Source organism: Cupressus sempervirens, chromosome 5, assembly GCF_028749045.1.
Source record: "Cupressus sempervirens isolate cs-2001-9-10 chromosome 5, ASM2874904v1, whole genome shotgun sequence".
NCBI classification, from domain to species: Eukaryota; Viridiplantae; Streptophyta; class Pinopsida; order Cupressales; family Cupressaceae; genus Cupressus; species Cupressus sempervirens.
The window spans coordinates 187,954,659-188,098,837 of NC_143122.1; positions in this window are offsets into that span (position 1 = coordinate 187,954,659).

Sequence of the window (144,179 nt, forward strand, 5' to 3'; positions counted from 1 at the left end):
TCAGCAGCATGCAAATCTTGTGCACGCTCCAGCACAGGATCTACAGCCTATTGCACCACCTTGGCCTTTCGCTTGTTGGGGCCTTGATCTAGTTGGAACTATCACACCCCTCTCATCTGATGGACATAAATGGATAATAACAGCTATAGACTATTTCACTAAATGGGTGGAAGTAGTCCCCCTAGTCTCAGCTACAAGAGTTCAGGTCTCCAAGTTCATCTTGTACCACATTGTTTGCCGCTTCGGCATCCCATCCACCATCTTCACCGACCATGGAGGTAACTTTTAAAATCTCAACATGGAAGAATTATGCACTTCCCTTCGCATCCATCACCGCTTTTCTAGCCCATATTTCCCACAAGGTAACGGCCAGGCCGAGGCAACTAACAAAACCCTTCTCAAAATTCTAAAGAAAGTTGTCAATGATTTCGGCCGTGATTGGCACCTACAAATAAATCCAGCCCTATGGGCCTATCGAACTTCCTTTCGTACATCCACAGGCACAACTCCATACTCCCTAGTCTATGGTGCCGAAGCAGTACTACCTATAGAGGTTGAACTTCCCTCCTTGCGCATATCTTTGCAAGGGCAAATATCAGATGAAGAATATAGAGTAGGTCGACTCACCCAGCTAGATCTCTTAGACGAGAAGCGACAACAAGCCTATGATCATCTCACAGTCTATCAAACTCGTCTCAAAAGGAATTTCAACAAGAAGGTGCTTCCACGATACTTTCAGCCAGGTGACATGGTCCTCAAAGAGAACATGAAAGTCCAAGTAGATCAAGAAAAGAAAGGCAAGTTTGAACCTACATGGCTTGGTCCTTATGTTGTCACTGCTTCCTTTGGCTCCGGAGCTTATCAGCTATCTACACCAGAAGGAGAACTCTTGAATGATCCCACTAACATCATTCATCTCAAGAAGTTCTATGCTTGAAGATCCTTGGTATACCCAGCTTTTGAAAAATACAAAAGAAAAAAATAGTAAAGAGAAATAAGCATCCAATGGTGAAAACTTGGCAATTCAAGCACCTTGGATAGGTAACTTGGTGAAAACCTGGTAATTCAGGCACCCTGTGTACTAAAGACTAATCCATTATCTATCACTATCCTATCCCTCATCCATTTACCCACCATCCCATAAGACACACTTGCTTGTTCCCTTGGTTTTCCAACCAAATATCCAAAATCTGATGAAGCTTGTAAATACCTCCTGTACAGCTTGTAAATCTTGTACCAAAGCTTGTATTATACCTTGTAAATCTTGTACCATACCTTGTCTATCCGAATCTTGTCCAAGGTTTGTACCATATTCCAGCCTATAAATAATCTTGTATCCTAGCTTGTATACTATCACGTGCACACACAAAACCCCATTTTCACTTAATCTTTTCGCAAACCATCTACCTATCCACCTATCACCTATTATAGACATCCCATCCTTCACAAACATTTCCATCTCAAAAAAATCAAAACATGAACAAACTTGTACATTTGTAACATATCTTGGTCCATTAGCTTGTACATCCTCTTTAGCTTAGTACCATTGTATCTATCCAGCGTTCGGGTCAGTTCATCCTTGATCAGCATCTTGCACCCATCGCACATCTTGGTTAGCTATTCCAATGCATCCTTTAGCTAGATTTCCTGTCACCAAAGTGTTATCTTTCTTAGTCCAGCTTGCCAGACACATCACTCATCCAAATCCACCAGCTTAGGTGCTCTCTGATAGGTCCTTGTAGGATATAGCTTTCCTCATGTCTGATCTTGGTCTGTTAGTACCTCGTCCTACCCATCTCGTTGGCAAACGGTTCTCTTTTGGATTTTCACTTTCTTTTGATTTGGACTCTTCCTTTTTGGGTCTTGAAATATCTTTTCCAAGCAATCTCCTTGTTCCCTCCTCAAGGTTGCCACGATCTTCCATATCATGGTATGCTGTGAATGGGGCAATTAGAGCGTAAGGTCTTGATCAGGTCTTTCATTTTTTTTTCTTTTCTGCTTGTGGGTTCTCCAGTGTCGTTTCCACGCTGCTTCCTCTAGGATTCATGTGTGATGCTGGGGAAATCCTTGCATGTTTGTTTTGAGTTAGTTTTTTAGTCCTTTGGACAGTTGGTGAAAAGGCCTTGATGTTCTTGGTAACCTTGGCAATTAACCAATAGTCCTATAGCAAATCTAGTGCTCAACTACATGGTGGTACTTCTCTTTGAAGTATCCCCCTGCTCAAAAAGCTTCAATGGTTTTCCTTCATCTCCATTATCCCCCATCCATATCTAGCATCCGTCTCTCCTACCCCAACTGATGCATCAGTATCTCTTTGAATAACTCATCACTCTTAGCTTTAGGGATCCACAATCCTAGTCTTAGGGATCCACCAATCCAAATCAACCCACCAAGCCTCATCTTTTGAGATGCACAATCCTAGTCCTAGGGATCTCTGAAACCCATCTTCCGCCAATCTAACTCTTTGAAATCCTGTTGCATCAGCTTTATAATCCCCTCATCCATCTCCCTATCTTGGATTCCTTTTTATAGCGCTCCGCTCCTTCATCCTCTGCAATCCCTGAGGTCTTAAGCTTGCTTCCTCTTGTGCATTTGATTCTCCTTTATCATTCTCCCATAGTGAGAGTTTGAGCTAATTTAGCCCCTTCTCTTTTCCCATCTGAGTCTTCTTGCTCATCTCAGATTCTTGTGCTTTTCAAGAAGTCATCCAGCCTCGCTTTCTCTCCCCGCCGCCTTCTTGAGGGGGCATCTTGCAGTCCATTCTCTCCTCTTCTGCTCTAGCCTTGGGCATCTTATTTTCTTATCTTTGATGCCATGCCACTTGCGGCATGACATCAAAGAGGGGCAAAATGTAGACACCTAAAAATCCTTTAGAAAATAATATTTTTATTTTCTGAAAAAAAAAAATTCTAATGACATCATCATTTATTAATTAATTATTTAATTAATTAATTAATTTTTATGCCATTAAATCCCTTTATCTTAATTAAAAATATTTAATTAAGGAATCCCTCCCAAAAATGTTTAAATCTTATTTAAACATTATTTCCTTATTTATTAATTATTTAATTAATAAATTGACCAAAAAACCCAAAATAAATAAAAAATTTATTTTTTGCCCAAAAATTAGCCAATTTCCTTAAGACCACTAACCTCTTCCAAAATCTTCTAATCCTTCTTTAATTTTAATTAAAGGCTAATCCCATGATTTCCTACCCCTAATCCCAACTCAAAATATTTAATTAAGATTAAATATTAATCCTCATGTTTATTAAAAAAGTTTTAATAAATATCTCCTCAACCCAAACCCTTGAAATAAATAAAACTTTATTTATTTCTTAAAAATCTAATTTATCCTCATCCTAAGAAGTTCTAGACTCTTCTAGAAAGTCTTCATCCTCATCCTAGGAAATTCTAGACTATTCTAGAATGTCTTTATCCTCATCCAAAGTCTAGACTCTTCTAGAAGATGTCTTTAAACCTAATCCTAATCCCCTCCTAACCTTGTCACATTCCATAAACATGGGTTAAGACTTACTAACCCAAGCCAAAGTTAACAAATATCTCCTCCTTCACCCACCCTCATTAAATGCCATCCACTTGCCTATCCCTAAGCTAATCCTAAACCATCCTAATCCATCCTCTAATCATTTGCACAAGCCTAAACAAGCTTAAAACCTTCCTAATCAAGTTCAAGTCGAAATTTCTCTCATCACCCTCAAAATATCTCAACCATAAAACTTTATGAAGTCCACTAGGTCATAAATGACTCTTACAAGCCCTTTTATTGCTCTTACAAGTCATCATGAGGGTCTTTATGAAGATTTTATCCCTTGAGCCTCCTTTGTTGACTCATCCTTCCCCTTTCCTCCATCCTCTCACCATGTGACATGTGTCACTCCTTGATTGGCTATAAGGAAGCACAATCCATGTGCTCTCCTCTCATGCAATCTGAGCCCTCCATAAGCTTTTTCCCATCCTTGCATCTTAGCCCTCAAACCCTCAAGCCTCTTGCCTATAAATTGGATCCTTCCCCTTTGCAAAATAACACAATCTATGAAGTAAAGTTATAATGCTATTTTGAGAGCCAAATCCATACTAAAGCCATCTATCCACTCACACCCAAATTCCAACTCCATTTGAAGCCCTTTTTGAAGCATAAGTTTGAGCATACATCCTATCTATTTAGACAAAGCCACTCAACAAGAGAGCTTCTCATTGAGAGAGTCCATTAATGGCTCATATTCTCAATTGAGAGTTCATCTTAGTCTATCTTGAAGTTTATGAATTTTGTTTAGTTTGTAGAAGCTTTATTTAAATTTGGTTTCTATTAGCATACTAACATTTCTCATATACAATAATAACCCATTGTATTGACAATTTTCTAGTTATGGTCTCCAAAAGTGGACCTATCCAAAAATATAATTTGGAAATTGTCTTGAGTCAGTCTTATGTAATAAAGTGTAATGAAATGATATAGTATGAGGTTGGTTAGCTTCAAGGGTTAGGGCTTTGTGTCTAGAATCTTCTCAGGTGGTTAAAAAATCCTATATAAGGAAGGCCCATAGGTTGTCTATGGTAGTTCTATGTAATATACATAGCTCTATTTTGTAGACTATTGTAAGGAAGGCACCCATATGGCTTTTCATATTATAATTTTCTAATTCCATATTTGCAGCAATAATAGGAAGCCCATCTTATTTTTCTTAATTTATGTTGTTCCTTTTTTCTCTTAATTGTTTTTCAAGTAAGGCGAGTGCCCTATATCAACTGGTATTAGAATGGGTATTTCTAAGGGTATAAATAGATCAGCAATTTGGACGGTATTTGTAACAAGACCATTATTGGGATAGATCACCGATTGTAAGGAAATTTTCCCTAGGAATTTAGAGGATGTTTTGGCTTCTTACTTAACATAATTTTAAGGGCATCCATCTTCTATAGCTCTTTTGATCTTGATGATGGATCATAGAGTTTGATTCAAAGTGTTGATGCAAAAATATGACACACAATCTAATCTAGAATATGCATCTCTCTACTATGATTGATTGTGGGAATATGTTCTTGTTGACCTTTTAAAAGATGAGAATACCTAGGAGTTAGCTAGAAACCATAATGGGTATTCTAAGAAATTTTTGAAAATAGGACCAACCAACAAGACTTTATGATGTCTTCTCCACTTTGAACTTTGCAAAATTTAGGTGGGTTACCTAGGAGTTCATCTTTATCTCTTCAAATTTCAAAATCTTAACATGAATTCCCATATAGTAGATCATTTGGCCTTAATTCTTGTAATTCTAGGATTGTAAGAGAGATGATAAATTACTAATGTATCAAACCCTAAAACTCCATGAATCAAGTATTGGTTCACTTTTCAAATCTTCAACAATATAACTTAAAAGATTAATTTATAAAAGGTTTATATCATATATATATTCCAAACTAGATCAAATTTAATGGATTACCAGTGCCTTATCTATTGGGCTATTATCTCATAAGAATTTGACATTTACTTATCATATCTATCTTAACACTTTTTCGTAATAATATTAATATTTAGTTCTAGATCTCATTCTTATCAAAACATTCGTTGCAAACCGAGAAATTATTCCAAGTTACATTAAAAATCTACAGAACCCATTTAGATTATAAGCAAAATATAAACTAAAATATAGTTAAAAGTGAACTACAACTAAGACTTAGTAAAAATTGTTATTATGTCTCAGAGAATTAAATGATAGCGAAAGAAGACACAAGCTCTAAAATATATAGCCAATGTTTTGCATCCTTATATTACTTTGTTTGAAAAATATACAATTCAATGCCAACTCCTATCAGATAAAACTCAATTAGACCAGCAACTATTATCTTTTTTCATTCTATCTTTTGGGAAAAAAACATATACAGTATATGGATTGACCAAAAATTAGCAAGACTCTATTCAACAAAAAAAAATCTTGGAACCCTCACTCCACATTTTGGAAATCTTGTTATATAAAAATGATTGTAACAAGCTTCAAAAGGGAGGACACGTGTTCAAAAAATAGATGAAATGATACTTTTCCATATAAGACAAAACAATTACATAAGAGAATGTTTGGAGATAGCCAAAATTGAATAGTTGTCATTCTGGATGTTCATGATCATCTTCATTGTTTGTAGCATGAGACTACCCATAGCAAGTGAACCATAAAGATAAGGTATCACATTAATATAGTTGTCCATCTTGTATTTTTTTATTTCAACTCCTTCTAGCTTGATCCATCACTATCTCTAGATGGTATTGCTTAATGTCTACTACAACCTCCCAAATGGTGATGTCAAATTCCTCATTTGGCCAGGTGGATTCCTAAACAACATTTAACTCATTAAAATATTTATTCCATTTGGCATCTCTTATATCTTTTACCCATACAACTATTTTGTTAATATCTACCTCAAGCTTATACATAACATCAATAACATAAAAAACTATAGTACTATTTGTTTCCTAGTTGTAATAGGAAAAAAATCTCTCATGCTTAAAGATGTTATCAATTGAATCAAACCATTCTTATCATTCCCTCAATTTATTAACCTCATCAACAATATTTTGTGGCTAGGTATTCCATTTGCAATGGTCTTCATCATGTTATTTATTAACTCTATTTTCCCAGAAAAGAATCCATTTAACTCTTTAACTCTATTAACCATCTTTCTTGTGGGGATGATAATCTACTTGGATAACTCCTTCTGTGCCAAAATTGGGACAAACCTATCAAAAAATGGAATGTATGGGCCCCACTTGGAAAATAATTGAGAAAGTAGAGACAATGCTTCTGAAGATTGATACCATGCTCCTTGTAAAGCAATGAAGCTACTATAAAGATTTTTTGAAGCCCACTTTAGGAAACTTATCCTATGTGACATCATGATCTGCATTGTCCTTATTTTTATTTCTTTATTTGCTTCCAACTCTTCCATCTCCATTTTTTGATCTATATATTTATTTGACATATCAATATCTATCTGGGTCTCATCATCTTTCATCTCACTGACTGGACATACTACATCCTTCAAGGGATTAGACTCTTCTCTACTTTCTTCCATGTCTTTAACCTACTCTTTCAATGCTGCAACCTCCTTCTCTAGCCCCTAAATTTTGGCCTCTATATCTTTGATTTTTTTCTAATATACATACACTTTCTCAAGTTATTCTTCATAAAGATTCCTCAAATTAATGTAGTCCATCAATGCTTGAGCTAGACGTGTTTCAATCTAGTAGATTTTTGCCTCATTCATGAATATAAAGTGCTTCATGGCACTTGAGATCTCTCCCCATCTAGTACTATCTAGTGTCCATACTATGGAACTTTCTTGTGCTATATTTCTGCATCCATCAGCTCAAGATTATTTGTCTCAGGTGTCATGCTCCATACAATGAGAGTGTTTAAGTCTATGTTGAAACTAGATACTCTTTGGAAGCCTTCAATAATCAATGCTTTAGAGGATATGACCTTGTCTTTCCTTCTGATCTGATGAAGCACAAAGCCTCTCTCCAAATCCCAACCATGTACTAAAAGCATGCCACTATTTTGTGCAAGATCTCTAGCTTTAGTAGGGGTCATTAGGTCACTCTCAGGTCATGAGACAATAGCTTCTCAATAAGCTTTTTTTTCTTTTCCAACAATTCCACTATCTTGAAAGTAAGGGTCAACTTTTTGTACTTGACTTTATATAGGAATCTCTTGAACTCTGTATATTTGATCAAATTATCACCTTCAATGATTTTTTTGGCATGGATGATTGTGTCATCTAGCCTAGCAGCTATGAACTGTAAGTTAATCAAATAATTCTCTATTTCTTCCACTCCATTTTATAGATAGTTTTGCCTCATATTAGCAAAATATAGGCTTTTTCCTAGTATTAACTATATTTTTATTTTTTTTACCTTTTTAGTCTCTTCTTGTGTCACCTCTAAGACAACATCAAGCTCTGGTGAATCAAGATTCACTCTCCCCTCTTCACCTTCAAGTTCTTGGGTCTTTTGTAACATAAAATGAGCATAATCCTCAAGAATGTTGTAGAGCTTATTAGGTTATGACACTTCTAGATAGAAACCCTTGAAATTTGGGTTTGTTCTCTTTAGTTCATTTTGCACCCTTAGTATAGCTTCATATTTCCTCCGTCTTTCACCAACCTCTCCCTTAACTACAATATTTTTTATTAAATCCTCACAGATTCTATAAGGAGTAGTAGATAGGTTATAGTGTCTTAAGTATTCATGGATTTCATCAAGGGATTATTGTCCAATTGAAATGTCCCCTATCTTAAAGCAGCTACATAGAAAGATTCCCTTTGAATATTGGGGCCTAAATACTGTCTATCCATCAAAATTAATTGTCATATAAAATCAATTATATCCAAGCTTGGAGGAATGAATTTTTTTAATACATGGGGAGGATGAGGACATCATTAGCTATGGTTAAGTTTCTCATTGTCAAGTAGAAGGGTTGGCCTCATTAGTCTTTTCAAAATCTTAGGGGACCTAATGAAGCTATGGTTCAATATTCTCATGATTACAACACAAAAATTATTAAAGAAAGATATAGAATCAGAGTAATGGTAATGTCTATTCCATATTTGTGTCCATGATTGCACTGGCAAAGATCCAACCTCATTTGATGTTTAATCAATAAAATATGGACTAAGGTATCCAACATTACAGTACAGTATCAGATGAATCAACAATGAATAATGATGGAATCTAAAATTCCTGAGCTCTCCTTTCTGAGCTGCCTCAATTTTTTCTCCATCTTTTAATAATATAGCTCACATAATCATAATCCACGTTATGAAAATCATCTTATACATCTGGGGTCATGATGCATATTGATTCAAATACTACTTCAAAGCCATCACTTCCCAATGTTTTATGTGTACCATAGATTATTTTCTAGAAGTAATTCTTAAATTTTCTCATAGGGAGAATCTTGTCCACCTTCTTTGGAATATCTCCCTTTTCTTAAAATTGTAGGGCATATCATGAATCATCACTTTTCTAGTGTAGAAGCTCTTTCTATTCTCAAAATTCCTCTAGAAAACTTCCATGTTAATGGGCACACTCATTTGACCCTCAAGCCCAAAAGAATCGATGAATGTAGAACTATCGAGTGTGTATATAATACTTTTATCATGCCTCTAAAAATACTTGGTTGTAGGATTATACAAAATTATTACAGCTTTCACCAAATTCACATCCACATATACCTCTAGAAATATGATTTTTTCAAGATCCCTCCTCCTTGGGTTTGAAACGATCACCTTTTCAAATTAGTTGTAGTAGAAAAACATAAAAAAATCATACTCATTAGTGTCAAGGAAAATTGAATCACTAAAGAATGCATATGGATCTCTAAAGTCATGGTTATTTTCTAAAATAGCATTAGATGCCCCTAGGAACAACTTTATCCATTATTTAGTGTACTTATTTGGTTTTTTCGATCTAGTCTTTTAGGTGATTGAAGTTGAAGTTTCCAAAACCTTAGTCTAGTATTTTTAGACTAGACCTCTTCTACCTCCATGTCATCTATTTTCTCTACTTAACTCTATAATTATATCTTTAGGACACTTGGAAAATTTTAAATATCTCCATATTTTAGGAGCTCAATAAATATTTTCTCAACAATAGATAGTTTATTTACCTCTCAAAGAGTGCTTTTATATGCATACATGCTTCATCAACCATTTTCACTTTATTAACTATCAACATGAATGATGCTTTCAAATATGCAAATCAAATATCACTTCTCATATGTTGACTTAATGTCCAGCTATTGGAAATAATTGATTAGTTGTGTATTATCTTTGATGTTACACAAAATGTCATATTATTGTTAGTCAGTGTATGTTGAGCTTACTCGAGCATTAAAGATAGTTTCCTATGTTTGTTGAGCATTCCAAAGCTTACCTAGTTTAGAAGACATTGTCTACCAAGTTCACTTAGGAAACAAAGGAAAATTTTCAAAAATTGAGTGTTAACTGAGCTCACTTGGTTAATGAAGGAAATGTTCAATGGAACCAGTGTTAACCAAGCTCACTTGGTTACCAAAGGAACTGTGTCAATATGTAGTGTTAATTAAGTTCACTTGGTTAAAACAAGAAATTTGTTGTTGTGTTAGTATCTACTGAGCAGGGTTAGGTAACAAAGGATATTCCTATTTTGGCATATTGAGTTCAATTGAATTGTTTGTTCATTTATGAATTTGCCTTAGGGTAGAATTCACCTAAGACCAAGGAGCTCAAACACAAGCACAATAGTAGACCAAAGAGAGAGTATGATTAGAATGACAATATATTCATTAAATATGCAATATCAAATTACACTAGGAGTGCCTATATATAAAGGCCTCTATAGAGCTTCTAGAATGCACAAAATTTAGTAACATGATAAGTCATACAACTAGGCACATGCCCACTAGATATGGGTTATCCTCGATTAAGCACAAAAGTAAGAGTGATGATGAAAGGATAAGCCTACAATGGTGTAGCATGCAAATTTATGTTGTAGAAAACATGTGTTAAAAAGGGATTGTGAATAACTATGTTTTCTACATGAAAACTCAGTGAATGATGCAAACTCTAGTGTTGTAGAACCCATGTGCTAAATTAGAGTTGCATACTTCTATGTTATCAACATGAAAACTCATGAGAGTACACAAACTCCTAAGTGTCTCACCTAAATAAATAATAAAATAATGCATTAACCTAAGTAAACTTAAGTAAGTGTAAATAATAAATATGTATTTACACCAAAACCCCCCTTAAGTGCAACTTAAGGGAATGCCCTTAAGCTTATGAAAGCTAGGATGAAATGCATGATGGGTCCTGGGCACTAGGCCATGTTAGGTATCCATGTACATAATGAAAATGTAATCTCTCATAAAGTGGAGAAAGAGGAAAAATCTCATGGGAAAAAACCTCCCCCAAAAAGACAGATAAATAGGGATGCATGGATGGATGGAGTAATCAAGACCCCCCCATTATGACATACGTCCAATATATACATAAGATAAAAATGGGAAGAGGAAGAGAGATAGGATAGGATCCCCCCCCCCCAAAGAAGAATGCTTGCCAATGACTACTCTAATGAAGAAGTTGATCCAAGACTACATAATGGTGTTCCTCCCCTTAGGAAGCAACATTGCCATGGGTACAAATGAGATGCTTCTGATGTGTGTAGAAAGAATCCCATAGGTAAGTGATGTCTCTAAAACCTACTCAACTAGCTAAAGAACCTATCTCAAAGAATTTTCTATCTCCTCAGCTGATGAAGAACCCCTCTACAACTATTGATCATAAGTATCCAATATCACTTCAACCTATAATGATCGATCATGTAGAGAATGAACAAGAGGGTCGGATGGAGCCCTTGTGAGAATTGAAGAAGGTGTTGCTACATCAAAAAGAAGAGGCAAATCATCAATACTATCCCCTAAATCTATCACTAAAGATGGACCTAGAAGACTAGATGTACCTTGTTGTGCTAGACCTATCACTATGGCAAAATATGCATGTGGATTAGACTGATGTATTGACCTCTCGCTGCAACTACCGATAGAACCCCACATGTTTGAATCTGTTGAAGCACTATCACTAGTGTCACTATCAATTTCCACATAATATGATGTGTGGAAAGGATTAGAGGACAAGTTGGGCAAAATTTCCTCAAAGTGTACATCCTTCTCCACAAAAATCTGATGTGTCTTTGGATCCAATAGTCTATATGCCTTCACACCATCTTCATAACCAATGAAAGTACAAGGTTGAGGTGACTATTTCGTGCATCTGCTAGAACATGTGTTTGTGCATGCACGATAATCAAAAATTCTAGTGTGTGTCAAAATAGTTTTTCTACTACACCATGCCTCAAAAGGAGTCTTGCCATCTAAGGCTAGATGAGGAGACTTCTTAAGAAAATGAGTGGCACTACTAATTGCTTCAACTTCTAGTGATGGATCTAGAGACTTGACCTATATCATGCAACTTGCCATAGACTTAAGAGTTTAGATCCTTAATGCTACAAAATCTAACTTATGTGGACTGAATGTTGATGGATTCTAAAGATCAATTCCCTCAAGTTTGCAAAAGTCTTTAAGTCTTCTGTTTACATGCATGCTTCCATTATAGATTCTTAGAACTTTGATGGCTTTCCTTGATTTTTGTTCAACATGAGTTTTGAAGACTAGAAACTTGTACATTACTTCATTTTTATGACGAAGAAAGTTGACCCAAGTGTATCTTGAAAACTCATCAATGAAAATAAGTATATAGTGACCCTGGATAACTGATGTCACTACAAAAGGACCTACTAATACCATGCGAACCATCTGTAGAATAATTGGTGCTCTTGATGACTTCCCTTTTTGTAACTTCCCTTTTGGATGCATATCCTCTAAATTTGTTGAACATTCATCATGGGAAAATTTGATTTTGGGTAGACCTTTGACCATTTTATATGTGCAAAGTTGCTAAACATAGCAAAAGGCAAGATGACCATACTACTCGTGCCATAATTGCATTTGAGAATTGGATTGAGATAACAAGGTCTATAAAGGAGACTTGGGCACAAAATTGGAGAAAGAGTACAACATCTTGCCATGATTCACTTTCCCCACTACAACCAATGAGTCATCTTTTAGACTATATACCTCTACTAAGTCAGGAAGGAACTCAATTTTATGTATATCTCTAAGGTGAGTGATTTGGTAGATTGATAGGAGATCTGAACTTAGGTTTGGAACATACAAAACATCTTGAAACTCTCCATTTTCCATTTCCACATTTCCTTTCCCTTCAACTTCCATTTTGGTATAATCTCCAACAAAGATGTGCGATACCTTTGACTACTTCATTGATGAAAACTCCTCCTTTGAAGAACCCATATGATAAGAGGCACTTGAGTTAAGTATCCATTCCTTTGAATAATTTGAATTTCCCATGAGTGTTTTCCCTTTTCCCTTTGAATCTGAAGAAGATCCTTTCTCCTTATAAGTATTAGGCAATGGAACATTATGTTTCTTCATGATGTTGGTCAACTCATCAATATTCTTATGATAAAACTCATGTTCTTCATGACCCATTTTCTTGCAAAAGGCACACATTTTCTTCTCCTTATTGTTGTCCCCCTTCTTGTTGGAATTTGAGGAAGACTTCCCTTGTTGATTGGATTGTGGTGTTGTCTTTTCTACATCCTCTAATTTGGTCTTCCTCCACTTCTTATTATTACCCTTTTCTTTATTTGAAGATTGTCCAATTGAATTTTGAGAACCCTCATTATTAGCCACCAATATTTTAGACTTAGGTGATTTGAGAATCCCCATTGATTTCAACTTCTTTTCTGCTATATCCAAGAAATCATAATAATCATCAAAAGAGACTTTCTTATAGGCAAACCCTAATGTGTTCTTTAAGGTGTTATAAGAAGAAACAAATGTGGAATACTCCGATGGTAGTTTTTTATGTATGAGATAGATCAATCTATCATCTTTGATAGGACTCCCACAATCAATAAGATTTTTCCTTAATTCATTCACTTTGATGATGAAATCCTGTATAGAATCAATGACTTAGGATCTAAGGAGACAAGCTCATCTTCAATTTTGAAAACATCCTCTTCAAACACTTTACCATAATAGGTTTTCGAGGGTATCCCAAGCTTCCTTGGATGTAGAAGACTTCTTAATTTGATACATGATCTTGTCATCAATCCTGAAACATATATCACCCAGGGCTTTCCTATCCATTTCCACCCAAGCTGAAATATCACTTGTTGATACATTATCACTTGTTGTTTTAGGAAGGGTACCATCTACATATTGAGAAACTTCATTGTGCATTAAATGATACGAAATTTGATGGACCATGTGGCATAATTATGTGGAGTTAATTTTGGAAACTTAAAATTTCTCATAATGTAGAAAATGAAAGAAAATTGCAGAAGGAGAAAGAACACAACACCAAAAACACCCCCCCTTTTCACTAAATCAAGAAACCCCCCAAAAGAGATGCTTTTGGCAGATTATAAGTAGTGTGATTACAATGGCCACTTGCCAATTTTGGCCTTCATGGACTTCTAATTTTGCTTGTTACAACCTCTTGATAGATTATAGATCTCGATCTTTACAATGTACAAAATTTTTGAAGTAGTACAAATCAAAGAAAGGACCTATTTCTGAAAGTGACAATTTTGTCTACACAACCCTAAAATCTAATTGTGGATCTAGAAAGTAGACAAAAAATAATGCACTTTAAAAAAAAATAGAACCTATTTTCGAGTCTAGATGTGCCTGTATGGAAATTTCTAACAAATTCATGCACCAAAACCAAAAAAAAAAGCAGCACCACTAAAATTTTTAGGAAATTCTATCTAATTTCAAAAAAAATTGCACTTGATTTGGAGTCTTGATGACTAAGATATGGCCTCCCAAAGTTGGACTGCAAAATCAAAAATCAATCTAGAGAAGCGTTGGATCAGCAGAAGACAAGGTTAAATTTGATGGTCATATGGCCATCATAGCATTTCTAATTTTCCCTATATTGATGGTCAGACAGTCATCAAATTTAGGCTCAAGAATTAGATGACATCAGCAAAAACTTAGCCAGTGATGACATTAGCAGCGTATGTAGTAGTACGAAACCATATGGAATGTACAAAAAATCCACGTGTCCTCCTTAGTTAGCGTACAATTTTCTAATAGGTTGTTGAGTTAGATCTGTCTATGTGGATGACACATCAAACCTATGCTAATTTGGAAGTCTATTACATGGTGGGTTTCTAAGTCGCCACATCTCGCACTGGCAATAGTGGATAGAATATTCAACTGATGTGCCAAGTATACAGTCTATAGTGTTGGCGGTGTATTTTATGGGAGCCAAAAACCTCACTGTGATGTTTGATAGGTACCACCAAAGAATAAAGTGGGAGCTATAGTGAGTAATAGTAGGCATCAAATTTTATTTTGCAGTTGCCAAATTTTTTGTTGCGGGGTTCAAAATTTATCACAGATGGTGTTGGAGCCTTTCAAAAGTGTGGCTAAAGCTATTCATAGTCATCACTTGGGGCTGGTACACAGGCCAAAAACCTCACAACAACTGGAAAATATTATAAAATGGCATTGGATTCTTTAACAAAAATCCCACATGTATCGTGGGTAAACACCAAAAGGTGTTTAAAAGAAAAGGCTTGCAGGTTATAAGAAAAAGAACCTGTCGGTGATGTGTGATGCCAGAGATGGCTCAGTAGGTTGCACTTGCCAGTATTTTTTGAGAGTTGCTAGAAATTGTTGAGCTATAAATATGGAATATTTTCCTATAATAGAGGAATATACTTGCACCAAAGAATATTTTCCTACATAGGGTTGGGATTTGATAGCCCAGTACCTGCCAAAAAAAATTTGTGCTACTTGCTTGAAGGTCAATTTTTTTTTTGAAAAAATACATTAGAAAATGCTAAGAAATAAATTACAGCCCCCAAAAATTAATCAAATAGATCTACAAATGACAATACCCAAATTGAAAATTGGGACCTCTAGGTACCAATTTGCAAAAAAATAATTCCTTGCAATTGGCTTTCGCCTAGGATAGTCAATTTTATAGTCGATCTTCACCAAATCAGCATTCTAAACATAATGGCAAGGTTAGATCTAACTCTAGACACTCCTAATTTCTATAGTACTCCAGATTCAAGCTAAGGTACTAAAGCAACAATGGTCTTGAATGGCTATGTGAAGATAAAATCTCCCAGTTCTGATACCATGTAAAAAATTTCCTTAGGGAAGAATTCACCCAAGACCAAGAAACTCAAACACAAGCACAATAGTAGACCAAATAAAGAGTATGATCAGAATGACGATATATTCATTCAATATGCCATATCAAAGTACACTAGGAGTGCCTATATATAAAGGCCTTTGGAGAGCTTCTATAATGCATAGAAGTCAGCAACATGATAAGACATACAAGCAGGTATATGTCCATCAGATATGGGTTATCCTCCATTAATCATAGAAGTATGTGTGATGATAAGATGATAAGCCTACAATGGTGTAGCACACAAATTTATGTTGTAGATAACATGTGCTAAAAAGGGAGTGTGAATAACTATATTGTTTACATGATAACTCAGTGAATGATGTAAACTGTAGTGTTGTAGACACCATGTGCTGAATTAGAGTTACATACTTTTGTGTTGTCAACATGACAACTCATGAGAGTACACAAACTCCTAAGTGTCTCACCTAAATAAATAATAAAATAATGCATTAACCTAACTAAACTTAAGTGTAAATAGTAAATACATATTTACACCAATAGTTGGTTCTAGCCAACTGAGAAGATGTATATTAATTATTCTAAGTTGTATTCAAGCCAACTTGACAATGTTTGAGGTATAAATATAAGGTTAAGTTGAGAACTAAATGTGTGCAATTTGTTGGTCTGATTTTCCACTTTCCCAAGATTTTGAAAATTATAAGTGAAAATCATGAAATAATTGTAGTTACCTTGCAAAAGGGTTTTTTAATTTTGTCAATCCTTATAAAACCCTAGGTCTATATTTTATCTTTGTGATCAATAGAAACCCCTTATCTCAAAATTTATTTTAAAAAATCAAAAAGAGGATATGAAAAATTTCTTGATATATCTCGTTCCCTTATGTTTTACAACAATCTCTCATATTATTATTTCATGGCTTTCTCTATGATTAAGTCATCATGTTGTGAGGTCATCATTTTCCACAACATCACACATTCTTTCACTCTAACCATTCCTAAGGTAGTGAGGGAGTGAAATGGCTTGTGTGAGATCATGTGTGGCTTGACAGTAGTCAGTGAGAACTTTTTTTTTTAGATTACAAATGGGAAAAAAGAGTATAGGGCACAAGGTCACAAGTCTTCCTAATTTTAGTTAATTCAAAATGGAGACAATGAAAAACAAGGGAAATTAGTCAATATTAAGGTAAATCACATGTTCATAGGTGAAATCAAGCTCAAATCTTCTAAGGTTGCAAAGTGAAGGCAAGACATGTATCCAAATATGCCTAGATGGTAGAACAAAATCATGGACACTTGGATTAACCTATGACATATGATAAAGAAATATGACATAAGCACATGATCACATGATTAAGTGTGCAGAATATTTTTCAAGTCATGAGGTCACAAAGAATATATGGTAGTTAAGAAAGTGTTTATCACTGGTTTGAAAAGGTTTAAACACATTTATCTTTTTAAGTTGTGATGAAGAAATCAAGATGATTACACAATCAAACTTTATACCTTTGCACCATCACTAGAGTTAGCATTTAACTCATGAGGAAGGTGGCAAAGTAGTGAATGTAGTACATCACATTGTCACAACTTCTAACCCCAATTAGCAAGTTGAGATTGTGAATAGGAGAAAAAAAGATCAAATGGTTAAGAGCATCATGTTGACATATGAGTTAAATTTTTTATTAGTGACACATACTTATTCAGATTGTATATAGCTACCGACATCATTTTACAGTTCTCAATGTTTGTCATGTAATTTAGTTGTTCACCAAGTTCTACAATTTCTACTGAGTCCTTTGGACACATTCCATTGGTTACCAAGCATATTTAGTTAATGTGAAGACTGGCAATGTAAACCTTGCATTTTAGTTGATACCAAGTTTATCACTAGTTACTAAGTAGTGCAGTGTTCACCAAGTTCACAACGCATGTGATGAGAGTCTAGTATTAATGAAGCTTTCTAGTGCTAACCAAGAGACTCAATTTATACTAAGCTTAATGTGAGAATGTTTACTGAGTCATACAATGTAAATCAAGAGACTTAATTTATATGATGAGTTTCACAATATCTACCAAGTCACTAGTGTAGATCGAGTTTAAGACTACTTAGAAGTGATTGGTATGGCCCAAGCTTCTACATCTACTGAATGCATGATAATGTCAAGTATTGACAATGGATGTTGAGTATCAGAACCTTAGCAAGTTAGTCTTCAAAATTTGAATGTCTTTATGTGGGCCAACTTTGTAACATTTTTGGTAACTTGTATGATGGCTGACTTTGTAATTTGTATAATTGGATTGATATATATGTAATACATTTTTTCATTTCCAAGAATGTATTGTGTGTAAAAATTTGAAGATGTGAATGCAAATTACATCAAACAAAAGTAGGAGTGAATTATAAAGGCCATAATAGCATAAGGAGCAGCAAAGACATATCTATCAAAGAAAGGTGATTAGTACACAAAGGAATCTCATTTAGAAAACTAAGTTTTAGATCAAAGATCTATTATTGCTTTATCCTAACAAGTGGATCAGTCAAAATCCTTTCACAAGGTAGACCTAATAGTATTTTTTAAATCTCTTTATCAAGTGCATACTTAATTATATGTTTGTAAATCCTTTCACAAGGTGAACCTAGCAGTTCTTATTGCTCCTAACTAGGTAGATCATTAGATGTGATCAATGTAAGCTTTAATAGGCTAACTTTGTATTGCAATACTAAAGTTGTGGGTATCATCCACACTCCACTTTAACTTTCTATTTGGATGGTTTCTGGGTCACCAAAACTTTGTGTATTAGTCTTATGAATGCTTTCAATTTCTTATGCATGCAATTAGATCAAAATTTATATGATGGATTAAATGCTAATTGAATGGTTTAAATTATTGAAGTTTTAGAAGTTACTGATTCACCCCTCCCCTCTTAGTAACTTAGCTTAGTCTTAAATATTTCCAACAAATTGGTATCAGAGTTTTTTTTTCTCAAGGAGAAAGAATAATAGCTTGACAAAAGATCAAGGCCATGGAGATATTCATACTTGAAAAACCCATTGACAATGAAAAGTTGGATTTAGAAATGACCATTTCCCAACTCAAGAAAGCAAAGGACCAACTCTCTCAATCCTTGAAAAGAAGAAAAGAACTTGCAATTCAAATGAATGATCAACTCTAGATTGAAGAAATAATTGAAGACCTTCATTCAATAAATTTAGATGAAGCCAATAAAGCAATCAAAGAACTCCTACACAAGAATGGTTCCTTGCAAGAAGAAGTAAGAAATCTAAGAAGAGGACAAACAATTTAGTCAGTAAGGTTATGTGAAGTCTTGGAGCAAAGAAACAAGATAAAAGAAGAGATAGATGGAAGGAACAATGAAATCTAGAACCAATCCCTTCAGTAAGAAGACATTACTGATTAGCTCTCCAATGCAAATGGAGAAATCACGAGCCTAAGATTTGAAAATCAAAGAATGAGGAATTATCAAAATTTTGAAATGAAAATCAATGAAAGAATGAGAAATGATCTAAAATCTAAAAGATTGAGGAATGATCTAAACTCTGAGAAGCAAATCAATGAAAGAGTAATGAAATCTCAAGAAGACATGAATCAATTGAATGAGCAAAACTTCTATAGGTAAAAAAGAAAAGTAGGAATTGGATTACAGAAGGAGAATCATCCAAGAAAGAAGATCAAAAGAACCAAACACCTACTTGCAATCACTGTGGTAAGATAGGTCATACATCAAACAAGTGTTGGAATAATGGAAAAGAAAAATTTAATAGAAAATGCTATAATTGCAATCAGTATGGTCATAAAGCTAATGAATGTAAAGAGAAACCAAAATTTGAAGGAAAATGTCACAAATGCAATTAACATGGACACAATTCATCAAAATGAAAAACCAAGGTATTGAATCCAACAGAGGAAATTGTGAAAGCAATATTTGGATGGGATTACAACACTTGGTTTAGATGCCATTACTATGGAGAATTTGGACACATTGGTATGAATTGTGTTAAACATCATATGAGGAAAAGAGATTCTACCAAAAGATGTTTCATTTGTGCAAAATTTGGTCATCTTGCCAAGAACTACATGAATACTGGTAGAATTGAAGATGAAAACAAGGCAAAAGCTGATAACATCCTGAAGTAGATGAGACAAAAGTGGGTTCCTAAGTCTACCGATGATACAAATCCAAGCAATGATGATCAATTCACTCAAGAAATGGGTGACTCTACCATTTTTAATTAAGTTTTTAAGGGAGAATAGGAACTAAGCTATCAAAGAAGACATCCAAAATAGTTCCAAATTGAAAGATCATAAAGATCCAAATCTATATTCAGGATACAAAGGGATCATTAAGTGAGATTGGTATCAGTTATTACTGAGTTACCTTTTCTACCATTTGAGGTCAGGTCATAGACTCTACTAAGCAAGGTCAGGAGTAATAAAGATACTTATGGTTACCAAGTCATGAAAACTTTGCAAAGTGTTCAATGTCGAGTAGTGGATGATAGTCTGCCAACATGTCTACTTTTGTACCAAGAATCAATGGTAAAATTTCAACAAAAGGCATGGAATCAAAATCATTTCTTACCATGAAATTTTGAGTGCTATTATGAATAGTGATTTTTAGTGCAATCAAAGCAATTTGGGTGAATTTCCAATGAAATTTTTTTCGAATTCTCTCAAACCCTACCAAATGAAAATGGCATCCAGCAGTAGTAAGGTTAAGTGAGGATCTAACATGTCAATTCATGGAGTTGAGTGGAAGGTGCCAAATTTCAAGCTCACTCATGCAGTTGCTAAAATCCTAGATCCAAGTGGTGCGCAATCCCAAATTCCTGCCAAGGTACTTCCTATCAATGATATTCCCACTCATTTCAAATGCATTATACAAGAAATTGGTACACTAAAAATGTATGATGCCCTAGGTAAGTTATGTATGAATGGAGTCTTAAAACCCAAGAATCAAAATCTAGAAACCAAAGGATTGACACACATCCCTCACATGTCTTGATAATTTCAAATCAAATGGATTAGGTTTATTCTCAACCAAGTGCATAATGGGAAGCTATGGCTAGAACAACCAATTTTGATAACTAAGAAGATGATTCATTGAATCACTAGCCTCCCTATGCTAGGCAAAGCCAAAATGACAAAAGCCCTAGGTTAGGTAGAATTGGAAATGAAAACCCTAGCTGAATGTGATGGTAGAGGAATGAAAATTAGCAATGTCACTGATGCAAAATTGAAGTTTGGTATTCATGTCATTGCATACAAGATATATAGTTCAAGCTGATTGAATAGTATATCATATGAAGCCATGGAGTTAGCTTACAAGGTGGTTAAGAATAATTTGTCATACAACCTAGCCGAGCTATTGTTGAGACAGTTCAAAAAGAACATGGAAAGCATAAGAATATCAAAGAACAACCCATGTAAGTTTTGTTCCTTGTTGACTTGTCTATTCTTTTATGTTTAGAAATTCTTTCCCTCTAAAGGTGCTATAGTATGGACAAAAGATGTGCATGTGCTCTATCAAGTCAATGAGTATATTTTCGAGATGGGTGAGAACTACATCAATATCATGGACAACTACTTCGAGTATTTAAGGAGAAAATGAACAAAAAGTTTAGAATTCCCAAGAATCTAGTTGAACACTACAAAGATGATATATGTTTCGTAGTGGATAGTGATGAGGTGTATATTTAGGTAGTTAAGCCTAGAATTGTGTGGGTAAAACCTCTTGGTTATGAGGTCAACATTGATGAAGCAAAGGGTATTGTTGAAGGTCTTATTAATGAACCAAATTATCCTAAGGTTGCATACTTTGGAACATATGATGAAGTAAAGGCTAGGATTGAACTTGAAAAAAAGATCCCTCAAGCGATCAACAAAGGGAAAAGAAGGATTGCAAAAATGAAATCAAGTTCACCCCTTTTGTTAATTGAGGGAAAATGTGAGGATGACCAAGGTGAAGAAGCAGAGGATGAGGAAGAGTCTGAGGAAGAAGAACCTTTAAAGAAGAAAGGCAAGGTGATCATCATGAAGCTAGCAAAACCATCCACTAAAGTATTCACTCAAGAGGTCAACAAAGAAAGTTGAAAAAGAAGGAGGAGACATCATATTTAGAAAACCTCCACCCACCTTCCAAGATAGATTAAATCAATTGGAAGAAGAAGCGGGCATAATAAATTTTAAATCATTAAAATATGATATTAAGATAGTAGAGGAGTAGAAGTAGATTGAAGACTTGGCGTTAAATAAAATGGGTAAGTGGAAATACTCACCATATCAGCTCGCTTCTCAAGTTCCTAGTGAGTTATTAGAAAAGATAAAGCCAAGATGGGATTTTGTTATGCAAATTACCAAGGATATATATGTTCAAACCTTGAGGTAGTTATTACTGAGCATATCAGATGTTGAGGTGAAAGTGTCATTGAATAAAAATTGACTCTAAAGTTTAACACTTGTCTAGTTTTGATTAAGGACATTGAGCATGTTGTGAAGAATGCAACAAACACTTGGAGGAATATATATTTTTTACATAAACCAAGTTATTTTCTAGTCAATGTCAAAGATGATGATGATGATGAAGATAAGAAGAAAGATGAAGAAGAAAATGTTGAAGAAGTAACTCACTTTGACAATGAAGAAGATCAAGAGGACCAAGGACAAGAGGTTGTTGAGGAGGAAAACCAAGATGATGAGGAGACTGACCTAGTCAAGATAGCTATAGCAGTCATTGCCTCACTTCCTCACTCTCTAAGAAAGCCACTATCAACATCAAGTGTGGAGATAGCATCAAAAAATTTGATTGTGACCACTAGTGAAATCTCAAATGTCCAATCACTCTTTGTTCCCACTTGGCTCAGCACATCACTAATAGAAGCGACTTCCACTTCATCCACAGAGTTGTAGTTTCTTCCTTCATCTACCAAGTTGAGTACTTCAGTTTTGACTTCTCCAATTTTGACTTCTTCAATTTTGAACTATCAATTTTGGGTACCTTAGATATTTTTGTAAGTATTCCTTTAGTTAGTATAGTATCATTTTTTACTGCAAGCCCAAGTATCTCTACTAATCATTCTTTTCCAAATACAAGAGCAATAAGTGTAAGGATAGTTGAGCCCAAGGTTCAATTGAGCACAAAATTTTTGAGAAAAGGAAAGAAAATAGAGGAAGACATTGATTTAGATGAGGAAATAGTAATCCCCAATTAGGATATTTACAAGCTTACTATAGACAAAATACAGACATTTGGTGAACTCCTCCAAAAGAAGGCTAAATAGAAAAGGCTGGGAGAGGAGACAGATAAAGAGTATGAGATAATTTAAGATGCTGAAAACATTTTGTAGAAGCTATAGGAATTGAGATTGATTCTTCTCAACCTATTTTGTACCAACTAGCAGAAGCAGTCCAAAAATTCAATGAAGACACTGATGGACAAGATAAGCTAGTTGAGCAGGCTAAAAATAAGTTTGGCAATAAAGTGTAAGAGTACATTACTCAACAGATTGTCATTCATCACGTAGCAATCTCTACAATTTTGGTAAATTTAGAAACATCATGTTCAAATGCGTCATCACTTTTTGGGAAGCTATGTGATGTTTCTAGTTTTACAAAGGAAATAAAGGACAAATTATCCAAAATAGATGAAGATCTAAAGGCTAGTGCTTAGCAGCTACAACTTGACCCCAATTCAAGCTCTACACACTTCAACAAAATAAGTTTCTTCTCAAAAATGAAAGCAAAATTGCTAAGGGAAGAAGCAAGGATCAGATCCACATTGATTGACATAAAAAACATGATGCTTCCCAATATGAATGCACTACAAAAACATATTGCATATTCAAAAACTCTAATTCATGACAATAACTTCTCTTTTGCAGACAATATGATAGAATTTTTATTAGAAGTACAAATTGCACTTCATACAGGTAAGGTCCTATAGGAAAATTGGGATAAAACTTTGGCAATCATTCTTAAGGTACATTCTAAATTTTTGTCTCATTTTGATGTTTCTATGTAAATAAAATAGAATAAATCTTTGGCATTAATGTCAAAAAGGGGGAGAAAAGATATATTGGAAAAATCCATATGTTATGTGGGAGTGAGACACATTAAGAGACACAAAGTGTGAGGAGAATTATGCTATGGGGGAGAACTTGCAATAAGTAAGAAATAAATAGAAAGACATGTTGTATATAACAAGAAGATGTATAGTATATTGTAAATACCTTACAAAATCAATTTTGAAAAATCCCAAAACTAGTATACTCAATCGAGGTAGTATCACATGGTGATGGATATAAGGTATTCAGTTTTGGCTGATAAGTGTTTTTGTCACTAATGCCCAATGGGGAGATTGTTGACATATTAGTCAAGTTTGTTATTAGTGACACACACTTATTCAGATTGTATATAGCTACCGAGCTCATTGTATAGTTCTTAGTGTTTTCCATGTAATTTAGTTGTTCATCGAGTTCTACATTTGCTACGAAGTCCTTTGGACACATCCCAGTGGTTACCAAGCAGTGCAATGTTCATTGAGTTCATAATGCATGTGATGATAGTCCAGTGTTAACTAAGCTTCCTACTGTTAACCAAGAGACTTAGTTTATATCGAGCTCGAGGTGAGAATGTTTACTAAGTCATACAATCTAAATCAAGAGACTCAATTTTTATGGCAAGTTTCACAATATCTACCGGTCACCAATGTAGAATGATTTTAGGACTACTTAGAAGTGATCAGTATGGACCAAGCTTCTGCATCTACTAAATGCATGATGATGCCAAGTATCATAACCTCACCAAGTCAGTCTTCAAAACTCAAATGTCTTTATGTGGACTGAATTTGTAACATTTGTGGTAACTTGTATCATGACTGACTTTGTAATTTGTATAATTGGATTGATATATATATAATACATTCTTTCATATCCAAGTATGTATTGTGTGTAAAAATATGAAGATGTAAATGTGAATTATAGTAGAGAAAAGTAGGAGTGAATTGTAAAGGCCATAATAGCATAAGGAGCAGCAAAGACATATCTATCATAGAAAGGTGATCAATACACAAAGGAATCTCATTTAGCAAACTAAGTTGTAGATAAAAGATCAACTACTACTTCACCCTAACAGGTGGATCAATCAAAATCCTTTCACAAGGTAGACCTAATTTTTAGTTACAATTGATTAAATATGTGTTGTCTTTGATGTTGTACAAATATCATATTAGTTGATAGATAGTGCTTACTGAACTCACTTGGTTAGTGAAGATAGTTTTCCTTGTCTACTAAGCATTCACAAGTTTACTTTCAACACATGACAATGTCTATCAAGCTCACTCAAGCATCAAAGGAATTTAGGTAGAAAAGAGTGTTAACCAAGCTCACTCAGTTAATGAAGGGAAAGTTGGACAAAATTAGTATTCACCAAGTTCACTTGATTGCCAAAGCATTTTTGCAAGTTCATAGTGCTAACCAAGCTTCTATTTGTTAACATAGGAGATTATTTCAAACTTAGCTTCTACTAAGTAGGGTCAGCTTACAAAGGATTTTTTTATTTTGACATATTCACCAATCCATTACCTAAAGATACATTCTTGTATCTAAGAGGTAAGCTAGGGGTAATTCCCCTATCTCAAGCTCACTAAATAAAGTTTAGTGATGCATCAACAAGAACCAAGCTAAAGATCAATCAGTTGATGCAGCATAATCAAGAGAATATTGTATATGAATCAGTACTCAAGGTACAATAATACAAATTTGGCATGTGTTGTCAAAGAGGGAGAAGTTTACTGTCATATCTTTATCTTTCTAAAATTTTGTAGAGGGAGAAGTTTACATATCATATCTTTATCTTTAAAGAACCAAGCTAAAGGAAGGTATGCAAAGGGAGAATACAACATAAAGAAAAAGTTCTTGTGTAAAATCAAAGAGGGAGAAACTTTCTATCAAAGGGAGTCTTATTTTCAAATTTTCATTACGCTATGACATGTTGTGTTGCCATCAATGCCAAAGAGGGAGATTTTTGGATAGAGTTGATTAATTATGTGTTGTCTTTGATGTTACACAATTGTCATATCAATTGATAGATGGTGCTTACTAAGATCACTTGATTAGTGAAGATAGTTTTCCTTATCTACCAAGTGTTCACAAGTATACTCTGAACAGATGATAGTGTCTACTGAGCTCACTTAGGCGTCGAAGGAATTTAGGCAAGAAAGAGTGTTAACCGAGCTCACTCAGTTAACAAAGGGAAAGCTGGATAGAGTTAGTATTCACCTAGTTCACTCAGTTGCCAAAGGATTTTTGCAGGTTCACAATGTTAACTGAGCTTCTATTGGTTAACACATGAAATCATTTCAAAGTTAGTTTCTACCAAGCAAGGTCGACTTATGAAGGATATTTTAATTTTGGCAAACGAAGCTCAATTACTTTATGTATTGATTCTAGCTGAATATGATGATGAATATTAGTTATTGTAATTTGAATTTGGGCCGACTTGACAATCTAGAAGGTATAAATAAAAGGTCAAGTTGAGATTTCTAGTGTGTGCAAGTGTATTGATTGAATTGAAAAGAAAAGAGAGGAAGAAAACTTGGAGGATAGGTAGGTATCCTTGTGGAGAAGAAAAGTAATATTCGATCAAGAAGGATCAAGTTTAAGTAGAAAAGAGATCTAGATTCAGTGGTTCAGTTGCATCACAATCAGGTCATTTCATTGTTACCCTCTAACCATTGTAGCAATGATCTAAAATCTCTTAACAAAGTTGGTTTAATAGCCAGTTGTAAATCCTCTAACAAGGTGGAAATTCCATTGAATTGTTTTAAGACCTCCTTCAAGGCCACTCCTAGTAGGGTGATTAAATCCCCAAATAGGGTCACACCTAACAAGTGTATTTTGTAACCTTTAACAGGGTTGTCTCCTAACACGGCTCACTTTAGAAGAGTGAAAAATTATAACTAGTTACATTGGTGGTTTTTCCCAAATTGGGTTTCCATGATAAATCTTGGTGTCTCATGTGTTTTCTCTTATGCTTGCAAGTTAATTAATATTAATGTTTTAAGATATGCTAAAAGTAATTCACACTTTACATTTATCGAGTGATAGCATTTTCTGTGTGTTTATCGAGTAATAGTAGTAATCAATTTTCTCAATCTAAAGTTTATTGTTGACATCTAAGGGATATAGGATTTATTTTAGTGGTAACTAATTCACCCCCCTCTCAGTTACTCCTATATTTAGAACACTAATAGTCTTTTGTAAGTCTCTTTAATGAGTGCATACTTAATTGTATGTTTGTAAATCCTTTCACAAGGTAGACCTAGTAGTCCTTATTGCTCCTAACAAGGCAAATCATCAAAAGTGATCAATATAAACTTTAATAGGCTCACTTTATACTATAGTATTAAATTTTTGGGCATCATCCCTGCCCTAGTTATATTTTCTATTTGAAAGGTTTCGGGGTCACCAAAACTTTGTGTCTCAATGTTATGAATGCTTTTAGATTCTTATGCATGCAATTAGATCACAATTTATATGATAGATTAAATGCTAATTGAATGGTTAAAATTGTTGAAGTTTTAGAAGTTATTGATTCACCCCTTCCCTCTCAATAACTTAGCTTAGTCTTAAATATTTCCAATAGATCGGGCACTATATGTTTTCAAGGATTATTGTAGTAGATAAAATTTAAGTCATGATGTTATGATAAAAAATAATGGCTAGATAAAAAAATGAGCATGACATTACATGGTTAATATAGGTATCTTATTAAACCATTATAAGGTTCTAAAGTGTTAAGAGATAAGGCCCTAGTCTCATGATTGTGGGTAAAAGTCCTAAGGCATAAACAACTTTTTCAATGGCAAAGTCTGAGCTAGACAAGGATATGTTGAGGTAGATGTATGAAAATTTGAAAAGGTGTAGATTTGGCCAGTCCACTAAGAAATTAATAGGTTTTCAAGTGTGCCACTCTTAAATTCCAATTGAAGCCATACCCTCATTACATAAAACTGATAAAGTCTAAAGAGTAGGAGAATTTTCATTATCGGTCTCTTAAGTTGTCTATTTTTAGAGCAATTTTCAAATGCAAAGTGATATCTAAGTTTTTTTTTCAACATTTTAGCTTACATAATTAACCAAATTTCTTGTAGAAATGGCTTAGAGGGAGGGAGAACTAAATGCACAAGTAGTAATTAAGCAACCAGATGCACCACCAAAGGTTCCAAGAACTTTTGTAGAAGAGTGGATTCACATTTTTCTTGGTTCAACTAATGTGCATAAAGCGGATGATTTGATATTCAAAGACCCATATGCATTGTGTAGAGATGCAAAAGTCCCTAAAAGAAATGGGTATGCGTTATTTTGGTTCTTTTATAGGAACATAGCATCATAGGTTCTGGTTCGTAATCCATGGGTAAGAAACTTAGGCAAATTAATTATACCTAAAGTTTTTGTAGATGTCAACCTGGTAAAAGCCCTAATTAAATGTTATAATCCTATCAACAAAAAATTTCATAAGAGGGATAGAAGTTTTTTCTTATCCCTAGACAAGGAGACATTTATAGAAGTTTTTGACTTAGGAGGACCTATGTCAATGCCCATAAAGGTGGAGAAATCAACTAGGAATTTCAAGTGTCACCATAACTTCTACATGGGCTAGAATATAGCCAGACATATTCCATCTACAAAGAAGATGTTAGAGTAAATTATTATTATTTACCCTTTTACTTAAGTTTACATAGTTAAATGCATTTATTTATTAGTTGTAGTCTACCTGAGTTGTTGACAACATGGGAGTTTGTTCCTATCTAGTCATACTTATCTTCTCACCTTGATCAAGGATAATCCATTTTTTTTAGACATATGCTTAGTTGTCAACCTTATCTCCAAGCACTTTCTAGCTTGTTCTACAAGCTTCCTAGAGGCCTTTATAAATAGGCTCTCCCTTTTCATTTTTGTACAAAAATTTCATTTTCTCATTGTTGTAATGTAATTTTTCTTTGTTTCTTCAAGCTCTTGTTCCTTCCTTCTTTAGTTTCTCTTCAGTAGGTTATTTGCATGCAAGTCATCTTCGTGCACTATGAAGTTGACTTTCATCAACTTTTGCATGGTATCAAAGCCTCCTTGCTGCTTCCTAGTTTGAAAGATTTTTAAGGTCATGATTCAGAGACACAAACCCTAGTTTGTCTGTGATTTTTTTCTTTAATTGGGAGGAAGAGAATTTTTCAGAGCACTTTGGGCCTAAATAGACACTATTATTGAGTTCAGAAGGCCCGTTATAGTTAGGATCCATATAAAATTTGTCCATCTTGGTCGATAAAGTTGCTCCAAGAGGTAAGAAAATTTAACCCTTGGGAGGTCATACAAATGCATTTATTGCTTCACAAATAAAAAGGGCAACAACACCACTAGCACCATGACACTACCATCACACCACTCTAGCACCACCACTGCTAGTCACACCATTGTGGAGCCCCCATAGAGCCACCAGACCTTGGTTGTCACTCCATGGCACTCACTGTGCCACTAGCCCACCACCCACTATCACGACACCACTGACAGTCTCCACCCAACCACAACCTCTGCCAATGGTGCTATTACCAAACTCTACTCCTATGTGATGTCATAATCTAGTAGGATTTTTTCATCTCTCTACCTACATATGTTAACTTTCCACCTGCATACGTCAGCATTCTAAACTATGACATCACTTTTTGGAAGTCTTACATCATCAACCTAGGCCCCCTTGTTGACATCAATTTCTGACATGATGACATCATTTTCCATATGTTAACATCAGCATTTTGGTGACCAATTTTTTTTCAATGACATCTAGTTGACAGTTGTACGGCTGTCAAATTTTTGGCCATATTTGTAATTTTCTAGTGAGCTTGTCTTTTGGAGTAGCAGTTAGTCTTTTGGCCATAACTTGAGTATGCAAAGGTATTTTTATGATCCAAAAAAAGCACTAGAAAGCCTGTTTAGAGAGAAAGACAATGATGCTAGTTTCATTTCATTCTAAGTTTTTTCGAGCTCCTATTTTTGGCATTGAAGTAGAGGCTTCTATTTCCTCTTTCTCTACATCTGAAATCTAGGTTCTTTTCTCAATTTGTGTTATTTCTATAGTTTTTTTCTTTGGTATTTGAGGGATATCTTTATTAGTTGTGGGGAAAGCATTTTCTTTTTTGTAAAGACCCTTCTACTTTTGTCTTCTTCTCTCAATGTTGGATCCTTTTGTGACTCGGCTCATGTTACACAACTATCACACCAGGAAAGCACAAATGACTAGGCTTCTCATGTCAGGAGGCATATGGTCATGTCTAGACATGAACCAACCTACTCTACAGTGCCCTTTTGAAATTCTTCAGCATAGGAACAAAATGGATGAATCCATGGGATTGATTGCACTAAACATTTCAGATAGTCTACTTTTTCAGTTAGATGGTTTGACCACTCCACGGGCTAAAATTCTAGACTTTGTTTGGCATAGTGAATGTGTTCTGGGCACTTCATCTTCATGCAAAGTTGACCTCTTTGACACTAGAAATATTTCCCACTATTGAATACTTCTTGATAAAGTTCAAATCTCTGCATACAATTTTACAGGGATGTGGGAAAACCAAAATAGATGATGAGTGTATCTTTTTGATGCTCTCAAAGTTGCAAGGATAGTATCAGATCTTCTCTTCCACTTTCTACTCCACTATGGATGCCTTTGATTATAGACACAAAATGCCTTCATTTGAGACATTTTGTGATTAGTTGGCATGGGTGCAAAGATCTAATAGGTAGATGCCTCTGGCTCTTCTAGCCTGATGCAGACGCATCTCATTACTAAATCATTTCAAAGGTCCAAGATTCTCCATATATTTTAAATGGTCATTTTTAATAATTTAGGATTATGTCTTAGTGGATAGAATTAGGTGTTTTATTAAACAAATGTTATAGTTTTTAGTCGGATATGTTAGAGAGTTAGAGGAAAGGGTTAATGATGTTAGTGTCAGTTTTAGAAAGGATAAAATTAGTAATAGAAATGCCATGTGGTCAATAATTAAAAGAATCTCATTAGAAAGTTGGTGGCAATTTTAAGAGTGTTCATAATGACGAAAAAATGGCTATGGAATAAAAGAAACTATTTCATATTCCTTCTATTTGGAGGAAAGTCAGTTTTCTTTAAAAAGCCAATCCTATTCTTAGCAGTTACAAGAATATCCATTATTGCTGCATGGTATTGATGGTAAAGCATCTTTCAGATTCCTATTCTTAGTAGTTACAAGAATATCCATGATTGTTGCATGGTATTGATGGTAAAGAATATTTCAGATTCCTATTCTTACCAGTTATGAGAATATCCATGATTGCTGCATGGTATTGATGGTAAAGCATCTTTCAGATTCCTATTCTTAGCAGTTACAAGAATATCCTTGATTGTTGCATGGTATTGATGGTAAAGAATCTTTCAGATTCTTATTCTTAGCAGTTACAAGAATATCCATGATTGCTGCATGGTATTGATGGTAAAGCATCTTTCAGATTCCTATTCTTAGATGGAAAAGAAAACATTTTTATTACTACTGGACAGCAAGGCCAGTTAGACTTTGGTTATTAAAAAAAAAAGCCAATCTTTTATGTAAAAAAGGATTCAAACTTGGGGAGGAATGGGAATTTTTATGTCTCCTTTGGTCTCTTATGTTTTTTTCAAGATTATGGTTCTACTGTTATGCTTCATATATTTTTCATAACAATCAGTTTAGGGAATAACAATTGCAGAAAAATGTATTTTGATGTGGGGTCAATATCTTGGGTTTGAACTGTTGGATTTCTCTCAAATTTTTATAGGTTGTTTGAAACCTAGTTATGCCAAATATCAATGGTTGGACTGAGTAAATCTTTTCTGGTTCAAAAGTTATTCATGTCTGAGTGCGGGTCTATCCGAAGGCAGCAAGAAGATATTTTGGGGGATTTTATTTTCAAAGTTTTGTTTATTGAATCTGATTTTAGTGTGTGATCATGAAGGTTGTAGATGCCCCTTGAAGCAACTCAGTTGAGTGATTGATTCCTCCTGAGTTTTCCAAGATGTGGCTCTGCATCATAGCCAAGCATTAGTTGCTCAATCTTCTAAAGGAAAATCAAAGAAGAAAGCCAAATTGAAGAAAGATACACCAAAAACTAATCATACACCTCCAACTAACCCTCCAAAGGGTAAAGATTCTTCAAAGTCTATTGAGTCTACCTCCAAGACCAAGAAGAAATCAAGTGAGACCTGTAGTTTTTGTGGCAAGGATGGACATCTCGTTTCTAGGTATTGGAAGCATTTGAAATCTTTAGAGGAATCCATGAAGGAGCATCATATTTCCACTCCTAAGTCATCATCCCCCCTGTATGGAAAGGTCATGCTCTTCATACATGAGCTACAACTTCAAGGCCTACCTAGATTCTTGATTCTTGCACCTCTCAACATATGAAAAATAGTCCATAGTTGCACATTTCTCTTGTTTCTTTTGCTATCTCATAGATTTCTATTGGGATCTCATCACAACTTTTAGTTATGGGTTCTGGTTCTGTTGCACTAGCTAGGGGCTCTCTTCAAGGTGTTCTTTGTGTCCATAACATTTTGATGAACCTATTGTCCATCTATCAAATTTGCCACTCTAGCTCTAATTTAACAGTCAAATTCTCACCACATGATCAAGTTATCTAGGACTTACATGATTCTAAGATGATTGTGGCTACTAGGAGTGTTGACTTTGCATCTTGCCTTTAAAAATTTGATAGATTTGAGTCTTTTGATGACATAGGTTCATATCTTGTTGTACATGCATATTCAGTAAGTAGACTTTGGCATGAGCATTTTGGCCATGTCAATTATAGATATCTTCAGCAGATGAGCACACAAGCACTTGTTCTTGGGTTTATCCATATTTCCTACACATATGGTGTTTGTTAGGGTTGTGCACTCAATAAGAAACATAGGGATTCTTTTCGACATGGATGAGCCATTCATGCTTTGGTACCTTTGGAGTTTATTCATAGTGACCTCATGTCATTTCCTACTCCTTTTTTGGGTGCCATATATGTGCTTACATTCATTGATAACTTCTCTAGATGAACATGAGTGTACTTTTTGAAGTACAAGTCTAATGTCTTTGATTCATTTTGAGTCTTTAAGACATTTGTGGAGAAGTAGTCTAGTCTTTCTATTTGGCAAATATGCATGGATAATGGGGGGAGTACATGAACCAACCTTTCAAGGATTTTTTCTTTGAACATGGTCTTCAGCATCATTTTCAATGCTCTACACCCCTTGGTAGAATGGTGTGGCCAAGAGAAAGAACAAAACACTTTGGGAGATGGCTAATTGTATGATTTAGTCCAAGTCCATGGATTCATGTTTTTGGGTAGAGGAAGTCAACTATGCCAATTATATTTAGAATTGGATGCCTCACAAAGCAGTTCAACATATGACTCCTAAGGAGGTTTGGTCTCATGTCAAAGCTGATATATCATCATTCCATGTTTTTGGGAGTGCAGCATGGGCATTTGTACTTGATACTTAGAGGAAAGCAATGGAACAAAAGAGCCAACCACTCATTTTTGTTGGCTACTAAAAGGATGTTAAGGCTTATAGGTTTTTTGATCCAAATTCCAGAGAGGTCCTATTTCAATGGTATATCTAGTTTGATGACAGCCCTCCTATAGTTTATACGTTTCCTCTAGTGCCTACTTCACTTCCCACTACTCCCTCCTCTCTTCTAGTTTGTTTCATGAATGATGAGGATGATGATCTTCATGATTGCCATTTACCTCTACCACAATATCCTCACCAGATGCCTAAATGGGCTTGAGCTATAGTTGAGGTTATAGGATCTCTAGCTGGTGACCCTTCCACTTCCTGTCACACCCCTTCTCATACTACGGGTTGTAGTCTTCTCAGTCATGCTATTTGTGATGATCCTTAGAAATTTATAGAAGTTACAGGACATTCTAAGTGGGACAATGCAATGGAGGAGGAATATTCTTCTTTGATGAAGAATCATACTTGGGATCTTTGTACTCTTCCTAAGGGAAGAAAGCTAGTGCAATGCAAATGGATCTATTGTAATAAGTATGTTGTTCATGGTTCGATTGATAATCTCAAGGCTTGTCTTGTTCCGAAGGGTTTTTTGCAAGTTGAGGGTGTTGACTACACTAAGACATTTTCCCCTATTGCCAAGATGAATTCTATCTACCTTGTCTTATCCCTCACAACTTCACATGGATGGCCTATTTTTCAAATGGATTTGAAGAGTACCTTCCTACACAATGATATCACTAAGGAGATTTACATGGAGCAGCCTCTAGGATTTGTGTAGGATTCCTCCTTTGTTTGTAGACTTTGACACTCATTGTATGGTCTCAAATAGGACCCTTAGACTTGGTATGAGAAGATGGACTCTTTTCTACTTTCTATACGCTTCAACCACTGCCATTCCCATCCTAGAGTGTACACTTAGCATCTTGGATATGTGATCTTGATTCTTGTCCTATATGTTGATGATCTTATTCTCACAAGTAGCTAATCCTCTATGCTTCAGGAAGTTAAGTGTGCATTGATGGACCAATTTGAGATGATTGATCTTGGTTTGCTACACTATTTTCTTGGTTTCTAGATTATTCAGTCCTCTACTAGGATTTTTGTTTATTAGATGAAGTATGCTCTTGACATGCTTTGACACTTTGACATTCTTGATTGCAAGCCTACTTTGACACCTTTTTAGTCAAGTTTCACCTTGTCTACCTCATTCTCTTCACCTTTTGTGGATGCTACTTTGTATTAGCAGTTGGTTGGTAGCTTGTTGTACCTGACACACACTCATCCTAATCTCTCCTTTGAAGTTGGCCTTGTCTCTCAATTTTCTCAAGACCCTCATAAGAGTCATAGGCAAGCTACCAAGTGCATTTTGAGATACATTTAGGGCACACTCATGCATGGAATTCATTACACAATAGGGACTCCTCATATTGTTGGCTACACTGACTCAGATTGGGCCAATGATGTTGATGATTAGAAGTCTACTTCTGGCTTTGTGTTTTTTCTTGTCTCTAGTCCTATCACATTGTCATGCAAGAAGTAGCATGCTCGTCCACTTTCATCTACAAAGGCTATGTACTGGGTTGTAGTATTTGCTAGTTAGGAGGCTTTATGGCTTCAACAGTTCATGACTAAGTTTTGTTTTCCTCTAGATTGTTCCACTATTTTGTGGTGTGATAATTAGAGTGCCATTCAAATTTCTTGCAACTCGATGGAGCATTAGTACACCAAGTACATTGAGCTACATATGCACTTCATCTGTCAGTTGATTTAGGATGTTGTTATCACATTAGAGTACATTCCTATGAACGCACAAGTTGCTGACATCTTCACTAAACCTTTTGCATCACCATGCTATCTTCAGTTATGGTTTATGCTTTGTGTTATAGAATTTGTCCTTGGGGGGTCTTGTTGAGGCCTTCCTTCCTTCATGTTTTTTCAGCATGTTTTTACTTACCTCTTTTTGGGAAAGGGTTTTTCTTGTGAGGTTTTCTCTCTTTCCCCATTTTTAGAGGTTGCATTTCTTTGCCTTTGTACATGGGTACCTAACATGGCCTAGTTGTCGGGGCCCATTTTGCATTTCATCTTAGCTTTTGTAAGCTTAATAGATTCTCCCAAGTTTCACTTAAGGGGTGGTGTTAGAGTAAATAATTATTATTTACCCTTTTACTTAATTTTACTTAGTTAAATGTATTTGTTCATTATTTGTAGTCTAGGAGTTGTTAACAACACGGGAGTGTTTTCCTATCTAGTCATACTTATCTTCTCATCTTGATCAAGGATAATCCACCTTTTGTGGATATATGCTTAGTTGTTAACCTTATCTCCTAGCACTTTCTAGATTTTTCTACAAGCTTCCCAGAGGCCTTTATAAATAGGCTCTCACTTTGCATTTTTGTACAAAAATTTCATTTTCTCATTTTTGCTTTATAGTTTCTCTTTGTTTCTTCAACCTCTTGTTCCATCTTTCTTCAGTTGCTCTTTAGTAGGTTATTTGCATGCAAGTGATATTGGCACACTATGTAATTGGCTTTCATCAACTTCTACAAAAGAATATAGGAAACATTCAAAAGAAGAAGGATCTTGACAAACATATACCTTTGGAATTCTTCCAAAGGTATTTTCAGAACATTGTGTTTGGAATTAATAAAGTTCTAGGCTCAGATGGAACTATGAAGACTCTAATGGGCATGTGAAGTGAGTGATGATTGACCAATCATTTCCTGACCACCCATTATGTCCTATTCATTTGTGCAGTTCACACTTCTAGTGCATGACTAGTGGTTTATAATGGAGCGAGGATGGAGTCATGCAACCTATGGTTTTTCTTAGAGACTAAGCTCACAACCTTAGCCTATGGAACCTGAAACACCTAAATAAACAAGAAGAATAACTCTTATCTGGCTTGGCTTTAAAAAGCCTAGATATATGCCTAAATAAGGCCACAAGTGATGTGTTATGATGGTTACATGGGTTTCCTAACATTTAAAATGTACCTTATGTATGTAATTCCTAGAACCATTGTTGGGACCACACTAGGTAGGGGCATTAAAAGAACAAAGTAGCGTCATCAGTGTAAATGGTATTGATCTTGGACCCCTCAAATTTTATGGGATCTTGGACTTTTTATTCTTACTCTTGCACCTTTTATTCATCACCTATGTAGGAGAAGACTAGGCATAGGGTATAATTCTATTGATAGTGTGTGTCTACATGCACCTATAGCCCTAGGGCTCTAGGGAACTACACTCTAGAGGATAGGGCCCCTACACCAATGGGTCACCCCCTAGAAAAACATTGATGCATTGGTAGATCAACAGCCTAGTAGAACCCCATGTAATGGTTGGGCCCCTACTATTATAAGGAAATGTTATGTATAGAATTTGTCTTAAGCCCCCCAACTATCTGGTTGGGGCATGTGTTAGTAGGTAGGACCCCTGCATTCCAAGTTTAGATGCACTAGAACTTATGCAAAACCCAAATCATAATATAGGTCATGATTTTATAGATTATATCATTGAGAATCTCATAAGGAGATCACCACTGCTCATCAAGGAGACTTGATGAATTTCAAATACTACCATTATTCTCTACTCATGCACCTAATCCTATTCAAGAATTTTGACATATTTGATCAGAGATTCTTTGATTCTACTCAAGAATGGGGCGAGAGATTGTCAGTACAAAGGTGGACAAGGGTATGGCAAATGTTTTACCCTTATTCTAATATAATTTATTTTCATAATGATTTTGTTTATCCAGTCTTAAAAATGATAGTGATGATAATTGAAAGAATCCCTAGGATTGTAAGAAAGGTTATTAAACCTAAAATGTGCTTTGATGATGACAAAAAATTAACTCATGATTGGGTTAGTGTCTTTTTATTTGAAGAATATAATATTATTAGGTATTTTGGATGCCCTTAGCCACCCCATATACTTATATATGTACCTAAAAGATTAGGTTTTGTGAAGGTATTCTAGAAACTGGTTTCTTTAAAGAGAGAGTTCTTAGGCAAAGATGTTAAGAAAGGAACCTTCCATTGTTTATTTACTAAAGTGAGAGATTTGAAATGGGCAAGAATTCCATTGAGGGAAAAAAAGAATTTTTGAGAAAATATAAATTACCAACTAGGTTAGCTAGGACTTCTGATCCTTTCAATATAGTTAGACATGCCCTAAGGAAAATTAGAGGATATACCCTACCACCTACAAAACATATGTGGGAAGAGGATGTCATTGCTGACAAGCTAAATGAAGATGTGTGTAGGGAAATAATGGTTAAATGTAGGGATATTGTTAGTTTTGAGTATGAGATGAAAGAGGAAGACAAAAATTTCAAGGATTTTTATCCTGATGAGGATCACTAGTCAAAATTGGAAAAGTGTGTAATAATTAATGAATAAATTAGTAACCCAAGTTCCAAAGGCAATCAGGAAAGGGATTGACTTGGAGTACTTAGATGATGAGATTTTTGTTGAAATTTATGATGATGAGGACCAAGTTGAAGAAGAAGAGGTTGAAGAAGATGTTCCTAAAAGTTCTAAGTGGGTAGAATAGAGACATAAAAAGAAAAAGATGGTTGAATTTCCTAAGAAAACCCAACAAAAGAACCTTCAAATATTTTCAAGAGGAAGTAAGTACTTTGATGACATAAGGAGGAGATATTTAATATCTCAAGCTTTTGAAGTTGAGGAAAGAGGAAAGAAGTTGCAACTGGAAGCTAAAATGATATATGACTAAATTATAGAGCCTCATGAATTTATGAAAGATGATAATTTTATAAAAATAGATGAGTTCAAGAGTTTTCTATTTAAAGTAAAGAAAAATGAACTTTCCCTATAAATGAAGCCAAGGGATTCTGAAGAGGTGGTTGTTGAATTAGTCAAAGAGCTACAAGAATATGACCCTACTAGTGAGAGCCTCACTATTGAGGAGGCAAGGGAGATGGTAATGAGAAGAGATATGATTTTTTTTCTAGGATGGGATCTTAGTTCATCCTATTTATTAGATCAAATGAGAAAACAAGAAAAAACAATCTCATTTGAAGATGAGAATAAATATTGAGAACTGAGAGGGTCAGGCTATAATATAGATGCTCAAACAATGGTAATTTGGAGTATAGCTCTTAAGCATGATAATCCTACCTTGATAGAAATCAAAGAATCCCCCAAGGGAAATGTTATTTTTTGGCATTTTGAATCTACCTCCCGTGATCAAACTTTTGGGTTACACACTTCAATTAGATTGATGAGCTAAAATAAGATGGATACCCTCCAAGATCAATTAGAATAGACATATGAGAGATGTTTGAGACAAAGAGGATTCATGGAGAGGGAATGAAGAAAACATATGTTCTAGAACAGAAGACCATCAAACCTGAAATGGAGATAGTTGATTTGTAGGAAAGTGTCAAAAACACTATAGAAGTCCATGAAAAGGATGTGAAAACAGAAGTGTGACACATGAAATAGGGGAAAAATCAGGCCATGCTATGGAAATTGATGAAGAAAAATTAGAACCTAGCAAGGGTGTAGAGATTAGAGCTATGAAGAATTTATTGATTTATAAGATCAATGCATTGAAGGAAGTTTCCCAAAATGTGCACGGTAGCTACCTTGCATTGGAAGGGGTAGAATACAAATGTGGAGAGGCACTTGCTCTATTATCCTTGCCATTTGGCACTTTGGGGCCTTATAGTAATTTTTTGGATAAATTAATTACTATACTTCCATAAACATAGGACCTACCAAAGACAACCATTTTGAGTACCAAAAAAGAAATTCATAAGGTAAGAGACTTAAATGGTTTCTTTGGTGGTAAGATGTAGCTAGTTCAAAACAAGAATAAAACAACTATTGCAAGAACACCCAATTTTATACCTAAAATTCTAGATAGTGAAAGCAAGATAAAGGACTAGGTAGAGTGGTCATCATCTTTTGAAAATATTCTTGATCATCCCTTGCTTTTGTCTTTTTGTAATAATGAACAAGTCATACTACTATCTATGATATGATTGATATACTTTTTAAAATAGAGGTAGAGATATCCAAGGTTACTACTAAGGCTAGAGCCATTACTGATGCTAAATGGACTAAGTGCTTAGAAGATTTATAAATGATAAAAAATGTCACCTGGCCTGATATTGAATTAGATATAATCATGTGGGAGTTAATTGCAAACATCAAGGCTCTACCTTCCTAGGAGGATGATTACATAGAACTAAGTTTGAGTGTACTATGAGAAGATTGAAGAAGATGAAAAAAGAAAAAATAGTTAAGGCAAAGATTTTGGCCATAAATGAAATCTACTTTGCACCCACTTTCCTGTCTATTCAAAAAAAAAAATGCTAATGTAACCTTTTGAAGGATTTTTTTCCTTTAGTTTTGACCAAATAGTTTTTGACACCTACACTCCCATCTGAAGCTTGTTGCAATCCTCTATATAAGGATTCCTAGGATGTGGAGTGGTGGTCTAACATTTGAAGAAATTCTCATGTTAAATGTTCCCTTTTTGCAGCTCATCCAATTTTTGTAGCTATATGAATATAATTATTTTTTGTATAGTTTAATATATATACAGTGAACACCAAATATCAATGGTTAAGTTATGAGTTGTTCATGAATCTCTATTAGTATTGTAAGCATTTTCAAAGGGAATCAATACAAGAAGAAAAATCCCTATATATCTGCATCTTTGAGTTTTTTTGGACCCTTTCTTAAATATCTATAATCTTGAGACTGAAATGAACAAGTTTCATCCAGTTTAATGTAATTCATATAAAGTATATATATTTTACATTCAAAGAATTAAGTAATTAATTTTTTTAAGTGATAAGGTTTAGGGTTTATAAGAAAGATATTATAAGAATGAAACTTAGAGCTCACTATTGATAGATTTAGTTACAAGTTGACTAAATAGGTCTGAACTGCTAATTTTGACTATATAACACAATGGATAAGACATTGGTCATTAAATCTTCCGTTGCAAATTGATGATTCATATGGTTGCTAAATGCACAAATTACAAAAAATAAATTTAACATTATATGTAATGAAGAACTAAATATTGTTGGTCATTACTTATTTACAATATCTTCTCAATTATAGTTATCTACTATGATAGGGAAGTTCTATGTAAATCATAAACGAACATTGACCACATTCTGCTATATGGGAGAAGAATATCATAGTAGTCATATCAATCCCTAAGGTTTTCCTACCTTGGCCTGATAGATCCTAAATTGAAGTGAGTCATAATGATTTTGTTGAAGTTGTTCTAGAGCTAGGATAAACCCAACTGATTATAGGTTTTAGCTATTCCTTAGGCTTGGTCAATGTCTTATGCACCCTAGTATTAGGCTCTGTCATGTCCCCTTTCCAAATAATTAAAAAATAATAATCTTTGCTAAGGCAAGCAGGCCCAAGAAAGTGAAGTTTCGAAAAAAGGGGGTTAATCTTTGGAAACCGTTGGACTAATAAATGAAAATTATTATTAAAATATGTTTCATTAACCTCTGTTGGACGTGAGTTATGATTATACCCTCTTTTAAGGGGTTTGGAGGCATTTTGGGCTGATTCCAGAACTTGATTTTTGCTCATTTTTGTTATTCTTCAGAGGCTGCCAAACCTGTGGAGAAGGAGACCCAAGAACGAGAGTTTGCAGGTTTCCAGGGAGACCCAAGAATGGGAGTTTACAGGTTTCTGGGGAGACCCAAGAATGGAAGTTTTCAGGTTTCTAGGAAGGTTAAGGACAGGAGTTTGAATCCTTTCCATGTGCATGCTCATACAAAGTTTGCCTTTGTGCTAAAAAGTTCAGATTTGTGGGTTTTCGGGTGTGTTTTTTTTATGAGTTTGGTGTTTTCAGTTGATTATTTCATATCAGTTTGGGTTGCTGCTGTAGTTCAGACTTTAAGGTGTTAAAATAGAGCTAAATATATGTATTGGGATGTGATTAAACTTTTGAGATAGATTATTAGTGTTTTGTGGTGTTTTCGGGCATTTTTGTGTTAATTTCAGGAGCCTGATGAGCATAGTTTTTGTCCTACATTTGAGAACTGTTTTGTAAAGGATATTCGGATATGGAAATGTCATTTTTTAGGCTGTTATGCTGCTGAAATTTCTATAAAAATTTCCATTTTCAGATTTATTAATAATTTGTGAAGTTGTGAAGCTTTTGGCACTATTTTCAGCATACCCGATTTGGGGTTTCTTGAGAAATTTGGTGGATCTTTGTGATATTAGTTGTTTGATTTTAAAGATCTAATTAGAAGTTGAAAATATCATGTAAAACCAGAAAAGGGAAATCTCAGTGGTATCAGAGCCATGATCTTGCCAACCTGAGGGTTTGTAGAAGTTGCATGTCAGTTTTGACAACTACCCAGATCTTGCATTTCAGTTTTTAGAACTACCCAAATCTTGCATGTCATAATTTATGGTTGCATGTTGCTTCTAATCAGCTACATGTCAAAATTTATGGTTGCATGCTACTTCTAATCATTTTCATGTTAGTTCTTGGTGAATTTGGTGGTTGTAGAAGTTTGCATGTCAGTTTTGATAACTACCCAGATCCTGCATTTTTGACAACTACCCAGATCTTGCATGTCATAATTGATGATTGCATGTTGCTTCTAATCAGCTGCATGAAAAAATTTATGGTTGCATGCTACTTCTAATCATTTGCATGTTAGTTCTTGGTGAATTTGGTGGTTGCATGTTGCTTCTAATCAGTTGCATGTCAAAATCTATGGTTGCATGCTACTTCTAATCATTTGCATGTTAGTTCTTGGTGTTTGAAGAAGTTATATCCTATTGGGGTTACACTCTACTTTATCCAGAATGGACAGGTATAGTACAGAGTCTCAGAGGACACGATCTTGGACAATTGATATCCAGAGTCAAAACAGTAGAAAGGATGGTTATTTAGACATTCGTGATAAACTTATGAAAATAAGCCATGACATGTCTGAACAGTTGATTGAGCACCACTGTATAATGAATGACATGTTGTCTGACCCAGCTAAGGTGGATAAGTTGACTGGATTTCTATTTGGCAAATTTTCTCACAGGGTAGATGACACAATTACCAAGAACTTGCATGAAGAGTTTGAGAAACTAGCTGATAGCCAGGTAGAGGTCTCAGATTCTACTCTACCACAGGAGGTGGTGGGAAAGGATATTACACAGATTGATAGTAATGGTCAACTTGATACTCAAATTGAGATAATTGTTTATAGCTCATCAAAGGGTGATGCCACAGGTATTCAGGATGGTATAGTTACAACCGGCAGTGACTACAGTGTAGTGGGTTCAGATGATGATTATGAGGATGTTGTTGTGCAAGATGGTGAGATACCTGGTAGAGATGAGCAGACATTGAGAATTCATGATTTTGCTGAGAAAGAGTACCAGGCACAGTTAGATGCTTCACCAAATGAGGTTGAGGTTGGTAGTACTTCACATGATTTGTCCAGCCAGCTGAAGGTGAACAAAGATAGTATTGTGACTTCATTATCTCATCATGATAGGTATGTGGAGTTAGTTGGTATTGGTCATATTACTCAAGTGAGGAGTTTGCTTGAGTTACCAGTTGATTCTAGTTTACGGATATGGACTCGAGATTGTTATATTGGCATTTGGGATTCAGTTGAATGGAGATCTTTAACACTTTTTGGTAGCAGTGTTTGTTTGGGTGCTATTATGGATTTGATTAGCAGATTACATGGTGTTGTCTTTTCTTGTGCCAGTATCTTGTCTGATGTTGGTATTAGTTTTTATACACCGATGTTGGGCTTTGTTCATATATCCAATCGACCATATTTGCTGGAATGTGTTGATGATCTTTCATATTTGGCAGTATGTACAGATGAGTCCCAGGATCATATTGGCATTGATGACATCTAGGAGGATGTAGTGGGCAGTTTTGAAAACTTAGTTTCCTTGGGTGCAGAGGATTTGGACAGCAGTGCTAATGTTTTTGATACTCCGTATGTTGATATGAGCTTTAGATTTGATTCACAAGATATGGATTGTAATACTCTAGAGACTAGTGACTTTGATTATACTCCTTTAGACAGTGCAACAGAGGAGGTTTGTAGGAGATAGTCAAGGCAGTGCCATCATGTGTCTAATCAGTTGAGAATTAGTGACCGAGACATTGCTATCACTTGCCAACATTTTGATGCTACTCATCAGTTGTTAGCAGTTTATGGATGGGGTTCTCCTACTAGTGATGAGCAGGAAGGAAGTTATCTTTCCTTGACAGAGATCCGCTCTTTATGGGAGGCTATTTGGATTTTGAGACAGAATTATATGCAGTTGGTAGCCGAAAGAGATTACCTTATGGAGTGGGGTAGTATAGCATATGATGCATTGTTGGCCAAGCAAGATGAGGTGAGTGAGCTTACTGAGCAGCTTGAGGTGACTTTTGATATTCTTGAGAGTACACAGTTGGCTTTCAAGGAGTCACAGTTTCATTTGGCTAAGGTGACCATGGAGTTAGAGTGACTACAATCTTTACCTAATTCGATACAGTCACAAGCTATGGTGTTTGGTGATTCAAGGATGTCCATGGCTGAGGTTGTCAGAGACAGTGGAGATGGGGATGCATCCATCCTTGATACTAACATTGGCATATCAGGTTCATTCCCACTAGAGTCAGGTTTAGTTGAGTTGGGTGTTGTAGCAGATTGTTGTATGCCTAACAGGGTGGTGGCCTCTAGTACTGAAGGCACAGAAACTAGAGATGTATCAAAGATCATGTGTGATGTTGGTGAGTTGGCAGTTGGCATGGTTCCTACTAGTAATGCTACTCCCTTGGTGATATCTTTAGAGGTAGTAGATAGTTCCAACATGGTTAATGATCAATTGCAATTATTTTCATCTGGATTACAGTCTGAGCCACTGACTGAGATTGGCGCATTCTATCGGCATTACACTATGAGGTACACTCATCAATTTACCTTTGATGACCATGTTCATGAGATGATGATACAAAGATGTACTTTGGTTCCTAGTGCTTGTCATCAGTTATGGGATAGTTTGACACCTCAGGATGAGGGTTGTGATGGGCATGACATGGCGATAGGTTCTATAGTTGACAGCTTGATAATACATGACTTAGAGCAGGAGTTTCAGAGTGATGCTTCAGTGGGTGTTGTTATTGATTCTACTCCTTTGGCTATGACATCTCCTGACTTAGCTGGTGATCAGTCACAATGGGTTGTATCACTTGTTCATGGTGATTTGTTGACTAAGGTTGGCTTTTTTTATCAACATTATATTGCAAGGTATGTACATCAGTTAGCATTTGATCCTTGTGTTGAGGAGTTGATGGGAGGAAAATTTGGTTTGGGTTCCAATTCTTGCTATTTATCTTGTGATGGCTTTTCACCATCAGGGGTGCATGCTAGTTATGGTTATGAGATAGTGGTCGGTGATCTACAGAGTTGTGTTCACTACAGGCATTGTATAGTGTGTGGATTCTCCATACTTGGTACAGTTTCATTCGGGAGCATTCACCATTGTTGCAAAGTTGGATTGTACATTTCATATAGGCCAGTGGAATGCATTGATGGTATTTACTCTGTTGGTAGTCCACTTTACTTGGGTTTTGATGTTCTAAGAGTTTGTGTCTCATGGGTTTCTGATTGTAGAAGTTGTGATTTTGGAGTTTGGTGGAGCTATAATTGTCTGTTTGATTATAGATTCCTCTTGCTCATATTGCAGAGGATATTGCAGGAGCCTGTGTTAATTGGTAGTAGTATAGTTCATGACTACATTTGGGATCCAGGTGGATTGATTGGTTTATTGTTCAGCCATTGCTTGAGGACAAGCAATGTTTGGGAGGGGAGGACTTGTCATGTCCCCTTTTCAAATAATTAAAAAATAATAATCTTTGCTAAGGCAGGCAGGCCCAAGAAAGTGAAGTTTCGAAAAAAGGGGGTTAATCTTTGGAAACTGTTGGACTAATAAAAGAAAATTATTATTAAAATATGTTTCATTAACCTCTCTTGGACGTGAGTTATGGTTATGCCCTCTTTTAAGGGGTTTGGAGGCATTTTGGGCTGATTTCAGAACTTGATTTTTGCTCATTTTTGTTATTCTTCAGAGGCTGCCAAACCTGTGGAGAAGGAGACCCAAGAATGGGAGTTTGCAGGTTTCCAGGGAGACCCAAGAACGAGAGTTTACAAGTTTCCAGGGAGACCCAAGAATGGGAGTTTTTAGGTTTTCAGGAAGGCTAAGGATGGGAGTTTGAAGCCTTTCCATGTGCATGCTCATACAGAGTTTGCCTTTGTGCTAAACAGTGCAAATTTGTGGGTTTTTGGGTGTGTTTTTTGTATGAGTTTGGTGTTTTCAGTTGAGTATTTCATATCAGTTTTGGTTGCTGCTGTATTTTAGACTTTAAGGTGTTAAAATAGAGTTGAATATATGTATTGGGATGTGATTAAACTTCTGAGATAGATTATTAGTGTTTTGTGGTGTTTTCGGGCATTTTTGTGTTAATTTTAGGAGCCTGATGAGCATAGTTTTTGTCCTACATTTGAGAACTGTTGTGTAAAGGCTATTTGGATCTGGAAATTTCATTTTGTAGGCTGTTATGCTGCTTAAATTTCTGTAAAAATTTCCATTTTCAGATTTATTAATAATTTGTGAAGTTGTGAAGCTTTTGGCACTATTTTCAGCACACCCGATTTGGGGTTTCTTGAGAAATTTGGTGGATCTTTGTGATATTAGTTGTTTGATCTTAAAGATCTGATTAGAGGTTGGAAATATCATGCAAAACCAGAAAAGGGATATTTCAGGCTCAAAGCAACCTCATATGTTCCTTACCAGTAAGAACTCTAACAAAATGGTGACTCTGTTAGGGAGTTGAGTGAAAAATATTGTCACATCAACTTGTACCTTGTGCATAGAGTAGTGATTCTATTGCCCAATGTGTAATCTTAAAAACTAATTTGTTGACCTATTCTATTAGTTCTCTTTTCAAGGTTTTTCTCCTATTATCTAGTAAATTTTTAAAAATATTTCCCTTAAAGGGGTGGCAACTCAAGTCTAAGGTTTGTAGCTAGTGCTATAAATATATCAAGTAATCCTAATCAATTATAGATAAGAATAAAAACACAAGTGCCTTCAAAAAGGAACACCTAGAAATATTGCTATACACAAAGTTACCTCCTGGGGGTAGAAAGAATCAAAATAAGGAAAGAGTGGACCCTAATCCTACTTGGATCCCTATGGGTAGTGTGTCAACCCATTCTCAATATTACCCTATGGCTAAGAAAGAGTCACCTTCCAAAATTTATGAATATGAGCATACTATGCTTCTAGGAGAAACATTCACCACTCCTTTTAGAGAGGATAGGGTATTTCATGATAAAAATATATCTCCTGTAGGGGATATCCCTTATAGACCAAATTTGGTGAATGAAATAAACCACAGTTGGGTTTTTCGAGAAAATATGGATACCAAATTTAGTCCTAGACAAGGACCATATGTGGTTAATCTGATAGATCTAGATAACCCAATAGGTTTTGAGGCCACTACTATAGACTCTGAAGATTTATTCCTAGAACTGGTTCATCTTAGGTGAAGGGTTATAGAAGAGGAGGCCAAACATATTCATTTGAAAAAAGAGAAAGAATAAATTACCCTAAATGCCCTAATTGAAAGAAATAACTTGCTTAGGAGAATGGATTCCTTACAAGAACAATACAAAAGGCTACAAGAGAAATCCTCGAAGCTACACCTAGACATTTTTGAAGATGTTGAAGTTCTAAGGTCCAAGGTCCAAGAGAAGGAATTCCTTCTTAAACAGAAAGAAGGGCTTATTGGTGTTTGAAAATGTTACTCATTTCCAATTACCCCGATGAGAACAAAACATATCTAGGGGCAGCTAACTCCCATTATAAACACATCCATTCAGACACCAGGCCAACTATAAGGCTATACTCCTTTTGCACTTTAGGCTCTACAAAACCTAGGCGGGTGAACCTATAGATTCCTTATATGGTACCAATTGTCAAAGCATACACTAAATCTAATGAAGCAGATAAAACCCTTATTTATCCTAATAACTCATGAGATAACATAAATCTATGATAGCTAGATGCAAATCTATGAACCTCATAAGCTGAGTGAGGGCATTCTATGATAACTCTTCAACATGAAAGGGGAAAAGCATTTTATTTTTTGATGTTGATTTCCACAACCCTCAGATATGCAGCAGTGAGAAAGTAATGACCCTGTAGCTGATCAGTGCCTAGTCCATTGGGAAAATTCATGGATCACAAACATACATATGAATATCTGAGACATGTGTGTATCTTCAGATATAGATCTATCTATTTAACTTGTAAATAGACATCTATGTTTAGTTTAAAATCTCGTTCTTACATGATATCCTCCTCAACAAATCTGCAACCCTGTTGATTTCTATGAAGCATTTACACAATTCTGTGAATTACCAGCAACAATGAAACAACATACAGTCTTAGGGGACTACAACTACAACCTAAACTCTTTGTTCAGAGATCGTAAAATATTGAAATTCAATGAGAATGGAGACAAGATTCAATTGAAACTTAATTATCTGTTGCTCTTTGCATTATTTCCTTGAAAATATACAATCATATGCATGAAATGAAAGACATGAAACAACCTAATAGGTCTGAACTATCTGTAATTATCTTCCTACTATTGTTCACATGAGAGAAATTGCTAAAGAAATATGTGGTATCACAGTATGGGAACATATCAAAACTGGACCCAAAATTTGGTATCTCAGTAGTGACTGGTTTTTCTCCAAAAACTGGAACCCTTACAAAGTATCAGAGAAAGAAAGATATAAACAAGAAAGAAATCTCGGATCTATTCTGAAAATGACAAGTGTCCACTTGAAAATCAATCTTCTGGCAACTGAAAAACTTCTTTCTTCCATCTCCATTCTGAAATGATCTTGTTTCATCATTATCTGCAATTGATTTGCACAATATCTCTATTGAAATGATGAAACATTGCTGAGTCACCACAATATCTGATTCACCCATTGAAATGTTTGGCAAAATTGGGTTAAATTGAGTGAATGTGAGAAACGTGAACTCCAACTGCATTCTTACCAAGTTTTACTGATCCCCTAACTGGATTTTTCAACTTTTTACCCATTCCATTGAGGAAGCCCCAAAATTCACATTTCTGGCTATAGCTCGAACAAAGAAGCACCTGTGCAAAAACTGACTTTAAAAATGGAAAATGTGGATTCTCACAATTCCAATGGTATATGACATTGCCTATCTGGCCTCTTGGAAACCTCCTGAAAGTCTATTTGAAAAATAGTCCTCTACTATGGCATTCCGACTTGCAACTTTCTTGAATTTAAAATTTTAAAAATTAAAACCTTCTAAAGTTTTAACTTTGGATTTAAGCCTTTTTAAATTTAAAAATTTCGTGACCCTATTTGATTTGGAAAGAAACTAACAAGCATTAAAAATTATTATTTTTTATTACTTTCAATTCTTTTCACTGCATTTTGAATCCGTGGTCAACTCTATGTTTGACCACTGCCACATGGTGCTCCATGATTGGACACCTAATCTACATCATTCACCACGTGTTGTCTCCTCGCTACTTCACCATGCTTAACCGGTGAGCAACTTTGGTTAACGAGATAACAAGAGCTGTTGGATGTGCCACGTGGCATGATCTCGTTCTACGATCTGAAATCGCCACACCACCTCCTGTTTACTGCCACTTGACACAATCTAATTCGTTGTTGCTCCTACATGCAGGACCCACAAGCTCATCCACCCCTCACTAGATTTCAAGGTTTTCCTGGCGGGTCGCTATGTCGCCATCGGAAAACTTTGCCATTTTACGATGGCGACTTAGCAACCCATTGAATTTTCTACTCTTTTCGGCGCATCACCTTGCTAACGTCATCCTCAATCTGCATGCTTTTTGGATCATCCTTCCTCCAACTAGCCGGTCGACCACAAGCCCAACACAAAGCGTTGCCTTTATCTTTAATAAAGACCATTCTTCAATTCATTTTACAATATGTGTTGCATAGTATTTAAAGACTATAGACTTCAAACTTGAGCTGCATGTAGGATTAAAAGTTTGATTGGAGGCATCTTTGACTTGCATTCTTGCTCACAAGCTTCCAACTCAATAGCATGGTCTTCATTCTTTATGAATTTAACCAATGGGAGATTCGGCTTGATTGCAGAACCTACAACAATCTGTTACAAGAATGTGCGAAACTGAAATCGGTGGTAAATGCCAAACTCCTTCATGCCCATATTATTGGATCAGGAAACAAAACGGATATTCATATAGGAAAATGGTTTGATCAACATGTACAGAAAATGCGAGAATATAATGTTTGCACGTCAAGTGTTCGACCAAATGCCTAAAAAAGATCTTGTTTCCTGGACTTCCATGATTCCAGGGTATGGTCAGAATGCTTGCAATGAAGATGTGTTGAAGCTTTTCTCTCGAATGCTATGCGCAAGAATAAAACCAAGTTTATTCACTTTCACTATAGTCCTATGGGCTTGTTTACACCAGATGACTTTTAGAATTGGGGAGACAGTTCATGCCCTGGCTGTAAAAATTGGGACAGAATTGGATCCCTATAGAAGACTTCGGCTCTATTTGGTGTTTTGTTAACTTTGCATGGGCTGCGGCTTTTTCTTTGTTATATTGCAATCTTTCCTTTTATTGCGTGGAGAGTTTTGAAAATGTTGGAGTTCCTTTTTAATGGTGCGATCTGCCATGTCTACCTCTGGTCCGCCTTCCTCATTTTAAAATGACACCTTGCTCTTTTTACTTCAGCAGCCTCCAAATGGCTCCTCTATTCCTGATGTGTGAGGCATGTTTTTATCATCGGCAAGTTTCTTTTCGTTTTAGGCATGAAGATGGATGGGTTGTGTTGGAGTTTTTTTTTTTTTAAAGCTGCGACTATATTCCTTGAATCTAAGCCGCTACCCTGCTGATGATGCTTTGAATGCAAATTTTTTGCTCATTTGGTTTTTTCTTTATCATTACAGATTTTTCTTTTGTTTGGGTGTGGCTCTATCTCTAGTGGCTTCATTTAATCCAATCTCTTGTCACTTTTTCACAGTGATTACTATCATCTATAACTTCTGAAAGAACTTTAGCGTGTGTTATTTTTTTCCAGCAAGATGTGATTCAAAATCACCCTAAGAATTGATAACTATGTTGTATGCAACACATTCCTTAATTCTTGAGTGATTTGATTTCAATGAGGGTGTTCCCCTTCCATCATCTGTTGCTCCGTTCATGGATTCACTAAGCTCTTAAAAAGAGATACAAAGATCAGGATTCAAAATGTCTATAAGCCGACTGAATTCCTCATCATTCACATACTCTTGACTTGCAAATTCAAATGGCGATTCTTGTATCTCTGGCTCCATGTTATCATTCTTACTGACAAAAGTAAGGTGAATATACTCTCGTTAGACCTTCCCTGCAAAGAATCCATTGACCCGTCAAAGCCAGCATTATCATCAATTTTACCAATCTAGTATAATTAGTCGGGCCCCAAAGCGGGCTTGACTAAAAAAAATTTCGTTTCTAGACAACTGATACTCCAAACTGGTCCATTGATTATCTCAAATTGATTGGAATCCATTTTGATCACTAATTGATCGTTAAAAAAACCCAATGTGTCACTTTCTGCCAATTGTGAATCTAATGCCAGGAGGTTCGTTGACTGCCTTTAAAGACTAATCCGAACAACTGACCAAGCTCTAAAACTTAGGATCTCTTTTCTCTCTGACATGTTCAATAGACCTGCTAGATCTCGTTACATGACGATGTCAGGGTCAAAAGATACCGACCGTCAAAGTTGCCTTCTTAGAATCACCTGCACCAAAACATGTTAGAATATCATAAACTAGGTTTGGATTTGGTTCAAAAAACTAGGCAAATGAGCACATGGGGAAATGAAAACTGGGACACTGATTCTATGTCATGAGGTGAATATGAATATGCGATTTGGGTTCATGAGGAATCACAAGGCGCAAATGGCGATCAGTCAAAGTAGGCTACTCAGAATTTTACAAACTAGACATGCTGACAGAAAACATTTTTTGCGAATGGAATTGACCTGGAAAAATGTGCAAACGGATTCGTCACAACTTACAAACTGACACACTTGGAGTATTTTTAGAGAAAAACACAGTGGTATAATCAATTTTATCTCACCAATCATGGATTAGGAGTTATAACACCACTAACAGGGGTACTAACAAATCTGCAAATGCTGACACCAGTAAAAAGATACAAATTGTGTTTGGAATCTCGTTTGAAAACTGATCAAATAGATTCGTCAAGACTTAAAAATTGAAAAATAGGAGGTCTCTGATGTCTATAATGCAACACAAAAGGAATTTTAGCATTTTGGTCAACTAGTCAAAAGTTATAACACATCAAACAGGGCTTTGCAGAATTAGGCGCAAAGCGTGAAAGCATGACAAATTTAAACTACCAACTTTGAGGGATTCAAAACCTAGTCAAAAGGACTCAAAATGACTCAAAATTTGAAACATAGGTTCTTGGGTATGGACACCATATAATCTCAAAATGGAAAGTCATGACACATTTTTGGGTATGAGATATTCATTGGCAAATTATAGCCTACTGTCGTTGTTTGACACTAGGGCAGAATTACAAATTTGACAAATTCTTGAAACAGGACTTCGCCAAATGACTCTGAAACTCAATTTAACTTCATGAAACGCTTAGGCATCCTAAATGAAAGGTGTTAGAAACATTAAACACCTCTTAGGCCTCAGACTGACAACCAGGTACAATCTCATTTAAAAGCATTTAAGGGCTTAATTTTTTCAATGGTTCTCAAAATTGGCCATGCAATTTTTTGTCCCAACAGGGCCTATTATTGCACAAGTCCAACCTTATAGACCTCTTGAACCTATTCATGTAGATATGACTATGAAAGACTATGATCGGGCAAAGAAAAAGGTTGTGGGAATACTAATCAATCAGCTCCAAGTTCTTCCTATTAGGCCTACAAGCCTTACCATGTCTAAGCTTGACCTATATCTAGAAAAGGTTAAGAAGGAAAGAGAAGATCTAGAAAAGGAACTTGAGAAATTAGAAAATTAAGCCCATGTGGTTGAAATTAAGAGAAAGATACAATTCATCAAAGAAAACTCTACTATAGCATCTTTCCTAGCCCATCTTCACATATTATCCCATATATTCCCATTTTTGGAACTATAATAACTAAGAAAAGTTTATCTCATTCAGCCCCTACCATTTCTACTACCACTAGCCAAATCCTATTTATTCAGCTAGCCCAACAGCCACAAATCCTTATCCAAAGCTAAGTTGTTGGAGAAAGCACATCTAATGTCATTATTCCTTAGAGAAAACCCAACTTTTTAGAAAAATATAAGCAAATGTCCTTTGTGGGTATTCCTAGTTTTCCCCATCCTATCTCTAATGATCTAAGAGATAAGGTTGTCAAATTCTTAGGAAATAATATTATAACTAGTAAGGAAAACTTGAGAAAGTTCATTGATATGCTCAATGACTATGAGGTAGAGCATGAAGATGTAGTGATGAAATTGTTTGTTCATTCATTGATAGAAGATGCTAGAGATTGGTCTAGAAGGCTACCTTATAGTAGTATCAACTCATGGAATTACTTAGAGAGGTTGTTCATGGAACAATATGGTGATAAAACTAATGTCAGTTTCATGCTAAATGAATATAACAACATAAAGAAAAACCCTAATGAGTCCACATTTGACTTCAATGTGAGATTTTAGAAAGTGATGCATAAATTGTTCGAAGTCATGAGGTTGGGTGAAGATGTATGTCTCACAACTTATTTCAACATGTTTGACAATAAGATGGCATATAATCTAAGGGATAAAGATCTTAGAACTTTGAGGGAGGCTTATACAATGGCTATTAATATTGAGAATAATATAAGGGCTTCTGGTAAATTGGGAAGAAGGGATGACCCAAAGCTTTTTAATCTAAAAGGAAACAAGAAGATGGTGAAAGGCCTATAGTAGGTAAGAATCCTAATGAAGATACAATGGGACAAGTTTTAAGCTTATTAAAGAAAATGAATCCACTAACCTACCAAGAAAGCAAGCCAAATACTATTGAGAAGGCTCCTTTCAACAATAATTTTAATAGGGAACCTAGGATGTAGAACAACCCTTATACTACATAGTGGAAGCATGGGAAGCCCATCCCAAATCCTACTCAAATTAACAAGGAAAAAGGTACACTAGATCCACTACAAAGAAACACTATGAACATGTTTAATGATATGCCATGGTGTATTATATGTCAATCCTCTCACTCCTTTGAATATTGTGTAGTTGCTCAATCATTTGTAGCAAATCAAAAGGTACATAGTGGAGAGGAAGAGGAAGAAGATAATCATGAGGATGTAACATGCAATATGGTGAATCTTTGTCACAACATGGAGGAATCTAATATTGAGGAATCTGAGATTGATGTTGTGAACCAAAGAAACATATATCTGATACATCACAAGAGGGTATTTTCAAATGATGAAGATCATGATGAGAGCACTATGTGTAGTGTATTGCTAGGAATAAATCACATAAATTTGAGAAAACCATCTAAGGAGAAGATTGATAGAATTACTGTAGAGATAGTGGCTCAAATTCATAGTACTTACAATCTAAGGAATCAGAATATTAACAATGCTCTAGCTAAGATAACTAGTATTTTCATTAAAGACACTATGGTTAAGATAGTTGATGAAAATAGGAAGGGCACTCCCAAGACTTCCAAACTCAAAGATAACAAAGGCAAGAGGTGGGAACCAAATTGAAAAGTGCAGTTTCAAGGAGTTGATATTGTCAAGGCAATTGTACATGAGAAGAAACTAGACTTTGATACCATCAAGCAAAGGGAGGCTCCTATTGTTCAAGCATCTACTACCATAGGTATGTCTATAAAGCCTACAAATTATAATCCTATTGATATGATTTCAATGCTATCACAAATCATTGTCAAAGTTCCTTTATTGGAAATGTTTAGGATAGAGAAGCATAAAAATAAGGCTTTATCCCAGTTAGAAGGGATAAGAAATACTAATGTTCTCACACAACAACCAATAGTCTTATCACCCAAAACTTTAGTTATAGTTGAGGCTAAGTAGGTCATGTCCCAAATGTCACAAATGTATTTGGATAATTCTTTTGTCGCATATCTCCAACACATTGACCCCTTTTTCCTCAACTTGATTATAAATGGTAGGACCCTCAAGAACTATATGATTGACTTTAATGCATCTAATAATATTATGTCTTTTAATGTTGTGGAAGCCCATAGTTTAAATATAGATACCAAATAGGGTAGAAGTAGAGTAGAGAAGTACTAGTCATAGGTACTATTAATGCCTTACCTTTTAAACTTTCTACTTTCCCAAATGTAGAGCTATTTATGGGTGTTCTTGTGGTTGGTATTCCCCTTCACTATGGGATGTTTCTCTTTAGGAAGTGCAATGATGCAATGGGAGGTAGTCTATAGTGTGACTTATCATATGCTACTTTCCACATGGGGGAAAAGGTTGTCAAATTTTGAAAGAGAGCCCATGGTTACTCATATCTTTGAGGATAGTATTGATAAGGATGTTATGTGTTTTCTTGACACTAAGGTCAATGCATTCAGGGTTGAACTCATCATCCAAGAAATTGAGAAACTACCCCCTATGATTACACAAGAGGTGGCTAAATGTTTAGACTCACAGGAGATATGGACCATGTATTTTGATGGGGAAAGTTCTAGAGAATATGAGACATTTAGATACTCATTTACCCTAGACAAAAACACTTTTAGATACTCATTTACCTTAACCTTCACATGTACCAATAATGTTGTAGAATATGAGACATTGCTACTAGGATTAAAGGTTGTAGCTAGACATGGAATCAAGAAGTTGCATGTTATTGGGGATTCTGAATTGGTGGTATCTCAAATAAAAGAAGCATATACCTCCAAGAATAAAAGATTGAAATAGTATAGGAATGTTGATTGGGACCAAATAGAATTATTTGATGCTTTTGGTATTTCTTACAAGGATAGGAGTAATTATAAGATGGTTGATCTGCTAGCCAAGGTGGTAGTCAAGCCTTGAGATATTTCGCTTGCTAGTGTATCTACAATTGAAGTACATAATAGGCCATCTATCCCCAATAATGTGGAGAGTTGGAAAATTTTTGAAGATGAGAAGGGTATCCTAAATTTCCTCTTAAATGAAAATAAATATAATGTCAAGTTAATGGACTGCATTGCTTAGATAGAAACAATTGACAGAAAGGAGAAGATCTTTGGTCAAGAGATCTTACAGTTAAAATCCAACAAGGTACCTAAAGGACTAGTTGTTTCGGAGAATGCCTTTGATAATCAAGATAGAGTACATTTAGAGATCAAAAATCAAAAGTCACAAGTGCTCGAAGAAGTCAATTTGGGCACTATTGAAATTCCAAAGAAGGTATACAATGGAAAAACCTTATCCCCTGAAATTAGAAGAAATTTGATAAATCTGTTAAGAAGGTTTGGAAATTTTTTTGCATGGTTATATTATGACCTTAAAGCTTATAGGCAAGATTTGTTCCAGCATGTGATACCTCTCAAAGTTGATGTTAAAACATTTAGAAAAGAAACAAAGAAATGTGAATCCCACTTTAGCCCCTAAAATACAAGAACTTATGAAGCTCAAGGATAGGGGATTAATAAAGGCAATTAGGCATTCTTCTTGGGTGTTTAATTTGGTATCAATAAGAAAAAAATAATGGTGACATCAAGCTTTGTGTTGATTTTAGAAATCTGAATGGTACATCCCTAAAAGATACCTTTGGAATGCCCAACATGGAAGCCATGATGCAGTAGGTCACTAGCTCAAAACTAATGTGAATGATGGATGGATTCATAGTGTACAACCAAGTCCTTGTTGATGAGAAGGAATAGTTCAAGAAAACCTTTACTATTCATTGGGGGACCTATGTGTATGTAATAATGCCCTTTGCTTTAATTAATGCAATGGAAACTTTTCAGAGGGCGATGGATGTACCATTTAAAGAACATATTGATAAATTGATGGTTATATATCAAGATTATCTAACTAAATATTCAAAGAAATCTGAAGACCATTGCAGAAATCTAGAAAAAAAAATTATCAAGGCATTAGAATATGGTGTATCTTTGAACCTAAAAAATGCAGCTTTGGGATAACTAAAGGAAAATTATTGGGGTCATATAATATCTAAAGATGAGGTAAGGATTGACCCTGATAGAGTATCAACAATTGATAAGGTATCAAATCCTAAGAACATCAAGGGTATACAATCTTTCTTTGGACAAGTTAATTTCTTAAGGAGATTTGTGACAATTTTTCCTGAAATTAGCAAACCAATTTTTAAAATGCTAAAAAAAGGAGCAACTATCAGTTGGGAAGGTGAGCCTACTATTGCCATTCAAGAAATAAAGTTTCTATTTAGAATGCTAATTATTAATGAATATTAATAATTCTAGAAGTTGTATTCAAGCTGACTTGACAATGTGTAAGGTGTTGGTGTTTTGAAATTTAATGGTTTCAAATTATACCAATGAGAACAAAATACATCTAGGGGCAGCTACTTCCCATCTACCACATATCCTTTTAGACACCGGGCCAACTATAAGGCTAGACCCTTCTACTACTTCAGGCTCTGCAAAACCTAGGTAGGTGTACCTATAGATTCTTCATATGGTACCAATGTTCCAAAAAGCATACAACTAAATATTTTTAAAAAGTAGATTAGAACCCTTATATCTCTTGTACTTATACAATGATCATAGGCATGAAATAGCTAATAAAATGACCTAAAAATTTGATAAGCTAAGTGAGGGCATCCTTCCAGCTCTTAAATGAAAAGGGAAATGGATGATTATAATTTTGATTTTAGCAAATCCCCAAATATGCAATAGTAAGAACAAGTTGATCCTATAGTTGATCAGTGCCTTATCTATTGGGTAGTTTTATAAATCACACACATACATCTATGATATCATTGAGATATTTCATACATCTAGATATATGATCTATCCTATGACTTTGTGAATCAGACATTATTGTTCATAAAGACCTCATTCACATGAAATATCCTTCTCAAATAACCAACAATCCTATCAAATACATCAAGCATTTACTTGTCTCTTTGTTCCAAGAGTAAAACATATGAGAAGCACAAACTTGTGTCACCCTCTTACAAAGGAAAAGGCTAACAAAAGTGTAGTTGTTCACATTCAATGACATAAAATTGGTATTTTCATTTAGATTTTTAAAATGAAGTAAACAAATTAAATGTGTAGAAATAGATGAATTTTAAGTTTATAATTTTTAATAATTATTTGGAATAAGAAATTATACATTTTCTTACTTTTTAAAGATAAATTTTAGTTGTTGAAAAACACTAAAAAATCAATAATATATGTAACTAGAAAAATCAAAAATAAAAATGGACTTTAGAACTATATTTTATCTTTTATAATGATTCAAATTTCAACTTATTCAAATTGATAGCTTTCATCTCCTGCCACTTTTTTTTTAAATAAATCTATTCCAACCAAAAAAAATTTATATATTCTAGAAGAGGACTCTCTCCTCTAGAATGTCATTTAATTTTTAATTTTCTCTGATAATATTTCATATTTTTTATTTCTCAAAATTGACATCTTCTTGATTGTTAAAATATATAAGTTTCTAGAATTTTTAATTACAATATACTATATCTAATTTTAACATTATGAACTCTATATGAGAATATTCTAGTTTTTTAACTCTATAAAATATTGTTTATATGTTATTAAAAAAATATCATAATAAATAGTAACTGTTGGAATTCTTTTAGAATAACTAAGAGGGGAGGTGTGAATTAGTTATTCAAGGTCTAGATGTACAAATAAAACTTTTCTCACAATTCAATGAACCCATAAAACATTCATACCCATGCATGCATTCATTGTGTATCAACAAAAACTTATATGTTACTATCAAATCAATTTGCAGAAATATAAAGCATGAAACACAACACATTCATCAACACATTTGACACAATGATTTAACATGGAAACACAATTTGGAAAAACCACCAGTAACATGCTACTTCTTTTTCACTCTTCTGAAGTGATTCCCTATGAAAGGCCAACCCTATTAAAGATTAAAATACACATTGTTAAATGTGACCCGGTTAAGGGATTTCAATCATCCTATTAAAAGTCAGCCTTATTAGAGGACTTTTGGCCATTCACTTGGAATGCCACCTTGTTAAAGGATTTTCCAATGACTATTAAGTCAACCTTTCTCCAAAGGATTTACCCTAGACTAATACAATTGTTAGAAAGTAATAATAGAGCTTTGATGTGATACAACTTACAACTTCACTTGCAGATTATAGATCTCTATTTAGTCCTCAATTCTACTTGGCTTCCATTCTTTGTAGCTGTAATAGCTTGTTCACCCTTCAAACATTCATCTCCTTAAGCCCTTTGGCTTTGTACACCATTGCAAACTCTTCTCTTAGGTCACTTGATGAAGCAAAACTAGTTTCTCTATCTCCTTCTCGGGTTCTTGCACCAAAGCTCTCTCATTTTTTTTTCATGACTAGACATTCCTATATACAAGAAATTAGGAAATTTTCTCACTCATTATCCATCGTCTAAATTAGGGTTTTAGATGGATTAGGTAGGATACAATGTATCTACCCCATATATTGTCCTCTCTAGAAACTTCTCTTAGAATCCATTTCAATTCACCTCTAAAATGGTTTACATAAGATTCTGTGGCACCAGATTATCAATCTTATCTTCCTCCTGATTCATAAGTTCCAAGAAAACAAACTTTTCTAATTTTATTTCACAAATCTTTGATCTTTGTCATAATGCAGCAAGTTAGCAGTATCAATCTTCTGATGCTTAGCACATACTACATTGCTCGACATCAATTGTAAAATCACTTGGCATCAACTAGATTTTACTGGTACTCGATATCAACTAAAATTTACTTAGCATCTACTATCTTGCTCAGCACCCTCTAGAATTTTCTTTCACTCAACTCCAACTAACTTTTTTCTCAACTCGAACTAACTTTACTCGGCACCTACTATCTACTTGGTCAAGCTTGGTAGATGAACTTTGTTTAACTTATTCTTTTGAACTTTCTAAGTGTAGCCAACTATTTTTTAACCTCAAGTAGATCATCAATACATTATTGTATCACTGTCTTAACTGTTCCTTGTGCTTCATTACATAATCATAACTTGACCTTTCCTCTAGGTACTTTTTTTACATCTTTTTGATCAAATCCTCCTCATCAATCAACTAAGTGATAGTACTTGAAACAAATAAGTAATTGTCTTACTAGCAAATAGAAGGTTTGACATCAGTGACAAAACAATGATTGAAGCACATAGTCTTCTTCAACAATCTCCTCCTTAACAATGACCTTTTCAATCAGATATCAACAATCTCCCTCTTTGGCATTGATGGCAAACCAAACTAATCAACCAAGTCAATCAAATGATGAACATCTTGTTCAATAAAACTAACTAGGTTAAAATAGTAAGACAATACCAAAAAGATAACTTGTATTGAAATTTCTCCCTCTATCAGCAACTTCCATCTTCTTATTAGGTTACAAAATATAGCTCCCTTTGAGTTCTTTCTTATGCCTCTTTTTCATAATGAATTGATTAGAAGAATATCTCCCTCTTGTAATGATCGATTCTCTAATTACTTTCTCCCTCTTTGATCCTTTGATTAGTTTATGCTAATTTTCCCTCTATCTTTCTTGATCTTTTGATGATGTACTCTCTCCATTGTTCCTCTTGCACTTGATCAATTTAATGTACTTTCTCCCTCTTTGAGAAAAATGCTAAAGGCATATACTAAACACTTGGCATATTTAATATATGCAAACATGGGCTTTTGTAGGTTCTTCAATTTCTCCCTCTATCACCTTGCTTGTGATTGATTTGTGGTTCCAATTTTGTGATTACTTTAGGTAGTTCCTAAAGTAAGATCCACTACATCAATTTGTATTAAATGAATGTCAACTTGTTTGATGTAGGGCACTCCCTCTAACTCTTACATAGCCTTTGATAGGGGTATCACCCCTAGTTTACCTCTTAGATACTCATAAGCCTCCTTAAGTAATGCTTTTGTGAAGATATCAACAATTTTCTCTTTTGTGTTAACATATTTTATCTTCACCTCTTTATCTTGAACCAATTCCCTTACATAATGATACTTGATTGCAATGTGCTTTGTCTTTGTATGCATCACAGGATTCTTTGATATATTGATAACACTTGTATTAACACAATAATGTGTCACTAGTTTTGTGATTTCTTCCTTCATTCCCTTAAGTAGCTATTTCATCCATATAATTTTTGTATAGTTAATAGTAGCAGCAACATATTCTACTTTAGCAGTAGATTAGAAAGTACAACTTTGCTTCTTGCTAGTTCATGTAACTAGTCTTTTACCTAAGAAGAATGCTTCTCCACTAGTGCTTTCTCTATCATCAATGTTTTCAGCCCAATCAGCATTAGTGTAGGTTCTCAGTTCAAACTTTTCATTCTTCTTATAGTATAAACCAAACTCTTCTATTCCTTTTAAGTATCTCATTATTCACTTTACAACCATCAAGTGATTCTCTTTGGGATTTACAAAGAATCTTGCAACTATCCCCATAGCTAATGCAATATCAGATGTGTTATGTACTACATATTGCAATTTTCTAGTCATGGATCTAAATAATATTTGATTCACCTCAGCTAAATCATCATTCTTTGATAGCTTGAGTCCTATCACCATAGGTCTACTTACTAGTTTTCAATCCTCTATTCCAAATGTTTTCAATATCTCTTTGACATATTTTGACTGAGTGATATATATACCATATTTCATATGATATACTTGTAATCCCAAAAAAAAATTGATCTCTCCAAACATTGACATTTCAAATTCTTGCTTCATCTAAATTGCAAAGTCCTTACACAAAGCATCTTGTCCTCCAAATATGATATCATCAACAAATATTCAGATAATAGTATACCTTTGTCCTTATCTATCTTCATGTAGAAATTGTTGTTATCATTAGTCCTTTCAAATCCAATCTTCACAAGATAAGTATGAAGTCTCTCATACCATGCTCTTGGTGCTTGTTTCAATCCATATAAGGCTTTGTGCAGTCTACATACCATGTTCTTATTATTTTTATCTACAAATCCTTCTAGCTATTCTATGTAGGCTTCCTCTTCTAGTATGCCATTCAAAAATATAGATTTAACATCCATCTGATAAACTTTGAAACCTTTGTATGCAACATAAGCAAGCAAAATTCTCACTCTTATTCTTGCAACAAGGGAAAATGTCTCACCATAGTTAATTCCTTCTTCCTGTGCATATCCTTTGCAAACTACACTTGCTTTGTTCCTTGTCACTTCACCATTGTCATCTAGCTTATTTCTGAATACCCATTTGGGGCTAATCACATTCTTGTCTTCTAGTCTAGGAACTAGACTCCATGTTTTATTCTTCTCTATCTAGTGAATTTCTTCTTCCATAGCCTTGTACCACTCATCATCTTCCAATGCATTTTTTATTGTCTTAGGTTCCTTCATGTTTAATAAACAAGATTCACTTATCAATCTATTTCTTTTCATTGGCCTTGCATCTTTGTCTCCAATAATTTGATTTGTAGGATAATGCCTTTTGACCTATTTGGACAATCTAGGCTTAGCTCTTGTAACTACATTTTGTCTCTCAGCTTCAATGTCATTGTGTACATCTTGATTAGGCATTTTAACATCTCTTAAATGTATACTAATCTCAAAATTAGAATGTGCATTTTCTTCATTCTAAAACTTAGTATCTGAATGTAGCTCAGTTCCTAAATGCAACTCGACATACACAAGTTGTGACTCGATAGTTATTGAAACTTGTTGTTGGTTTGCAATTTGATTTATCATCTTCTTTAGTAGGCATTCCTTCATAGGAGTATAAAAATGATTTGTATTCTTTTGGTTCTTTTTTAGGTTCAGCTTCATGTACTTTTGTAAATTCAGCAAAATTCATATTTGCACTTTACACAATTTTGTTAGTGTTAGTATTTAAACACTTGTAAGCTTTACTTCTTGTAGAGTAGTCAAGGAATATGCCTTCTTCACTTTTTGCATCAAATTTTCTACTCCTAACATCTTTAAGACTATAACACTTGCTTCCAAATACCTTAAAGTATTTCACATTAGATGGACATCCATACCATAGTTCAAAAGGTGTTGAATGAGTACCTTTCCTGACTTGCATATGGTTCAAGGTATATACAATAGAGCTTGCAGCTTCTCTCTAGTATTTTAGAGCAACATTTTTCTCCATCATAAGTGTTCTAGCACAATAAATTATAGACCTATTTCTTCTTTTAGCAATTCCATTTTGTGGAGAGGTCCTTGGTGCAAATGTCTTTCTTTTGATTCCTCTGTCATTACAGAACATCTCAAACTCATTTGAAGTGAATTCTCCTCCTTTATCTAATCTTAAGCATTTCAATTTTTTACCTATTTCCTTTTCAATTCTTGCCATGTACCACTTAAACATTTGAAAAGTATTAGATTTCTATTTTAGAAACATGATTGTCATCATTCTAGAGTAATCATCAACAAATAGCATTATGTACTTATCTCCTCTGTAGCTTTATACTTTAATAGCTCCACACAAGTCAATATGAAAAATTTCTAGTATTTCTTTAGAGGTATAAGCTTTACTCTTAAAGCTTGACTTTGTCATTTTTCCTAGCTAACATTGTTTGCATACTATATTATCAATTTTTTTCAACTTAGGCAAACCTTTAACTCTTTTCATGTTACTAATGCTAATTAGATTATCAAAATCAACATGACATAATCTCTTTTGCCGAATCCATACATCATCAAATTTTGCAATAAGACAAGTATCATCCTCTATATCCAGATAGAATAAATTACTTCTAGTTTGATCACTTTTTCTAATCAATTTTCCATTTGTGTCATATATCTTGGTAGTTTTATTTTCAAACTCAACTTTGCATCCCAAATTATTCAATTGTGACACACTTAACAAGTTATAATTCAATCCTTCAACATAGTAAGCATTATTACATGAAATCTTATCTATGAGTTTGATTGACCCTTTTCTTTTTATCAAACATGGTGCACCATTACCAAACCTTACACTATTTCCATCATAACATGTTAAGGTAATGAACTTACTTTTGTCTCCATTTATCATTATTGTTCACAAAAATCACAAGTATAGTTTCCTTATCCTCATTAGATTCATCCTTCATTGCAACATATAACACTTCATCATCATGTTCATCAACAATGTAGCATGACTTCATGCCTTTGTCTCTATAGTCTCTATCATCATCTTGTCTTCTATTTTTGTGCTTGTTTCCTTCTCTATAGTTCTTCTTCTTTGTACATCTTGTAGCAATATGACCAACTTCATTGCAATTGAAACAAATGATAGTTAACTTGCCTTTTCCTCTATGAAATCTTCTTGCCAATAATGCTTCCAATTGTTCAATGTCTTCCTCATCTATGTTGCTATCACTGGATGCATATTTTATCTTTCTTTTCTTCTTTTTCTACTTTACCTCCTCATAATCCTTCAATAATAATTTTTCTTTGAAAGCTGATTCAATACTCTCTAGTTGGTAATTGTGAAAATTAGATAGCTCAAAAGTAGTGATTCTACCTACCAGACCTTCAAGGGTTAGATCATTTCCTAGTATACATCCTAACTATTGGATTGTAGAAACTCTAATGGCATAAACAAGCAATAATGTCCTCAAGACTTTACTTAGCATAGTATCATCATCTATTTTTCTAGTAGCACCTTTTATTGCACTAAAAACTTCTTTTATCCTAACAACATATTGAGCAATATTCTCACCTTCTTTCATTCTCATGTCATCAAACTCACTTTTGAGACTCTCTGACTGGGCTCTTTGAGCATTTTTGTCTCCTCCATAGATGGTGGCTAGGGCATCCCACATCTTTTTGCACTATCAAGACCTTTGATATCATCAAATTCAGAATAGCTTAGGGTGTAGCTTCATCAAAATTTTCCATGTAGGAAAGTTATCTCTATTGAACTTGGGTACTTCTCTTTTTGACATCTTGATCTTTGTGCTTCTAGTACCTTGAAACTAATCCTCTTAAGTAGATGGCTCTAACATCAATTGTTGGAATTCTTTTAGAATAACTGAGAGGTAGTGTGAGGCTAAATCAGTTAATCAAGGTCCAGATGTACAAATAAAACTTTTCTCATAATTTAGGGAACCCATAAAACATTCATACCCATGCATGCATTCATTGTGTATCAACTAAAACTTATATGTTACTGTCAAATCAATTTGCAAAAATATAATGCATGAAACACAACACATTCATTGGCACATTTGATACAATAATTTAACATAAAAAACCAATTTGGAAAAAATCACTAGTAACATGCTACTCATTTTTCACTCTTTTGAAGTGATGCCCTATGAAGGCCAACTCTGTTAAAGGTTACAATGCACACTATTAAATGTGATCTGGTCAAGGGATTTCAATCACCCTATTAAAAGTGAGCCTTATTAGAGGACTTTTGGCCATTCACTTAGATTACCACCCTATTAAAGGATTTTCCAATGATTGTTAATTCAACCTTACTCCAAAGGATTTACCCTAAACTAGTACAATTGTTAGAAAGTAACAATAGAGCTTTGATCTAATACAACTTACAACTTCACTTGTAGATTACAAATCTCTATTCAGTCCTTAATTTTGCATGACTTCCATTCTTTGTAGCTCTAATAGCTTATTCACCCTTCAAGCATTCATCTTCTTAAGCCTTCTTTCTCAGTATGCCATTGTAGACTCTTCTTGTGGGTCTCTTCTCCTCTCATGGGTCATTTGATGAAGCAAACCCCTTTCTCTATCTCCTCAAGTTCTTGCACCAAAACACTCTCATTTTTGCTTCATGACCAAAAATTCCTATATACAGGAAATTAGAACATTTTTCCACTCATTATCCATCATTTAAATTAGGGTTTTAGATGGATTAGATACAATGTATCTACCCCATATATTGTCTTCTCTAGAAAGTTCTCTTAGAATCCATTAAATTTGCCTCCAAAATGGTTTACATAAGATTTTGTGCCACCAGATCATCAGTCTTATCTTCCTCCTAATTCAAAAGTTCCATGAAAACAAATTTGTCAGCTTTTATTTGGAAAATATTTGATCTTTGTCATAATGTACTAGTTCGACATTATAAATCTTCTTATTCTTGGCACATACTACATCACTCAGCATCAACTATAAAATTACTTGGCATCAACTAGATTTTACTAGTGCTTAGAATCAACTAAAATTTACTCAGCATCTACTATCTTGCTCATCATCCACTAGAATTTTCTTTTACTCAGCTCCAACTGACTTTTTGCTTGTCTTGAACTAACTTTACTCGACACCTACTATCCACTTGGTCAAGCTTGGCAGATGAACTTTGTTTGTAGCCAACCATTTTGTAACATCAAGTAGATCATCAATACAGTATGTTATCACTATCTTAACTGATCCTTGTACTTCATTACATAATCATAACTCAAGCTTTCCTCTAGATACTTTTGTTACATCTTGTTGATCAAATCCTCCTTATCAATCAACTAAGTTATAGTACTTAAAACACATAAGTAATTTTCTTACTAGCAAATAGCAGGTTTGACATTAGTGAAAAAATAATGATTGAAGCACATAGTCTTCTTCAATAATCTTTTCAATGTTAGTCTCCTTCTTAACAATGATCTTTTCAATCAGATATCAATAGTAACAGTTATTGAAATGTTAGTTGTCTAAAATAATTATATTTTTTTAGTAATTTGATACTAACTAGTGTAAAACATGCATTTAATAGACATTTCCAATTGGAAAAGTGTGAGACCATATATAACTTAGCTAGAATAATATTGATAAGTAGGAGATAATTTCTATAGCAAATCAAATTGTGATATTGCTATTAGGATTTAACTATTTGATTTTGAGTCAAATTCATTGACCCAAAATCACATAGTTAAATCCTAATAGCAAATCACAACTAGAATAATTTTATCAAGATCATATGTTTAAAAAGAAATGTTTTTTAGATAGAAATATTTAAATTTAGTTGTTATGATTGTAGACACCTAAAAACTTTTAGAAAATAAAGTATTTTTATTTTCTGAAAATTTTCTGATGACATCATCATTTATTAATTAATTATTTATTTAATTAATTTATTTATTTTTATGCCATTAAATCCCTTTATCTTAATTAAAAATATTTAATTAAGGAATCCCTCCCAAAAATGTTTAAATATTATTTAAACATTATTTTCTTATTTATTAATTATTTAATTAATAAATTGACCAAAAAATTCAAAAAAAAATTTAAAAAATTTTTTTGCCCAAAACTTGGCCAATTTCCTTAAGACCACTAATCTCTTCCAAAATCTTCTAATCCTTCTTTAATTTTGATTAAAGGCTAATCCCATCATTTCCTACCCCTAATCCCAACTCAAAATATTTAATTAAGATTAAATATTAATCCTCATGTTTATTAAAAAAGTTTTAATAAATATCTCCTCAACCCAAACCCTTGAAATAAATAAAACTTTATTTATTTCCTAAAAATCTAATTTATCCTCATCCTAAGAAGTTCTAGACTCTTCTAGAAAGTCTTCATCCTCATCCTAGGAAGTTCTAGACTATTCTAGAAAGTCTTTATCCTCATCCAAAGTCTAGACTCTTCTAGAAGATGTCTTTAAACCTAATCCTAATCCCCTCCTAACCTTGTCACATACTCTAAACATGGGTTAAGACTTACTAACCCAAGCCAAAGTTAACAAATATCTCCTCCTTCACCCACCCTCATTAAATGACATCCACTTGCTTATCCCTAAGCTAATCCTAAACCATCCTAATCCATCCTCTAATCATTTGCACAAGCCTAAGAAAGCTTAAAACCTTCTTAATCAAGCCCAAGTCGAAATTTCTCTCATCTCCCTCAAAATATCTCAACCATAAAACTTTATGCAGCCCACTAGGCCATAAATGACTCTTCCAAGGCCTTTTATTGCTCTTACAAGCCTTTATGAGGGTCTTTATGAAGATTTTATCCCTTGAGCCTCCTTTGTTGACTCATCCTTCCCCTTTCCTCCATCCTCTCACCCTGTGACATGTGTCACTCCCTGATTGGCTATAAGAAAGCACAATCCATGTGCTCTCTTCTCATGCAATCTGAGCCCATGAGCTTTTTCCCATCCTTGCATCTTAGCCCTCAATCCCTCAAGCCTCTTGCCTATAAATTGGATCCTTCCTCTTTGAAAAATAACAAAATCCATGAAGTAAAGTCATAATGCCATTTTAAGAAGCCATTTTCCATCAAAGCCATACACTCACACCCAAATTCCAACTCCATTTGAAGCCCTTTTTGAAGCATAAGCTTGAGCATACATCCTATCTATTTAGACAAAGCCACTCAACAAGAGAGCTTCTTATTGAGAGAGCCCATTAATGGCTCATATTCTCAATTGAGAGCTAATCTTAGTCTATCTTAAAGTTTATGAATTTCGTTTAGTTTGTAGAAGCTTTATTTAAATTTGGTTTCTATTAGCATACTTACATTGCTCATATACAATGATAAGTCAGCTTGAAAGGTGACACAACTTTGTACTTTTAACATACAACCTTATGGGGATGCAAAAGGGTCTATGTTCTTTGTCCTTAAAACACACAACATTGCAGATTACAAAGATAAGAGATGAGAATCAAAATGAAGCTAAAAAGATTCTTACTCATTGTATTCATTTCTTTAAAACTATACATTCAAGATGCATTCAAATAACTCCTAAAACCACTAAATATATCAAAAATATCAATATTAGCTTAACTATTGCTATTCATAGAAGAGAAATATGCTGAAGAGAATGGTATCACAGTAGTGAAAAAAATGTCCAAAACTAGAACCAACTAGTCTCAGAGTAAAAGCTAGAACATATCAAAAACTAGAACCCTTACAATCAATGAGAAAGAGAAAGATATATGAAAGGAATGAAATCTTAGATTTGATCTAGAAGTGGCATGTGTCCACTTGAATCTTTATTTCCCATTATTGCAAAGCATCTCTAATCTTTCTATAACCAAAATTTTGATATGATTCTCATCATCATTATATAACAAACTAAAAATATCTTTTCTAACTGATGAGAAACCCTTGTTCTTCTAAAATATCAAATACACATATGAATTATTGATAATATCTTAATTTAACTAACTTGGAGGTGATAAAACCTATTCCCGACTACATTCTTACTACCTCTAGTGTTCACCCTGTTCACCATTTCATCAAAAATCAAATCTGAACTACTATACCTGAATGTGATTGAAAACTGAGTACCTAAGACAAAACCCTAAATAACTTCCTCTGTAGCAAAAAACCATAAATATGGAAAATTTTCTCTCTCCTAGTTCTGACAATATATAATAGTGCTATAACGGTGTATTAGGAGTGCCCAAAAGATCAATTTGAAAAACGTACTCCTGCTATGGTTTTAAGGTCTCCATTTTATTTTCCAAAAATTGAAATCTTTCTAAAGATTAAACTTTAGAATTTAACTTTATAATATTTAAACTTTTATGCACATCTAGAAACTAAAAATAATAATAAAATATTATTTTTCCATGTATATTTTCCCTGCAAAATCTAATTTGGGTCAAACTATTTTGACCAAGCTTGACTCGTGTCACCTTACCATTGGTCAGTGACCTACTCTATGACCTACTATAGGGCTCCATGTGGCACCATCTGATTAGTCCCACTTGTCACCTAACAAGTATCATCATTTCATTAGACCTCCTGTTATTGGTGCTCAAAATTGCATTCTCATTTTGAGTTGCATTTTGAGCAATTTTTAGAAATTGAGCCCTATAAACGCTTTTTTGATGCACATATACTCGGCTGTCAAGTTGAGGCCTAAGAGGTGTTTAGTGCTTCTGGCACCTTCCATTTAGCCTGTATAAGTGTTCCATGAAGCTAAATTGACGTTCTGAGCTACTTCACGAAGTCTCATTTCAAGCACATTTCAAATCTGCATTTCACCCTAAGTATCAAATAATGGCAAGAGGCCATGTTTGCATATGAATATCTCACACCCAGAAATGTTTTGTGACTTTCCACTTTGGGAGTGTCTAGTGTCCATACCTGAGAACCTATGCTTTAGATTTTGAGTCATTTATAGTTCGTTTGATTAGGTTTTGAATCCCTCAAAGTTGGTCAGATATTGTTTCATGCTTTTGTGTAATTGTGCAAGTTTCTGGAAAGCCCTGTTTGGTGAGCTATAACTTTGACCCAGTTGACTAAAATATGAAAATTATTTTTGCGTTGCATTGTAGATTTCAAAAAATTGTTATGTTCCAAGTTTCAGCTCATGACAAATCCATCTGATCAGCTTTCAAACGTCATTACAAACATAATTTCTATCTTTTTATTGGTGTCAGCATTTGCAGATTTGTAGGGACCCTTGTTCGTGATCTTATATCTCAAAATTTGTGATTGGTAAGGTCAAATGGATTGTACCACTGTGTTTTCATCTAAAAATACTTTAAGTGTGTTAGTTTACAACTCATGATGAATCCGTTTGCACACTTTTCTAGGTCCATTCCATTTGCAAAAAACACTTTTCTGACATTGTTTCCAGTTTACAATTCCAAGTAGCTTACTTTGAATGCTCACCATTTGCACCCTGTTATTCCTCATGACCTCAAAATATAGATTCATACTCTCCTTGTGACAGAGAACTAATGTTCCAATTTTTGTCCCTCCAAGTGTCAGTTTGCCCAATTTTCAAAGCCAATTCCAAACCCGATTTATTGTTTTCTGACTTGTTTACTTGCAAGTAGTTCTGAGAGGTCAACTTTGACAATGAATATCTTTTGATTGAGAATTCTTCATAAGACAAGATTTGACAAGGTGTAAGTGTGCAGAACAAAGAGTCAGTGGGTCAGTTTTCAGAGCTCAATTAGGTGTTTGGGTCAGTTTTTAAGGCCAATCAACAGACCTCTTGGCACAAATTTGACAGTTGGCAAAAAATGATAAAAATTAGGTTTGATGATTAGTCAGTGATTAGATTTGATTTCAATCAGTTCGAGATGATCAGTGGATTAGTTTGAAGATTTAGTTGTTTGGAAATGAAAATTTTTTAAGCCGGACCCACTTTGGGGCCTGACTAACTCTGTCAAATTGACACGTTTTATAGGTGGATGTTTTCAAAGTTAAAAATGTAATGCAAATTGACCATGCTTTTGAGATAGGAAGAAGTTGGATATGATAGGAACAATAAAGGACTACACAAGAGTGCAATTCAAGAATTGTGAAAGTGACATGTCATTGGCCTTAGAAGAAATCAAAGAATCTTGGGAGGGGTTGTTAATGAAGTATGTTAAAATGAGGCAAGGCCTAGACAAAGTTTTCCTTCTTATTGATGCAAATTGGCAAATCCATAATAATAATTGATTGTTAATAAAAAAATTCTATTCTATTACTTTGTTCCCAAAAGCAATTTATTATTATGGATTTGAAAAAGGCTTGTTGGGAATGAAAGAAGTTTGTGAAAGTTATAGGCTGGGCTGTTATTATTCATGAGTATTGGCCAATAAAAAATGGATCAAAATGTTTCAAGTAAAATGGGGATGGTAGATGTGAACACCAGTCAAAGAAATTGGACAGCTCAAAATCTAAATTTCATTATAATAAATAATTCACACGTCTAGCCACAGACCCCCCAGGTAGGGCCACATGCAGCTAAGGGCCGCAAGGCACACTGATTTGAATAAGGAATCCCATGAGCATAAATGGGCAGGGTTACGTATTGAAAGGAGCAGACCACCATCTCAGTGGCAGGGGAGTTTGAAAGTCATGAAGATCCCAACACTAAGATAGAAGCTGCAACAACCAAGGGAAAGCCTCTTTTTATGGTCTAAGAACCGGCGTTGAAATTAGTCAAGTCATTGAGAGTCTTGAAATCATTGAACACACAGACACCTTAAAGAGGCAGAACCAGTGCCTTTAAAAAGAAGAATACATTGAGAGATGAAGATGCATAAGGAATAAGGCCGGTTAAGTAATCACCAACGGAAATCAAAAGAGTTTGTGTGCATGATGGCCCACATGAGGAGCAGGGGAATACATTGAAAAGGAAGATTAAAAGATCTTATGAGAAACTCATGCCATAGGCCACATATGAGATAGGAAGGCATCAAACTGAACTTGAAAGAGGAGCTTAGCACATTAAAAAAAGGCACCAACTACCAGGAATACACTAGCATATCCAAAAGAGTAGCTCCACACTGCTAAAGCAAGATCACGCATTTAAAAACAAAGAGAAACCTACGCCAAGCAAGTAAAGCCCACGCTGATTAAATAGGGATGCTAAGTGAACCTCAAAGAGCTCATGCAAAAAGGTGAAGACAAGTAAAAATATGTAGGTCTTGATTCAAAAGGATTTCTTTTTAAAGAAAAATGCAAAAAATTGAGCATATGTAGCCCTGACGCCATGAAAGATAGCAACTATGCCAAAAAAGAAGGCATGAAAGAAAGGTGTATTCAATGCCATAGCAAGGAGAGAGCCACACACACATAGCAAGGAGAGATAAAAGGAGCAGCAGTCCATAGTAGATAAGGAAGCACTCAAAAATAAGCTCTACACTATGAGGAGAGGCATGAGGAAACTCACGGCCAGAGGTTAAATGCCATAGATACTCAAATATCGGAGGTTGAAGAACTGAAGGCTCTCGATGCTATGCTTGGCTCAAATGATCATAAAAAAATTGGAAGCTCCCTCGATATTACATGCGGCTTGTATGGGCGCAAAAGAAAATTTTTAAGGCTCTAAGGATATGCTCAGGCCATGAGAACGTAAAGGAGACTTGGCCTGTATGAGTGTGAAGATAAAATATGAAGGTTCTAATGCTATGGGAAAAGAAATAAAAGGAAATTCAATGCATATGAACATAAGTCCAAATGAATGGAGCTTTTGGTGCTACGAGGAGGAAATGGAATTAATTAATTAATTAAAAATATTTAAGAAAGGGTTCTGATCAGTCAAATTTTGACATTTGGCATCTTCAGATTGGAGGGATAAGGAGAAATGAATTCAAAAAGAAAATTTAGAGAACATCAATGCATAAAATGAAATACTTAAATAAATTTGAACTTTCATATAGTTTTAACTATATAATTTTTTAAATTTTTCATTTTTTAAAGCTCTGATACAGTCCAAACTTGATATTTTCAAACTGCTACTAGGGGGCATTTTTTGTCCAAAATATGCCTTATCATATACTGTTGGAACTGGGAGAAGTTGAATTTTCTAGATTTGGGGTTAGAATTTGTATAGCAATTCACCAGTACAGTCTGTAAGTAGTTTTGTAATTTTTGACACATTCTCAATGGAATAAGAAGAATTCAACATGAGGCACCAAGATCAGATAAAAGGTAGATATGAAGGCTTGGTGAAGTTTGGATGTGAAGAAAATTGATTTCAAAGGATTTTTCTTGGCTTTTAGAAGTCATTTTTAAACTAATTTTCATTTTTACCATGGGTAAAGATCAGGCATGAAATCAGTTACTTGTTAAATTAGATATTTGAGATATTTTGTACTTGTAGAGGCCTCATAATGAAGATTTGATTCACCAGTTGAGGGGAGAGATTAGAGACTTGTTTTAACCTGTTGAGAAGGTTTTCCAAGTGGACAAATATCATGTTCAAATCAGACTTGAGAATGAACTCTTCTCCTATATCTTTCTTTCTTTCATCATTGGTAAGGGTTCCAATCTTTGGAGAAAAACCAGTCACTACTGTGATACCATGTGTTCTGATACTGTGATACCGCATATTTTTCAACATAATTCTCTCATGTGAATAGTAGTAGTACAGATAATATAGATAGTTCAGACATGTTAGGTGTTTTCATGTTTTGATTACATGCATTTGATTGTATTGTTTCAAGGAAATGAATACAAAGGAGCAAGAATTTTATTAGTTTCATTTTGATTCTCGTCTCCAATCTCAGTGAATTTTTATTTTTTTATGATCTTTGAACAAAGAGCTTAAGTCATAGTTGTAGTCCCTTAAGGCTGTATGTTGTTTTATTGTTGCTTATGACTCAAGGAGTATGTAAATGCTTCAGGGAATCAATAGGGTTGCAAGTTTATTGAGAAGGATATCATGTAAGAATGAGATTCAAATTGAACATGGATGTCTATTCACAAGGTGAATGGATAGATCGTATATCTGAAGATACAAATATGTCTCCGATATCCATATGTGGGTGATTAATTCATAGAATTGCCCAATAAATAAGGCACTGATTGTTTACAAGATCACTTATTCATACTGCTGTATATTTGAGGTTTTTTCTAAATTCAACATTATTAATCAAAAGCCTTTTCCCTACCATGTTGAAGAGCTATAATTGTTTTGCCCTCACTCATCTTATGAACTTCATTGTTTTGCATTTAGCTACTGTTGATATATGTTATTTCATAAGTTATTAGGAGATATAAGGGTTTTCATCTGCTTAATAGATTTAGGGATATATTTTTGCACTAGTACGGTATCAATTGAATCTGAGGTCTACCCACCTAGGTTTAGCAGAGCCTGAAGTAGAAGAAGGGTCATGCCTTATAGATAGCCTAGTGTCTAAAATGGCATGTTGAAAATGGGAGTTAGCTACCCTTAGATGTGTCATATTCTCATTGGGGTAATTGGAAATCCTCCAACATTTTCAAACACCAACAAAATGGCGACTTTGCTAGGGATTGTATTGAATCAGATTTAAGAGAAACCTTGAGAATTTGAAAAGAAGAGATTCAATGCAATAGGAGAAGTGCATTAAAAATTTTCAGCAGTAAGTTCTCTGATGCTCTTTCCAGATTTCTTACTCCAAATCATGCACCCCAGTTAAGTTTTATCCATTACAGCAATATTTTTCAAGGTTGAATACAGATTGTGTTGCTAAGAGTATTCATCTTCAATCAAGTCAGCTAGTTGTTGCTTTCAAAATACTGTTGTAATTCAGAGTCAGAATTGTTGAAAAAGGGTTTCTCTCTTTACAGCGTTTAAAAGTTTTGCAAATTTCTACAAAGTGAAATTCCAGTTTAGATTTGTCATGTATGATTTATGTTAAATCTTTCTCACAATCGTGAGTGGAAACTCTCTAAAGGATCTCTGTACCAGTGTAGATCAGTTAAATAATTATTTTCAAGAGTTTTTAGTTGAATTAGGTAGATCTAAAAGTTGTGTTAAGTTTTAAGCAAGAAGAGAGATCTATATAAGTTTCTTACCAATAAGTTTCGAAGTGTTGTTTGATTTGTTATTATAAAAGTTTTTGAATGATAAAAATGAATCACCTTAGTGATTTCATTTAGTTCTCCTAAAGGAGATGGTGACTCTACAAAGTTTGATCAGTGGTGTAAAGGATTTGCAGTCTTGCACCTATGCCAAATTAGCAGATCGAAGTTTAGCATCAACACTTGAGGTATTTTGGTTGTCATGTTTTCTTTTCATGGAAGTCAAAAGTTGTTAAAAATGGTTCCCTCCATCTAGTTTTTTTAGCACTAAGAAAAAGAGGTAGGAGTTTTAAAAAGTTTATAAGATAGATTCTGAGTCTAGGTCTGAAAATGATGTGCCGACTCTTGAAAGTGTTCATGCAAATATTACTAGATTGAAAAGAAAGATTCATGATAAGACTATCTTAATGTTAAGAAGTACAATTGGTGATATTAAGAGTCTCAGTGGATTTCAAATTTATATGAAGTTTAAATTAGTAGTTATGAATCTTGATGAGTTTTTTAGACTTGAGGAGTCTTCATGGCCAATGGTACTCTCAGAAGTTTTTATGCCACGTTTAGTTGATTGGCCAATCAAGATAACATTAGATAAGATGTGTGAAATCCAAGATTTTATCATGGAGGTTCAAAATGTTTTGAAGAGTAACGAGTCTAAGGTTAACCAATGTAATGAATCTGTTGAAGATGATATTGAATATGAAGAGTCTTAGTTTTATGAATTAGAGAATAGTAATCAGCAGTCTGATAGTATGCATAATGTTGATTCATATTTTTATGATGATGATTATCAAGAAGAAGAAATATGTGATAGCAGTAGTAGTCCTTCTTCTAGTGATGAATGTGAATGTGTTACAATGTCGATTGTTGAGGTATTGTCTGAAAAGGAAGATGTATGGGGTGATCATAATTCTAATTTTTCACGCTCTGTTACTAAAAAATCTATTGTTACAAATGTGCCAAGCCATCCAAATAATGATCTCAGCCAAGGAAAAGAAACTAGTAGTGAAATCTTGTTAAGTGTTGATGAGATTTCTAACTTGTTGGCTCATGATTTTGAAAGGTATGCTAACCAATCTAAGGATGCTTTTGTTTTGACACATTATGCAAATTCATGTGGTGAAGTCATTTCCCTTAAATTTGATGCTGAAGAAGATACAGTTTCAGAATATGCTCTGTCAAGTTTGGGAGGTGTATGTGATGGTAGTTTGTATATCAATACATATGATGACTTCTATGTTGAGAATGAAGATGTAGGGATAAGGTTTGTTGCTGGTTCATTGTCTCTTTTTTTTTCATGAGGCTGAGATAAATTCAGATCGCTCATGTTTTGAGAAAAGTAATACTAATGAAATGGTTTATCCTATGAGTTATTTGAGGGAAAATCCGATACGGATCAGCATATGGTTTACATGCAATTTCATGATAATTCTTACGATTTGGGGTCTAATCATTTTTTGGAATGTGAAGATGTAGCATATGTTCAATCTGATTTATGGAGTACTGATATTGCAACTGAGGAGAAATTGGATTCTACATACTCTTCACACCCGGAGGCACAAGGTGAGTTACAAATTGATTCATGTAACTCGTTGAATGAAATAGAGTACCAAGCTTTTGTGTTTTTGGTTGAAGGAATCCATGATTTAGTTAGTAGTGATTAGTTTCAATTTGTTGTTAGTTGCTATGATCACGCTGATTCATATTTCATAGTGAGCAAGATGAAGAAAGTATGTCTGATTTTTATATGCGCTACGAAGATGATGATAGATTTGTTTTTCCTAATGAGATGATTGCAAATGTTGATGTGATGGGTGAAACAAATGGAAATGAGAATTTCAGTTTACCTCAGGAGAATGTAAATGAAAATCAATTGTATGACAGAGGTAAGGAGTTCTGAAACTTTTCGGTGGCCTAGGGCCATCGCTTGTACATAGTAGTGCTAGTTGTTTTTATTTTCAATAAAGTTGTTTGAGAGAGTTTTTGAAGTTCAGGTGTGTGGTCTACTTCTTCTAGAGATCTAAAATCTTGCCATGCCCACAAGGGACATGCATCCCCAGACATAGCCACTATTGGACTCAAAATTGCGTTCTCATTTTGAGTCACATTTTGAGCAATTTTGAGTAATTGAGCCCTATAAACGCTTTTTTGATGCACATATACTCGGTTGTCAAGTTGAGGTGTAAGAGGTGTTCAATGCTTCTAGCACCTTCCATTTAGCCTGTTTAAGTGTTCCATGAAGCAAAATTGACATTCTGAGCCATTTCGTGAAGTCTCATTTCAAGCACATTTCAAATCTGCATTTCACCCTAAGTGTCAAACAGCGACTGGAGGCCATGTTTCCATCTAAATATCTCGCACCCAAAAATGTTTTGACTTTCCTCTTTGGGAGTGTCTAGTGTCCATACCTGAGAACTTATGTTTTAGATTTTGATTCGTTTAGAGTTTGTTTGATTAGGTTTTGAATCCCTCAAAGTTGGTCAGTTATTGTTTCATGCTTTTGTGTAATTGTGCAAGTTTCTGGGAAGCCCTATTTGGTGAGCTATAACTTTCACCCAGATGATTGAAATGTGAAAATTCTTTTGCATTGCATTTTAGATGTCAAAAAATGTTTATGTTTCAAGTTTCAGCTCATGAAAAATCCATTTGATCAGTTTTCAAATGCAATTCCAAACATAATTTCTATCTTTTTACTAGTGTAAACATTTGCAGTTTTGTTGGGACCCCTATTCATGATGTTATATCTCAAAATCTATGATCGGTAAGGTCAAATGGATTGTACCAATGTGTTTTCCTCTGAAATTACTTTAAGTGTGTCAGTTTGCAAGTCATGACAAATCCGTCTGCACACTTTTCTAGGTCCATTCCATTTGCAAAAAACACTTTTTTGACATTGTTTCCAGTTTACAATTCCAAGTAGCTTACTTTGACTACTTGCCATTTGCACCCTGTTATTTGTAATGAGCTCAAAATTTAGATTCATACTCTCCTCATGATAGAGAATTAATGTCCCAATTTTTGTCCCTTAAAGTGTCAGTTTGCCCAAATTTTCAAAGCCAATTCCAAACCTGATTTATTGTTTTCTGACTTGTTTACTTGTAGGTAGTTCTAAGAGGTCAAATTTGACAGCAAATATCTTTTGACTGAGAATTATTCATAAGACAAGATTCGACGAGGTGTAATGTGCAGAACAAAGAGTCGGTGGGTCAATTTTCAGAGCCCAATCAGTTGTTTGGGTCAGTTTTTAAGGCCAGTCAATGGACCTCCTGGCACAAATTTGACAGTTAGTAGAAAATGATAAAAATGAGGTTTGATGATCAGTCAGTGATCAAATTTGATTTCAATCAGTCTGAGATGATCAATGGACAAGTTTGAAGATTTGGTTGTTTGGAAATGAAAATTTTTTTAGCCAGACCCACTTTGGGGCCCGACTAACTCTATCAAATTGACAGGTTTTGTAGGTGGATGTTTTCAAAGTTAAAAATGTAATGCAAATTTACCATGCTTTTGAGATGGGAAGAAGCTGGATAAGATAGGCAAAATAAAGGACTACACAGGAGTGCAATTCAAGAATCAAGAAAAGTGACATGTCATTGGCCCTAGAAGAAATCAAAGAATCTTGGGAGGGGTTGTTAATGAAGTATGTTAAAATGAGGACTGGCCTAGACAAAGTTTGCCTTCTTATTGATGCAAATTGGCAAATCCATAATAATAATTTATTGTTAATAATAAATTTCTATTCTATTACTTTATTCCCAAAAGCAATTTATTATTATGGATTTGAAAAGGGCTTGTTGGGAATGAAAGATGTTTGTGAAAGTTATAGGCTGGGCTATCGTTGTTCACGAGTATTGGCCAATGAAAAATGGATTGAAACATTTCAAGTAAAATGTGGATGGCAGATGTGAAGACGCCAGTCAAAGAAATTGACTATGTTAATCAAAGAAATTAGAAGGCTCAAAATCTAAATTTCATTACAATAAATAATTCACACATCTCGCTACAGACCCCCTAGGTAGGGCCACATGCAGCTAAGGGCCGCAGAGCACATTGATTTGAATAAGGAAGCCCGTGAGCAGAACAAGGCAGGGATGCGTATTGAAAGGAGCAGACCACCATCTCAGTGGTAGGGGAGTTTGATAGTTGTGAAGATCCTAGCGCTAAGATAGAATTTGTAGTGACCAATAAAAAGCCTCTTTTTATGGTCTAAGAAGGGGCATTGAAATTAGTCAAGTCGCTAAAAGTCTTGAAATCATTGAACACGCAATCACCTTAAACAGGTAGAACCAACACCTTTAAAAAGAAGAACACACTGAGAGATGAAGATGCATGAGGAACAAGGATAGCTAAGAAATCACCAACAAAAATCAAAAGAGTTCATGTGCATGATACCCCACATGAGGAGCAGGGGAATACATTGAAAAGGCAGATGAAAAGATCTTACAAGAAACTCATGCCATAAGCCATGTATGAGATATGAAGGCAGAAAAATGAATTTGAAAGAGGAGCTTAGTGCATTAAAAAGAGGCACCAACTATCAGGAATACACCAGTGTATCCAAAAGAGTAGCTCTAGGCTGCTAAAGAAAGATCACGCATTTAAAAACAAAGAGAAACCTACGCCAAGAAAGTAAAGCCCATGTTGATTAAATAGGGATGCCACATGAACCTTAGAGAGCTCACACAAAAAGGTGAAGACAAGTAAAACTACGTAGGTCTTGATTCAAAAGGATTTCATTTTAAAGAAAAATGCCAAAAATTGAGCATATGCAACCTTGACGCCATGAAAGATAACAACTATGCCAAAAGAGAAGGCATAAAAGAATGGAGTATTCAATACCATAGCAGGGAGAGCACCATACAAACATAGGAAGGAGAGGCAAAAGGAGTAGTAGTCCATAGTAGACAAGGAAGCACTCACAAAGAAGCTCTACGCTGTGAGGAGAGGCATGAGGAAACTCACAACCAAAGGTCAAATGCCATATGAGTCTAAATCTCACATTTTTGAGGGGAAGGTTTTCTAAAACCTTTAAATACTCAAACACTCACATTGTAAGTGTCTTCAAAAGATGCTACTTTTAAAGGCAGAGCTCAATGTGAGGAGGGGCCCATTGGTCAATAAAATTTTGACTTTTAATTTCAATCCTTGGGAGAGCGAAAAGAAAAATGAAAAGCTCTACATGCTTACATCGGGAGAGGAAGCTTCATTGTGAGATTGGAGGTTAAAGAACTAAAGGCTCCTGATGCTACGCTTGGCTCGAATGAGCATAAACAAAATTTGAAGCTCCCCCGATATTACACGCGGCTCGTATGGGCATAAAAGAAAATTTTAAAGGCTTTGAGGTTACACTCAAGCCGTGAGAGCATAAAGGAGACTTCGCACATATGAGCGTGAAGATAAAATATGAAGGTTCTGATGCTACGAGAAAAGAGATAAAAGGAAATTGAATGTGTATGAACATAAGTCCAAATGAATGGAGCTTTCGGTGCTATGAGGAGGAAATGGAATTAATTAATTCATATTAATTAATTAATTAAAAATATTTAAGAAGGGGTTGTGATTAGTCAAATTTTGACATTTGGCATCTTTAGATTCGACGGATAAGGAGAAATGAATTAAAAAAGAAAATTCAGAGAAGATCAACGCATAAAATGAAATATTTAAATAAATTTGAACTTTCATATAGTTTTAACTATATAATTTTTTAAATTTTTCATTTTTTAAAGCTCTGATACAGTCCAGACCTAATTTTTTCAAACTTCTACTAAGAGGGCATTTTTTGTCCAAAATATGCCTTATCATATACCGTTGGAACTGGGAGAAGTTGAATTTTCCAGATTTGGGGTCAGATTTTGTACAACAATTCACCGGTTTAGTCTGTAAGTAGTTTTGTAATTTTTGGGGAATTCTACGTGGAATGAGCAGAATTCAGCATGAGGCATCAGGATCAGATTAAAGGTAGATATGAAGGCTTGGTGAAGTCTCGATGTGAAAAAAATTGATTTCAAAGGATTTTTCTTGGCTTTTATAAGTCATTTTTAAACTGATTTTCATTTTTACCATGTAACCACTTACTGGAGCCCGCTACCATGTGGCTCCAGTAAGCCTCACTCTATTATGACATTTAAGCATGGCGTCAGCTAATATTCTTGCTAAAAAAACACCTCCCAACATAAGATATGTGACTTTCATGTAGCATCTATAACTAAGTAAAAGTGAAAGCTAGCTCAACTTTAGACATATTTTTATCGCTATCAAAATCCAGGCTACCAAATATCCTTTTAATAACATTAACATCAACTTATCCATCTTCTTGAAGGAGTCTTTGAAATTAAAAGAAGGGCAGTTTAAAAGCAGAGTGATAACAAGAGTAACAACACTTTCCTTCAAGTTTCAAATCCACATCCTTACTGATGTACTCAACTTCAAGTTAACCCACATGTGTATGCCCCACATACTCATGTGACCTTGAGAAACTCATGTGTTAAACACTCAAACTTATAACTATGAAAACCATTATAACTCTCTCATAGAGACTTTTAATCCCCAATAGACCTTTCCAGTCTGATACCATTTAGTCGGGGCCCAAAGTGGGTCTAATATATATATATATATATATATATATATATATATATATATATATATATATATATATATATATATATATATATATATATATATATATATATAAAATTTTTAAACAACTAATCTTTTTAACTACTCCAAAAAATTACCTAACCCTAATTTAATCAAACTCAAACACTAAATAAAACTTTAAAACTCACTTTGTCTTTCTTTGTAACTTGCCAATTTTGTGCCAAGGGGTCCTTTGACTAGCTTTAAAAATTGACAAAAACATTTGACTGGGCTTTGAAATTAGACCCATTGATTCTATCTTCTACATTTTATTACCCTATCATATTTTTTCTCATTACAACATCTAGGTGAAAAGATATTGACCATCAAAGTTGTCTTCTCAAAATTGTCTACAAGCAAACATGTCAGAAAATAATAAATCACATTTGGTTTTGACTTCAAAAATTGGTCAAACTAACACTTGGGGAAACAAAAATCCATGCATTGATTTTCTATCACAAGAAGAGTATAAATCTAAGATTTGGGCTCATGTCAAATAACAGGACACCTTTGGTGAATGCTCAAAGTGAGCTACTTAGATTTGCAGGGCTGGAAACATTGGAAGAAAAGTGATTTTAACAAATGGAATGGACCTGGGAAAGTGTGTTGACAAATTCATCAAGACTTGAAAATTGGCATGCTTAAATAATTCTAAGTAGAGCACAATAGTGCAATCCATTTGGTTTCACCTATCATGGGTCTAGAGTTATGACATCCCAAACAAGGGTACCAATCAATCTGCATTTATTGACACCAGTAAAACTTTATAAATTGGATTTGGAATCACATTTAAAAAATGATCAAATGGATGCTTCATAAGCTCAAATCTAAAATATAACAATTATCTAACCTCTAGAATATAATAAAAAAGGAATTCTCTCATTTGGGTGAACTGGGTCAAAGTTATAACTAGTCAAATAGGGCCTCCTAGAATTATGAACAATTAGTATCAGCATGACAACAAAAAATAACCAACTTTGAGGGATTAAAAACCTAATCAAATCATGTAAAAAAAAGTTAAAAATTGAAACATAGGTTCTATGATATGCATACTAAACACTCCCAAAGCGGTGAGCCATGAAACATTACTGGGTGTGAGATATTCAAATGCAAACTAGGCTACATGTTGTTGTTTGAAACATGGAAATGGAAATTTATCCTCATGGGACACATGGATATATTGAATGCAAGGTGTTAGAAACATTAAACACCTCTTAGGCCTTAAACAAATAGCTGGGTACACATGCATTAAATGTGCTTTAAGGGGCTCAAAAGCTTGGAATGGTACTCAAATCTGAAAGGTGATTTTGAGTCCCAACATAAGTTATAAATATAAGGTCAAGTTGAGGATTGAATGTGTCAAATTAATAGAATAGTTGATGATGCTTAGAGGAAGTGAATTAGAAGGATAAGAAGAATATCCTTGTTGAGATGCAAAGATACATTCAATTAGGAAAGATCAAGTATACAAGATAGAATTGAGATCTATAATTAGTAGTCTAGTTGCATCAGAAATTAGGTCATCTCATTGTTATTCTCTAACCACTGTAGTAGTGATCTAAATCTCTTAACTGAGTTGGCTTAATAGTTTTTTTTAAATCCTCTAACAAGGTGTCATTTCTAATTGAATTGTCTCAAGACCTCTAACAAGGCCACTCCTAACAACGTGATTAAATCCTCTAACAGGGTCACACCAAATAGTGTGTTTTTTAACCTTTAATAGGGTTCGCTGGTAACAAGGCTCACTTCAGAAGAGTGAAAATCATTAACTATTTGCAATTGGTAGTTTTTCCCAAATTGGGTTTCCACATTAAATATTGTATCAATTGTGTTCATGTTATTTCTTTCATGTGTATGCAGCTAAGTTAAAATAAGATTAATCATAGATAATATCTTAATATTTTCTTGATGAGCATTTGCTAAGTTATTTTAGTTTTCACTGAGTTACAACATTTTCTTTTGGAAACTGAGTGCATGTGTGTTTACCAAGTTACAAAAAAATATAGTATACATAGAGTTTTGAATTGTATTGACATCTAAGGTATCTAAGAAGATTTATTTTTGTGGTAATTGATTCACCCCTCCTTTCTTAGTTACTTCTCTTATATTTCCAATAATTGGTATTAGAGATTCTTGGTATGAACAAAGATAACTTCAAGGCATGGTAGGAACTCAATAGGCTACACTTGGCAACCATTGGAGATTCAAGGTTAAAATATCTAGACACCAAATACACGACACTTGGTAGAACTATGTCTGTTGAAGAAAATGTAGAGGAAAAGAATCATAATATCATGATGATTGATATTGCTTCACCTATCAAATATGTCAAATTTGATGAGGTCAAAGACTATGGAACTACTTATGAAATGTGGATGAAGCTGAAATCTATTTATGGAGGTGATGGTAACGTAAGAAGAGCTAAAGCTCAAAGTCTCAAGGGACAATTTGATCAAATAAAGATGAGATAAGATGAGAATATTGCAAAGTACAATGGACAAATCAAAGACAACTTTTGTGCTATCAAAACTTTAGGAGGAAAGATTGAAGATGAAACAGTGGTAAGTAAATTTCTTAGAACACTTCTTCCTATATATCTAATCAAAGATTTAGAAATTTAAGAAATAAGATGCAATCCAAAGAACAACATATCATTGGATGTAGTAGTTGGAAGATTAAAAACATTTGAGCTAGATAACTATGATAATTATGTTCCTAGTTATAGCAATCTTGAGTCTTCATATAAAGCCAAATTGTCACTCAAAAAGAAAAAGAAAAAGTCAAAAGGCATTTAATTTGAAAGTGAAGAGGAAGATAGTTCTAGCCTTGATCTTGAAGCTAGGAAAGCATTGCTTGCAAGAAGGTATCCCAAAGGCAAAGGAAAGTATAAAGGAGAGATTCCTCTAATATGCTTCTCTTGTGAAGAAGTTGGATACATTGCTACAAGATGACCAAATAGAGAAAAAAAAGATGAAAAGAAGCACAACAAGTACAAAGGAAAGAAGGATCTCAAGAATTTCAAAGACTACAAGGACAAAGGTAAGAAATCTTGTTTTATAGCTAAAGACTCAAAAAGTAGTGAAGATGATGAAATGATATATATTGCTGTAAAAGATGAATCTAATTATGGAGATAAAATGCCTCTTATCTCTCATGTTAGAAAGAATGATACATAGGTTATTGATAGTGTCTGATCACATCATATGACTAGTAATTAAACTAAATTTGAGCAAATAAAACCTTATGATGGTGGTAGTGTGAGAGTTGGAAAAAATGAACCTTGTTCCATAAAGGGTAAAGTTGGAATCTCACTAACCAATGAACTTAGATGTGATAATGCTTATTGGGTTGAACTAAAGCATAATCTATTGAGTGTGGTATAGTTGAATAACATTAGATTCAAGGTAAAATTCATGAATGGGAAGGCCAAACTACTAGATAGAAAAGGAAATCTAGTTGGGTCTAGCAAATAAATAAAAGGTAATCTATGTTGGAAATGATTGACAAGATCATAAGGAAAATTGTTGGAATGATCATATGGAACTAGAAAAGAATGTTCTCAATCATTATTTTTTCATTGATGTCAAACTTGCTAACTTGTAGGAATGACAATTGCTTTAGTGATCCAAATACTATCAAGTGGTTGATTGATAAGGAGGAGGCAATCAATAAGCTATAACTAGAACACCTAGAGAAAGGTTGAAGTTATGATGTTGAAATGAAGTAGAAGGATCAGCTAAGCCATTGATGAAAAAGTGTATTGATGACATACTCTAAGACATAGAGAATGGGCACACTGAAACATATCAAAGATGTAAGGTTTTAGCTAAAACATCTGTAAAGCCTAACTAAAATTCATTAGAAAGAGGGAGCCAAGCAAGCTAGTAGGTGCCGAACAGATTCCTAGTTGAAGCTGAGCAAGTTCAACTTTAGATGTCGAGTGAACTTCAGATGCTGAGTGAACTTCAGATGCCAAGTGAACTTCAGATGTCAAGTGAACTTTAGATGCTGAGTAAAATCAAGTGCCAAGCAAAAATAGATGTCGAGCATCAGAAAACCAATAGTGCCGAGTAACACAAAGATGTCGAGCATCAATAAACCAATAGTGTCGAGTTGCTGCAGTATTTTGAAAATAAAAAATTTGCCAAATCTAAGCCAAAAGGTTGTTATCTAGAAGTCTGTGAATTAAATGGAAGATAAGAATGATGAGCTAGTGGCACAGAACACCATGTAGAACATTTTTGGAGATTACAACTGGACTCTAAACGAAGTTTTCTAGATAAGAGCAAGATATGGGGTAGATACATTGTACCTAACCTAATCCATTTGAAACTCTAAAATTGGAGAGGGAGAATTGAGCAGAAAAGGCAAACCAGATTTCTATTTAAGAAGTCATAAGGTCATGAAGCAAAAGAGGAGAAGGTGGTCGAGCATAAAAGCATGAAGTGCTGAAGAAGGTGTTAAGGAGAAGAAAGCACAAAAACTCTATTTGGATAGATGACCACAAGGATGATTGCATTGGCATGATGAGTAAGAAGACTCAAGGAGATGAAGCTTGAGAGGAAGACAAGTTGTCAGAGCTAAAGTGATTAAAGCCAAGCAAAAGGATAGAACTGAAGTGAGATCTGAAATCTGCAAATTATGTTGTAAGTTGTATCAGATCAAAAAGCCATTATTGTTACTCTCTAGCAATTGTATCAGTTAGTTTAAATCCTATGGACTTAGGTTGGTTTAATATCCATGTTGTAAATCCTTTAACAAGGTGACATTCCAAGTGAATGTTCTAAAGTCCTTTGATCAGGCCCATTCCTAAAAGTTTGGTGAAATCCTCTAACAAGGTCATATTTAACAGTGTGTTGTAAGTCTTTAATAGGGCAAGCTTTTAACAGGGAATCACTTTAGAAGAGTGAGAATTGAGTAGCATGTTACTGGTGGTTTTTCCCAAATTGGGTTTCCACGTAAATCATTGTGTCATGTGTTAATCTTGCATGTTTTATTGTTGCATGTTGACTTGCTATAACTTTCTAAGATGGTTGATTTAAGTTTGGATGGATGAAAAGTGTATGGATTCATTATAAGTTGTGAAAAAGTATTATTAGGGCATTTGAACCTTGAATAATTGATTCACCCCCCCCCCCCCCACCCCACCTCACCTCTCAGTTATTCTAAAGAATTCTAACAATTGGTATTAGAGACAAACTACTGATTTAGTTTAAAGGGACTATAAGTAGGAAAGATCAAAGTGCCTAAGAGAGAAGTCCCCAAGCTCAACAAAGACAACTTTGTTGCATGGAAAAGTTTGATGAAGCTACATCTTGGATCCATAGGAGATTATGCCCAAAATTCAATTATTACTGAACATGTTGATCCAACTGGTACTCTTACTACAGAAAATATGAAAAACAAACAGGAACACAATCAGACAATGCTAGAGATTGCTTTTGCACTCAACTATGCTGAATTTGATGATATCAAAGGATGTGACACTGCATTAAAAATGTGGAAAGCTCCATCAGACATCTATGGAGGAGATCAGAATGTCCAAAGAGAAAAAAGAGAAAGTCTCAGAGGAAAGTTTGATGATATGAAAATGGAGGAAAATGAGAATGTTGCTCAATATGGTGCAAGAATAAAAGAAGTGGTAAGTTCAATAAGATGTTTGAGTGGTCAACTGGATGAAGATACTATTAATATTAAGTTCTTAAGAACCTTGCTCCCTATCTATGCTATTAGAGTATCAGCAATACAAGAACTAAGATGTGTACTAGGAAACAATCTAAGTTTTGAAGGTATAGTGGGTAGACTCACTGCATCTGAGTTATTTAACTTTGACAACTATAGACCTAAGAATGTTGAATCTACTTTCAAGGCCAAGCTATCACTAAAAGATGCTAAATAGGTAAAATCAAAGAAGGGAAGAAAGATGAAATATGTATCCAGTGATAGTAGCATTGATGAGGAAGATGTGGAACAACTGGAAGCTTTGCTACCTAGAATACTTCACAAAGGCAAGGGAAAATTCAAAGGTAAGATGCCTATCATTTGTTTCAATTGCAATGAAGTAGGACATATTGCTATCAAGTGTACATAGAAAAAGGATTACAAGGAAGGCAAAAAATACAAATTCAGAAGAGATGATGAAAAGAGAGATTACAAAGACAAAGGCAAGAAGTGTTATATTGTTGAAGAAAATTCTGATGATAATGATGATGAAGTTTTTTATGTAGCCATGAAGGACCAATTTGATGAAGAAGAACCTATAGCACTGATAACATATATGAACAAAAATGACAGATGGATCATAGACAGTGGATGCTCACATCACATGATAGGAGACAAAAGTAAGTTTCTTAACTTTACTCAGTATGATGGAAATAGTGTTAGATTTGGTAATGATGCTCCATGTCAAATAAAAGGAAAAGGTTCCATTAAGCTTGCAGAAAAAATTTCATGTGATAATGCATACTACGTTGAAGGATTAAACTACAATTTGCTAAGTGTCTCACAGTTAGGCAATATAGGATGCAAAGTAGAATTTAGAAACAAAACTGGAAAAATCTATGATACTGATGGTAAACTGATAGGAAAAGGAGATCAAACAAGAAGTAATCTATTTTACCTTGATATGGATTATGTTTCTTGTTTTGTTGCAAAATTTGATGATGAATGATTATGGCACAAAAGGCTATGTCATGTCAACTTTGACAATTTGGTCAATATCAGTAAAATGAAGAAAGTCAGACATTTACCAAAATTGAAGAAGTTTGATAATATCATGTGCAAACAATGTCAGCTAGGAAAGATGACAAAGTCAAGTTTCAAAAGATAAAACTATACATCTAAAAAAGTACTTGAGTTAGTTCATACTGACTTATGTGGTCCAATGGAAGTACAAAGCTATAGAGGAGATAAGTACATAATGTTTTTTGTTGATGACTATTCCAAGATGATGACTGTTATGTTCTTAAGACAAAAATTTGATACCTTTCAAATGTTTAAGTGGTACGTGGCTAGAGTTGAAAAGGAAATAGGAAAGAGCTTGAAATGTCAAAGATCAGATAGAGGTGGTGAATTCACATCAAAAGAATTCGAGATATTTTGTAATGATAAAGGAATCAAAAGACAAACGTCAGCACCTAGAACTCCCCCATAGAATGGAATTGCTGAAAGAAGAAAAAGATCTATGATTGACTATGCCAAAACATTAATGATGGAAAAGACTATTGCTCTAAAATACTGGAGAGAAGTTGTAAGTGTAGTTTTTCATACACTGAACTGAGTACAAGTCAAGAAAGGTACAAATTCAACACCTTTTGAATTATGGTATGGTTACTCACCCAATGTAAAACATTTCAAAGTATTTGGTTGCAAATGCTTTATCCTTAAAGATGCTAGAAATGGAAAATTTGATGCAAAAAGTGATGAAGGCATATTCCTTGGTTACTCCACTAGGAGTAAAGCATATAAGTGTTTGAATACTAACACTAACAAAATTGTGGAAAGTACAAATTTAAACTTTGATGAGCATATAGAAGTCCAAGCTAAAGAACCAAAGAGAATGATTGAATATAGAACCTTTGTATATTCTCATGAAGGAATGACTATTGATGAGGATGCTATCAATCAAATTGAAACTCAACAAAAAATTCCAGTTTCAGCCAGCTCACAACCAGTGAATGCCGAGTTACATTCAGAAGTCGAGTTGCAGAATGAAGGAAATGCACAATCTGATTTTGAAGTTAGTACACATGAAATAGATGAAGAACAACCTGATAACTCAGTACATAGTGACCCTAAATCAGAAAGATCAAACACGGAAACATGGACAGAACATAGATTATCCAACTATGTAAAAAGACATCATCCTGCTGAACAGATAATTGGTGAGAAAGATGCAAGACCAATGACAAGTTACAGACTGAGACATGAATCATGTCTGATTAAAAAATATGAACCTAAAATAGTGTATGGTGCATTACAAGATGATGATTGGTATAAAGCTATGGAAGAAGAGATTGATCAAATAAAGAAGAACAAAACCTAGAGTTTAGTTCCCAGACCAGTTGACAAAAATGTGATTGGCACCAAGTGGGTATTTAGAAACAAGCTAGATGAGAATGGTGAGATTACTAGAAACAAAGCTAGACTAGTATGCAAGAGTTATGCTCAAGAATAAGGACTAGACTATGGGAAAACATTTTCTCTTGTTGCTAGAATGGAAGGAGTAAGAACTTTACTTGCATATGCTACATATAGAGATTTCAAAGTCTATCAGATGGATGTAAAGTCTACTTTTTAAAATGGTATACTGGAAGAAGAAGTCTACATTGAACAACCAGAGGGATTTGTTAATGAGAACAATAGGAATATGGTTTTTAAACTACATAAAGCACTCTATGGTCTAAAACAAGCACCCTAAGCATGGTATGAGAGACTTCACAAGTATCTAGTGCAAATAGGATTTGAAAGAATAGATGATAATAGCAACATGTACATCAAAGCAGAAGAAGGTGAGGATATTATTGTATCTGGAATCTTTGTGGATGACATAGAGTTTGGAGGAAAGGAATTGCTTTCCAAAGGCTTTGCTGACAAAATGAAACATGAGTTTGAAATGTTTATGTTTGGAGAGATCAAATTTTTTGTTGGATTGCAAGTACATCAACTAAAACATGGCATATTTGTGACACAATCAAAGTACATCAAAGAGATACTTAAAACATTTGGATTGGAGGAGTCCAAACCAGTCAGCACACCAATGGCAATAGGAAATAAGCTATCCAAAAAAGATGAATCAGCTGAAGTCAATCAAGCAATGTACAGATCCATGATTGAAAAACTACAATATGTTGTACATAGCAGACCAGACATAGCATTAGAAGTTGGAATAGTGGCTAGATTCTCTGCTAATCCCAAAGAAAATCATCTCATAGCAATAAAAAGAATAATGAGATATCTTAAAGGAACTGATAACTTTGGTCTATACTACAGAAAGAATGGAAAGTTTGAACTCAATGCATATACAGATGCAGATTGGGGAGGCAACATTGATGACAGAAAAAGCACAAGTGGAGGTGCATTATTTTTAGGTAAAAGGCTAGTTACTTGGACTAGCAAGAAACAAACATGCACATCCCAGTCCATTGCAAAATCAGAATATGTAGCAACAGTAGTCAATTGTACAAATATTGTGTGGCTCACACATCTATTGAGAGGAATGAAAGAACAAGTAACAAAACCTGTGATATTGTATTGTGATAATACAAGTGCTATAAACATATCCAAAAATCCAGTAATGCATGCAAAAACCAAGCACATTGCAATCAAGTATCACTATGTCAGAGAATTGGTAGAAGACAAACAAGTGAAGTTGGAATACATTCACACAAAGGAACAAACTACAGATATCTTCACCAAACCATTGCCCAAGGATGCTTATGAATATCTTAGAGGCAAGTTGGGGGTAATACCCCTAACTCAAGCAATTTAAAGCAACAAGGATGTTGCCCTACATCAATAGGAACAAATCATTGAAATATCAACAGAATGATGTAGAGGATGACACCAGGAGCAGAAACTCCAAATCAGTCACAAGCATGGTGACAGAGGGAGAAAACATGAGACGCAAAGCTTATATTTTGCATGATAAAGATGCTACATCTTTGGCATTTATGTCAAAGAGGGAGAAATATGCAAAAACCTGATCAATACAAAGCAACAGGGAGATATATATGAAAGAGGGAGATATATGAGATCAGTAGTAAAGATGTAGCAGCTAGGAAAAGTAGCAGACAATAGCAAAAAATGTATACAATCTTGGTGGTAGCTAAGTTGATCAATTGATCATCTTGGTTTTTCCATCAATGCCAAAGAGGGAGATTGTTGGAAATGATTGAAAAGATCATGAGGAAAATTGTTTGAATGATCATATGGAACTAGAAAAGAATGTTCTCAATCATTGATTTTTCATTAATGTCAAACTTGCTAACTTGCAGGAATGACAATTGCTTTAGTGATCCAAATACTATCAAGTGGTTGATTGACAAGGAGGAGGCAATCAATAAGTTGTAACAAAAACACCTAGAGAAAGGTTGAAGTTATGATGTTGAAATGAAGTAGAAGGATCAGCTAAGCCATTGATGAAAAAGTGTATTGATGACATACTCTAAGACATAGAGAATGGGCACACTGAAACATATCAAAGATGTAAGGTTTTAGCTAAAAAATTTGTAAAGCCTAACTAAAATTCATTAGAAAGAGGGAGCCAAGCAAGCTAGTAGGTGCCAAACAGATTCCTAGTTGAAGTTGAGCAAGTTCAACTTCAGATGTTGAGTGAACTTCAGATGCCGAGTAAAATCAAGTGCCAAGCAGAAACAGATGTCGAGCATCAGAAAACCAATAGTGCCAAGTAACACAGAGATGTCAAGCATCAATAAACCAATAGTGTTGAGTTGTGCATTATTTTGAAAATCAAAAATTTTCCAGATCTAAGCTAACAAGGTTGTTATCTAGAAGTCTTTGAATTAAATGGAAGATAAGAATGATGAGCTGGTGGCACAGAACACCATGTAGAACATTTTTGGAGATTACAACTGGACTCTAGACGAAGTTTTCTAGATAAGAGCAAGATATGGGGTAGATACATTGTACCTAACCTAATCCATTTGAAACTCTAAAATTGGAGAGGGAGAATTGAGCAGAAAAGGAAAACCAGATTTCTATTTAAGAAGTCATAAGGTCATGAAGCAAAAGAGGAGAAGGTGGTCGAGCATAAAAGCATGAAGTGCTGAAGAAGGTGCTAAGGAGAAGAAAGCACAGAAACTCTATTTGGATACATGACCACAAGGATGATTGCATTGGCATGATGAGTAAGAAGACTCAAGGAGACAAAGCTTGAGAGGAAGACAAGTTGTTAGAGCTAAAGTGATTAAAGCCAAGCAAAAGGATAGAACTGAAGTGATATCTGAAATCTGCAAAGTATGTTGTAAGTTGTATCAGATCAAAAAGCCATTATTGTTACTCTCTAGCAATTGTAATAGTTATTTTAAATCCTATGGACTTAGGTTGGTTTAATAGCCATGTTGTAAATCCTTTAACAGGGTGACATTCCAAGTGAATGCTCTAAAGTCCTTTAATCAGGCCCATTCCTAACAGTTTGGTGAAATCCTCTAACAAGGTCACATTTAATAGTGTGTTGTAAGCCTTTAATAGGGCATCACTTTAGAAGAGTGAGAATCAAGTAGCATGTTACTGGTGGTTTTTTCCAAATTGGGTTTCCACATAAATCATTGTGTCATGTGTTAATCTTGCATGTTTTATTGCTGCATGTTGATTTGCTATAACTTGCTAAGATGGTTGATTTAAGCTTGGATGGATGAAAAGTGTATGGATTCATTATAAGTTGTGAAAAAATATTATTATGGAATTTGGACCTTGAATAACTGATTCACACCCCCCCCCCCCCACCCTGCCCTCAGTTATTGTAAAGAATTCTAACAAATCTATTCTACCTAGATCTCAGTGAAAGTTCATGTTTTATTTCTCAAGTAGAAGAAAGTTGGTTATGGCACAAAATATTGTGCCATGTAAACTTTGATAATATAATCAAGAAAAGTAAGAAGAAAAGAGTAAGAGGTATTCCTAGCCTGAGGAAACTTGATATAGGTCTATGCCAAAATTGTCATATTGGTAAGATGAGAAAGACAAGTTTTAGAAGAAAGGACTATCATTCAAAAAAAGTCCTAAAAATAGTTCATATAGACTTATGTGAACCTATTGGAATAGAGAATTATAGTGGAAATAATTATTTTATCATGCTTGTTGATGATTATTCTACAATGATGACTGTAATGTATCTAAAAGAGAAGTCTAAAGAATTTCAAAAATTTAAGTGGTATCTGGCAAGAGTAGAGAAAGAAACTAGAAAGAAGCTAAAATGTTTGAGATTAGATAGGCGTGGTGAATTTATTTTCAATGAATTGTGCACTGAAAAAGGAATTAAGAGATAGGTATCAGCCCCTGGTACACCTCAGTAGAATGGTATAGCAGAAAGAAGGAATAGATCCATCATGGATTATGTAAGAATATTAATGATAGAAAATAATGTTGCAATAAAATACTGGAAGGAAGTAATCAGTACTACAATACATACCTTGAAGAGAGTACAATTGAAGAAAGACTCAAATCAAACTCCTTATGAACTTTGGTATGGTTACAAATCTAATGTAAGTTACTTAAAAATATTTGGTAGCAAATGTTATATCTTGAAGGAATCTAGGAAAGGTAAATTTGACATCAAAGGTGATGAAGCTATATTCCTAGGATACTCCTATAGAAGTAAATCATACAAATGTTTGAATTTATCAACTCATTAAATCATAGAAAGTGCACATGTGAGGATTGATGAGTTTACAAAAAAGAGTGAAGAAAAGAGAAACAAAGAAGCTAACAAATACAAAAGATTTATTTTTTATGAACCTATAACATTGCCAAATATTTTTTGAAGTCAGGAGGTTTCACCTCCCTTGTCCCCAAAATCTCCTAGAGTTATCGAGTTACACGTAGTACAACCCAAGTCACAGTCTGAAGGACTCGAGTCGTAGGTAGAAGCTTCCAACTTGTTATAAGAGAAAATTGAGTCTTATAGACCCAAGTCATAGATAGTGGGACCCAAGCTTAATATAGAATATCATGAAGAGGTTAGTGGAACAAAATCTAAATCCAAAGTACTTGTGTTAGCAAGATATGTCAAAAAGCATCATGCACCTAATCAAATCATTAGAGACAAGTCAGATGGTACAATGACAAGAAAAAAATTAAAAGGTACATGATTACTTGCTGAATTTGGGCCTAGAAATGTTAAAGATGCTTTGGATAATAAAATTTGGATTGAAGCTATGAATGAATAAATATAACAAATAGAGAAGAGTAAGACTTGCACTCTTGTTCTTAGACCCAATGATAAAAATGCAATTTGCACAAAGTGGGTATTCAAAAATAAGCTACATGAAGATGGAGAAGTTTCCTAAAAAAAAGAAAGGTTAGTATGTAAAGGTTATTCTTAAGAAGAAGGTATTGATTATGGTGAAACATTTTCTCCTATTGCAAGATTAGAAGGTGTTAGAACTTTACTAGCATAGGTAGCACACAGAAGATTTAAAGTTTATCAAATGGATGTAAAATTTTCATTCTTGAATGGAAATCTTGATGAGGAAGTTGGCGCAAGGAGGGCACAAAAAAACTAGGGCCAAAGGCACACCCAGTAATCAAAACCAACCTTGTAGAGTTAACAAAATGGAAGCAAACACATAAAGAGAAACAAAACCACCCAGAGAGAACAAGATTCCTTTATTAATTCATGAAATAATTAGCATACATGCCTAGTTGTAAGGCTTTCGTGTTTATAGCCAGATACTAATATACATTCAAGATCAAAGATACAGCTTCAAATTCACATCTCCAGACACATATACAACAAATTTTCTGAACTTTTGTGTTCTGCTCTAAACTCTTTGAAAAACCACCTAACTCTAAGCCTAAATACTCTATTTATACTTTCCAAAACATCTTATAGATCATCCTAGAACATTACATAATAGCATGGCCGACCCAACAATAGTCTTGACAAATCCCAAAAAAATATCTCATCATAAATGACATGTTAAAAATCAATCCCACAACTCATGTCACACCAAAAATGTAGAAATCACATCTAAAATGCTAACACTTAGAATAAATAGGAAAACTCAACACTTGAAGAGTCACTTGGCATACACTAGGTAACTTGACACATGAAGAGTCATTGGGCATACACTAGGTAACTTGACATAGGAAGAATAGCTTGGTACACATTACAGAGATAGGATAACATGTGAACTCAAGTGTTAACATGAGGTGGGATAACCTCAACTCAGCTTAAACTACAAAATTACTAGCACTAGGTAATTATTGCAACTCAACAATGTCTGAAATTCGACAATAACTAGCAAAATGGAAACAAATGATTAGGATGACACATCAATCTAGGATGCTCCTACATTAGACAACTAGGGTCAAAAGAAATGATTCTCCTAAATCATGCAAGTTTCACAACCTAAGTTGAATCCAACTCAGATTGAGAAATTCATGTAGCATCTTCAACTGGTCTATTTTTTCACTTCACCAAATATTCATAGTATTCTTTTCCTCTTATGTTTTTACTAACTCTCTGATCCAATATCTATTCAACCTCTTCAATCTGCTTCTTAGGATAATCATTAGGTACAAAAACTTCATCATCTGACTCATGATACTTATATAGATCAGCAACATTCAATATAGGAGATATATTCATGTCCTCAAGCAACTCAGCTTCATAAGCATTTCCACTGTCAAAGTTCTTCAAGATCTTACAAGGTCTAAACTTCTTCATCTTCAACTTATTGTATGTTCCAACTAGAAATCTTCCTTTCTTCAATCACCTCATCACTAACTTCAAAAAACATGATGTCTTCTAGACTTATCAGAATTCTATTTGTACTTTTGATTACTTTGTTCCAACTTTAGCTTCACTTCCTTATGCAAAGACTCCATAAAATCATCAAATTCTTCTCCTACACCACTTCCCTTCACTAGCAACATCTCTTAAATCTAACACTCTTCTGGGATTCATTCTAGTAACAATCTCAAAAGGTGTCTTCCTTGTACTTCTATTCAAAGAATTATTATATGCAAACTTAGCTTGTGCCAATACCATCTCCTAATTATGTGTTTCATTTCCAACTAAGTGTCTCAACAAATTACACAAGCTTCTATTCACAACCTATATTTTTCCATTAGTCTATGGATGGAATGTAGAACTAAACTTCAACTCAGTACCTATCTTCTTCCACAATGTCTTCCAAAAATAACAAACAAACTTATTGTCTCTGTTAGAAAAAATACTTCTTGGTAATCCATGCAATCTAACAATCTCTTTGAAGAAAAGTTCAGTAACATGCTCAACATCTGATGTCTTCTTACATTTTATAAAATGAGCCATCTTAGAAAATCTATCCACAACAACAATTATAGAATCATACCCCTTTGTTGTTTTAGGCAATCCAAGAACAAAATTCATACTAATGACACTCCAAGTTTTCTCAGGAATAAAAATATGTGTATACAATATACTATTTTGACTTACTCCTTTTGCAACTTGACAAACTCTACAACTCTTCACAAATTTTTAAACATCTTTATACATCTATGGCCAATAATACTTCTCTTTCAGCAAACTCAATGTCTTATCAATTCCAAAATCTCCAACCAATCCACTACTATGCTTTTCTTTAATTAGATTCAACCTCATAAAAATTTTAGGGATACACAACTAAATACCTTTAAACAACATACCTTCTTGAATAAAATATTCATAATACTTACCAATGTGATCTGTCAAATTTGGTGCTTTGCACTCTCTCCATGCCTCAAAAAAATCAAGATCAAGATCATACAACTCTTTCATTTCATCAAAACCAAGAACTTCAACCTTTATTTCAATCAATAAAGAACATCTTCTACTCAATGCATTAGCAACTTTATTAGTAACTCCACTCTTATGCTTAATCAGAAATGTAAAACTTTGCAAATATTCCAGCCACTTCATATGTCTTTGACTTAATTTATGTTGACCTTCCAAGTATTGTAAAGCTTTATGATTAGTATACAACACAAACTCCTTAGGAATCAAATAATGTCTCCACTTCTTCAAAGTTTGAACAATAGCATAAAACTCTTGATCATACATAGAATACTTCCTTTTAGCATCGTTCAACTTCTCACTAAAGAAAGCAATAGGTTTACCTTCTTGACTTAATATAGCTCCTATTGGACTACCACTTGCATCACACTCAACCTAAAATACCTTATTGAAATCAGGCAAAGCCAATATGGGCAATTCAGTAACCTTTTGTTTCAATGTCTCAAAACTCTTATAAGCTCCATATGTCCACTTGAATTCTTTTTTTATCTCCTCTCATTTTCTCATTAATAGCATTTCATACAACACTAAGATTCTTTATAAAATTTTAGTAAAAACTAGCCAAACCATAAAATGATCTTACCTCACCCACTTTCTCAAGTGTAGGTCATTCCAAAATTGCTTTAGCCTTCTCTAGATCCATTCTCAAACCATTAGCTGAAATAAAAAATCCCAAATATTAATCAGCAACTTTTCCTCTTTCAACCTCTACAATACTTGTCTAACATGCTCAAGATGTCCTTCCTTAGTCTTGCTAGATATTAAAATATCATCCAAATAAACTATCACAAACTTACCCAAGAATCTATTCTAAACTTCATTCATCAACCTCATGAAAGTACTAGGTGTGTTAGTCAAACCAAAAGGCATAACTAACCATTCATACAAACCATATTTTGTCTTGAAATTAGTCTTCAATTCATCACCTTCTCTGATTTTGATCTGATGATGGTCATGCTTCAAATCAATTTTAGTAAAATACTATTCTCCACTCAAACAATCCATTATGTCATCCATCCTTGGCATAGGAAATCTATGTTTCACTGTAATCTTGTTAATAGCTCTAGAATCAGTACACATCCTCCATTCCCTATTCTTCTTTAGTGTTAATACAGCAACTACAACACATGGACTCAAACATTCTCTGATTAATCTCTTTTGCAGCAATTCATGCACTTTTCTATTAAGTTCTTCATTCTCTACAAGTGTCAATCTATATGGTTCTTTCTTCAATAAACTAGCTCTAGGAATCAAATCCATACAATGACTTATGTTTCTTACTAGTGGTAAACTATAAGGAATATCCTTAGCAACAATATCCTTGTACTCATTTAGCAATTCTATAATTTCTTCTTGTACTCGACTACCACTATTTGCTATCATTCAATCATTACTATCTTTTTCTATTTGGCTATTACTACCAACACTTGGTCCTCTAGAAAATATAGTAAAACAGACTTGATTCTTCTTCACTTGTTTTTCAAATTGTTTCCCATTAACCATGCAAACTTTTATTGCAGTACAATTATCCTCATCTGGACTTTCAATCAAAGATAGTAATATTTGTTTCTTCCCATTCACCCAAAGAGTATATTGATTCAATCTTCCATCATGTATAGCATCTCTATCATATTACTAAGGTCTACTCAACAAAATATGACAATAATTCATAGGCATAATATTGCACAGCACTTCATCAAAGTAATGTCCAGTCTTGAACTTCACAATGAATTGCTCACTTAACAATATCTTATGCTCATCTTTGATCCATGAAACATGATAGGATTTAGGATGCTTTAGCCTCTATAACTATAACTTTGTAACTAGCTCTTCTGATGCCAAATTTGTTGAACTTCCACTAGCAATGATCACCTTGCAGCATTTTCCATCCATCTTACATCTGGTCTTGAAAAGACTTCTTCCAATGACAAGTTCCTCATCACTTCCCTTATTACATAAGGTCCTTCTCACCAGCATATTTTCTCCAACCTCAAGTCCACTTGGTGAACTCTTATTGTCCTCTTGAATCACAACATTTCCATTATTTTACCCACTTTCATAAGATCTACATTCAAAAGATCTATGCCCTTCTTTACCACATCTGAAACAATTACCATAAAAATGACCTCTAAAATAAGAATTACCTCTTCCTCGGCAAGATCTAGTACCTCCTCAGTATGAACTACCACCTTTCCATTCAGTCTTGTCTTTTTCATCATTCTTCCATTTAGATTTTTCTTTATCCTACACAAAACTGTCAAATCTACCACCTTCATCATAAGATCTACCTCTACCTCTCTAGAATCTACCAGCTCTACCTCTTTTTCTTTGTTCATGCTTCTTTGTCAAGATCTCCTTAGCTTTCAAGACGTATTGATATGCTTCTTCCACACTTTCCAATTTCACAAAACTTTTTTCATCTTGAATTCCAAATCTCAATTCATTTATGTACCTTACAATTTTCTCAACATCATCATCCACATGTCTAGAACTTATGTTGAATCTATAGAATTCTTCAGTATATTCTTTCACAAACATATATTTTTGTCTCAAATTTTGCATCTTTCTCAATAAGCTAACCTGGTAATCAGCAAGAAGGAATTTGTTCTTTACCTTGTTCACCATTTTCGGCCAAGTTTTGATCTTCTTCTTTCCTCTCCTCTATCTATTATTTTTCAAACTCTCCCACCATAATGAAGCATGACCTTTCAGCCTAGTAACTACAATTTTCACCTTCCTATTATCAAGAGTGTTTTCATATTCAAAGAACTCCATATTAGAGATCCAATCCAACACAATATTTGTGTCCAACTTTCCATCACGAGGGAAAACTTCCATAGTAGGCTTCAAATGTGTCATAGAAAATACTCTTAGTAATATTTCCTCATCTTGATTTTCTCTTCATTTCAGATTAGGGTGTGGTGCTACCACTTCATCATCACTCACATCCACAAGATGAGCTCCTCTCCTCTAAGTCATCTACACAACATCTAATCGAGCTACAATTTGTCTCAATGCATCTAGGACACCATTATTAGCATTTAATCTGCCAGAAACCATCTTCATAGATCAGCTTCCTACAAGATCATAACCCTCTGCAAGTTATAGGTCAAATCTATAAATCTATAACTACAATCAAATCTAAATTAGGGTTCTACATGATCTGATCTCCATAATGATGAACCTCAAGCTCTGATACCACCCGATGCAAGGAGGGCATAGAAAGACTAGGGCCAAGGGCAAACCCAACAATTAAAACAAACCTTGCAAAGTTAACACAACAGAAGAAAAAACACAAAGAGAAACAACACCACAAAGAGAGAAAAATATTCTTTTATTGATTCATGAAATAATCAGCATACATGCCTAGCTATAGGGCCTTTTGGGTTATGGCCAAATACAAATATACATTCAAGATCAAAGATCCAACTTAAAATTTCAAACTCTAGACATATATGCAACAAACTTTCTAAACTTTCACATTCTGCACTAAACTCTCCAAAAAATTGCCTAACTCTAAGCCTAAATAATCTATTTATACTTGCCAAAACCACTTATAGATCATTCTATAACATTACATATTAGCAAGGCTGACATAACAATGCTTTGGACAAATCCCAAGAAAATATCTCATCATAAATGACACAATCAAAATCAATCTTGCAAGTTGGCTCACATCAAAAATGTAGAAATCACATCCAAAATGCAAAAACTTAGCATAAACAGGACAACTCGACTTACACTAGGTAACTCGGTGGTGCAGGAGTACCTAGGTAGGCTAAGTTTGAAACCTAGGTATTTCCTTATTTTTGGCTTGTAGTGATGTTAGCCACATCTTTGGGTAAGGTTGGTTAAGCTAGAAGGATCCAAAATGGGTCTACAAGCCTAAAGTTGTTCACTAGGTGATTTAGGTCCAAAATGTGAGAAAGTGACTAAAATAGGCTTTTAAAGGGTTGAATAGTTTTTTGGAGTTCATATATGTCATTTAATATGTCTATGTGGTCCTTGGAGCAAGTTAGAGGTTCTAATTCCCTCTAGAGCAAAAGTTGCTCAAAAGTTGTCAATGTTGTCATGACAACATTGCAACTTTTTCTTTCAATTTTGACAACTTTGTCATATTGGTTGGTTCAAAGGCCATGACCATAAAAATTGGTTGAGTGCACATGAGGGAGCCTATAAGAGGTCAAATTGAAGGATTTTTCTAGTTTGGATAAGTTGGTTTGATGAATTTTGCATTTGTACGGACATTGCACATGGTTTTGTTGTCGGTTTTATGCATTTGAAGCATTTTTCAATAGAAGTGGATTGTATGGCTAGATATTTGTGTGGGAAAATTTTTGAAATGTTGTTTTAAATATTTTTGTATAGGTTTTTTTATCATTTCAATCATTTTTTTGTGGTTTAAAAAATCATTTTTGTTTTAGACAGTTTGCTGTCCTAAACAAGGCTACATTTGAAAAATGGGATCTTAGGGCCACTTCCCACAGTTGGAAACTTCTAGTATTTTGGGATTTTTAACTAAGGTTGATGTAAATTATGTACCAAGAATGAGGGCCCTTTAAAAAAGTAGCAAGCACTTTTAAAGTGACACCCTAGGCAAGCCAAATGCAACTTGGCTAGGGATCATAGTCGAAAAAACAAGCTATGGAGGGGATTGAGAGTTCAAATGCCTCAATATAGCCACACAAAGATTAAGGAGAAGGTCTAACCTTGCTCTAGTCCAAAGGAGAGGTCTTGGAAAGGTTTCTAAGGCAGTTTTCTATCACAACAGCAATAAAGCCATTGAAATCCTCATTTTTAGCCAAATTTTGCACTTTTGTTGTACGGATAGTTTGGGGGTTGGAAAATTATAGAATCTTGAGGTACTCCAAAAAGGGTATCCATAAATATAATTTTTTTTTAGGGTTTTAAAGAATTTTTCCAAGAAATCTTGTTGCCGGCTATTTAGGAGGGCTAATTCCTAATAGCCTTTTTGGAGCATTTTGGTGTTTGAAGCCTTGTGGGTTGAAAGTGCCCATTAAATCATAATTGTTTGGGATCTTGGATGTTAGAAGGAGTCCAACGAAACTATAGATGACTAGTTATCACCCTTGGAGTTCTAGATGGACTTGAGGGTTGATGGTGGATTGGGGAAGGCTAGTGAGCAATTATGTTACTTTGTTGGTGTGCCTCCAACTGAAGGAATAGGATCTTTTGAGGAAGATCCTAGGAAGCATGGGTGTGTAGAAGCCCTAGTTGGTCAGGTGAATGACCTAAGGAAGCCCTAAGAAAGCTTGGGGTTTGGAAGCAAGGTTGGGGTGTTACATCAGAGTGGTATCAGAATGAGTTAAAGATTTGGGAAAAAGTAGTGGATATCTGAAGCTACAAAATCAGTAGGTGAATCCATGATGGTGACTAATGTTCAATTAGCCAAAGAGGTTAACGAACAAAAGGAAAGAAACTAGCTTCTTGAAGAAGCACTAGAAGAGGTGAAGCAAAAACTAGATGCAGTTGTAGAGGAAGCCAGGAAAAGGGAAGAAGAAGAAGATGGAAAGGGTAAGAAGGTAGCAGAGGAAGACATCATACTAGAACCTGATCCTATCTTGCAAGAAGAACCTTTCTTGAAGGCAATCAAAGCCTTGAGAGGTAAAGCCTTGGAAGGAGTTCCACTTTTTAGTGGTAAGATGGATATTGATGTCGTTATGGATTGGTTAGAGGGTATGGAGAACCACTTTAAGTGTGAGGGTATCTTAGAGTCACAGAAGGTTAAGGTGGCTAAGTCAAGGCTTAGAGGCTCATCCTTAACATGGTGGAATTATTTACAAGATGAAAGAATCAGCATGGGCAAGAATCCAATTGCAAATTGGAGTGCTATGGCAAACAAAATCAAGGAGAACTTCCTACATGAAGACGTTGAGAGAAAATTCCATAAAAAAAAGCAAGGACTGAAGCAAAATGATCTTGATGTGACCTCCTATACTGAAGAATTTCAAAGTTTTGTTTGAGATCCAAGAAGCAAGAAGAGGAGTCACTCAAGGTGGCAAGGTATCTTGGTGGCTTGAAGTGGAACATTCAAGAGGAGCTTAGCTTTTGGGCCCCTACCATTGTCCAAAGATGTCATCAGGTAGCTTTGAAGGTAGAAGAAAAGAACAAGAGGAAAGGATATTCTAACTTCAAAGATAGAGGCAAAGGAAGAAATTAGAAAAATCAAAGAGGAGGCTACCAAGGCAAAGGTAGTGATCAAAAGAACCAAGGAGAAAGAAAACCCATGGATCAAACTAGTGACCACTCTTCAAGAGTTGGTTATAATAGAGGGAGAGGAAATCAAGGAGGATCAAGTAGGGGTAGAGGAGGTAGGAGCAGCTCTTACTTTGCAACAATGAAGTGTTACAGTTGTGGTCAACTAGGCCATCTTGCCTATAGGTGCTCGGACAAACCCTCTTCCTCAAGCCAAGATAAAAGGCTAGCATATGTACAAGAAGATAATACAAGTTGCAAGGATTTTGATATAGACCATATTGAGTCTGAAAAAGGTGAGAACCTCATGTTTAGGAGGGTGTTGATCAAGCAACCAGCTCCTAATGAGCCTCAGCATAGAAGAGCTCTATTTTGGATCAAGTGCAAGATCCTACAGAAAGTTTGCAAGGTAGTGGTAGAGTCAAGATCCATTGATAATGTCATCTCTGAAGAGGTTGTTACTAAACAAAAATTGACAACGATACCTCATGCGAATCCCTACAAGGTCACTTGGTTAAATAAGGGGCAAAGTATCTTGGTTAATGAGCAAGCTTGGGTGGAATTTTCCATAGCCAGCTACAAGGACAAGTTGTTGTGTGATATATTTCCCATGGATGCATGTCATCTTTTTCTTGGAAGACCATGGCAATTTGATAGAGAGATGAAGTATGATGGTAGAGAAAACTCCATTTCATTCAAGAAAGGAGGTAAGATTTTCAAAATTCAATCTTTACTAGAAGAAGAGGGAATGCAAGAAAAGGTTCCTAAAGTGTTGTTGTGTGGTGAGAAGGATTTTTTAAGGAAACTTAAACAAGTGGAAAATCAAGGTTTTTCTGTGATACTAAAGTTTGAAAATGAAGAAAAATCAGTCAAAGAACCTTTTCCTTTTGAAGTGCAAACTTTTCTTGATAAGTACAAGGAAATTGTGAGTGATGGTACACCATCTACTTTTCCTCCAAGGAGAGTCATTAGCCATCAAATTGAGTTTTTTCGTGGTGCCTCTCTACCTAATAAGGCAGCCTACAAACTCAGCCCAAATCAAAATTTGGAAGTTGCAAGACAAGTTCAAGAGTTGTTGGATCAAGGCCTAATTCAAAAGAGCATAAGCCCATGTACGGTTCCTGTGGTTTTGGCAGCCAAGAAGGGAGGAAAATGGAGGCTTTGCACTAATTCAAGAGCAATAAACTGGATCACAATCAGGTATAGGTTTCCCATACCCTAGATTGAAGACCTAATGGATTGTCTAGGTGGTGCTATGTACTTCACAAAGTTGGACTTGAAAAGTGGGTATCACCAAATTAGGATGAAGGAGGGAGATGAATGGAAAATAGCATTTAAGACAAATGATGGTCTTTATGAGTGGCTTGTAATGCCATTTGGTCTTTCCAATGCTCCTAGCACATTCATGAGACTCATGAATTAAGTGCTCAAAGATTTCATGGGTAGATTTGTGGTGGTGTACTTAGATGATATTCTCATCTATAATAAGACAAAGGAGGACCATTTCAAGCATGTGGGGGTAGTCTTAAAGAGGCTTCATGAAGAGAAGTTGGCTATTAATATGGAGAAATGTGAATTTTTCAAACAAGAGCTGGTGTATTTGGGTTTTTTTGTATCCAAAGGTTCTTTGAAGATGGATAAAGAGAAAGTTTCTACTATCTTGAGTTGGCCAACACCTACTACAGCCACTGAGGTAAGAAGCTTCCATGGATTTTCTCAATTTTATAGGAAGTTCATTAGGAGCTTTAGTGGTATTTGTGCACCATTTCTTGATACCATAAAGGGGGGAGTCAAGTCCAAGTTTATCTGGACTTTAGAGGCTCAAAAGTCATTTGATATGTTGAAAAAACAAGTAGCTACTCAACTCATCCTAAAATTTCCTAGCTTTGAAAAGTTGTTCACCTTAGAGTGTGATGCAAGTGGTCTAGCAGTGGGTGGGGTGTTGAGTCAAGAAGGTAGACCAATTGCCTTCTATAGTGAGAAGCTAAATGAAGCCAAGAAGAAATACTCGTCCTATGATCTAGAATTGTATGCCTTAGTCCAATGTCTTAGGAAGTGGAGACACTATTTTCTGCCTAAAGAGTTTGTTTTTTTAACTGATAACCAAGCCCTTAGTTATTTTAATACACAAGAGAAGCTAAGTAACAGGCATTTGAAATGGATGGAGTATTTGCAAGCTTTTACCTTCACCATAAAGCATAAAAAGGGGCAATTGAATAAGGTTGCTGATGTCTTAAGTAGAAGAGTCTTGATTGTTCAAGAGATTCAAATCCAAAGCATTGGAATAGAGTGTTTTAAGGACCTCTACAAAGAAGACAGTGAATTTTCTGATACATACAAGGTATGTACTAATTTTGAGAATCACTTCCATAGCAAATTTTTAGAATTCACATTGCAAAATGGACTACTTTTCAAGGGTAATCAGTTGTATGTTCCAAGGGGTTCAATGAGGGAGAACCTAATCCAAGATAAGCACAATGGCAGCATGAGTGGACATTTTTGGTGTCAAGAAGACAATAGAGCTTGTATAGAGATTCTACTATTGGCCAAAGTTGGTAAAAAATGTTACCAGGTAAGTGGAGCAATGTTTGGTATGCATGAAAGTTAACGTTGGAATGAAAAATGCACATCTTTACCAACCTTTACCAATTCCTAGCAGACCATGCGATTGTGTAAGTATGGATTTCATTGTTGGTTTGCCTAAAACTAAGCAAGGGTATGATAGCATTTATGTTGTTGTTGATAGATTCAATAAGATGAAACATTTCATACCGTATAGGAAAACTAATGATGCAAATCTTATAGCTCATTTTTTTTTCAAGGAGGTTGTGAGGATTCATGGCCTTCCATTAAGCATAGTGTCTAATAGGGATGTGAAGTTTATGGGACACTTTTGGCAAACTTTGTGGAAGAAGCTTGGTACTAACATGGCTTTTGGTTCAACTTACCATCCACAAATAGATGGGAAAACTGAAGTGGTTAATAGGACCATAGGTCACCTATTAAGGTGCCTAACCAAGGAATATGGGTAGACTTGGGATGTTGTTATCTCACAAGCAGAGTATGCCTATAATGATCGCAAGAGTAGGACTACTGGTAAGTGTCCTTTTGAAGTTGTTTATGGAATGCACCCAAGAGGTGTATGTGAGCTTAGGAATCTTAGTGAGATGGATCAAAGCAGTGGACAGGCTGAAGACTTTGTTCAAAAAATGAAGGAGATTCAAGAACAAGTTAGGCACACCATACAAGAAAACACCATGAAATACAAGGCCAAAGTTGATGCAAAAAGAAGAGATGTTCAGTTTGATGTTGGAGACTATGTGATGGTTCATTTGAACAAGGCAAGGTTACAAAAAGTTATCCCTACTAAGCTACAGATGAGAAGAGTAGGACCTTGCAAGGCATTGGCCAAATATGGTGAAAATGCATATAAGATAGAGCTACCAAGTGATCTAGGCATATCCTTTATATTCAATGTGCAAGACTTGGTGGAGTTCAAAGGTACCTTACCTCAGATTAGTCCAGGTATCCAAGAAGGAATTGGACCTACAACAACACCTAAGGTAACCAACTTTGAGGTAGAGAAGTCACTAGATTCAAGGGTAAAGAAGACTACAAGACATAAGGTGTACATGGAACACCTCATCAAATGGAAAGAAAAACTAGTTTCAAAGCCTACATGGGTTGCTGAGATAGAGTTCAAGAAGGTTTGCATACCTCTAGATTTGTTGCAAACTAATCCACTGTAAGTTCTTTGTTGGAGGGGAGTATGGTGCAGGAGCACCTAGGCAGGCTAAGTTTGAAACCTATCTATTTCCTTATTTCTGGCTTATAGTGATGCTAGCCACATCACTAGTGCAATAATAGGACTAGACTAGTCCTTGGGTAAGGTTGGTTAAGCTAGAAGGATACAAAATGGGTCTACAGGCCTAAAGTTGCTCACTAGGTGATTTAGGTCCAAAATGTGAGAAAGTGACTAAAATAGGATTTTAAAGGGTTGAATAGGTTTATGGAGTTCATATATGTCATTTAATATGTCTATGTGGTCCTTGGAGCAAGTTAGAGGGTCTAATTCCCTCTAGAGAAAAAGTTGCTCAAAAGTTGTCAATCTTGTCATGACAACATTGCAACTTTTTCTTGCAATTTTGACAACTTTGTCATATTAGTTGGTTGGAAGGCCATAAAAATCAAAATTGTTTGAGTGCATGTGAGGGAGCCTATAAGAGGTCAAATGGAAGGATTTTTATAGTTTGGACAAGTTGGTTTGATGAATTTTGCATTTGTACGGACTTTGCACATGGTTTTGTTGTCGATTTTATGCATTTGAAGCATTTTTCAATAGAAGTGGATTGTATGGCCTGATATTTGTGTGGGAAAAGTTCTAAAATGTTGTTTTAAATCTTTATGTATAGTTTTTTTGATCATTTCAATCATTTTGTTGTGGTTTAAAAAATAATTTTTGTTTTAGACAATTTGTTGTCCTGAACAGGGCTGCATTTGAAAAATGGGATCTTAGGGCCACTTCCCACCATTGGAAACCTCTGGTATTTTGAGATTTGGAACTAAGGTCCATGTACATTATGTACCAAGAAGGAGGGCCCTTTAAAACAGTAGCAAGCACTTTTAAAGTGATGCCCTAGGCAAGCCAAATGTAACTTGGCTAGGGATCACAGTCGAAAAAAAAAGCTATGGAGGGAATTGAGAGTCCAAATGCCTCAATCTGGCCACACAATGATTAAGGAGAAGGTCTAGCCTTGCTCTAGTCCAAAGGAGAGGTCTTGGAAAGGTTTCTAAGGTGGTTTTCTATCACAACAGCGGTAAAGCCTTTGAAATCCTCATTTTAATGTTGGGTGATGCGATGCGCTCCCTTGCCCACAGGTGGTTAATTATGTGGTGTTCCATGTTCACTAACAGTCATGGCTTTTGGTGCAATGGAAAATGGGCCCTACAAGTGGTATCAGAGCTATGGTTTTATTATTGTAACTCTAGATTGAATCCATGGGAATGCATGAGAGGATAAAAGAAAGGGCAAGATATATGAATGATATATTGCAGATCTGAGGGTTTTGGATTTGCTGTTATGATGGGATGTTAAAAGATTTGGGCATGTGAAATTGTTGGACAAAAGATTTTTTCAGATGTTTCATTTAAATGAGGGTTTTGGGGGGTAGCATGCAGAAATGACCTCCTGGGTAAAAACAGACCTCACCATTGGATCCGGGTCGACATTTCCATAAATTTTGATATATAATATGCCCTAGTTTGGCCATGTTCAGAGGAAATGAAAGAGTTTTTTAGTTTCAGCCCATGATGGCCGTCAAATTTAATCCCGTCGGAATTTTCGTCACTGAAAAACATTAAAAAATGAAAAATCGTACTGAAAATGGTAAAAAGACTGTCTTAGTAAAACAGCCATAACTTTCTCTCAGAATATCGGATTTCAGAGTTCTTATAGGCGTTGGAAAGCTAATTCAGAGCACTACAAGATGGTGTAGGTTTGGTTCTATGATTTTGAGATTTTGTCAAGTTTTAAGAGCCCTAAAGTTAGATGTTATTTATTTAGAGCACAAATTAGGGCATAACTTGGGCATACGGAGTCAGATTTTGGATTTTGAGTAGTCAACAGAAAGCTCTTGGAGAGCTCTACATAATGGTTCAGATTTGGTGTAGGTTTGGCATGATTTATTTGGTGATATATTTATCTAAACAACTTATAGATATATTTTGACTATGGTAACATTGTGAGTTTATGGCATTGGAAATTTAAGATTTGATGTCATTGTATACTCAGTTCATATTCAGATTGGTCTCATAATGATATGGTTATCAATGTTTGGATTTGGATATGCATGATGACTTGTTGGGTCTACAAGTTGTGCAGTGTTGTAAGCGGTCTATACTTACAGGTTGCATTTATAGCTTGGTTATGGGTTGTCTTTGCCCATTGATCTTTCATCATTGATGCATATTCAGATTGGTGGCTTGGATTTGGGTTGTCTATGCCCTAAGTCGCATGATTTACTATTTTCTTCATGTAGAAGGGATGGAATGTTGTTACTAGGTACAGTCATGGCAGAGGATTGTGGTTGACTATGCTAACAGGTTGGACATATTGAGAGCTAGATGCTCAGTTCATGAATGTGATCATGGTGTCATGGATTTTGGCATGACATGATTGGATATACAGGTACATCCTTGATGTTCATTAGCTTGGATTTCTAATTTGGTTATGGTGGTATATCTTCTTGGTTGAGGATCATGGTTATTTGGCTTCTTTTGAGGAGCTCATGATGTGCACTTTTGAGTTCTTTAATGGTTTGATGCCTTGGTTGGTTCTCATGGTTAGAGGATGGTTATTTTTCATCATGATGTCATGGATAGCTTGGATACACGGTTTAGTGGGAGCTTGTGATAGTGATGGGGTGACAGTGCAGGATTAGTTCCTAGTTTGGTTTGGATCTTCAAGTAGGAGATGGATTTTATAATGCCATAGGTGACTTGGTACCACAGTTGAGTGAGAGTTGTTGGCATTGATTTATTTATTGAGTGTTTGCAGATGTTGGAGGTTTGTCTTAGATCCTATTGCTGCAGAAGCATCTTTGACATTTGCATGGTGCACTTGTTATGTTCATGGTGTATGAAGATGGTTAGATCTTGAGGACTCATGGAGTTCTTGGTTATCTTCATGTAGGAGATGGTTCTTCCTGGTATGTGGAGATGGTTTTTTTCTTCATGGTGTGTGGAGATGGTTGCATCTTAAGGACTCACAGGGTTCTTGGCAAAGGTGTGGTTTATGCTTTTATTTGGCATGTTATCCTTGGTGTGAGGATGGTTTCATTATTATGTCATGGTATACTCTTGATACACATTTAGAGTTGTGACATGTTATGGTATGTTCATATGGAGCAAGTTATCTCTTTTAGTTGAGATGGTAAGATCATGTTGTCATGTTTATGTTCCTGAGGCCATGGTTGGAACTTTGACATTGATCTTGGTTTAGTTTCTTAGTATTGAGTACACTGATCATAAGCTAGATACTTCATGATATTGCTATGTTGCATTTGGAGTTAGCATGGATTGATTGGTTACAGGTGCTCATGGATACTTAGAGATGGTGGTGATGCTGATTTCTCTTGGATTAGAGAAGTATTTGTTGGGATGGTTGATGGTTTCAGCAGGAAGTCCGAGGGGCAGTCACCTGATATGGACTTGAGAGGAGATTGTTCTTAGATGAGTCTTGGTTGGAGACTTTGGTATCTTGATGAGCATTCTCATTCCCCACTCTTGGTCTACTCGGCGGTTTGCTACTTGAGAGGTATAGCCCATTGTTTCTCTCAGTTGCATTATATTTTATGCTTGTCTTTCATGGATATGGATCTTGAGCTATGGTACAAGAGTTAGTTATGGAGAGTTCATTTGAAAGATGGTTAAGCATTGGTTATCTCCATGTGCATATGTTGTTATGCTGGTTGAATTTGGGAGATGGTTTTATATTGGGCATTTTCCTTGGATTAGGAATGGTTATTCCTTGGTTTAGGAATGGTTTATTGAGTTTGATTTTCTTTTGAGAGGCTTACATCCATGATTAGTTATATGGTATGCTTTGGGTGTTGTTGAGGCTTCTTGTTGGGGTTTTATGAAGGAGATCTAACTTTCACAGTTTACATCTAGAGGTGTGTGTAGAAGGACATGATACAGGTTATGATTTGCATGGTTTCTCTAGTCTTGGTTATCTTCCTGGATGTTCAGTTTTGCTTACATTGGATTTGAGATTGGTTAGAGATTGTGATCACTGGTTTGTGCTCATGTATGTCATGTGAAAGATGACATGGTTATTCCTTTATCTCTTTCCTCTGTTGGTTGTGATGAACTTGGGAGAGCATTGAAGACTTGTTATGAGAGTTTTTTCTTGCAGGATATTATTTTATGTATTATGGATGTCCTTGATACTACATGGATTCACTTCTTTGAGGTGTGTTGAGTGGATTGGTTATAGATTTGACATTATCTTTTGCAGTGGGAGCTTCTTGGTGTATATGTGGCAGGTATTGCTCTTGAGGCTTATGATTGCAGGTTGTAGATTGGATATGTCGGTGATATGAGATTCACTTGTTATACCTTTGAGGTATGGATAGTTGGATGGGTTTGGCACTTTGCTGTGGGTGCTAGTTCAGCTATGGATATTTTGACAACTACAGATACATGTGATTACCTTTGGATCAGGTTTTTGTGCTTGTAATTTTCAGTTGGTTCAGGATTTTATGATCTTCTAATGTGACAGGTTGGGTGGTTTTCTCTTTGGATGGCTTCTATGTATGTCCAATGGGAGTGGCATAATAGGAGGTGAGATCATTCATGTTTGAGATGCTGGATACTTTGATTTTGTTGCGAGTACCAGGATGGAGCACTTGGTGTATTTTGATCCATGATGGTGGATGTGCTGGGAGGGATTGTGATACCACTTGTAAGGAAACTTGGCAATAAAAAATATAACCATTTCCACATAACCCATAACAGATCTAAAATAAATACGGAATTGAAATCCACATGCAAGAGAAAAGACAACATACCCACAAAATGTGACACAAGATATACCCTGGGAAACCCTCATTGAGGGAAAAACCCAACCTCCAAAAGCATCCATCATCATGTATTATTCAGAAAAAAATACCATTGCCATACAACCATGGAAGCCTTCATGGCCATAGCCACAACCGAGCAAACTATGTGAACAAGCATGAATCCACACATCCCATGCCATGCTTTCAACCTTCACAAATGCTCCCTTGGCTAACCTGTCAAGCCTTGTCCCGCTCGACTCTTGCCTTTTTTCTTCTCCTTGTCACTCTCTTTCTCTCTACAACAACTACCCTTGTGGCTGCTTATATAGTAGCAAGTCCCACAAAACCACCAAGTGGTATTACATAAACCATGTGCTAAAACCATGTGCTACCTAACCCACTGACCCCACATTTAATATTGGGCATTTAATTCTTTTCCCCCAATATTAAATAATTACATGAAATATTTTCACAATGTTACAATACAACTGATCAAGAATATTCCATGGGAATCTTTACATGTTGCACGTCCATCTAGGTACAACATTACATAATAAAAATAAAATAATAAAATAACAATATTATGCAATGTGTGCAACACCCATTATCTCAACATTTAAGCCAAATTTTGTACTTTGGTTGTACAAATAGTTTGGGGGTTGGAAAATTACAGAATCTTGATGTACTCCAAAAAGGATATCCATAAATATAATTTTTTTGTAGGGTTATTAAGAAGTTTTCCAAGAAATCTTGTTGTCGCTTATTTAGGAGGGCTAATTCCTAGTAGCCTTTTTGGAGCATTTTGGTGTTTGAAGCCTTGTGGGTTGAATGTGACCATTAAATCAGAATTGTTTGGGATTATGGATGTTAGAAGGAGTCCAAAGAAACCATATATGACTAGCTAGCACCCTTGGAGGTCTAGGTGGACTTGAGGTTTGATGGTGGACTGGGGAAGGCTAGTGAGCAATGATGTTACTTTATTGGTGTGCCTCCAACTAAAGGAATAGGATCTCTTGAGCAAGATCCTAGGAAGCATAGGGTGTGTAGAAGCCCTAGTGGGTCAGGTGAATGACCTAAGGAAGCCTTGAGAAAGCTTGGGGTTTGGAAACAAGGTTGGGGTGTTACATCACTTGGCACATGAAGAGTCACTCAGCACGCACAAGTTAACTCAACACATGAAGAATAGCCTGGCACACACTATAGAGATGGGATAACACATGAACCCAAGTATTAACATGATGTGGGATAACCTCAACTCTGTTTAAACTACAACATTACTAGCACTCAACAATTGCTACAACTCAGCAATGTCTAAAACTCGGCAATAACTGGCAAAATGAAAACAAATGAGCAAGATAATGCATCAACCTAGGATGATGCTACTACATTAAAAGTCTACATAAAAAAACTTGAAGGTTTTGTAGATCCTAGAAAAAGTGACATGGTCTACAAATTAAAAAAAGCTTTGTATGGTCTCAAGAAAGCTCCCAAAGCTTGGTATGAAATACTTCAGAACTAGTTGATAAAGATTTGTTTTCAAAGAATAGATGAGAATAGAAGTCTATATGTCAATGAAGGACTAGACAAGAATATTGTGTTAGCAAAAATATTTTTGGATGAGACTTTATTTATAGGAAATGATGACTTATGCAAAGCATTTTTAGAAGAGATGAGTAAAGAATTTGAGATATTTATATTTGGAGAGATAAAATTCTTTGCTAGATTGTAAATCCAGTAGAAGAAAGATAGTATCTACATTACTCAATCAAAATATATCAAGGAGATACTAAAGAAATTTGCAATGGAAGATTCAAGACTAGTTGGAACACCTATGTTATTAGGCATAAGATTTCCAAAAATGATGATTCAAAAGAGGTAGATTAGACCACATATAGATCAATGATTAGAAAATTGCAATATGTAGTGCCCACAAGGCCCAATATTGCATTAGCAGTTGGTATGGTGGAAAGAATCTCGACAAATCCCAAAGAAAATCACATGATGGCAATCAAGAGAATCATGAGGTATTTAAAAGGTACTAAAGAATATGGGTTATGGTACAAAAAGGAAGACAATTTTGATTTAAAAGCATTCACAGATATTAACTAGGCAAGAAGTGTTGATAACAGAATGTGCACCAGTGGTGGAACATTCTTTCTTGGTAAAAGACTAGTGTCTTGGACAAGTACGAAGCATAATTATATTTCTTAGTCCAAGGCAAAGGCAAAATATGTGGCAGCAATAGTTAATTTTTCAATTATTATTTGGTTCAAATAACTATTGGTAGGTATGAAGATAGAGATCAAGGATCTAGTAGTTATCTTCTATGATAACACCAGTGCAATTAATATATCAAATAATTCTATGATGCATACCAAAACCAAGCACATTGCTATAAAATATCATTTTCTAAGAGAATTGGTATAGGATAAATAGGTAAGATTGGAATATGTGAATACTAAAGAGAAAATTGCAGACATGTTCCCTAAGCCATTACCTAAGGATGCATTTTTGTATCTAAGAGGTAAGTTAGGGGTCATTCCCCTATCTAAAGCTCGCTAAATGAAATTTAGTGATGCATCGACCAAAGAATGTTGAAGATCAAATAGTTGATGTAGTATTAACAAGGACCATTGCAAATGAATTAGTACATGATGTACATTGATATTCATTGAATATTGTCTTTGGCATGAGATGTTAAAGAGGGAGAAGTTCACTATCATAACACGTAAATTTTCTTAAATACATATCAAAGAGGGAGAAAGAACTTGGTTTGATATCAAAAATAGAGTTTTCTATTAGAAAAAGATTTTAAAGAAAGAATTTTTCTGAAATAGGAAGAAACTGAAGGCAGAAAGAGTTCACACTAATAGAGGGAGTTCTCATGAATAAGAATCAAAATGAAACTGAGGATATGTTCCTTCCTTTATTCTTGCTTTTAAAATTCATTTCATTATGACATGTTGTGTTGCTATCAATGTCAAAGAGGGAGACTACTAGAAATAATTGATTAATTGTGTATTTTCTTTGATGTTACACGAAATGTTGTATCATTGCCAGTTAGTGTATCTCAAGATCACTGGATCATTGAAGATACTTTTCTATGTTTGCCAAGCATTCTAGACTCTGCCTAGTTCATAAGATAACATCTACCAAGTTCACTTGGGTGACAAAGGAAAGATTACAAAAGTTGAGTGTTAATTGAAATCACTTAGTTAATGAAAAAAATGTTGGATTGAACCAATGTTAATGAAGCTCACTAATTTACCAAAGGAACTGTGTGAATATGCAGTGTTAACCAAGTTCACTTGGTTAACATAGGAAATTCATTGATGTGTTAGTATCTACCGAGAAGGGTTAGCTAACAAAGGATTTTCCTATTTTGGCATATTGAGTTGAATTGAATTTTTTGTTGGTTTTAGCCAACTGAGAAGATGACTATTAATTATTTTGAGTTTTATTGAAGCTGACTTGACAATGTGTATGGTATAAATATAAGGCCAAGTTGAGGATTGAGTGTGTTGAATTAATAGAATATTTGATGATGCTTAGACAAGAATAAGAAGAATATGCTTCTTGAGCTACAAAGATACATTCAATCAAGAAGGATTAAGAATACAAGCTAGAATTGAGACCTGTAATCAAATATTTAGTTGCATTAGAAATCAAGTCATCTCATTGTTACTCTCTAACTATTGTAGCAGTGATCTAAATCTCTTATCAGGGTTGGCTTAAAATCTATTAGTAAATCCTCTAATAAGGTGGAATTTCTAATTGAATTGTCTCAATACCTCTAACAAGGCCACTCCTAAAAAGGTGATTAAATCCTCTAATAGGGTCACACCTAATAGTCTGTTATGTAGCCTTTAACAGGGTTGGCTCCTAATAAGGCTCACTTCAGAAGAGTGAAAATTAGTAACTATTTGCAATTGGTGGTTTTTCATAAATTGGGTTTCCATGTTAAATCTTGGTGCCAATTGTGTTCATGCTATTTCTTTCATGTAATAATTATGCTATAAACACTAATTTACATGAAATAAAAGCATTTACAAAATTAAAAAGCATAACATATATGCTAGACAAAGACAAACCCTCAATTGAGAATATGAACCATTAAGAGGTTCTCTCAATGAGGCCTTTCTTGTTTTGGAGATGTGTTTATTTGTGGGTTTGGGATGTATGCTCAACTAATTCCAAAGGCTTAAATGAAATTTTGATGGCTTTTTGGTGTGAGTGAGTGAGGTTGATAAAATGGCTTGTCAAAACAGCATGGTAACTTTACTAAAATGATTGTGATGAAATGGCTTGGGAGGGGATTCAATTTATAGGCCAAGGGCTTGAGGGATGGAGGGTTAAGATGCAAGGAGAGATGAAAGCTTAAGGAGGGCTAGGATGCACTCAAAAGGGAGTACATAGATTGTGCTTGTTTAGCACCAACCAGGGAGTGACACATGTCACAGGGTGAGTGGATGGAGGCAAGGGGATGGATGAGTCAATAAAGGAGGCTCAAGGGATAATATATTCATAAAGACCCTTCTTAATGGCTTGTAAGAGCAATGAATGGGTTTGTAAGAGTCTTTTATGGCTTTGTAAGAGTGTTGAAGGCTTAGTGGTTGGGATATTTTGGAGGGAGTTGAGATTGTTGACTTTGCTGGGCTTAGGAAAGTCTTAAGCTTGTTTAGGGAATGTGACAAGGTTGGGGGGGGGGGGGGGGGGGGGGGATTAGAGGTGATTTAGGATTAGATTAGGCTTGTTATAGATATGCAAGTAGATGGCATTCATGAGGGTGGGTGAGTTAGTGGCTAAGCTAGGTTAGTATGGGTGGATGGGGTGGATTAGGCTAAATGGAGGATTAGGGATAAGTTAGGGGCTATTAGATTTGAGGGCTTTATTTATCGAATAGATTTATTTAATAAATGAGGCTTTTGGAATTAGATAAGAGAATAGGATTAGTTGATAAATAATGGGTTATTTGATTTATCAATTAGGACTATAGATGATTAATTAAATTAATCAGCTAGGGGATGGCAAAGGTTTAATTAAATAAGAATTTAGTTAATGATGCCTGTAGAGATAGCTAAATAAGATTACTAAAGCGGTGTAATCAAATTTAGGTGTCTACATATGCAACTAAGTTAAAATAAGATTAGTTATAGATAATATCTTAATATTTTCTTGATAAGTATTTTGTCAAGTTATTCCAGTGTTTATCGAGTTATAACATTTTCTTGTGTAAATTGAGTGCATGTGTGTTTGTTGGGTTACAACAAAATAAAATTTACATAGAGTTTTGATTTGTATTGACATCTAAGGGATCTAAGAAGATTTATTTTAGTGGTAGCTAATTCACCCCATCCCCTCTCAATTACTCCTTTTATATTTCTAACACAAACTACACCTTTCACCTTATCATTTCAAAGAATTTCTTAGCCAAAATGTTTGTCCTTTCCCACCTCATAAAGAAAAAGACATTCATTTTATACCAATTTAGGGTTTCATGATCTTATGCTTCGCTAATAAATTGGATTTTCATAACCCAGCATAAAAAATAAATTATCCTTTTGATATTATGCTTGATAGACTATCATGGCATTAGAGATCATATTTTCCTTTATGCCACAAATATATGTTGAGTGTTTATAACCCTTTTGCGTAGCATCAAGAACCATCTTTATACTTCTTACAGCTTTATGATTAGCCCCTATCACAGGATTGAAAGTCTTCTTTGAATGTCTTATGGCCTTATGCCTTCCAGTATGTTATGTGATTGGACCCTTTATACCTCTATGTTTACTTTCACCCACAATCATACATTGGTAGTAAATTAACCTCTTGTCACATCTTCAATAGTTTGAACTTTACCTTTTAGTTAACCTCCCAATCAAATGCCTAGCCTTTATTGTAGAATTTTAAATATTTATCCTTCACTATTCTAATCTTATTCTTTCCCTTTAGTCATAATTTTGGAAGCTTTCATATAATACCTTATGATCTCATGATCTTCCTTTAATTGTATCTTTGGGGACTTTTTAAGTCACATGCTTAATTATCTTACACTTTCCTACAAAATCTTTTCCTTGTAAAATTCTAAACACCAATGAACAAGAAACTAATGATGATACATTTACAACATAATCATAAGATTGTGAGACTTGAGGAAATACTCTTCTGCTCTTATGATTAACGCTTAGACGTAACTACAGGATATCTTAGAAAATGACTTGCAACTCCCTGCTTACCCTAGATCATAAGATTGTATGGATATTAGAAAATTTTGAATTGGCTTACAAATTCCCGCTCATCAAAAAGGCCTAGGGAAATAAATATCAAGGGTGTATGTCTTCTACCTAGGGCTCATAATTATAGTTTTCTAAAAAAATAGGACCTTAGGGGTAAAATTTGAGGAAAATCCTTTAAAATTTTTAAGGAAACCTGCAAAACTGAAGAATCATCAATAGTGGCTCTTTTTGGGGATAATGGATACCATGCATCCATATAAGAATTCAAAATCTCTAGGTTAAGAAGACCACAAACATGATAAATTTTTCAAAGAGCTATGCCCAAAAGAAATAAGAAAAGAACAACATATATGCAAGGATTTACAAATGTACAAGGACCTAACATACTTTTCATGGAAAAACAAGTGTTTTAAATCATCTAACATTATATTCACCATTCATTTTCTATTTTGGTTAAATAGCATATACAATATACTCATATGTTAAAATTATGATCTATTTAATCTTTTACTATTTTTCCTTTTTAAGAAAATATGCCCATCTTATTGATATCTTTGACCTTATATGTTTTGGAAAGGGATTAAAATGTGTTAGTTTCTAGAGGGAATAAAAATATTTAGAGGGAAATTGAAGGAGTTCCAATGCATAAGCAAGTATTTAAGTGAGGAGGAAAAAAATTCCTAGTCCAAAATTATTGAGATGGAGAAGAAGAAGAGGAGGATAAATATTTGGAGTGTCAAAGAGAAAAGTGTTGGGAAGGGTTGAAGTTTCTTGAGAAGATTTGTTGTCTTCTCCAACTCTTTCTTTGGAAAAGTGCTTTCCATTAATGTGGAATGATGAAGATGATCTCATGATTACTCCTTTGAAGATTTCAATGTTAGTGATAGTTGCAAGACTAGAAAAGTTTCCTCATTAGAAGATAGGAAAATTATGCACTAAAGAAAGAAGAAGACATTTGAGAAGATTGGAGAGGGAAGAGTGGGGAGTGGGGGAGAGGTGTGTAGGGCTTATTATTATTATGACAACAACTGTGATGCAAGAGCATCTAGTGTTGTAAGGGCAATCCTGTATCACCCAAAAATATGCTTAGTGTTAGTTTCTATTTAATGTGTTTTCATTTTTGGATACCTATTTGGGTCAAATAGAGATTCCAACTCTCATAGTTCCACTATTGGTTTTCTAAGTTAGAGTTTTTGGGCATGTTGGGGTACATGCCAATGTAGAAAATAGGTTATTTTATAATTGAGACATAATTATGATGAGTTAAAGGTTTTAATTTGAAGGGATGATTATACTTTTAATTTAAAGCACTCTAGAAAAAGAATCAGGTCAAAAATCTTTATAGTTTGAAAGTTATTACAGTTTTAATTTGCCTGGAGACCCCCTAAGAGCACTTCAAAGTCATATTTTAGGCACTAAACGGCCTTGTATGGGCCAAAAATATTGGTTATGAGTGAAGATGGTCCTTTAGGCTATAGATTACTTGGAGAACTTTCCAAAAATGTAAACAATTCATCAATTAGAGTCCCGGATCAAAAGTTATGCCTCTCAGAAGTTTGACTACCATTTTTGGATTCTTATAATTTTACACTGACTTCTAATATTTTTTCTAGAATCATTTGTTTTGGAGGTGGATGCAAAATGGCATATTCTAAAATGTATTCCTAACCTTAAACCTAATTTGATTTACTTAAGGATATTTATGGCATTTTAAACACAGTTTTTGGTGGAGTTCAGGAGAAGGTACTAGAGGAGGGTTTTTCTTGAGGATCATACAACATTGTAAGCCCATAGGGCATGTCTTTAGGTCTATTTTCATTATACTAGATGTAGTTGTAGATCACTTCTGATAATAATATTCCCCTTTTCTTGTTGCATTCATTTTTTTCTTTGGTTGTGTCCCCATCAAACTATTTGGGTCAAGTTTAATGGAAATTATGATGATGATATTCTTCATTGCCAATTTCAAAGCTTTGGGCACCTATCATATGTTCTTAGGAGAATCAAAGGAAAAATATTGGTGGGACAAATTTTGCAAGCCCGCTAAAATGGGATGAGTTGAATTATTCAATAAATGTTAGTAGCCATATCAGCAAGTGGGAAGAGTTGAAATTGTGATGTTCTTGTGAACCAACAAATTGTTTATGGTGGGTAATAGTGACCCCTGGCTATTAGCGATATGCATGTACATTTTATAAAACAATTTATTCATTTAAAACTTACTACTAAATGAGGATATTTTGAGAATGAATTGGACAAAATTTTAGTATCAAATAGTAGGAAAATAAGAGGATCTAGTTTATTATCATCTAATGAAAGAATAATGTCATCTATAATCTATGTGAATGTAAACAACACACCAAGGAAATGAAAAGAGACTTGCCAACTACTCATTATAGGAAAGCTTTTGAAGTTAATAGATGTTCATTATAATGGGATATCGATATGATCCATGTTCTTGTTTGAGAAAAAGTTGGCTAATTTGTTTTGTTTCCTATTGTGGTAGGAGAATCAACTCTATGTCAGTTTGATACCTTACAGATGGCTAGAGCTATTTGAAAAGGACTCAAGAACATGCAAGAATCAAGTTGATAATAGGGGAAGGTATTCTCATACTATCTATGCCCATTTCCATATACCCATCACGTTATTATCTATTTTCATACCCATCTAATTCAACTTATTTTAATTTCTTAATTTCTTGGTACATATAGCACTAGAATTTTTTCTTGATGAGTATGTCTTCAACCAATTCCTAGATGATGCAATAAATTTGTGAATATGGCTATTAGTACTTTGAGTTTGATTGGTGAATGTGTTTTTTGAATCAGCTAAAGAAATTAACCTACATATTATTCAAAGATCACACAATTACCCTATAATGATAAAGTAACAAACTATGTATACATATATATAGAAATCATAATATAACTGGTAATATGTTCAATATCAATCAAACTGGTATGACTCTTTGTCAATCTCACCATTAAAATGTTATCTTTATGGAGTATCATAATCATTAAAAGAATTTTAATAAATTTAATCTTTGAGTTGGGCACTTTCATGTGAAAATCTATGAGCCACTCACATAACTCAACTATCAATAGTCCAAAACACTTATTGGCCAAGTATAATTTGTGTAGTTCACATTCTCATAATAATGAATATTATGATATAATTCTTTAGTGTTGTGGTGGTGTAATTAGCGTTGATGGAATGTAATCACATATAATTATCTTCACTGGTTATCCCCTTTATTAACATACATCAAACTTTAGATTTAATATACTATAACATTAATCTCATACAACACAATCAACCTCTTAAATATAATCAAAAAATTACAATTGGTCTAACATCATGTTTTGGTGGATGCTTGATGCAAGTAGGGGGTGTGTTAATTACATTCTTCTCACAAAATCTACAACATGGCTTCTTCCAAGACTTACCAAGAATATCACAATTAGTCCCGCAACACTTCCACAAGGTTAGAGGTCAGGTGGTTGGCCTTTTCCTTATGCCATACTCATGTCTTCTTAATATGTCTACCTATATCTTCTCAAACACCAAACAACTACCCTTCTCTCTACACAAGACCCCCACTCTCTTACACCCTCAAGGATAGTTCACAAACTCCTCACCCCAAATTCCTCCAAGGGGCTTAACTAATCACAAACAATGTGTTTTCAAACATTCATAAGGTTTTTATCACATTCATTGAATATCATGATGATGGTGCAGATGAGGAGTTGATCTTGGAGCCATTTCCAGTTCCTACTTCTATGAAGGAAGAGATTAAAGGAATTTTGGATAGTTGTGTGGGCTAGAGTACCAAAAATAGGTAGTATGAAGAATACCTGGTGAAGTGGAAAAGACGACCAATAGAAGACTTGACTTGGATATCCACAATGGAGGTTTCTCATTTGGGTTTTCCTCTACCATCTATAAAGTGATAGGGTCACTTTTCAATCTACCATGGGTGTCTGATGTAGGAGCATCCAATGGTGTAATATCAATACTATATCACCATAAAATTAAGATTCCAACTCTCATAGCTCCACTATTGGTTTTTTGGGTTAGAGTTTTTGAGTACCTTGTGATATGTGCTAGTGTAGAAAATAGGTTATTTTGTAATTGAGACATAATTATAATGAGTTAGAGAGTGTAAGTTGGAGAGATTATTATAATTGTAATTTAAAGCACTCTAAAAAAATAATTAGGTCAAAAGGCTTTACAGTTTGAAAGTTATTGCAATTTTAGGTTGCCTGGAGACCTCCTAAGAGCACTTCAAAGTTAGATTTGAGGCACTAAATAGCCTCATACAGACCTAAAAAATGGGAGATGAGAAAATCTGGTCCATAGGGCTATAGAGTGCTTGTAGAGCTTTCCAGAAATATAAGCAGTTTGTCAATCAGAGTCCCGGGTCAAAAGTTATGCCTCCCAAAAGTTGGACTACCATTTCTAGATTCTTCTAATTTTACACCGACTTCTAATGTGTTTTCTAAAACCCTCTATTTTGGTGGTGGATTCCAAATGGCATATTATAAAATGTATTCCTAACCCTAAACCTAATTTGGTTTTATTTAAGGACATTTATGGCATTGTGAAGGCAGTATTTGGTGGAGTTCAGGAGAAGGTACTGGAGGGTTTTTCTCTAGGATCATACAACATTGTAAGCCCATAGGGAATGTCTTTGGTCCTATTTCCATTGTATTTAATGTAATAGTAGATCACTTCTAATAATAATATTATCCTTTTCCTATTTCATTCATTTTGGTATGGGATTGTGCCTCCATTACTATCATAACAACAACCCTCTAGTCATATATTACAATAGCAAGTGCTTGTTATGTAGAAAAATGTTCAACCCCTACAATATATTTTGTTTCAAAAATAGATCTAGTCACTTATGTTACTAGCACCTTTAGCAAAAGCCTCAACTCAATCCCAACACCAACCACTCAGGATGTGCCCTCAACAATAATAGGTAAAAGATAAACATTGTTAATAAATGTAATCACTCAAGCTAGTTGAGTGAATTTAAAATGTCTTAAGAATACTTATTCATGATTTTTATTTTTTTAGGGTTATTATCAAGCACCTACAACACAATAAGATAGATTGCAACAAGTCGGTAATACATCTATGACTTAGTTGTTGATTTATTGAGGATCGTTAATATGGTATATTATTAACATTTTTATATGTTGTTGATAAAGCCATGTAAATTCTGAAAATGACCCCAAGGAATTGTGACAACTAGCTTTGCCGGTGCACTTTTGTGTCTACTAGAACCAAGACTATTGTAGTTGTCACACTAGTTTGTGCCCCTAGTTCTGCACTGCTAGCTTGTGTCTGCATAGGGAATACTTCTCCTAAGGGATACAAGTATTATTATAATAGTGTGATAGGAAAAAAAATGTATTAAGAACCATTCTTATATTTAATCTTTTTAGCTTCACTTCAAACTTTGTGATTATAGACATTTAGATTATGCAACTTTATTAGTAGAGGCAAATCTTTTCAATTAAAATGGTATCACTTGAAAAATATATGATATAGTTTCTTATGGTTACCAATTTTAATACTACCTTCTAACTTGTAGTTGTGTTTCAATTACCTGTGATTCATTTTCTTATGACATTTTTATTTTGATTGACAGTGTGAGAAGCCAAAGGCGTTGACAAAATTTGAGCAACAAAAGCAATTTTTGTAGCCTCAACCTTAGCCTCAACAACAACTACAACAACCTTAAATGTTGTAACTACAACAATAACAAAAATAATCTCAAATGTAATAGTCCAATGCACAAAAATAACCACAACCTCATTAGAACCAACAACAACATCAACCTCAACTACAAAAACCTCAGCAACTTGTTCAACCTTCATTATCAACTATGATTTTCCTTTTATATGATGTTCCATGTGGACCATAGTAGACTCTCGCAGGGTGATCTTGTATCCCCCGACCCTTTATCTTAGTATATTTTTTATTAATAGAAAAGGACTATTCATCAAAAAAAATATAACAATTATTTGGTACTTAAAATTTTGATATGAATTTTACTCAAACCTTTTTTTAACCAAAAAAATAAAGCAACTAGGGTTTCAATAATGTATAGAATCCCTTTAGCCTCTTTGACATGGAATCTTACAAATTATCACCTCCAAAGAATGTGGGTGGAATCCATTGTGCAATTTTTAAAGATAATTTCTTTTAACAATAGAAACATAATTCATGCCTACGGAACACTTTGCATGCCTATTTGTTCTCATTAATGTGGCTTCAAGGTAATTTTTCTTCTTTTTATTTCTTTTGCCATGTTATAAGTCCGTAAATTTCTCAACACTACTTGTCTTGATTTAATAATTGACAGTACAAGTTTTCTCAATAAGGGGAGACATGGATAAGGATTTGCAATGGCAATAATTTTCTAAAATTTTGTAGACTGCAAGAAGATTACTATACAAATGCACATATAACCATGATTTACTCTTTCTACAAAATAAAAAAATTAAATAAGAAATAGAAACTAGAGAACATGATAAGACAACTAATAATTAATGACAATTAAACTTTGCAAACCCTCAAATCATAATGTTATCATTGGGTATCATAGTAGTTTGAGAGAAGAATCCATTACAGATAAGCTAAAAACACCAGCAAGAAACTATAATTGATGAGAATAAGAATGAGAAAAGGCTAGTGATAGCTAGTTATTGTTTGATTAACAAGTTGAATAACTAGTAATTATGTTAGATTAGATAATTTGGAAACTTCTTGCTACTAAAACTGTTGAGAATATACTATTTTTTCTCTTGTAGATTTTAAGTTTGTTTCCCTTTAGAAATTGGACATAGCTATTTGTGTATTAATAATAAAGGTCATAGATGTACTACTAGCAAACTGCTCACCAAGTTGTAAAAACTAACCAAGTTTTCTAACCTGGTGATTTTGTAAGACTTTTACGTGCACCAAAATCTCGCCAAATTTGTGGTTAAAGATTGCTGAGTTTTTTGCCAAAAGCTTTGTGAGTATTTTCTAAAAACTTGGTAGTAATTTTATAATGGAAACTAAAGACTTATCCTATCAATTATTGTTGCTTTAGCTCTAAATTCCTCATATCCTTGTCTTGGACTCATTGACCACCCGGTCTTACTCACCATGCAAGATAAGACACAAGTACTTTGCCTAATTTTGTTGCTTCTAGTAGAATTCGGCAACATGCTACTCCCACTATGTTGTGATGGACACTGACCTACCCCACCACCACACTTCTTATCATACCACTATCTAACTTTTGTACCAAGAATTCTATTGAAATTACCATTGGCTGAAGTGGAGGCTAAAGCCTAGTTTGGTGGCATGTTATTCTAAACCTTCATATAGCCATGTTCAAAAGATGATAGAACAAAATGCTTTCTAATAGAGAAGTTACTTGAAAATTACATAATAAGGAAGTCTTGTTACCACTGCAAATGTTGTTGTGACTATTGATGTCTCTCTTTGGTTCACTTTAAGTTCTTATTAATTCCAAAAACTATATCAATCAAACTGTTTGTACAATAGATGTTGATGTATCTACAGATTTTTTTAAATTCACAATTTTCTTTTTTAACAACTAGGAAAATGTATAGTCTTCACTTGGCATCATGATGATGGGGATGATCTTTATGGCATGATTGGCATGTTGAATTTTATTATTGGAATTTTCATTTTATGTCTACTTTCCTTAGAGTCTTTTGTATCTTTTAGTTCATCAAGGGTATATGTTTGGTTATGGATGGTTGGATACCACCAATTTTAGTAAATATATATGCATTTTTTATCATGATTTGAGCCTTACACACTATTTTTCTAAAATATTTTCTAGGATGAAAGATCTCAACACACCAAATATGTCTCGAGAATTAGAGGACTATGCTTCATGCCTTGTGCGTATCATGTTCTCTTCATGTAGCCAACAATAACAATGCTAACTTTTGGAATTTTAGGTTAGGAGGTAGTTCAAAATTTTAACTTTTTACCATACCTTCTCTTTTGGCATATATAGCTTCCCTCATTTTTTAACTATGTTCCTCCTTTTTCAAAGAAATAACTTTTAACCATTTAATTTTCCCATCTAAATTTAAACACATAGGTTTAGTGGCTAAATTATAAAATTTTAGAAGAATGGGACAAAATAAGTCCTTTCTTTGTTGTGTTCTATGTGTGTTGATTCAAACTTTCCTTCTTGTCAATGCAATTTTTGTAAAGCTTGTCAAAATGGAGGGAAATTTGGTGTTGTTTGAGGACCATCATGGTTGATGTGTTCCTTAGATACTTCCTTAGATAGAAACATTAGGAAACTTGTGGAGCCTCTTTATAATGTGACTTATGAGTCTCTCGTAATTAGTATGTATGTAGGACCATAGATAGTAATCATTGTCATATTCCACAAAACTAACAAATGGTTATGATGGTTATGTCACATGTGTTCCTAAAGGTTATGCCTATATTGCAAGCTAGTAATTTATCCTAGAATAGGTAATAATAGGGCTAGGTTAGTTAATTTTTTGAAATTTTTTTGTTATTTTTTCATTTTAGAGGCTATCTCATTGTAAATGTATTTTATGATAGTCATTCCTCTAGTAGTAGGAATTTGGTTAGGATTTCTTGCTATGTTCTAATAGACATTACACAATGTTTAATCAATGAGTTGGTCAACTAGGCTAAGAATTATCATTGAAGTAGCTTGTGGGATAACATACATACATGAAGATTGTAAGACCATTTCTAGTGATGCATTTTTTACTACAATTCCTACTTTCTCATTTTAATTTCTCTTTCCAATTGTTTTGATTAGTACCCTAAATATTGAATTTGAAAATGATAGGTCATCCTGTGATTATTCATAGGGATGTAAAGTTGGAAAACATTCTTTTGGATGACAGATTTGTTGAAAATAGATTTATACAAGTACAAGAATGTGTTTCAATCATTATTTTGTCACTAATGTCAAACCTTTTACTTGCTGGTAAGACAACTAATTAGTTGATTTGAGTACTATCATTTGTTTGATTGATGAAGAGGATTTGATCAAATGAGATAATAAAAGAAACTAGAGAAAAGGTTGAGTTATGGTATGTAAAAAGGAGTACAAAGATCAATTAAGACAGTGATGTTATAGTGCAATTATTTTCTACTTAAGGTTACAAATGGATGGATACACTGACAAAGTCTAGTAGAACAGGTAAGAAGAATTGAGTCTGCCAAGCTTGATCGAGTAGACAATAGGTGTCGAGAAAAGCTAGTGCAAGTTGAGCATAAAATTAGTTGGAGCCAAGAAAAGTCAAATCTCAGTGTATGCTAAGTGATATAGTGTAACTAAGTAAAGTTTAGTGTATGTCAAGCACTAGTAAACTTTAGTGTCTACCCAATGATCTAGTTGAAGATGAGTGGAAGAAAAGTATAGAATCTAAGTTACAACATATTGATGCCAAGTGCTAGTGTTCATGTTAAATTGTGGGTTTAACGAATCTGAGCTGACTATTTTTTGTTCTTGAATTTTTTGTAGAGTGTGAAAGATAACTATGATGAGTTGGTGGCACAACACTCATGATAAACGATTTTGAGGAAAATTCAAAGAGGATTGAAGGAGAAGTTTCTAGAATGGACTAAAATGAAAATATGGGTAGATTCATTGAATCCTACCCAATCCTACCTAACCCTAAAATGAATGATAGAGGATGAATGACAAAAGGTCTTAAGCTTCTACTTATAGAGATGCTTGGTCAGAAGCAAGGTTGGTCAGATAAGAGGTCTAAGGTATTGCTTCATTCAAAGACCAAATAGAAGAAACTATTATTGGTAAGAAAAATAAGAAGGATTAAAAGTGTGAATGCTTAAAGGGTGAACAAGCTATCAGAATTGAAGTGTGTGAAAGCCAAGCAAAATGGAACACTAAAATAGAGATCTATAATCTACAAGTGAGTTGTAATTTGTTAACAGATCAAGCCTTATTGTTACTTTCTAATCCATTCTAGAGTAAATCTTTTGAATTAAGGTTGACCTAATAGCCTTTTGTAAATCCTTTAACTAGGTGACATTCCAAGTGAATGATATAAAGGCCTCTAACTAGGTCACATTTAACAGTGTGTATTGTAACCTTTAATAAGGTTAGCCTTTTACACGGAATCACTTCATAAGAGTGACAATGAGTAGCATGTTACTGGTGGTTTTCCCCAAATTGGATTTTCACATAAAATTATTATGTCAAATATTTTATTGAATATGTTATGTTTCATGCTTACATTTTTGCAAAGTTTATTTGGTAGTAACCGACAAGTTTAAGTAATTGTATGATCTAATGGATGCATGCATAATGAATATGTTTTATGAATATGGGTTCACTAAGTTGAGAAAAGTTTTATTTGTACATCTAGACCTCGGATAACTGATTCACCCCCCCTCTTAGTTATTCTTAAGAATTCCAATAATTGGTATCAGAGCATCTGCTTAAGAGGACTAGTTTGAAGGTACTAGAAAAAGATCGAGATGTCAAAAAAAGAGGAACCCAAGCTTAATAAAGACAACTTTCCTGCATGAAAAAATCTGATGAAGCTACATCTAGGAGGTCTTGGAGGCCATGCACAATCTACCATCACCATTGAGCATGTTGATCCTACTAGAGGCCTAATTAAAGAGAAGATCTAAAAAATAAGAAAGAACACAATCAGGCAATGTTATAGATTGTCTATGCTCTAGAAGTTATGCCAAGTTCAATGACATCAAGGGTTGTGATAGTGCAAAAAAGATGTGGGATTCTCTTCACACCATCTATGGAGGTGATGCAAATTTTTTGAGAGCCAAATTCAAAAGTCTTAGAGGTAATTTTGATGATACGATGATGTGAGAAGGTGAGAATGTTAGTCATATTGCTCTAGGATAAAAGACATTGTTAATGCTATAAGAGGATCTACTGGCAAGATAGATGATGAAACCATACTAAGATAAGTACTGAGAACATTACTTCCCATAAATGCTATTAGAGTTTCTGCAATACATGAACTGAGATGTATACTAAGTTCTAATCTGACTCTTGAAGATCTGGTAGGTAGGCTCACTACTTTTGAGCTATCTAATATTGATAAATTCAAATATGATAATGTTGAATTTTCTTTCAAGGATAAGCTATCATTGAAGGAACCTAATGAAAAAAAAAAGAAAAAGGTAAAATGTGTTTCCTGTGAGAGTGAAATAAATGAGAAGGATGTAGAAAAATTTGAAGCACTACTAGCAAGGAGATTTCATAGAAGTAAGCAAAAATTTAAAAGTAAGTTACCTATCATGTGTATTAATTGTAATGAGGTTGGTCATATTGTTGCTAGATGTTTAGAGAAGAACTATAGAGGTGTAGACAAGTATAAAAGTACAATAAATGAAGACAACAAATATTACAAAGACAAAGGAAAAAGGTCTTGCTACATTGTAGAAGCAGAAACCAAAGATGGATCTAACAATCATGATGATGAAGTGGTTTATATTGCTATGAAGGATGATTCTGATAAGGATGAGACAACTACATTAGTATCTTATGTGAACAAGAATGACAGATGGATCATTGATAGTGGCTATTCACATCACATGACTTGAGATAAAATTAAATTCATTACCTTGAATTATTATGATGGAAATAGTGTAAGGTTTTGTAATGATGCATCCTATCTCAAAAAAGGAAAAGGTTCTATCAAACTCACATAAGAGATTTTATGTGACAATGCTTATAATGTTGAAGGACTCAACTATAATTTGTTGAGTGTGTCACAATGAATAGTTCAGCTTGCAAGATTGAGTTTGAGAACAAGATTGCTAAGATATATGATACTGATGGAAAGCTAATTGGAAAAGGTGATCAAACTAGAGGTAATCTATTCTACTATAATATGAATGATGTCACTTGTCTAGTTGTAGAACTTTATGATGTGTGGTTATGGTACAAGAGGTTATGTCATGTTAATTTTGATAACTTGGTTAGTATCAATAACATGAGAAGAGTCAAAGGTTTTCCTAAGTTAAAGAAACCTGACAATATAATTTGCAAACAATGTCAGTTAGGAAAAATGAAAAAGTCTAGTTTTAAGAGTAAGACTCACATCTCTAAAAGAATTTTGGAGATTGTTCATATTGACTTGTGTGGACCAATTAATGCACAAAGCTACAAAGGTAATAAGTACATTATGTTATTTTTTGATGATTATTCTAGGATGATGACAATTATTTTTCAAAAATAGAAATTTGATGCTTTCCAAATCTTTAAGTGGTACTTAGCAAGAGCTGAGAATGAAACAAATAAAAGTTTAAAATGTTTGAGATGTTTTGTAATGAAAGAGGAATCAAAAGACATACATCGACCACTAAGACCCCTCCATAAAATGGAATTGTTGAAAGGAGGATCAGGTCTATAATGGACTATGCTAGGACAATCATGATGGAGAAAAACATTGCTTTGAAATACTAGAGAGAGGCCATAAGTACAACTATCTATACCTTGAATCATGTCCAAGTCAAAAAAATGTACTCATTCAACACCTTTTGAGCTATGGTATGGATATTCACCCACTGTAAAATATTTTAAACTATTTGGAAGCAAGTGTTATATTCTCAAAGATTTCAGAAATGGTAAATTAGATGCAAAAAGTGAAGAAGGTATATTCCTTGGCTATTCCATAAGAAGTAAAGCTTATAAATGTTTAAACACTAACACTAACAAAGTTGTGGAAAGTGCAAATGTGAAATTTGATGAATATACAAAAGTACATGAGGCTAAACCCCCATTTTTTCTAGAAAATTAAGACAAGTATCTATGATAATTACCCTTCTGAATTCATTATATGACATAAATTTGTGATTATAACCCTTGAGTTTGATCTTGTATGTGGTATTTTATGATGGGTTTTCATATTTCATTTTATAGGTCTTTGGTAATTTTTCTATTAATTAAGTCAAATTAAAAGATTAATTAATGATTTAATTTAATGGAAAATTGTTATGATACTTTCAATATTTGATCATATTTAATTAATTAGAAAATTAATTAAATAAAAGGAATTTATTTAAAAGAGAAAATTAGAGTCTATTTGAGAGCATAATAATATTTATTTAATTTAATAGTAAAATATTTAGGTGATCATTTTTAAATAAATACTAAATAGTATTATTACTTAAGTTAATAAATATTTTATCATTTAATGCTTTGAAAATAAATTAAAGAGTGAAAAAGAAATTAATTTACCAAAGATATATTTAAAATTGCATGATGTTTTGAAAAAGATAATAAAGAGTTAAAAGTTGTGATCAAGGAGTCCCCTCAGGTGATTGCACAATCAGTGCCACGAATTTAGGAGAGAATTGCTTATTAGCATTTGTTGGTCCATTTTCTAGGAAACGAGAATTTTGGAGAAGGTAAATTTTAGAAAGAAGGTTTTGAGAGAAGAGATTTCTCTCACAATCTTTGGGTGTTTGTGAATTAGCATCAGAACCAGGTAGATCCTCATGCTTTATTAACCCAATGATTTACATTTCTTTGAATTTCATGTTTTCTTTGTGATTGTTGAATTATTTTCCAAATCTTGTTGTAATGAATCTTTCAATCTTTCATCTGAATTTACTGATGTTCATATCATTTTCTCTGTATATGTGAGGATTGAATTTATTAGAAACCCTTGTTCTGTAGATGAAAGAAATTAGGTTTTTTTTATCATGAAGGGTTAAAAAAATTTGTTATATATATATAACAGATTTAATTGGGGGGGTGCTGGGTTGTTATTCTTTTTCTATTTATATATATATAATTTGGTGGGGAGGCAGGGTCATCAAACCGCCACCTCCCACCATACCCCTGCCACGATAGCATAGGCTATCGGTGACAATTAAATGCTACATGGTAGCACAGGCTGCCAGCGGCCATTAAAGGCTAGGTATGCCTATTGTCACGATAGTAGGGTTGTTGCGACAGTAGGCCTGTGGCCATTTATTATCGCAGATTTCCTTTTTTTTATAAAGTTTATTAAAATTAAATTTTATTAATAACATTTATTATTAATTTTATTATTAAGAGTTTTATTAATTATTAATTCAAATTATCATTTACTATTAATTTTATTTATATTTATTAATTTAATAAATAGTTGATGAATGTTAATATTGCTATTTTATATAATTATTAATTAATTTAATTAAATTGAGTTTAATTAAATTTAATTAATAATGGAAATTATTTAAATGAAGTTCCAGATTTATTATTTTTTTATTAATAATAATATTAGTTTTAAATAAAATTGTAATGATTTTATTTGAAAATCAACAATTATTATTTTAATAATTTAATAAATAATTACCTTTAAATTATTTTAGAATATTTGACTTATAAGCGAATAAGGATGATTGTGCATTTTATTCAAATATCATAAATGGGTTAAATTGTAAGGGTAAATTGTAAATTTCACCTACTTGAATCATACATTGAAACAAATACTTAAACCTTATTGTTAACTCAACTATGTATTTTCAAATCAAACCAAAGTATGGAACTACACTATTATTTGTATGTTGTCTATGTTTTGGGTTTGGGTTGACTAGAGCATTGACTAGTTTTAGGACATCTACCAAAGGCTTGGGAGTTCTGTGTTTGTGATATTATGATGAATTGATCTTGATCTTTTAAACTCAACCATGGTAATGTGTTTGGTATGCTCTATGATGAGTTTGGTTATATTGTTGTTATTGCTTTCAGTGTCCTTTTGGGATGATGAGATGAATGTTATGACATATTTGACTTAACTTTTTGAGTCTTCGATCAATATTTTTGGGATTCTTTCCAATTGGTTGTAAAGAACTAATGGGTTACTGTGAATTATCTTTTGATGTTTTCTAGTCACTCGTATAGGATTGAGGGAAATAGTATGTTTCTTTGATTTGTGATTTCATGAGCTTAGGGTAGGTTATCTATATGTAATGTCGGGAAGTGGCTTACAATGGAGGTCAGGGCCCAAAGTGGCTACCAGGGTAACCCATTGTAAGTTGTTTAATAAGTGAAAACACTACATTAAATGGGAATAAAATGAACCTAATAAAAGTCTTTGTATTTCCTTGCCCATGGCTTGAGTGCTAGTATAGACTAGGATGGGAGTAGAGAGGATGCTTGGTTGTGACCATGCATCATTAGTATGCCTTATTAGTATGAAAGGATACTAGTGTTGCATAGAGTCACTAGGGGGTCAGGGTCAAGTTAGACTGCCAAGGTAACTCTAGCATTAATTCCTATGATGACACTTGCCTGCTTCCATAGTAGATTCCTTACGTGTCTTTGTTTGCCTTTGGGTCTAGATGTCGATTTATTTTGGAACCTTTGAGTTAGGTTACTTTTAGGGTTTCCTTGACTTAGATATTACTTTTGATTTTGGGATTGATATCTTATTTGGGACTTGAGACTATCTTATCAATGTAATGATGGCCTTTTTGGGTTACCATGAGGTTGAGTGGCAATTTTTTTTACTTTTACCATTGAGATCCATCTATTGATGTCATGGTTGGAGTTCCTTGTCAAAATTTTGTTTCATTCTATCTTTGTATATTATGATGGATGATTTCACTTATTATATTGTACTTTACTTCATGGATCCAAAAGGGATGATGTAATCTATGTTTATAAATGTATTTTTTTTAGCCTTTCATACCCTGTGACATGTACAATGGATGATTGTGCATTCCAAATTTTATTGCCAAGTGGCATTCGAAACAAATGTATATTATTTAAATGGACTTGGACTTGTAATTATTCTTTCATGTGGATGTGGTACTTATTAAACTTAGTATTATTTAAATTGAAATGTGACTCAATGTCTTGGGATCCTTAAGGAATGTATTTTTTTATGTTTTCTTATGTATGATTGTATGTTATTGCTTCCACTACTTTATTATTGTTGTTATATATTATCTTTTAAAAAAAAAATAGTAAAACTTTACGTTAATAATTTTGGATCCCTTGGCAAGGCCTTATAAAATCTCCTAGATCTTCATCATCTATTTCACACAACATGCTTGACTTTTTTCTTTCCTTTAGGTTATTTGAGTGTCAGTTTAGCTTTAAAAGAAGAATCAGTATTAATTATCAAAATTTGAAAGTTCAAAAGTAGTGAGTCTACCAACCAATCCTTCAAGGGTCAGATCACTACCAGGAGTACACCTCAGTTCTTGTATAGCAAAGACTCTAATAGCATAGATAGGTAGTAGGGTTCTTAACACTTTGTTGATCACAATATTATCTTTAATAATTCCATTTTCTCATCTAATTACATTTATAACATCTTTGATTCTTGCACAATATTATACTATAGGTTTTTCTTCTTGCATTCTCATTTCATCAATTTTTTCTCTTAGAATTTCTACTTTCGCTATTAGCACATTTGTGTCTCCTCCATAGATATTTTGTACGATCCCACATTCCTTTAGAAGTAGTACATGTTTTGATGTCTTCAAACTTTTAATAGCTTATGGTGGATGCAATCTCCAACATTTCCTTATTGTGTTATTCCTTTTGTTTCAGTTGTTTAGTAGTTATGGCTCCAACTACTTCAATATATTCAATGGTGATAGTTGACAGTGCATAATCTCTAAGTCTTCTTAGATATAGCTTCATCAAAATTTTCCATGCAAGAAAGTTTTCCTTATTTAACTTGGGCACCTCCTTTCTATACATCTTGATCTTTAGCTTCAAGTACCTTAAAAAAAATTTCTTCACAAGCACAAAGCACTCTCATACCAATTATTGGAATAATTTAGAATAACTGAGAGGTGGGTGAATCAGTTATCCAAGGTCTAAATATATAGATAAAACTTTCTAGTACATAATAAATACATGTGTATCCATTGATTAGATCATCTTATATCTCAAACCTTAGTATATTATTGTCGTAGGTCACATGAACATTGCAAAAATGTAAACATGAAATACCACAAATTCAATCACACAATTTGATAGAAGGATTTAATTTGGAAACCCAATTTGGGAAAAATCACCAATTTTCACTCTTCTAAAGTGAGCCCTATGAGGATCCATCCCTATTAAAGGTTACAATACACATTGTTAAATGTGACCATTTTAATCACCCTATTAAAAGTAATCCTTGTTAAAGGAAATTAGAACATTCCATTAGAATGTCACCATGTTAAAGGATTTACTTATGACTCTTAGGTCAACCTTAATCCATGGGATTTATCTAGACTGATACAATTGCTAGAAAGTAATAGCGGGACTTGATCTGATGACAAAAAAACTCACTTGCAGATTACATATATCTCATTCAGCTCTCCATTTGGGTTGGCATTCATTCCTCTTTGGCTCTGATTGCTTGTTCACTCTTTGAGACTTCACCTCCTTAAGCCTTTATGCTTAGTATGCCAATTGCATGTTCATTCCTTTGGCCACCATATGAAGCAACACCTCTAGACTTCCTTGTCTATCTCTAGTTCACATTCTAACATTTTGCTTTTGGTACATTATCTCCTTATATAGATAATTTCAATCTTTTTTCTACTTAATCACAATCATCCATCTTAGGGTTAGCTTAGATTCATTGAATCTTGCCTCTTTTCCATTTTATTCCCTCTAGAAACTTCCCTTACAATCCTCTTCAAATTTGCCTCAAAATGGTTTATCTTGGATTTTGTGCCACCAAATCATCATACTTATCTTCAACACACTTCACATAATTCAAAAAATCAACTTTGTCTGCTCAAATTTATCAAATCTTTATCAAACTCATTATACTATCACTCAGCAATAACATGTTGTTTTCTCAGTAATAGTTATCTTTTGATGCTCGATCAACACTAGGTTACTCAGCATGAACTAAGTCTTTGCTTGCTCGGTCATTATTGTCATCCTTTTGATGCTGAGCTCATACTAAGATGTACTTTTCTTGGCACACTAAACTTCCTTCATTCGACACATATTGAAATTCTCTTTTCTTGGCCACAACTAACATTTTGCCTAGCTTCCATTGTTTTCTTACTTAGGCTTAGCAGACACATTTCTTTTCTTAGTCTTCTTCTTGTCTTTGTTCAAGTATCCTTTCATTATATCCTTAAGTAGATAAATAATATACTATATCATCAAATTCTTACTTGGTCTTAGTGCTCCTTTTATACAATATATAACTCAACCTTTCTCTAGGTACTCTTGTTATCCTTTCTTTTCAAATCCTCTTCATCAATCAATCAAATGATAGCATTCTAACCAAATTAGCAATTATCTCACCAACGAGTAGTAGGTTTGACATTAGGGACAAAATAATGATCGTTCCATGATACAATCTTCCTCATTTCTATACTTAACAATCTTCTTTTTCAACAATATATATGTATATATAGGTACATATGTATACATACATACAGATGCATATGTACACACACACACACACACACACACACACACACACATGTATGTGGATATGTATATGTATATATCTTGCATTTACTATTTTTCATTTGGCATAACACACACAGACATGTGTGTGTGTGTGTGTGTGTGTGTGTGTGTGTGTGTGTGTATTTATTTCATTATTTATTTATATCTTATTTCTTGCATTTTTAGTTTTTTTTTCTTATTCTCAATCTTTAGTATTTATTTTATTTATATTCCTTCTTTTTTTGGTCCTTTTGAAATTTTGTTGGTGTTCTTTTTATATATAAAAAATTCTCGTAGTGATCTAACTTGTTTGACCTATCTCTCTTTTAGGTTTTTGTACCTCCTATTTGGGCTTCTTCTTATATTTTTTGAGTGAGCTCAAGTTTGCAACTTATCACTTTTTCTTTAGCACTCCTCATCTTGATGATGGATCATTATGTATGATCCAAAACATTGAGGATTAAAAATATGCACACAATCAAAACTCCAAAAAACTGATTTGCACTTATAATGGATTGTGGAAATTTGATTACTTTAATGTATAAAGTTTGTCATGTTTCCCTTTTTTTTTATCACAATTCTTCATTTCAAAAGTCTTTTGAAAATTAGTAGAAGTTTTGGGTTCTACATTAGAAATGGGTGATCCCACAATAGTGGGTGCCAATTTTTGACCAATTTTGACACTGAAAAAAATATTTTTGAAACAAACCTCACATTCGAGTGATTATATCGCTAGAACTATTAATAATTTTAAGATAAAGTAAACTTTTGATTTCTAGCACTTTGTTCCTACTTTGAAACCATATTTTTTAATTAAAAATAATAATAATTTCATTCGAATTTTTCTTCTCCTCCAAAAAGTGGTACATATGAAAAATTAATATTTTTAAAGAGTGGTAGTCTGCTTGACCAGTATAATTTTTTTCTACAAATGATAATGAGGTAATTATTTTTATGTTGGATTTGTAACATCAATATCTAGAGGATTCATTTGGTTTGATTCAATTTGGTTGAATATTGTATAGTTTATGAAGTTTTGAAGTGACATCAATTGTAATTCAAACATATGTTTCTTTTGACAAGCATAACTTGAACACAATATATCATTAATCAATCGAATCACATCAAGAAATACCAGTGAGTGAATACAGCCTATGAAATTGTAATAACTTCTAGAAAATTTGAATTATCAATCAATCGATTATTGAAGGTCTGCAATCATCATATCTAATATGTTGGGCAAAGTTCATTATATTCTAATCTTATGGTGACCTAAAGTTCAGACTAGTAATTGCAATCAAATAAGTTAGTCTTTTCTTATGCCCTAGATAGAGGAGAACTTCTCTTTCATCTGTGCAGATCTGCGAGACATTCTACACAGGGAGCTTGTCAATCATCACGAAAAGAAATTGCAAATTTCAAAGTAGTTGAACAACAGAGGAAAGGTGTTAGTCCAGATTTGGGAAAGCTCATCTTCTCTGCATGTTAATTATATTTGGTTGCCAGTCATACAAGAAAAAAGATTTGATTTTATTTCAAGTCCGCAGTCTAACTAAAAAAAATTGATGGCATTCAGAGCAGAAACTAAAGGTGCTCGCAAACAAAAAAATCAATTAAATACAAAGGCTCAGATAAAACCTAACCTATAGATGACTTTTCATCCATACCAAAACCCTAACAAAAGAAAAGAAAAATAAGCCAAAACATGTGGTGATCCTCCTTCCTACAAATACTCTCATCCTATAACATTCATTAATGATATCAAAATAATTAATTCATTCTCTATCTTAGATTAGACAAATAGCCTGATTCAGTCGGTCAGGAAGCAATTAAATATCCTAAAAATAGGGGTCATTCAGGAAGAGAAGTCGGCAAGAGGTGCAGAAAAGACAAAGCCTCAGATTCCATCAAAATCCAAGTAAAATAGAAATGTTTGAGTAATTTTGGAGTTGAATCAGGGTTTTTTTAGCTCTCGGCCAATCATTTTCTCTACTTTGAATCTTGACAAACAAATATGTTTCTTTAACATTAAAAAATATACAGATAAAAATAAAAAGACTCTGTTCTCCCAATAGATAGGATTTCTATTGGATTCCTTCTCAAAGCCCTCAAATCTACTTAAAATTCACCCTCAATTTCCTTCTCCTAAAATGTATATCCCACCTCATTGTAGGAGTCTTGCCTCTAAACATCTTGTTCTGCTTGAGAAACAACCATCCATGGTTCCTAAACACATCTCACCAAATCTAAAGAAAAGATCATTATTATTAGTAATCAAAATAGTGAAGATCGATGGAAAGAATGCAAAAACATTGGTTCTTTGCATTCTAGAATTGGTCTAAATCAAAACTGTTCAATCTCATAAACTGGTTAGAGGAATTCTGCCAAAACCAGGTAAGTATCTCTCACCATTCTGATAGATTAGTGTATATACATTGCATTAATGAATATGTTTTAAAATATTTTATTTATTTTTCTAATTGTTACTTCAAAGGATTTTTTTAAAAAATTTTTGAGTGAATTCTAGATAGTAAGGAAGAAAGGCTAGACTTTTTTATTCCAACTTGGATAACCCTCTAATCTCTTCCTCTGGAATTAATGCATATAGAAATTATCAGGAAGATAGGTTTTTCTATGGGTGATTTGATTGGTATAGATGCATCTTTTAAATTCTATAATAATGTCTGACTCTTGATAAACTATAAAGTAAATATCATGGAATTCAAACCTATTAAAGTAATAACAAACATAGCTATCTATAACTTAAATTGCCTTAGAACTAAGGGTAAAGTTTCATAAATAATTAGATTGAATGAAGAGAGGAAAATCATTTTTAAAAATATTTAACTTACTACAAATCTTGAACACACCTTTCCTATGATAAACATTAAAAATCATAGAGTGCCAAAGGAATGTAATTGATGAGAAAAAACTCCTAAAGACAACTCTAGATTCAATAGGGATAGTAGAAACAGATATTGAAGATGATATAGCAAGAAAAGATAAGTCTTCTTGATCAAGCTCTCCCACTAATACTAATAATAGCTCACTTCATATTCCCAAGAAAAGTGGTAGAGCTAACACATGAGGGTCCACAGAAGACAAAAACTGGGAAATTAGAAAGTTCAAAAAATAGCAAAGGATCTAATAAAATGTTAAGTGTAAAGGTTAATAAAGGAATCAACCCTAATGAATAGAGTACTAGTGAGGATCATAGACCCAAAGATCACTCTAAAATTAAAGAAATTCTTATACAAGATATGGATAACATAAGGCAAAAGAGTATAGGATCAACAATAAAGAGGTTTAAAAAGAACAAAGAAAGTAAAGAAGGGAAAAAGCATCAAATTAATTAATGAGGAAGGTAAATGATTAGGTAAAAATTTAAAGGCCTTGGATAACTTGAGTAGTAGTATTGAAGAATTAGAAAATAACTTATTGGTCTATGATGAAGGTGCTGAATTGGTAAATCCCATATGTATAGAAGGAAAATTAGAGACTCTGTGACAACAAAAAGAAGAACATTTGTGGGAGAACAAAATCCCCAATAATAAGGACATAAATAGATTCACAAAATTTTGTCAAACTACACCTACTATAAAAGAATCCCCCAAGCATGACACTAGTGAGAAAAAGGTAAAGGAAAGCATCCAAAGAAAGATTACTAGAACTATAACACAAGACTTTCATGACTTTTTGAACAATGATATGATCAGGAATGCAGACTTGGAAAAGGAAATTTTAAATGAGATTGAGAAAGAAAACTTGGAACTGTTAACTAAAGAACTAACCCAAGTATTTAGCTTTGAGAATATAGACAAGAGTAGCAAATCGCAAAAAGAGAGATTATTGCAAAGAGTTTTAAAACTTGGTGGAGATGATTATACTTTTGAAGACTTAAAAAGAGATCTATTAAGCATAGAAGATGAAGACAAGAATAGTAAATACATACAAAATTCCAAGTATAAATCAATGATCGAACAAGGAAACATGATTGGGGAAGTTAGTATCAAAAAGACTCTAGATAAAGATGATAAATCTATAGAGAATCAGATGACGATTAGAGAACAATTATTACAAGAGCTAGAAATTGAAGAAAAAATGAGACAGAAGGAAAATAATTTAAAATCATCTTAAATGCATAGGAGAACATAAAGTAGTTGGGTATTTTAATGAACTGAGAAGGGATAAATGTCCCTAGATATGGTAAATTGAAAGCTAAAAGAGGCAGGAAATCTTTTAAGGAACTCAGAGAAGTGGATGGGTAGGAAAAAGAACATCAAAAGATTAGTCAATTATTTAATCCAAGGAAGGGGAAGATCCTTCCCAAGTCAACATGAAGATCTCTACTTGGAATGTTAGGGGTTTAAATGCTCCTAGCAAGAAATTGTTGGAATTTACAAGTAGGAAGATTTACTTCTGAGGGAGGGTGAATCAAAAGTAACAATATTATACCCTCTAAAACATTTAGCTGAAATTAATCACATGCATCTAACATCTCTAATAAACATGAAAGTAAAGACATGCATGAAAATAGATAACACAAGATTTGATCACCCAGAAACCCTCCAAAATGAGAAGGTAAAACTGTGGTGGGGATGACATCCACAACTTATCACTACAGCAATATGTAACTAGTCAAGGTTACAAAGTTTGACCACCATCAATGGTCTACCCTATGAGAGGCCTACCATGTGAAAAGCTTTACACCCTATTAAAAGTGACCTGTCTAAAGGATTTACAAACATTCACTTGGAATGTCACCCTATTAAAGGATTTACAACCTTGCTAAGGATTTACAATATGGCTATTAAACCAACCTGTCATCATAGGATTTTCATTCTCCTAATACAATGGTTAGAAAGTATAGTAGAATGTCTTGACTTTATAACTTACAATCTTCAATTGTTGATTCCATATCTTTATTCTATCCAAACTGATCTAATCCTTCTTAATATGATATGACTCTATTCGAAGTGCTGATACTCTATTCTGATCAACTTGATTTTGCAATGTTGTTCTTCCTCTAAGTCTTCACACCCCTTTCACTTCCTTAAAAACTTCACTATCATTCTCTCATGCATTCTCACATGACACTAAATTATGGGGTTTCATCCTCGTTATAAAGGTTTTGAGACTTAGGGTTAGGTATGAATCTACAATCAAGATCCATCCATCTTTCTTGCTCAATTCTTTGCATTTTTCTGATTGGTTGCATGCTCTCTCCATTTTTCTAATTGGTTACATGTTGATTGCATAGAAAATGTAATACATTTGATCTTATCTTTTAGATCCTTCGAGATTCATCTTGAGTCAGCTCAAAAAAAGTTTACATCTGAGTTTGTGAAGGCACAAACTCATATGTTGATTCTGTGTTACTCGACACTTACTAATTGTTGATGCTCAAAACATATAGGAATTATGTCTTGCTCAACTCCTATAGTAACTTTGTCTTGTTTGGCACCTATACTTTATTGGGTACATATACTGACTCGGCATCAATTATCACTCGGCACTTGAATAACTTGGCACTTGTTGAACTTTTGGCTTAGCACATACTATAGCCCGGCATCTATATTATACTCGACACTAACTTGGAATTTTCTTAAGTGTGTCGACACTCAATTGTCAAAACCAATCTGAGACCAACAGAAATGACTCCTAATATAAAACCTAAAACAATTTGAATATAAAATTATTATGTTACAAGAAACTAAATTGAATAAGGAAGGAGTCAAGTTAGATAAAAAATTAGGTAGCTAGAATGTTAACCTATAAGAATCCAAAGGAGCTTCAGGAGGTTTAGGCATGATATGGAATCCTAGGAAAGTTACCCTTAATATATTAAATTCAAATAATTCCTGGATGACCAATAGAGTAAAAAGCTTAAAAACTAGCACACGATTCATCTTAGTAAATGTATATGGTCCAATCTACAACATAGATAAAAAAAACCTATGGGTAGAAATTAGTATGTTTATTAATTAACACAACAATGAAATCATTCTTTTAGGTGGTGATTTCAATACTATCTTAAACATAGAAGAAAATTTTGGGGGCTTACAAAAAACCACCCAAGCAACTAAGGAATTTGAAAATTGGGTTGAAGGTAATAATCTAACTGATGTTCCTATAAATAATGGGAAATACACTTGGAACAATAAAAGGAAAGATTTCTCCTATATAGCTAAGAAATTCGATAGATTTTTAATTAAAGAAGAACTTAGTGATTTTAATTTCAACATTCAATCGTCAATTCTACCAATAGTAGGATCAAATCTCTACCCTATTTGAATTGTTTTATCTGAACCAAATAAACCTATTAGGAATCCTTTTAAGTGTGAAAAAATGTGGTTTTTATACAAACTTTATGGAACTTATTAGAAATTGGTGGAAGCAAGGCAATTTTAAAGGTTCTAAAATGTGTATCTTTGTTTCCAACATGAAAATGATCAAAGAAAATATACTTAAATAGAATAAAGAACATTTCAAAAACATATTTAGAGAAAAATTAGATATTGAGGAAAGATTAAAAGAACTAAATATCAAAGTAATTAAAAAGGGGATGAATAATAATAGCTTTTATTTAGAAAAAGAATTACTTACTAAGAAGGAAAATATATTGGCAAAGGAAGAATTCTTTTGGAGACAAAAGTCAAGAGAAAAATGTTTAGAAGAAGGAGATCGAAACACAAAAAAAAATCATAATAGTACACTTCATAATAGAGCAATTAACAAAATAGTAAAAGCCAAAGATCCTTTGGGCATTACCACAAAAAATCTTGATAAAATAGCTAAGATTTTCGTGAGTCACTTTCAAAATATTTTAAATAACTTTAAAAGCTCAAGTATGGTAGCTTAAGCAAAAATGCTTGAAGCTATACCTAAAGTGGTCTCACTAGAAGAAAATAGAATGTTAAACAAACCCATCACTATGGAAGAAGTTAGATCAGTGTTATTCTATAATGGACACCCAGGAATGCCCAAAAGCTGAACCAACTGCTGAAATTATATTAATTCTAAAAATGTTGCAATCAAGTACAAAGAGATGTATTCCAAAGGCCAAACCCTAAGGGAATGGCATCTAGAATGTTACAATAGAGAATGGACATCCCCTATTGCCAAAAAAGGAGTGTGATTCACACATCCAAGCTCTTATCAAATGCAAGTCATAATCCTCTGATACAATAATCCCCTCCTAAACAATGAGACTCTCACCCCTATTTATCCTATTCCTTCACCCTTCTAGACAGAGCTGAAACATTAATTAATTGCAAGTGCTAGAAGCTTCCCCCTTCCAATGATTAATGCACTCTCTAGAAACTCCTCTCTTGCAATAATTAATTGTGCTTCTAGAGGCTTCCACCTTTCCAATAATTAATACACACTCTAGACGCATCGCCTTTGTAATACAATAATTAATTAAATTAATTAAATATAAAGCCACCTTTTAATTTTAATTTATTTAATGACTTTATAAGAAATTAATTTAATTTTTTCTTATCCTCCACTTAGACTTTGGAGAACGTGAAGGCCAAAAGATGGGATCATTACAAATCTGCCCTCCTTGAAATTTCTTGTCCTCAAGCAATTAAGTAACATAATGGACTCCAACCTCCACCTAGATCCCAATATGTGATATCCATATGGAAGTTAAACCAACTACAAACCTGCATCATCAGGACC